The 138145-nt window shown below is 34.0% G+C and overlaps 1 protein-coding gene, 1 long non-coding RNA gene, 16 other non-coding genes and 99 pseudogenes across 18 annotated transcripts; 93 read left to right on the top strand and 24 right to left on the bottom strand.

The window, feature by feature from the left end:
* Positions 1-10443: 10443 nt before the first annotated feature.
* On the bottom strand, positions 10444-10546 carry LOC149589874 (5S ribosomal RNA; annotated as a pseudogene).
* A 137-nt stretch (positions 10547-10683) lies between these two features.
* LOC149589873 (5S ribosomal RNA) lies at positions 10684-10802 on the bottom strand (annotated as a pseudogene).
* Positions 10803-10907: 105 nt separating this feature from the next.
* LOC149589872 (5S ribosomal RNA) lies at positions 10908-11010 on the bottom strand (annotated as a pseudogene).
* A 53873-nt stretch (positions 11011-64883) lies between these two features.
* Positions 64884-64986, top strand: LOC149589871 (5S ribosomal RNA; annotated as a pseudogene).
* A 122-nt stretch (positions 64987-65108) lies between these two features.
* Positions 65109-65227, top strand: LOC149589870 (5S ribosomal RNA; annotated as a pseudogene).
* A 137-nt stretch (positions 65228-65364) lies between these two features.
* Positions 65365-65483, top strand: LOC149589869 (5S ribosomal RNA; annotated as a pseudogene).
* Positions 65484-65618: 135 nt separating this feature from the next.
* Positions 65619-65737, top strand: LOC149589868 (5S ribosomal RNA; annotated as a pseudogene).
* Positions 65738-65871: 134 nt separating this feature from the next.
* Positions 65872-65990, top strand: LOC149589867 (5S ribosomal RNA; annotated as a pseudogene).
* Positions 65991-66124: 134 nt separating this feature from the next.
* Positions 66125-66241, top strand: LOC149589866 (5S ribosomal RNA; annotated as a pseudogene).
* Positions 66242-66377: 136 nt separating this feature from the next.
* Positions 66378-66496, top strand: LOC149589865 (5S ribosomal RNA; annotated as a pseudogene).
* Positions 66497-66631: 135 nt separating this feature from the next.
* Positions 66632-66748, top strand: LOC149589864 (5S ribosomal RNA; annotated as a pseudogene).
* A 375-nt stretch (positions 66749-67123) lies between these two features.
* LOC149589863 (5S ribosomal RNA) lies at positions 67124-67226 on the top strand (annotated as a pseudogene).
* A 125-nt stretch (positions 67227-67351) lies between these two features.
* LOC149589862 (5S ribosomal RNA) lies at positions 67352-67470 on the top strand (annotated as a pseudogene).
* Positions 67471-67606: 136 nt separating this feature from the next.
* LOC149589861 (5S ribosomal RNA) lies at positions 67607-67725 on the top strand (annotated as a pseudogene).
* A 132-nt stretch (positions 67726-67857) lies between these two features.
* Positions 67858-67976, top strand: LOC149589860 (5S ribosomal RNA; annotated as a pseudogene).
* Positions 67977-68115: 139 nt separating this feature from the next.
* Positions 68116-68218, top strand: LOC149589859 (5S ribosomal RNA; annotated as a pseudogene).
* Positions 68219-68341: 123 nt separating this feature from the next.
* LOC149589858 (5S ribosomal RNA) lies at positions 68342-68460 on the top strand (annotated as a pseudogene).
* A 139-nt stretch (positions 68461-68599) lies between these two features.
* Positions 68600-68718, top strand: LOC149589857 (5S ribosomal RNA; annotated as a pseudogene).
* A 135-nt stretch (positions 68719-68853) lies between these two features.
* On the top strand, positions 68854-68960 carry LOC149589856 (5S ribosomal RNA; annotated as a pseudogene).
* A 123-nt stretch (positions 68961-69083) lies between these two features.
* LOC149589855 (5S ribosomal RNA) lies at positions 69084-69202 on the top strand (annotated as a pseudogene).
* Positions 69203-69341: 139 nt separating this feature from the next.
* LOC149589854 (5S ribosomal RNA) lies at positions 69342-69460 on the top strand (annotated as a pseudogene).
* Positions 69461-69595: 135 nt separating this feature from the next.
* Positions 69596-69702, top strand: LOC149589853 (5S ribosomal RNA; annotated as a pseudogene).
* A 123-nt stretch (positions 69703-69825) lies between these two features.
* LOC149589852 (5S ribosomal RNA) lies at positions 69826-69944 on the top strand (annotated as a pseudogene).
* Positions 69945-70081: 137 nt separating this feature from the next.
* Positions 70082-70200, top strand: LOC149589851 (5S ribosomal RNA; annotated as a pseudogene).
* A 137-nt stretch (positions 70201-70337) lies between these two features.
* Positions 70338-70456, top strand: LOC149589850 (5S ribosomal RNA; annotated as a pseudogene).
* A 139-nt stretch (positions 70457-70595) lies between these two features.
* LOC149589849 (5S ribosomal RNA) lies at positions 70596-70698 on the top strand (annotated as a pseudogene).
* Positions 70699-70821: 123 nt separating this feature from the next.
* Positions 70822-70940, top strand: LOC149589848 (5S ribosomal RNA; annotated as a pseudogene).
* A 137-nt stretch (positions 70941-71077) lies between these two features.
* On the top strand, positions 71078-71196 carry LOC149589847 (5S ribosomal RNA; annotated as a pseudogene).
* Positions 71197-71333: 137 nt separating this feature from the next.
* LOC149589846 (5S ribosomal RNA) lies at positions 71334-71452 on the top strand (annotated as a pseudogene).
* A 133-nt stretch (positions 71453-71585) lies between these two features.
* On the top strand, positions 71586-71704 carry LOC149589845 (5S ribosomal RNA; annotated as a pseudogene).
* Positions 71705-71839: 135 nt separating this feature from the next.
* Positions 71840-71956, top strand: LOC149589844 (5S ribosomal RNA; annotated as a pseudogene).
* A 136-nt stretch (positions 71957-72092) lies between these two features.
* On the top strand, positions 72093-72211 carry LOC149589843 (5S ribosomal RNA; annotated as a pseudogene).
* Positions 72212-72346: 135 nt separating this feature from the next.
* LOC149589842 (5S ribosomal RNA) lies at positions 72347-72465 on the top strand. Its single transcript, XR_016379570.1, has one exon. It is a non-coding gene; the product is annotated as a 5S ribosomal RNA (ribosomal RNA).
* A 137-nt stretch (positions 72466-72602) lies between these two features.
* LOC149589841 (5S ribosomal RNA) lies at positions 72603-72719 on the top strand (annotated as a pseudogene).
* Positions 72720-73083: 364 nt separating this feature from the next.
* Positions 73084-73201, top strand: LOC149589840 (5S ribosomal RNA; annotated as a pseudogene).
* A 136-nt stretch (positions 73202-73337) lies between these two features.
* On the top strand, positions 73338-73456 carry LOC149589839 (5S ribosomal RNA; annotated as a pseudogene).
* Positions 73457-73588: 132 nt separating this feature from the next.
* Positions 73589-73707, top strand: LOC149589838 (5S ribosomal RNA; annotated as a pseudogene).
* Positions 73708-73846: 139 nt separating this feature from the next.
* LOC149589837 (5S ribosomal RNA) lies at positions 73847-73949 on the top strand (annotated as a pseudogene).
* A 123-nt stretch (positions 73950-74072) lies between these two features.
* LOC149589836 (5S ribosomal RNA) lies at positions 74073-74191 on the top strand (annotated as a pseudogene).
* A 137-nt stretch (positions 74192-74328) lies between these two features.
* Positions 74329-74447, top strand: LOC149589835 (5S ribosomal RNA; annotated as a pseudogene).
* A 136-nt stretch (positions 74448-74583) lies between these two features.
* Positions 74584-74702, top strand: LOC149589834 (5S ribosomal RNA; annotated as a pseudogene).
* A 137-nt stretch (positions 74703-74839) lies between these two features.
* LOC149589833 (5S ribosomal RNA) lies at positions 74840-74958 on the top strand (annotated as a pseudogene).
* A 133-nt stretch (positions 74959-75091) lies between these two features.
* Positions 75092-75210, top strand: LOC149589832 (5S ribosomal RNA; annotated as a pseudogene).
* Positions 75211-75345: 135 nt separating this feature from the next.
* LOC149589831 (5S ribosomal RNA) lies at positions 75346-75462 on the top strand (annotated as a pseudogene).
* A 135-nt stretch (positions 75463-75597) lies between these two features.
* LOC149589830 (5S ribosomal RNA) lies at positions 75598-75716 on the top strand (annotated as a pseudogene).
* Positions 75717-75851: 135 nt separating this feature from the next.
* LOC149589829 (5S ribosomal RNA) lies at positions 75852-75970 on the top strand. The gene has a single exon (XR_016379602.1). It is a non-coding gene; the product is annotated as a 5S ribosomal RNA (ribosomal RNA).
* A 137-nt stretch (positions 75971-76107) lies between these two features.
* On the top strand, positions 76108-76224 carry LOC149589828 (5S ribosomal RNA; annotated as a pseudogene).
* A 364-nt stretch (positions 76225-76588) lies between these two features.
* On the top strand, positions 76589-76706 carry LOC149589827 (5S ribosomal RNA; annotated as a pseudogene).
* A 136-nt stretch (positions 76707-76842) lies between these two features.
* On the top strand, positions 76843-76961 carry LOC149589826 (5S ribosomal RNA; annotated as a pseudogene).
* A 138-nt stretch (positions 76962-77099) lies between these two features.
* On the top strand, positions 77100-77202 carry LOC149589825 (5S ribosomal RNA; annotated as a pseudogene).
* A 379-nt stretch (positions 77203-77581) lies between these two features.
* LOC149589824 (5S ribosomal RNA) lies at positions 77582-77700 on the top strand (annotated as a pseudogene).
* Positions 77701-77836: 136 nt separating this feature from the next.
* LOC149589823 (5S ribosomal RNA) lies at positions 77837-77955 on the top strand. Its single transcript, XR_016379573.1, has one exon. It is a non-coding gene; the product is annotated as a 5S ribosomal RNA (ribosomal RNA).
* Positions 77956-78091: 136 nt separating this feature from the next.
* Positions 78092-78194, top strand: LOC149589822 (5S ribosomal RNA; annotated as a pseudogene).
* A 123-nt stretch (positions 78195-78317) lies between these two features.
* On the top strand, positions 78318-78436 carry LOC149589821 (5S ribosomal RNA; annotated as a pseudogene).
* A 7170-nt stretch (positions 78437-85606) lies between these two features.
* Positions 85607-85725, top strand: LOC149589820 (5S ribosomal RNA; annotated as a pseudogene).
* A 137-nt stretch (positions 85726-85862) lies between these two features.
* Positions 85863-85981, top strand: LOC149589819 (5S ribosomal RNA). Its single transcript, XR_016379572.1, has one exon. It is a non-coding gene; the product is annotated as a 5S ribosomal RNA (ribosomal RNA).
* Positions 85982-86118: 137 nt separating this feature from the next.
* Positions 86119-86221, top strand: LOC149589818 (5S ribosomal RNA; annotated as a pseudogene).
* A 380-nt stretch (positions 86222-86601) lies between these two features.
* Positions 86602-86720, top strand: LOC149589817 (5S ribosomal RNA; annotated as a pseudogene).
* Positions 86721-86857: 137 nt separating this feature from the next.
* LOC149589816 (5S ribosomal RNA) lies at positions 86858-86976 on the top strand. The gene has a single exon (XR_016379571.1). It is a non-coding gene; the product is annotated as a 5S ribosomal RNA (ribosomal RNA).
* Positions 86977-87114: 138 nt separating this feature from the next.
* Positions 87115-87217, top strand: LOC149589815 (5S ribosomal RNA; annotated as a pseudogene).
* A 123-nt stretch (positions 87218-87340) lies between these two features.
* LOC149589814 (5S ribosomal RNA) lies at positions 87341-87459 on the top strand (annotated as a pseudogene).
* A 362-nt stretch (positions 87460-87821) lies between these two features.
* LOC149589813 (5S ribosomal RNA) lies at positions 87822-87924 on the top strand (annotated as a pseudogene).
* A 123-nt stretch (positions 87925-88047) lies between these two features.
* LOC149589812 (5S ribosomal RNA) lies at positions 88048-88166 on the top strand (annotated as a pseudogene).
* Positions 88167-88307: 141 nt separating this feature from the next.
* Positions 88308-88410, top strand: LOC149589811 (5S ribosomal RNA; annotated as a pseudogene).
* A 124-nt stretch (positions 88411-88534) lies between these two features.
* LOC149589810 (5S ribosomal RNA) lies at positions 88535-88637 on the top strand (annotated as a pseudogene).
* A 124-nt stretch (positions 88638-88761) lies between these two features.
* Positions 88762-88880, top strand: LOC149589809 (5S ribosomal RNA). Its single transcript, XR_016379603.1, has one exon. It is a non-coding gene; the product is annotated as a 5S ribosomal RNA (ribosomal RNA).
* Positions 88881-89016: 136 nt separating this feature from the next.
* Positions 89017-89135, top strand: LOC149589808 (5S ribosomal RNA; annotated as a pseudogene).
* A 137-nt stretch (positions 89136-89272) lies between these two features.
* On the top strand, positions 89273-89391 carry LOC149589807 (5S ribosomal RNA). Its single transcript, XR_016379638.1, has one exon. It is a non-coding gene; the product is annotated as a 5S ribosomal RNA (ribosomal RNA).
* Positions 89392-89529: 138 nt separating this feature from the next.
* Positions 89530-89632, top strand: LOC149589806 (5S ribosomal RNA; annotated as a pseudogene).
* A 346-nt stretch (positions 89633-89978) lies between these two features.
* Positions 89979-90097, top strand: LOC149589805 (5S ribosomal RNA; annotated as a pseudogene).
* Positions 90098-90231: 134 nt separating this feature from the next.
* LOC149589804 (5S ribosomal RNA) lies at positions 90232-90350 on the top strand (annotated as a pseudogene).
* Positions 90351-90487: 137 nt separating this feature from the next.
* Positions 90488-90590, top strand: LOC149589803 (5S ribosomal RNA; annotated as a pseudogene).
* Positions 90591-90712: 122 nt separating this feature from the next.
* LOC149589802 (5S ribosomal RNA) lies at positions 90713-90831 on the top strand (annotated as a pseudogene).
* Positions 90832-90967: 136 nt separating this feature from the next.
* LOC149589801 (5S ribosomal RNA) lies at positions 90968-91070 on the top strand (annotated as a pseudogene).
* Positions 91071-91189: 119 nt separating this feature from the next.
* LOC149589800 (5S ribosomal RNA) lies at positions 91190-91308 on the top strand (annotated as a pseudogene).
* Positions 91309-91671: 363 nt separating this feature from the next.
* On the top strand, positions 91672-91790 carry LOC149589799 (5S ribosomal RNA; annotated as a pseudogene).
* Positions 91791-91926: 136 nt separating this feature from the next.
* On the top strand, positions 91927-92045 carry LOC149589798 (5S ribosomal RNA; annotated as a pseudogene).
* A 137-nt stretch (positions 92046-92182) lies between these two features.
* LOC149589797 (5S ribosomal RNA) lies at positions 92183-92285 on the top strand (annotated as a pseudogene).
* Positions 92286-92407: 122 nt separating this feature from the next.
* LOC149589796 (5S ribosomal RNA) lies at positions 92408-92526 on the top strand (annotated as a pseudogene).
* Positions 92527-92662: 136 nt separating this feature from the next.
* On the top strand, positions 92663-92765 carry LOC149589795 (5S ribosomal RNA; annotated as a pseudogene).
* A 119-nt stretch (positions 92766-92884) lies between these two features.
* LOC149589794 (5S ribosomal RNA) lies at positions 92885-93004 on the top strand (annotated as a pseudogene).
* Positions 93005-93364: 360 nt separating this feature from the next.
* Positions 93365-93483, top strand: LOC149589793 (5S ribosomal RNA; annotated as a pseudogene).
* Positions 93484-93844: 361 nt separating this feature from the next.
* LOC149589792 (5S ribosomal RNA) lies at positions 93845-93963 on the top strand (annotated as a pseudogene).
* Positions 93964-94099: 136 nt separating this feature from the next.
* On the top strand, positions 94100-94218 carry LOC149589791 (5S ribosomal RNA; annotated as a pseudogene).
* A 136-nt stretch (positions 94219-94354) lies between these two features.
* On the top strand, positions 94355-94457 carry LOC149589790 (5S ribosomal RNA; annotated as a pseudogene).
* Positions 94458-94579: 122 nt separating this feature from the next.
* On the top strand, positions 94580-94698 carry LOC149589789 (5S ribosomal RNA; annotated as a pseudogene).
* A 136-nt stretch (positions 94699-94834) lies between these two features.
* Positions 94835-94953, top strand: LOC149589788 (5S ribosomal RNA). The gene has a single exon (XR_016379616.1). It is a non-coding gene; the product is annotated as a 5S ribosomal RNA (ribosomal RNA).
* Positions 94954-95090: 137 nt separating this feature from the next.
* On the top strand, positions 95091-95209 carry LOC149589787 (5S ribosomal RNA). Its single transcript, XR_016379607.1, has one exon. It is a non-coding gene; the product is annotated as a 5S ribosomal RNA (ribosomal RNA).
* A 137-nt stretch (positions 95210-95346) lies between these two features.
* LOC149589786 (5S ribosomal RNA) lies at positions 95347-95449 on the top strand (annotated as a pseudogene).
* Positions 95450-95571: 122 nt separating this feature from the next.
* On the top strand, positions 95572-95690 carry LOC149589785 (5S ribosomal RNA; annotated as a pseudogene).
* A 361-nt stretch (positions 95691-96051) lies between these two features.
* LOC149589784 (5S ribosomal RNA) lies at positions 96052-96170 on the top strand (annotated as a pseudogene).
* Positions 96171-96306: 136 nt separating this feature from the next.
* LOC149589783 (5S ribosomal RNA) lies at positions 96307-96425 on the top strand (annotated as a pseudogene).
* A 263-nt stretch (positions 96426-96688) lies between these two features.
* Positions 96689-96807, bottom strand: LOC149589782 (5S ribosomal RNA). The gene has a single exon (XR_016379606.1). It is a non-coding gene; the product is annotated as a 5S ribosomal RNA (ribosomal RNA).
* Positions 96808-96943: 136 nt separating this feature from the next.
* Positions 96944-97062, bottom strand: LOC149589781 (5S ribosomal RNA). The gene has a single exon (XR_016379618.1). It is a non-coding gene; the product is annotated as a 5S ribosomal RNA (ribosomal RNA).
* Positions 97063-97184: 122 nt separating this feature from the next.
* On the bottom strand, positions 97185-97287 carry LOC149589780 (5S ribosomal RNA; annotated as a pseudogene).
* Positions 97288-97423: 136 nt separating this feature from the next.
* Positions 97424-97542, bottom strand: LOC149589779 (5S ribosomal RNA; annotated as a pseudogene).
* Positions 97543-97679: 137 nt separating this feature from the next.
* On the bottom strand, positions 97680-97798 carry LOC149589778 (5S ribosomal RNA; annotated as a pseudogene).
* A 137-nt stretch (positions 97799-97935) lies between these two features.
* On the bottom strand, positions 97936-98054 carry LOC149589777 (5S ribosomal RNA). Its single transcript, XR_016379609.1, has one exon. It is a non-coding gene; the product is annotated as a 5S ribosomal RNA (ribosomal RNA).
* Positions 98055-98191: 137 nt separating this feature from the next.
* On the bottom strand, positions 98192-98310 carry LOC149589776 (5S ribosomal RNA; annotated as a pseudogene).
* Positions 98311-98672: 362 nt separating this feature from the next.
* LOC149589775 (5S ribosomal RNA) lies at positions 98673-98791 on the bottom strand (annotated as a pseudogene).
* Positions 98792-98939: 148 nt separating this feature from the next.
* Positions 98940-99058, bottom strand: LOC149589774 (5S ribosomal RNA). The gene has a single exon (XR_016379601.1). It is a non-coding gene; the product is annotated as a 5S ribosomal RNA (ribosomal RNA).
* A 137-nt stretch (positions 99059-99195) lies between these two features.
* Positions 99196-99298, bottom strand: LOC149589773 (5S ribosomal RNA; annotated as a pseudogene).
* Positions 99299-99446: 148 nt separating this feature from the next.
* On the bottom strand, positions 99447-99565 carry LOC149589772 (5S ribosomal RNA; annotated as a pseudogene).
* Positions 99566-99713: 148 nt separating this feature from the next.
* On the bottom strand, positions 99714-99832 carry LOC149589771 (5S ribosomal RNA). The gene has a single exon (XR_016379599.1). It is a non-coding gene; the product is annotated as a 5S ribosomal RNA (ribosomal RNA).
* Positions 99833-99969: 137 nt separating this feature from the next.
* Positions 99970-100088, bottom strand: LOC149589770 (5S ribosomal RNA). Its single transcript, XR_016379605.1, has one exon. It is a non-coding gene; the product is annotated as a 5S ribosomal RNA (ribosomal RNA).
* Positions 100089-100225: 137 nt separating this feature from the next.
* Positions 100226-100344, bottom strand: LOC149589769 (5S ribosomal RNA; annotated as a pseudogene).
* A 363-nt stretch (positions 100345-100707) lies between these two features.
* Positions 100708-100826, bottom strand: LOC149589768 (5S ribosomal RNA; annotated as a pseudogene).
* A 148-nt stretch (positions 100827-100974) lies between these two features.
* LOC149589767 (5S ribosomal RNA) lies at positions 100975-101093 on the bottom strand. The gene has a single exon (XR_016379598.1). It is a non-coding gene; the product is annotated as a 5S ribosomal RNA (ribosomal RNA).
* Positions 101094-101230: 137 nt separating this feature from the next.
* On the bottom strand, positions 101231-101333 carry LOC149589766 (5S ribosomal RNA; annotated as a pseudogene).
* A 148-nt stretch (positions 101334-101481) lies between these two features.
* Positions 101482-101600, bottom strand: LOC149589765 (5S ribosomal RNA; annotated as a pseudogene).
* A 137-nt stretch (positions 101601-101737) lies between these two features.
* Positions 101738-101856, bottom strand: LOC149589764 (5S ribosomal RNA; annotated as a pseudogene).
* A 137-nt stretch (positions 101857-101993) lies between these two features.
* On the bottom strand, positions 101994-102112 carry LOC149589763 (5S ribosomal RNA; annotated as a pseudogene).
* Positions 102113-102544: 432 nt separating this feature from the next.
* LOC149589762 (5S ribosomal RNA) lies at positions 102545-102647 on the top strand (annotated as a pseudogene).
* A 137-nt stretch (positions 102648-102784) lies between these two features.
* Positions 102785-102903, top strand: LOC149589761 (5S ribosomal RNA; annotated as a pseudogene).
* Positions 102904-103051: 148 nt separating this feature from the next.
* Positions 103052-103154, top strand: LOC149589760 (5S ribosomal RNA; annotated as a pseudogene).
* An 18033-nt stretch (positions 103155-121187) lies between these two features.
* LOC149589759 (uncharacterized) lies at positions 121188-123941 on the bottom strand. The gene has a single exon (XM_089861789.1). It carries the CDS (start codon positions 123939-123941, stop codon positions 121188-121190), a length of 2754 nt encoding a protein of 917 aa, XP_089717915.1.
* Positions 123942-125805: 1864 nt separating this feature from the next.
* LOC149589758 (uncharacterized) lies at positions 125806-127563 on the top strand. The gene is made up of 2 exons (XR_016379556.1): positions 125806-126569; positions 126884-127563. It is a non-coding gene; the product is annotated as an uncharacterized LOC149589758 (long non-coding RNA).
* The last annotated feature ends 10582 nt before the right edge of the window (positions 127564-138145 follow it).

Below are 138145 nucleotides of genomic sequence, written 5' to 3'. Positions count from 1 at the left end.
AAAATGTGCTTCTCTGGTCGAGAAACGTCGATTTTGAAAATTCTATTAAAAATCGAGGTACATTTTTATTTATTGATCTATCGATATGAAATCACTTTAAATGAGTATTTTATAGGTATTTAAGCTAAATTCGGTCAAAAATTTTTCCAGAATAAAATGCATTCAAAAGTGTACCGAAAAAATCGCATGTTTTTTTCTTCAAGATACAAAATCCGTGACAACGATTTCTTAATGAAAATTGAATTTGAACAGTTTTTTGAATGAATATCGTTACATTTGCTTGAATTAATGCAAAAAGTACAAAAATAATGGTTTCAGTGATTATATTTGAAAATAGTGAAAAAATTCTCAAAATGTGCTTCTCTAGTCGAGAAACGTCGATTTTGAAAATGTTATTAAAAATCAAGGTACATTTTTATTTATTGATCAATCGAGATGAAATCACTTTTATTGAGTGTTTTATAGGTAAATAAGCTGAAGTCGACCAAAAATTTGTCCAGAAAAAATTGCATTCAAAAGTGTACCGAAAAAATCGCATCTTTCTTTATTCAAGATAAAAAATTCGTGACAACGATTTCTTATAGAAAATGGAATTTTAACAGTTTTTTGAATGAATATCGTTATATTTGCTTTAATTAAGGCAAAAAGTACAAAAACTATGGTTTCAGCGGTTATATTTGAAAATAGTGAAAAAATTCTCAAAATGTGCTTCTCTGGTCGAGAAACGTCGATTTTGAAAATTCTATTAAAAATCGAGGTACATTTTTATTTATTGATCTATCGATATGAAATCACTTTAAATGAGTATTTTATAGGTATTTAAGCTAAATTCGGTCAAAAATTTTTCCAGAATAAAATGCATTCAAAAGTGTACCGAAAAAATCGCATGTTTTTTTCTTCAAGATACAAAATCCGTGACAACGATTTCTAAATGTAAAATTGAATTTTGACAGTTTTTTGAATGAATATCGTTATATTTGCTTGAATTAAAGCAAAAAATACGAAAACTAAGGTTTCGGCGGTTATATTTGAAAATAGTGAAAAAATTCTCAAAATGTGCTTCTCTGGTCGAGAAACGTCGATTTTGAAAATTCTATTAAAAATCGAGGTACATTTATATTTATTGATCAATCGATATGAAATCACTTTTACTGAGTATTTTATAGATATTTAAGCTAAATTCGGTCAAAAATTTGTCCAGAAAAAAATGCATTCAAAAGTGTACCGAAAAAATCGCATGTTTTTTTCTTCAAGATACAAAATCCGTGACAACGATTTCTTAATGAAAATTGAATTTGAACAGTTTTTTGAATGAATATCGTTACATTTGCTTGAATTAATGCAAAAAGTACAAAAATAATGGTTTCAGTGATTATATTTGAAAATAGTGAAAAAATTCTCAAAATGTGCTTCTCTAGTCGAGAAACGTCGATTTTGAAAATGTTATTAAAAATCAAGGTACATTTTTATTTATTGATCAATCGAGATGAAATCACTTTTATTGAGTATTTTATAGGTAAATAAGCTGAAGTCGACCAAAAATTTGTCCAGAAAAAATTGCATTCAAAAGTGTACCGAAAAAATCGCATCTTTTTTTTATTCAAGATAAAAAATTCGTGACAACGATTTCTTATAGAAAATGGAATTTTAACAGTTTTTTGAATGAATATCGTTATATTTGCTTTAATTAACGCAAAAAGTACAAAAACTATGGTTTCAGCGGTTATATTTGAAAATAGTGAAAAAATTCTCAAAATGTGCTTCTCTGGTCGAGAAACGTCGATTTTGAAAATTCTATTAAAAATCGAGGTACATTTTTATTTATTGATCTATCGATATGAAATCACTTTAAATGAATATTTTATAGGTATTTAAGCTAAATTCGGTCAAAAATTTGTCCAGAAAAAAATGCATTCAAAAGTGTACCGAAAAAATCGCATGTTTTTTTCTTCAAGATACAAAATCCGTGACAACGATTTCTTAATGAAAATTGAATTTGAACAGTTTTTTGAATTAAAATTGTTATATTTGCTTGAATTAAAGCGAAAAGTAAGAAAAACTATGGTTTCAGCGGTTATATTTGAAAATAGTGAAAAAATTCTCAAAATGTGCTTCTCTGGTCGAGAAACGTCGATTTTGAAAATTCTATTAAAAATCGAGGTACATTTATATTTATTGATCTATCGATATGAAATCACTTTTAATGAGTATTTTATAGGTATTTAAGCTAAATTCGGTCAAAAATTTGTCCAGAAAAAAATGCATTCAAAAGTGTACCGAAAAAATCGCATGTTTTTTTCTTCAAGATACAAAATCCGTGACAACGATTTCTTAATGAAAATTGAATTTGAACAGTTTTTTGAATTAATATCGTTATATTTGCTTGAATTAAAGCGAAAAGTAAGAAAAACTATGGTTTCAGCGGTTATATTTGAAAATAGTGAAAAAATTCTCAAAAAGTGCTTCCCTGGTCGAGAAACGTCGTTTTTGAAAATGTTATTAAAAATCAAGGTACATTTTTATTTATTGATCTATCGAGATGAAATCACATTTAATGAGTATTTTATCGGTAAATAAGCTGAATTCGACCAAAAATTTGTCCAGAAAAAAATGCATTCAAAAGTGTACCGAAGAAATCGCATGTTTTTTTTCTTCAAGATACAAAATCCGTGACAACGATTTCTAAATGTAAAATTGAATTTTAACAGTTTTTTGAATGAATATCGTTATATTTGCTTGAATTAAAGCAAAAAATACGAAAACTATGGTTTCGGCGGTTATATTTGAAAATAGTGAAAAAATTCTCAAAATGTGCTTCTCTGGTCGAGAAACGTCGATTTTGAAAATTCTATTAAAAATCGAGGTACATTTATATTTATTGATCTATCGATATGAAATCACTTTTAATGAGTATTTTATAGGTATTTAAGCTAAATTCGGTCAAAAATTTGTCCAGAAAAAAATGCATTCAAAAGTGTACCGAAAAAATCGCATGTTTTTTTCTTCAAGATACAAAATCCGTACAACGATTTCTTAATGAAAATTGAATTTGAACAGTTTTTTGAATGAATATCGTTACATTTGCTTGAATTAATGCAAAAAGTACAAAAATAATGGTTTCAGTGATTATATTTGAAAATAGTGAAAAAATTCTCAAAATGTGCTTCTCTAGTCGAGAAACGTCGATTTTGAAAATGTTATTAAAAATCAAGGTACATTTTTATTTATTGATCAATCGAGATGAAATCACTTTTATTGAGTATTTTATAGGTAAATAAGCTGAAGTCGACCAAAAATTTGTCCAGAAAAAATTGTATTCAAAAGTGTACCGAAAAAATCGCATCTTTTTTTTATTCAAGATAAAAAATTCGTGACAACGATTTCTTATAGAAAATGGAATTTTAACAGTTTTTTGAATGAATATCGTTATATTTGCTTTAATTAACGCAAAAAGTACAAAAACTATGGTTTCAGCGGTTATATTTGAAAATAGTGAAAAAATTCTCAAAATGTGCTTCTCTGGTCGAGAAACGTCGATTTTGAAAATTCTATTAAAAATCGAGGTACATTTATATTTATTGATCAATCGATATGAAATCACGTTTACTGAGTATTTTATAGGTATTTAAGCTAAATTCGGTCAAAAATTTGTCCAGAAAAAAATGCATTCAAAAGTGTACCGAAAAAATCGCATGTTTTTTTCTTCAAGATACAAAATCCGTGACAACGATTTCTTAATGAAAATTGAATTTGAACAGTTTTTTGAATTAAAATTGTTATATTTGCTTGAATTAAAGCGAAAAGTAAGAAAAACTATGATTTCAGCGGTTATATTTGAAAATAGTGAAAAAATTCTCAAAATGTGCTTCTCTGGTCGAGAAACGTCGATTTTGAAAATTCTATTAAAAATCGAGGTACATTTATATTTATTGATCTATCGATATGAAATCACTTTTAATGAGTATTTTATAGGTATTTAAGCTAAATTCGGTCAAAAATTTGTCCAGAAAAAAATGCATTCAAAAGTGTACCGAAAAAATCGCATGTTTTTTTCTTCAAGATACAAAATCCGTGACAACGATTTCTTAATGAAAATTGAATTTGAACAGTTTTTTGAATTAATTTCGTTATATTTGCTTGAATTAAAGCGAAAAGTAAGAAAAACTATGGTTTCAGCGGTTATATTTGAAAATAGTGAAAAAACTCTCAAAAAGTGCTTCCCTGGTCGAGAAACGTCGTTTTTGAAAATGTTATTAAAAATCAAGGTACATTTTTATTTATTGATCTATCGAGATGAAATCACATTTAATGAGTATTTTATCGGTAAATAAGCTGAATTCGACCAAAGATTTGTCCAGAAAAAAATGCATTCAAAAGTGTACCGAAGAAATCGCATGTTTTTTTTCTTCAAGATACAAAATCCGTTACAACGATTTCTAAATGTAAAATTGAATTTTAACAGTTTTTTGAATGAATATCGATATATTTGCTTGAATTAAAGCAAAAAATACGAAAACTATGGTTTCGGCGGTTATATTTGAAAATAGTGAAAAAATTCTCAAAATGTGCTTCTCTGGTCGAGAAACGTCGATTTTGAAAATTCTATTAAAAATCGAGGTACATTTATATTTATTGATCTATCGATATGAAATCACTTTAAATGAGTATTTTATAGGTATTTAAGCTAAATTCGGTCAAAAATTTGTCCAGAAAAAAATGCATTCAAAAGTGTACCGAAAAAATCGCATGTTTTTTTCTTCAAGATACAAAATCCGTACAACGATTTCTTAATGAAAATTGAATTTGAACAGTTTTTTGAATGAATATCGTTACATTTGCTTGAATTAATGCAAAAAGTACAAAAATAATGGTTTCAGTGATTATATTTGAAAATAGTGAAAAAATTCTCAAAATGTGCTTCTCTAGTCGAGAAACGTCGATTTTGAAAATGTTATTAAAAATCAAGGTACATTTTTATTTATTGATCAATCGAGATGAAATCACTTTTATTGAGTATTTTATAGGTAAATAAGCTGAAGTCGACCAAAAATTTGTCCAGAAAAAATTGCATTCAAAAGTGTACCGAAAAAATCGCATCTTTTTTTTATTCAAGATAAAAAATTCGTGACAACGATTTCTTATAGAAAATGGAATTTTAACAGTTTTTTGAATGAATATCGTTATATTTGCTTTAATTAACGCAAAAAGTACAAAAACTATGGTTTCAGCGGTTATATTTGAAAATAGTGAAAAAATTCTCAAAATGTGCTTTTCTGGTCGAGAAACGTCGATTTTGAAAATTCTATTAAAAATCGAGGTACATTTTTATTTATTGATCTATCGATATGAAATCACTTTAAATGAGTATTTTATAGGTATTTAAGCTAAATTCGGTCAAAAATTTGTCCAGAAAAAATGCATTCAAAAGTGTACCGAAAAAATCGCATGTTTTTTTCTTCAAGATACAAAATCCGTGACAACGATTTCTTAATGAAAATTGAATTTGAACAGTTTTTTGAATGAATATCTTTACATTTGCTTGAATTAATGCAAAAATACAAAAATAATGGTTTCAGTGATTATATTTGAAAATAGTGAAAAAATTCTCAAAATGTGCTTCTCTAGTCGAGAAACGTCGATTTTGAAAATGTTATTAAAAATCAAGGTACATTTTTATTTATTGATCAATCGAGATGAAATCACTTTTATTGAGTATTTTATAGGTAAATAAGCTGAAGTCGACCAAAAATTTGTCCAGAAAAAATTGCATTCAAAAGTGTACCGAAAAAATCGCATCTTTTTTTTATTCAAGATAAAAAATTCGTGACAACGATTTCTTATAGAAAATGGAATTTTAACAGTTTTTTGAATGAATATCGTTATATTTGCTTTAATTAACGCAAAAAGTACAAAAACTATGGTTTCAGCGGTTATATTTGAAAATAGTGAAAAAATTCTCAAAATGTGCTTTTCTGGTCGAGAAACGTCGATTTTGAAAATTCTATTAAAAATCGAGGTACATTTATATTTATTGATCAATCGATATGAAATCACTTTTACTGAGTATTTTATAGGTATTTAACCTAAATTCGGTCAAAAATTTGTCCAGAAAAAAATGCATTCAAAAGTGTACCGAAAAAATCGCATGTTTTTTTCTTCAAGATACAAAATCCGTGACAACGATTTCTTAATGAAAATTGAATTTGAACAGTTTTTTGAATTAATATCGTTATATTTGCTTGAATTAAAGCGAAAAGTAAGAAAAACTATGGTTTCAGCGGTTATATTTGAAAATAGTGAAAAAATTCTCAAAAAGTGCTTCCCTGGTCGAGAAACGTCGTTTTTGAAAATGTTATTAAAAATCAAGGTACATTTTTATTTATTGATCGATCGAGATGAAATCACATTTAATGAGTATTTTATCGGTAAATAAGCTGAATTCGACCAAAAATTTGTCCAGAAAAAAATGCATTCAAAACTGTACCGAAGAAATCGCATGTTTTTTTCTTCAAGATACAAAATCCGTGACAACGATTTCTAAATGTAAAATTGAATTTTAACAGTTTTTTGAATGAATATCGTTATATTTGTTTGAATTAACGCAAAAAGTACAAAAACTATGGTTTCAGCGGTTATATTTGAAAATAGTGAAAAAATTCTCAAAATGTGCTTCTCTGGTCGAGAAACGTCGATTTTGAAAATTCTATTAAAAATCGAGGTACATTTTTATTTATTGATCTATCGATATGAAATCACTTTAAATGAGTATTTTATAGGTATTTAAGCTAAATTCGGTCAAAAATTTGTCCAGAAAAAATGCATTCAAAAGTGTACCGAAAAAATCGCATGTTTTTTTCTTCAAGATACAAAATCCGTGACAACGATTTCTTAATGAAAATTGAATTTGAACAGTTTTTTGAATGAATATCTTTACATTTGCTTGAATTAATGCAAAAATACAAAAATAATGGTTTCAGTGATTATATTTGAAAATAGTGAAAAAATTCTCAAAATGTGCTTCTCTAGTCGAGAAACGTCGATTTTGAAAATGTTATTAAAAATCAAGGTACATTTTTATTTATTGATCAATCGAGATGAAATCACTTTTATTGAGTGTTTTATGGGTAAATAAGCTGAAGTCGACCAAAAATTTGTCCAGAAAAAAATGCATTCAAAAGTGTACCGAAAAAATCGCATCTTTTTTTTATTCAAGATAAAAAATTCGTGACAACGATTTCTTATAGAAAATGGAATTTTAACAGTTTTTTGAATGAATATCGTTATATTTGCTTTAATTAACGCAAAAAGTACAAAAACTATGGTTTCAGCGGTTATATTTGAAAATAGTGAAAAAATTCTCAAAATGTGCTTCTCTGGTCGAGAAACGTCGATTTTGAAAATTCTATTAAAAATCGAGGTACATTTATATTTATTGATCTATCGATATGAAATCACTTTTAATGAGTATTTTATAGGTATTTAAGCTAAATTCGGTCAAAAATTTGTCCAGAAAAAAATGCATTCAAAAGTGTACCGAAAAAATCGCATGTTTTTTTCTTCAAGATACAAAATCCGTGACAACGATTTCTTAATGAAAATTGAATTTGAACAGTTTTTTGAATGAATATCTTTACATTTGCTTGAATTAATGCAAAAAGTACAAAAATAATGGTTTCAGTGATTATATTTGAAAATAGTGAAAAAATTCTCAAAATGTGCTTCTCTAGTCGAGAAACGTCGATTTTGAAAATGTTATTAAAAATCAAGGTACATTTTTATTTATTGATCAATCGATATGAAATCACTTTTACTGAGTATTTTATAGATATTTAAGCTAAATTCGGTCAAAAATTTGTAAAGAAAAAAATGCATTCAAAAGTGTACCGAAAAAATCGCATGTTTTTTTCTTCAAGATACAAAATCCGTGACAACGATTTCTTAATAAAAATTGAATTTGAACAGTTTTTTGAATGAATATCGTTACATTTGCTTGAATTAATGCAAAAAGTACAAAAATAATGGTTTCAGTGATTATATTTGAAAATAGTGAAAAAATTCTCAAAATGTGCTTCTCTAGTCGAGAAACGTCGATTTTGAAAATGTTATTAAAAATCAAGTAACATTTTTATTTATTGATCAATCGAGATGAAATCACTTTTATTGAGTGTTTTATAGGTAAATAAGCTGAAGTCGACCAAAAATTTGTCCAGAAAAAAATGCATTCAAAAGTGTACCGAAAAAATCGCATCTTTTTTTTATTCAAGATAAAAAATTCGTGACAACGATTTCTTATAGAAAATGGAATTTTAACAGTTTTTTGAATGAATATCGTTATATTTGCTTTAATTAACGCAAAAAGTACAAAAACTATGGTTTCAGCGGTTATATTTGAAAATAGTGAAAAAATTCTCAAAATGTGCTTCTCTGGTCGAGAAACGTCGATTTTGAAAATTCTATTAAAAATCGAGGTACATTTTTATTTATTGATCTATCGATATGAAATCACTTTAAATGAGTATTTTATAGGTATTTAAGCTAAATTCGGTCAAAAATTTGTCCAGAAAAAAATGCATTCAAAAGTGTACCGTAAAAATCCCATGTTTTTTTCTTCAAGATACAAAATCCGTGACAACGATTTCTAAATGTAAAATTGAATTTTGACAGTTTTTTGAATGAATATCGCTATATTTGCTTGAATTAAAGCAAAAAATACGAAAACTATGGTTTCGGCGGTTATATTTGAAAATAGTGAAAAAATTCTCAAAATGTGCTTCTCTGGTCGAGAAACGTCGATTTTGAAAATTCTATTAAAAATCGAGGTACATTTTTATTTATTGATCAATCGAGATGAAATCGCTTTTAATGAGTATTTTATATGTATTTAAGCTAAATTCGGTCAAAAATTCGTCCAGAAAAAAATGCATTCAAAAGTGAACCGAAAAAATCGCATGTTCTTTTTCTTCAAGATACAAAATCCGTGACAACGATTTCTTAATGAAAATTGAATTTGAACAGTTTTTTGAATGAATATCGTTACATTTGCTTGAATTAATGCAAAAAGTACAAAAATAATGGTTTCAGTGATTATATTTGAAAATAGTGAAAAAATTCTCAAAATGTGCTTCTCTAGTCGAGAAACGTCGATTTTGAAAATGTTATTAAAAATCAAGTAACATTTTTATTTATTGATCAATCGAGATGAAATCACTTTTATTGAGTGTTTTATAGGTAAATAAGCTGAAGTCGACCAAAAATTTGTCCAGAAAAAAATGCATTCAAAAGTGTACCGAAAAAATCGCATCTTTTTTTTATTCAAGATAAAAAATTCGTGACAACGATTTCTTATAGAAAATGGAATTTTAACAGTTTTTTGAATGAATATCGTTATATTTGCTTTAATTAACGCAAAAAGTACAAAAACTATGGTTTCAGCGGTTATATTTGAAAATAGTGAAAAAATTCTCAAAATGTGCTTCTCTGGTCGAGAAACGTCGATTTTGAAAATTCTATTAAAAATCGAGGTACATTTTTATTTATTGATCTATCGATATGAAATCACTTTAAATGAGTATTTTATAGGTATTTAAGCTAAATTCGGTCAAAAATTTGTCCAGAAAAAAATGCATTCAAAAGTGTACCGTAAAAATCCCATGTTTTTTTCTTCAAGATACAAAATCCGTGACAACGATTTCTAAATGTAAAATTGAATTTTGACAGTTTTTTGAATGAATATCGCTATATTTGCTTGAATTAAAGCAAAAAATACGAAAACTATGGTTTCGGCGGTTATATTTGAAAATAGTGAAAAAATTCTCAAAATGTGCTTCTCTGGTCGAGAAACGTCGATTTTGAAAATTCTATTAAAAATCGAGGTACATTTTTATTTATTGATCAATCGAGATGAAATCGCTTTTAATGAGTATTTTATATGTATTTAAGCTAAATTCGGTCAAAAATTCGTCCAGAAAAAAATGCATTCAAAAGTGAACCGAAAAAATCGCATGTTCTTTTTCTTCAAGATACAAAATCCGTGACAACGATTTCTTAATGAAAATTGAATTTGAACAGTTTTTTGAATGAATATCGTTACATTTGCTTGAATTAATGCAAAAAGTACAAAAATAATGGTTTCAGTGATTATATATTAATGTGTTTGCTTTTTTCATATCTATTGGAATTTAAAAGACAAAAAAAAAGTGAAAAAGCTAACGGCAAGGAGTGTTCCTAAGTGGCCTCCCTCCCAAGTACTGACAGCGCTCGACGCTGCTTTACGTCGGTGATCGGACGAGATTCGGTGTATTCAGCGTGATATGGCCGTTGCCGAGAGCGCTAGTTAATAATTTGAATTTAATTAACCTTCATTTTTATAAAACAATAACAAAATGAAGATATGTTTGCTTTTTTCATATCTGTTGGAATTTAAAAAGGAAACAAAAAGGAAAAAGCCAACGGCACGAAGTGTTCCCAAGTACTGACTGCGCTCGAAGCTGCTTAACTTCGGTGATCGGACGAGAACCGGTGACTTCAGCGTGATATGGCCGTTGCCGAGAGTGCTAGTTAATAATTCGAATTTAAAGTAAGTGAGACAAATTAACCTTCATCTTTTTAAAACAATAACAAAAAGAAAACATGTTTGCTTTTTTCATATCTATTAAAATTTAAAAGAGGAAAAAAAAGTGAGAAAGCCAACGGCACGCCGTGTTCCTAATTGGTCTCCCTCCCAAGAACTGACTTCGCTCGACGCTGCTTAACTTCGGTGATCGGACGAGAACCGGTGATTTCAGCGTGATATGGCCGTTAATAATTTGAATTTAATTAACCTTCATCTTTATAAAACAATAACAAAAAGAAGATATGTTTGCTTTTTCATATCTCGTGGAATTTAAAAGAGGAAACAAAAAGGAAAAAGCCAACGGCACGAAGTGTTCCCAAGTACTGACTGCGCTCGACGCTGCTTAACTTCGGTGATCGGAGGAGTACCGGTGTTTTCAGCGTGATATAGCCGTTGCCGAGAGTGCTATTTAATAATTTGAATTTAATTAAAATTATGGCTGAGACCCCACAATACCGCTCCTGGGTGTGCACGAACCACCAACCTTTCGGATAACAGCCGAACGCGCTAAAAAGGCGCCACGGAAGCCCAAAAATTAAATGTACGTCAGGTATTTTGGTAAAACTTTGGCTTTTTACGTTACATCTGATACCTCACAACACCGTTCCTGGGTGTGCTCGAACTACCAACCTTTCGGTTAACAGCCGAACGCGCTAACCATTGCGCAACAGAAGCCCAAAAATTAAATGGTCGTCAGGTATTGTGGAAACATTATGACTTTTTACGCTACATTTGAAAACCCCACAACACCGCTCCCGGGTGTGCTCGAACCACCAACCTTTCGGATAACAGCCGAACGCGCTAAAAAGGCGTAACGGAAGCCCGGAAATTAAATGGTCGTCAGGTATTGTGGCAAAACTTTGGCTTTTTACGTTACATCTGAGACCTCACCACACCGCTCCCGGGTGTGCTCGATCCACCAACCTTTCGGTTAACAGCCGAACGCGCTAACCATTGCGCAACGGAAGCCCATAAATTAAATGGTCGTCAGGTATTGTGGAAAAACTTCGGCTTTTTACGCTACATCTGAGACTCCACAACACCGCTCCCGGGTGAGCTCGAACCACCAACCTTTCGGATAACAACCCAACGCGCTAACCATTGAGCCACGGAATCTCAGAAATTAAATGGTCGTGAGGTATTGCGGAAAAGCTTTGACTTTTTACGTTACTTCTAAATTTTCACACCATCGTTTCCGGGTGGGCTCGAACCACCGACCTTTCAGTTAACAGCTGAACGCGCTAACCATTGGGCCACGGAAGCCCAAAAATTAAATGTTCGTCAGGTATTGTGGAAAAAGTTTGACATTTTACGTTACATAGGAGACCTCACAACACCGCTCCCGTGTTAGCTCGAACCATCAACCTTTCGGTTAACAGCCCTACGCAAAAAAAGTGTTTAGGTTTGCAACATCTGAACATGTTATAAAGTTAAACATTGGTGTGAGGTAATGTTTTTTGCTTCAATGTTGATGTCTAATTACATCTCCGTTTCTCTAAGGATCCTTTAAATGTGTTCCAAAGAGGAACACTTCTTATTTTATCACGTTTAAGAGTAAAACACAGAATAATCTTAACACTAAGCTAAACATCAACGCTTACCAGGTGTTATTTAACGTAACATGTTTTTAATACGTTGGTATATAGCTTAAATGTTTGTAAATCTTTATTTTAAGAAGAATTATAATATTTTAGAAAAACAACTAAAAAGTGGAGGTATATTTTACCACTAGGTGAATAATCTAACACCTTGTGGCTATATTCATAATGTAGGTCACAATGACTTTCACTTTATATTGAGAAAAGGACTTCCTTGACTCAAATTTTGAGCAAAATATATGTTTAAAGTGATGGTTTGACATGAAGAATAAATAAGCTTTCTTGGCTTTAATACTAGAACAACATTTCCAACAGGTCGGCTAGATTTGTTTAAATAGGTATATTCCCATTGCGCAGAATTCCATTAGACCAAATCCCGCCAAAGTTTCTTATGAATTTAGCCCAACCGTGGGTGTTGGTATTTACAATTCAAACGACGCTATTTGTCGAATTAAGCGACCTCAAAAGTGCTAGTGTTTTCAATACATTCGTGCTGCCTTGGAAACGCCAATATTTGACGACTATGCAACAAGATGATAATAAAAAACGACCTCGGTAAGTTATCACCACCGTGTCTTCTAAATACTGTATATAATATAACAGTATACAAAAAAGTGAAAATTGGACTTGGGTTAAGCATTAACAGGGATAGATAGACTTTTTTAAGACGGAATGGGTAACAGGGTTATTCGGGTGCGCGTCCTAGTCCACAACCCACTTACCCGTGACGGAGGGGTATGAAAGAAGAGGCGGGTCTTATGTTTGTTATGGTGTTGTATGTATATCCGGGTCAAATAAACATCGTCTGCCCATTCGTCTGCCAAGTTGGAATGGGTTCGGATTATAATTATTGAAATAACATCGTTTAAAAATGGAAGTTACACAAGACATAGGGCTTGCAACTGAAAAAAAAACAGGGAAGACCCAAGAAAATTAAAAGTGAGTTAGAATTGAGTAAAAGTCTTCATAGATATTACAGCACGAACAGGTTTTAACCAAACACTAAGCTCACAAAACTCCTGACCATTCACTAAGCCTTGGTTAACTTAATCAAATTCGTTTACAAAATCATGAGGATAGTAGAAATGATTGGCTTAAGAAAGAATTAGCGAACAATTTTCACCTTTACAGATGTACTCCAAATCCAAACACCGGCACCAAATTCACTAAGTACCTTCTTAATTGCTATTAAAAACTATTCCCGGATAATTACCGGACCATCGCATTTAGACGGCTCCATTTTGAACCCCTGTGAAGATGCTTATCTGTAGAACCATAGCCCACTCGATCCGCGCTCTATAGCTATAGCGCGAGCAGCTTGCGGCGTGACGCGCGTGATCGAGTGGGCTATGGTACAACGCAAGAGGGGTCGTAGTCATGGCGATAGAGGTAAACAGGAATTACGTATTTTTGGCCCTCCCCGTCAGCAACGTCACCAATACGTAGTTTTTGTGAGCCAATAAGATAATTTAATTTTTTGGTTACGTGTTGAAGGAAGGGACTATATACTCGTCTATGAGTCGGACTGAAGTAAAGGCCAAACATTGTTTATTTCGTCTTAAAAAAAGTCTATCTATCCCTGGCATTAAACAAAAACAATTTCGTCCAATAAAACGTTTTTGTTCAAAACCAGGTTAGGTTAGTAATGTTATATAAATCATTTAACATTGTTACGCCTTTTCCAAAATATTGATGTTTATCTTCATTGACTTCTCAAATAATATGCCTTTTCCAAAAAGTTACTGTTCGGTTAGGTTTGGTTTGGTTTGGTTAGGACGTCTCTTCCTCTTTGGGGCGGTTATACACTTCAAGTACAGTAAAACGGCTGGCTTAAAGTATTTTCATAATGAATATAACATAAAAAAATAAATCAATATTAGCAATTGATTTTATTATTTCATATATTGCTGATTTATTACTATTTCGTTCTTATAATCCTTAGTTCTAAAATAATAATTTAGAAAATGTTTGGATCTAGTGTTCATTTTACGTAGGCCGTGAATTGTTTTAAGTTAATTTAGTTTAAATCCGATCGGGAAGTGAGGGTTTTTCGGTGCAATCGGATTTTCCCATTTTACAGCATCGTAAATCCTCCAAAGTGAGAGTTTTTCAGTAGAATGGGGTTGGTTCGGTTGACTGGGACTCGGCACAATCTTACTAAAGTGTTTAAATTAAGCTAAGTTGAAGCTCAACGGAAATTGTGTTTTCCCACGAGGAGCGGCACGGGTTTTTCTGAAAACAATGTATCTTATTTAGCAGCAATTATTTCAACCTATGTATATAAAGCGACGCAGGTCGTAACACCATTCAAAATAATTCAAGATAAACCTGCAAATATCTTTAAAACTAAGCTTATAAACCCATAAACATGATAGGAAGCTAAGCTTATAAACCTTTAGTCGTGTTTCAAACCTAAACATATAATCCTGAAAACATGTTATACAACTAGGCATATAATCGTGTAAACACGTTTTGTTACTAAGCATCATAGCACAATAACATGACATATACTACCTTAAACATCTTTAAATACTAGATATGACAAGCGATCAACACATTTTGAACCTAAACATAAGGTGTTGCAAACCTAAACACCATTCTTATTTAAACATGAGTGTTTTTAAACATGATAAAATATCTGTTGCATTTTCGTGTTTAGGCAAGTGTTTAGTTTCTAAACACTTTTTTTTCTGTGTACGTGCTAACCATTGAGCCAAGGAAGCTTAGAAAATAAATGGTTGTCAGGTATTGTGGAAAAACTTTGACTTTTTACGTTACTTATAAAACTTCACACCTTCACTCTCGGGTGGGCTCGAACCACCAACCTTACGGTTAACAGCTGAACGCTCTAACCAAAAATTAAATGTTCGTCAGGTATTGTGGACAAAACTTTGGCTTTTTACGTTACATCTGATACCTCACAACACCGCTCCTGGGTGTGCTCGAACTACCAACCTTTCGGTTAACAGCCGAACGCGCTAACCATTGCGCAACGGAAGCCCAAAAATTAAATGGTCGTCAGGTATTGTGGAAAATTTATGACTTTTTACGCTACATCTGAGACCCCACAACACCGCTCCCGGGTGTGCTCGAACCACCAACCTTTCGGGTAACAACCGAACGCGCTAAAAAGGCGCCACGGAAGCTAAATTCGGTCAAAAATTTGTCCAGAAAAAAATGCATTCAAAAGTGTACCGAAAAAATCGCATGTTTTTTTCTTCAAGATACAAAATCCGTGACAACGATTTCTTAATGAAAATTGAATTTGAACAGTTTTTTGAATGAATATCGTTACATTTGCTTTAATTAATGCAAAAAGTACAAAAATAGTGGTTTCAGTGATTATATTTGAAAATAATGAAAAAATTCTCAAAATGTGCTTCTCTACTCGAGAAACGTCGATTTTGAAAATGTTATTAAAAATCAAGGTACATTTTTATTTATTGATCAATCGAGATGAAATCACTTTTAATGAGTATTTTATCGGTAAATAAGCAGAATTCGACCAAAAATTTGTCCAGAAAAAAATGCATTCAAAAGTGTACCGAAGAAATCGCATGTTTTTTTTCTTCAAGATACAAAATCCGTGACAACGATTTCTAAATGTAAAATTGAATTTTAACAGTTTTTTGAATGAATATCGTTATATTTGCTTGAATTAAAGCAAAAAATACGAAAACTATGGTTTCGGCGGTTATATTTGAAAATAGTGAAAAAATTCTCAAAATGTGCTTCTCTGGTCGAGAAACGTCGATTTTGAAAATGTTATTAAAAATCAAGGTACATTTTTATTTATTGATCAATCGAGATGAAATCACTTTTATTGAGTATTTTATAGGTAATTAAGCTGAAGTCGACCAAAAATTTGTCCAGAAAAAATTGCATTCAAAAGTGTACCGAAAAAATCGCATCTTTTTTTATTCAAGATAAAAATTCGTGACAACGATTTCTTATAGAAAATGGAAATTTAACAGTTTTTTGAATGAATATCGTTATATTTGCTTTAATTAACGCAAAAAGTACAAAAACTATGGTTTCAGCGGTTATATTTGAAAATAGTGAAAAAATTCTCAAAATGTGCTTCTCTGGTCGAGAAACGTCGATTTTGAAAATTCTATTAAAAATCGAGGTACATTTATATTTATTGATCAATCGATATGAAATCACTTTTACTGAGTATTTTATAGATATTTAAGCTAAATTCGGTCAAAAATTTGTCCAGAAAAAAATGCATTCAAAAGTGTACCGAAAAAATCGCATGTTTTTTTCTTCAAGATACAAAATCTGTGACAACGATTTCTTAATGAAAATTGAATTTGAACAGTTTTTTGAATGAATATCGTTACATTTGCTTGAATTAATGCAAAAAGTACAAAAATAATGGTTTCAGTGATTATATTTGAAAATAGTGAAAAAATTCTCAAAATGTGCTTTTCTAGTCGAGAAACGTCGATTTTGAAAATGTTATTAAAAATCAAGGTACATTTTTATTTATTGATCAATCGAGATGAAATCACTTTTATTGAGTGTTTTATAGGTAAATAAGCTGAAGTCGACCAAAAATTTGTCCAGAAAAAATTGCATTCAAAAGTGTACCGAAAAAATCGCATCTTTTTTATTCAAGATAAAAAATTCGTGACAACGATTTCTTATAGAAAATGGAATTTTAACAGTTTTTTGAATGAATATCGTTATATTTGCTTTAATTAACGCAAAAAGTACAAAAACTATGGTTTCAGCGGTTATATTTGAAAATAGTGAAAAAATTCTCAAAATGTGCTTCTCTGGTCGAGAAACGTCGATTTTGAAAATTCTATTAAAAATCGAGGTACATTTTTATTTATTGATCTATCGATATGAAATCACTTTAAATGAGTATTTTATAGGTATTTAAGCTAAATTCGGTCAAAAATTTGTCCAGAAAAAAATGCATTCAAAAGTGTACCGAAAAAATCGCGTGTTTTTTTCTTCAAGATACAAAATCCGTGACAACGATTTCTAAATGTAAAATTGAATTTTGACAGTTTTTTGAATGAATATCGTTATATTTGCTTGAATTAAAGCAAAAAATACGAAAACTATGGTTTCGGCGGTTATATTTGAAAATAGTGAAAAAATTCTCAAAATGTGCTTCTCTGGTCGAGAAACGTCGATTTTGAAAATGTTATTAAAAATCAAGGTACATTTTTATTTATTGATCAATCGAGATGAAATCACTTTTATTGAGTATTTTATAGGTAAATAAGCTGAAGTCGACCAAAAATTTGTCCAGAAAAAATTGCATTCAAAAGTGTACCGAAAAAATCGCATCTTTTTTTTATTCAAGATAAAAAATTCGTGACAACGATTTCTTATTGAAAATGGAATTTTAACAGTTTTTTGAATGAATATCGTTATATTTGCTTTAATTAACGCAAAAAGTACAAAAACTATGGTTTCAGCGGTTATATTTGAAAATAGTGAAAAAATTCTCAAAATGTGCTTCTCTGGTCGAGAAACGTCGATTTTGAAAATTCTATTAAAAATCGAGGTACATTTTTATTTATTGATCTATCGATATGAAATCACTTTAAATGAATATTTTATAGGTATTTAAGCTAAATTCGGTCAAAAATTTGTCCAGAAAAAAATGCATTCAAAAGTGTACCGAAAAAATCGCATGTTTTTTTCTTCAAGATACAAAATCCGTGACAACGATTTCTTAATGAAAATTGAATTTGAACAGTTTTTTGAATTAATATCGTTATATTTGCTTGAATTAAAGCGAAAAGTAAGAAAAACTATGGTTTCAGCGGTTATATTTGAAAATAGTGAAAAAATTCTCAAAATGTGCTTCTCTGGTCGAGAAACGTCGATTTTGAAAATTCTATTAAAAATCGAGGTACATTTATATTTATTGATCTATCGATATGAAATCACTTTTAATGAGTATTTTATAGGTATTTAAGCTAAATTCGGTCAAAAATTTGCCCAGAAAATAATGCATTCAAAAGTGTACCGAAAAAATCGCATGTTTTTTTCTTCAAGATACAAAATCCGTGACAACGATTTCTTAATGAAAATTGAATTTGAACAGTTTTTTGAATGAATATCGTTACATTTGCTTGAATTAATGCAAAAAGTACAAAAATAATGGTTTCAGTGATTATATTTGAAAATAGTGAAAAAATTCTCAAAATGTGCTTTTCTAGTCGAGAAACGTCGATTTTGAAAATGTTATTAAAAATCAAGGTACATTTTTATTTATTGATCAATCGAGATGAAATCACTTTTATTGAGTGTTTTATAGGTAAATAAGCTGAAGTCGACCAAAAATTTGTCCAAAAAAAATGCATTCAAAAGTGTACCGAAAAAATCGCATCTTTTTTTTATTCAAGATAAAAAATTCGTGACAACGATTTCTTATAGAAAATGGAATTTTAACAGTTTTTTGAATGAATATCGTTATATTTGCTTTAATTAACGCAAAAGAAACAAAAATAATGGTTTCAGCGGTTATATTTGAAAATAGTGAAAAAATTCTCAAAATGTGCTTCTCTGGTCGAGAAACGTCGATTTTGAAAATGTTATTAAAAATCGAGGTACATTTTTATTTATTGATCAATCGAGATGAAATCACTTTAAATGAGTATTTTATAGGTAAATAAGCTGAATTCAGTCAAAAATTTGTCCAGAAAAAAATGCATTCAAAAGTGAACCGAAAAAATCGCATGTTTTTTTTCTTCAAGGTAAAAAAATCCTTGACAACGATTTCTTATAGAAAATGGAATTTTAACAGTTTTTTGAATGAATATCGTTATATTTGCTTTAATTAACGCAAAAAGTACAAAAACTATGGTTTCAGCGGTTATATTTGAAAATAGTGAAAAAATTCTCAAAATGTGCTTCTCTGGTCGAGAAACGTCGATTTTGAAAATTCTATTAAAAATCGAGGTACATTTTTATTTATTGATCTATCGATATGAAATCACTTTAAATGAATATTTTATAGGTATTTAAGCTAAATTCGGTCAAAAATTTGTCCAGAAAAAAATGCATTCAAAAGTGTACCGAAAAAATCGCATGTTTTTTTCTTCAAGATACAAAATCCGTGACAACGATTTCTTAATGAAAATTGAATTTGAACAGTTTTTTGAATTAATATCGTTATATTTGCTTGAATTAAAGCGAAAAGTAAGAAAAACTATGGTTTCAGCGGTTATATTTGAAAATAGTGAAAAAATTCTCAAAATGTGCTTCTCTGGTCGAGAAACGTCGATTTTGAAAATTCTATTAAAAATCGAGGTACATTTATATTTATTGATCTATCGATATGAAATCACTTTTAATGAGTATTTTATAGGTATTTAAGCTAAATTCGGTCAAAAATTTGTCCAGAAAAAAATGCATTCAAAAGTGTACCGAAAAAATCGCATGTTTTTTTCTTCAAGATACAAAATCCGTGACAACGATTTCTTAATGAAAATTGAATTTGAACAGTTTTTTGAATGAATATCGTGACACGACTTCCGGCACACGTAATCAAGTAGACAGTCTTTCTTAAAATATCGTTAAGTGCGGAGAGTCAACAGTAATTTGCGGCGTGCTACTATCAAGAATGTCGGCTTAAACCAGCTACGGACACGACTATACGCCAGGACTTCGGATCAAAAGGGATAATCAAACGGATCGGATGTGTCTCCTCTGACTACCCCAACAAAGGTACCGCAACACCGCCGGAAATAAACGCCACCATCATTTCAAGTAACACAGAAAGACGTAATTATCTACAGAACTGCGGAAAGTGCTCGGTTTTTTTACGGCATTATAGACTCAATGACTCTCGATTCTCATTTTTTATGAACATAACGCGTATGGTTCTCTCAAGCGGTGGAAACGAGATAAAAAATTACATTGAAACGTACAATTAGCCTACCGTATAAAAACGCTTTCGAAACCGGTAAAAAATAAACGGACAAAAAACATCATCTAAACTATCGTCGAACAAAAAATTGCTTATCTTGAACTTAAACTGTGATTAACGAAATCCGAAGATCGCCAGATAGCCAAGGAAACAGGAACCGAACTAATCAAACTGCTCTCTTCTATTCATAGGTAGTTATAACGATTTATTTCTTCTTAATTTCTATTCGTATTGGTACTACCAAACAATATCCACCCAAACGACCGCGCTCACTGACAATAAACACTAAAATGGAAGCCTCACTAAGTGATATACTTAGAGAAATGAAGGATATGAGGGCAACGATAAAAACTGATGTAGATAAGATGGGGACTAAGATTAGGTCAGAAGTACAAACTATAGCGTTGAAGGTTGATGACATAAAAACGGCGATGAAAGAGACAAATGGAAAAATTGATAAGATATGTAGAAAAGTTAATGAACATGAAACTAGAATAGAGAAACTTGAAAAGCAAAGCGAAATGGTAGATGATATAAGATTTGATTATGATAGTTTTGTAATTGAAATTAACAACAAGCTAGAATTAAAAAACAAAGAGATTAATGAGCTAAAACATAAGCAGGAACTTATAGAACTGGACAAACGAAGAAATAATTTAGTTATAACCGGTATACCTGAAAAACCAGGTGAAACCAGAGAGCAGCTAGCAGATATCGTGAACGATATCTTTAAGGGATTAATGGGCATACCAACTAGAATACGACCCACACAAGTATATAGACGTGGTGAAATCCGTAGGATAGTTTTAAGTGTAGGAGACGCTGATACTAAAAGAGAGATCTTAAAAAAGGCTTACCAATTAAAAGGATCAAATATTTTCATATCACATGATTTCACGCCGAAACAAGAATTTGCTCGATTCCACTTAAGACAGTTCTGTAAAATCCCTGGAAACGAGAAAACTAAATTTATTTCCCACTTCATGCTACAAAAAGGTGATGAAAAATATTATTACAATGAACTTGAACAAAAAGTTCTTGTAAAGAACTAAAATTAAATACCAATAAAATACTCTATATTTGTTATCCATAATAACCCAAAATGAAATTTATCTACTCGAACATCAGAAGCGCAAGATGTAATTTACCAAATCTGATTGCAACGCTAGCGACAAAAGAGATAGATCCGGATATAATAGCCTTAACAGAAACATGGTTTAGAGAAAATACATTTTTATACTTGCAAAATTATAATTTTTTTGGAATAGGGAATAGACTAGGTGGGGGGGGTGGGATTCTACTGTAAACAAGATATAAAAATAATCAGAATTTCAAACCTATGCATGTGTACGCAAGACGTGGAGAGTTATGTTATAAAGGTTTTAGAAACTGACGAAATCTATGCGATAATATATAGACCCCACTCCTCAAACTTTCAAAATTTTTTAAATGCCCTGGAATTGACATTGGAGGGACTGGGAACTAATAAAAATAGGAAAATATTAGCAGGTGATTTTAATATAAACCTACTAGAATCCACTCCATGCTCGAATGCCTTAATAGAACTATGTTTGAGCTATGGTCTCAAACAAACTGTCCAAACTCCCACTAGAACAACGATAAGCACTGCCACCTGTATTGATAATATCTTTATAAATTTTGAGGGCATTACCAAAGTACTAGCCAGCGTGGATATAACTGATCATATGCCCTTATACCTTACCTCTACAACAATTCTGAAAAAAGACAATACAGTTAGATTAAGAGATTACAGTAAAACCAATTTACAAAAATTTAAATCAAGAATCAACAATATAAATTGGGAACAACTTTACAATAACTCTGATATCAATACTGCTTACGATTTCTTCGAAGAAAAAATCAGTGCCGAATATAATATGAGTTTTGCATACAAGACAATAAAATTAGGAAAAGACTCGTGGATAACAGACGATATAAAAGAAATTTTGAGGAATAAACATAGAGCACAAAAAAGGTTTAGAAGATCGCCCTCACAGATGAACAAAGATCAATACCTACATCTTAGAAACCGAGCAAACAATATTATTAGAAATAGCCGTAATGAGTTTTTCAGGAGTAAGCTATACGGTTCAAAAACAAATAAAGAAAAATGGCAAACTGTAAATCAACTATTGGGAAAAGGTCAAATGACCCCAGAACAAATTACATTACACCCTAATAAATTAAATGAATATTTTACTAGCAACGAATCTAAACCAGTTAACGTTAAATCATTAAACTTTCTCGAACTAAACCGCAACACAATGGCTCTGTACGAAACCGACGAAGCAGAACTTGTAACCATAATTAACTCTCTACAAAATAACTCATCACCTGGCTTTGACGGCATAAAAGCTAAACCGCTGAAAATAGTGATCGAAAGCATAATAACCCCTCTTAAATACCTAATTAACTTATCCTTCAATCTAGGTATTTATCCAGAAAATCTAAAAAAAACCATAATAGTTCCAATTTTTAAAAAAGACGACCCAAAAACTCCGTCAAATTATCGCCCTATTTCACTGCTATCTATTATAGCAAAAATATTTGATAAAGCCTTTCACATGCGACTCAACTCCTTTGTGGAGAAATTTAACATATTATCGGAATTTCAATTTGGTTTCCGTAGTGGGAATGGTACAATGGAAGCATTAGGGGGAGCATACAAGTATATACTAGAGGCACTTGATCAAAGTGAAATCTGTGTGGGCGTTTTTCTGGATCTACGAAAAGCTTTCGATAGTGTAGATCACGAACATCTACTAAACAAACTATACAAACAAGGGATCAGAGGAACTGCAAGTGCGTGGCTAAAAAGCTACCTAGAAAATAGACAATGCTACACTAGAGTGGGAAGGGATTTATCTGCGCCAAGTCAATTAATATCGGGAGTCCCGCAGGGCTCTATAATATCACCACTCTTATTTAATCTATTCATAAATGACCTGATTAAACAGGCACCGTCTGGTAACATGTTCATGTACGCAGATGACGCGCTCCTTTTATATAAATCCGCAAACCCAATAAATGCAATAGATCAATCAAACCACTACCTAGATAAGATATTTAAGTGGATCACAGATAATGGGCTTCTCCTTAATATAAAAAAGACGGAAGGCATTATATTCCATAATAGGGGTAGAGATGTCAGTAGGGTACTAAATGGTATTGAACTTAATAAGGAAAAAATTAAAATAGTAGATAAATACAAATATCTAGGCCTATACTTTGATAAACACCTAACCTGGGACAGTCATGTTAATATAACCAGCTCAAAATTAGCCCGAGTGAATGGATTGCTTTACCATTGTAGAAAAATGGTACCCAGAAATATTCTAATTGAAATATACCACGCATTATTTAATTCGGTGTTCTCTTATGGAATACAATTCTGGGGCAACACAACAAAAGCTAATAAAAATAGGATACATATCCTACAAAAAAGGGCAATTAGATCAATTTATAATTTATCATTTAGAGACCATACCCAAGAGTATTTTACTAGGGCAAAAATTTTAAACATACAAGAGAGTATACAGTATAATAGCTTATGTTTCATATACACAAACATTAGGCGGGAAAATAGCCTACTAAAACAGAAGCAGAAAAATAGACATACTAGATCACTAGAGCTATTAGATTTACCTAAATGTAACACCTCAAAAAAATTCACGTCTATCTTTTATACGGGAATAAAATTATATAACACAATATCACCTGAAATTCAAGCAAAACCGACTTTAACTAGATTTAAAAAGACTATAAAATCACTAATATTAGAAAAAAATAATAAAACCTTTACTTTTTTATTTAATTTGTTTTTATAAAGCCACCTTTGGCATAACCAATTGTTAAATATTTTATAATATACCATGCCACTGTTCAATTTTAAGTGGATATAACATATATTCATTAAATCTTTTTTCATGAATCTTTAACACGAATTATTATAAGACACCATTGTTAAATCTATTTTTTATTTGATTAAATTAAATTGTTATATTAAATTAAGCAGATAGGCACGGGGCTTACAAGTCACAATGTGACTTAGCCCCGTAGCAAACTGTAATGTAATCACAAGTAAAAAATAAACATTTTTGAATTTGATTTGATTGATTTGCTTGAATTAATGCAAAAAGTACAAAAATAATGGTTTCAGTGATTATATTGGAAAATAGTGAAAAAATTCTCAAAATGTGCTTCTCTAGTCGAGAAACGTCGATTTTGAAAATGTTATTAAAAATCAAGGTACATTTTTATTTATTGATCAATCGAGATGAAATCACTTTTATTGAGTATTTTATAGGTAAATAAGCTGAAGTCGACCAAAAATTTGTCCAGAAAAAATTGCATTCAAAAGTGTACCGAAAAAATCGCATCTTTTTTTTATTCAAGATAAAAAATTCGTGACAACGATTTCTTATAGAAAATGGAATTTTAACAGTTTTTTGAATGAATATCGTTATATTTGCTTTAATTAACGCAAAAAGTACAAAAACTATGGTTTCAGCAGTTATATTTGAAAATAGTGAAAAAATTCTCAAAATGTGCTTCTCTGGTCGAGAAACGTCGATTTTGAAAATTCTATTAAAAATCGAGGTACATTTTTATTTATTGATCTATCGATATGAAATCACTTTAAATGAGTATTTTATAGGTATTTAAGCTAAATTCGGTCAAAAATTTGTCCAGAAACAAATGCATTCAAAAGTGTACCGAAAAAATCGCATGTTTTTTTCTTCAAGATACAAAATCCGTGACAACGATTTCTTAATGAAAATTGAATTTGAACAGTTTTTTGAATGAATATCGTTACATTTGCTTGAATTAATGCAAAAAGTACAAAAATAATGGTTTCAGTGATTATATTTGAAAATAGTGAAAAAATTCTCAAAATGTGCTTCTCTAGTCGAGAAACGTCGATTTTGAAAATGTTATTAAAAATCAAGGTACATTTTTATTTATTGATCAATCGAGATGAAATCACTTTTATTGAGTATTTTATAGGTAAATAAGCTGAAGTCGACCAAAAATTTGTCCAGAAAAAATTGCATTCAAAAGTGTACCGAAAAAATCGCATCTTTTTTTTATTCAAGATAAAAAATTCGTGACAACGATTTCTTATAGAAAATGGAATTTTAACAGTTTTTTGAATGAATATCGTTATATTTGCTTTAATTAACGCAAAAAGTACAAAAACTATGGTTTCAGCGGTTATATTTGAAAATAGTGAAAAAATTCTCAAAATGTGCTTCTCTGGTCGAGAAACGTCGATTTTGAAAATTCTATTAAAAATCGAGGTACATTTTTATTTATTGATCTATCGATATGAAATCACTTTAAATGAATATTTTATAGGTATTTAAGCTAAATTCGGTCAAAAATTTGTCCAGAAAAAAATGCATTCAAAAGTGTACCGAAAAAATCGCATGTTTTTTTCTTCAAGATACAAAATCCGTGACAACGATTTCTTAATGAAAATTGAATTTGAACAGTTTTTTGAATTAATATCGTTATATTTGCTTGAATTAAAGCGAAAAGTAAGAAAAACTATGGTTTCAGCGGTTATATTTGAAAATAGTGAAAAAATTCTCAAAAAGTGCTTCCCTGGTCGAGAAACGTCGTTTTTGAAAATGTTATTAAAAATCAAGGTACATTTTTATTTATTGATCTATCGAGATGAAATCACATTTAATGAGTATTTTATCGGTAAATAAGCTGAATTCGACCAAAAATTTGTCCAGAAAAAAAATGCATTCAAAAGCGTACCGAAGAAATCGCATGTTTTTTTTCTTCAAGATACAAAATCCGTGACAACGATTTCTAAGTGTAAAATTGAATTTTAACAGTTTTTTGAGTGAATATCGTTATATTTGCTTGAATTAAAGCAAAAAATACGAAAACTATGGTTTCGGCGGTTATATTTGAAAATAGTGAAAAAATTCTCAAAATGTGCTTCTCTGGTCGAGAAACGTCGATTTTGAAAATTCTATTAAAAATCGAGGTACATTTATATTTATTGATCTATCGATATGAAATCACTTTTAATGAGTATTTTATAGGTATTTAAGCTAAATTCGGTCAAAAATTTGTCCAGAAAAAAATGCATTCAAAAGTGTACCGAAAAAATCGCATGTTTTTTCTTCAAGATACAAAATCCGTACAACGATTTCTTAATGAAAATTGAATTTGAACAGTTTTTTGAATGAATATCGTTACATTTGCTTGAATTAATGCAAAAAGTACAAAAATAATGGTTTCAGTGATTATATTTGAAAATAGTGATAAAATTCTCAAAATGTGCTTCTCTAGTCGAGAAACGTCGATTTTGAAAATGTTATTAAAAATCAAGGTACATTTTTATTTATTGATCAATCGAGATGAAATCACTTTTATTGAGTATTTTATAGGTAAATAAGCTGAAGTCGACCAAAAATTTGTCCAGAAAAAATTGCATTCAAAAGTGTACCGAAAAAATCGCATCTTTTTTTTATTCAAGATAAAAAATTCGTGACAACGATTTCTTATAGAAAATGGAATTTTAACAGTTTTTTGAATGAATATCGTTATATTTGCTTTAATTAACGCAAAAAGTACAAAAACTATGGATTCAGCGGTTATATTTGAAAATAGTGAAAAAATTCTCAAAATGTGCTTCTCTGGTCGAGAAACGTCGATTTTGAAAATTCTATTAAAAATCGAGGTACATTTTTATTTATTGATCTATCGATATGAAATCACTTTAAATGAGTATTTTATAGGTAAATAAGCTGAAGTCGACCAAAAATTTGTCCAGAAAAAAATGCATTCAAAAGTGTACCGAAAAAATCGCATGTTTTTTTCTTCAAGATACAAAATCCGTGACAACGATTTCTTAATGAAAATTGAATTTGAACAGTTTTTTGAATTAATATCGTTATATTTGCTTGAATTAAAGCGAAAAGTAAGAAAAACTATGGTTTCAGCGGTTATATTTGAAAATAGTGAAAAAATTCTCAAAAAGTGCTTCCCTGGTCGAGAAACGTCGTTTTTGAAAATGCTATTAAAAATCAAGGTACATTTTTATTTATTGATCTATCGAGATGAAATCACATTTAATGAGTATTTTATCGGTAAATAAGCTGAATTCGACCAAAAATTTGTCCAGAAAAAAAATGCATTCAAAAGTGTACCGAAGAAATCGCATGTTTTTTTTCTTCAAGATACAAAATCCGTACAACGATTTCTTAATGAAAATTGAATTTGAACAGTTTTTTGAATGAATATCGTTACATTTGCTTGAATTAATGCAAAAAGTACAAAAATAATGGTTTCAGTGATTATATTTGAAAATAGTGAAAAAATTCTCAAAATGTGCTTTTCTAGTCGAGAAACGTCGATTTTGAAAATGTTATTAAAAATCAAAGTACATTTTTATTTATTGATCAATCGAGATGAAATCACTTTTATTGAGTATTTTATAGGTAAATAAGCTGAAGTCGACCAAAAATTTGTCCAGAAAAAATTGCATTCAAAAGTGTACCGAAAAAATCGCATCTTTTTTTTTATTCAAGATAAAAAATTCGTGACAACGATTTCTTATAGAAAATGGAATTTTAACAGTTTTTTGAATGAATATCGTTATATTTGCTTTAATTAACGCAAAAAGTACAAAAACTATGGATTCAGCGGTTATATTTGAAAATAGTGAAAAAATTCTCAAAATGTGCTTCTCTGGTCGAGAAACGTCGATTTTGAAAATTCTATTAAAAATCGAGGTACATTTTTATTTATTGATCTATCGATATGAAATCACTTTAAATGAGTATTTTATAGGTAAATAAGCTGAAGTCGACCAAAAATTTGTCCAGAAAAAAATGCATTCAAAAGTGTACCGAAAAAATCGCATGTTTTTTTCTTCAAGATACAAAATCCGTGACAACGATTTCTTAATGAAAATTGAATTTGAACAGTTTTTTGAATTAATATCGTTATATTTGCTTGAATTAAAGCGAAAAGTAAGAAAAACTATGGTTTCAGCGGTTATATTTGAAAATAGTGAAAAAATTCTCAAAAAGTGCTTCCCTGGTCGAGAAACGTCGTTTTTGAAAATGCTATTAAAAATCAAGGTACATTTTTATTTATTGATCTATCGAGATGAAATCACATTTAATGAGTATTTTATCGGTAAATAAGCTGAATTCGACCAAAAATTTGTCCAGAAAAAAAATGCATTCAAAAGTGTACCGAAGAAATCGCATGTTTTTTTTCTTCAAGATACAAAATCCGTACAACGATTTCTTAATGAAAATTGAATTTGAACAGTTTTTTGAATGAATATCGTTACATTTGCTTGAATTAATGCAAAAAGTACAAAAATAATGGTTTCAGTGATTATATTTGAAAATAGTGAAAAAATTCTCAAAATGTGCTTTTCTAGTCGAGAAACGTCGATTTTGAAAATGTTATTAAAAATCAAAGTACATTTTTATTTATTGATCAATCGAGATGAAATCACTTTTATTGAGTGTTTTATAGGTAAATAAGCTGAAGTCGACCAAAAATTTTGTCCAGAAAAAGTTGCATTCAAAAGTGTACCGAAAAAATCGCATCTTTTTTTATTCAAGATAAAAAATTCGTGACAACGATTTCTTATAGAAACTGGAATTTTAACAGTTTTTTGAATGAATATCGTTATATTTGCTTTAATTAACGCAAAAAGTACAAAAACTATGGTTTCAGCGGTTATATTTGAAAATAGTGAAAAAATTCTCAAAATGTGCTTCTCTGGTCGAGAAACGTCGATTTTGAAAATTCTATTAAAAATCGAGGTACATTTTTATTTATTGATCTATCGATATGAAATCACTTTAAATGAGTATTTTATAGGTATTTAAGCTAAATTCGGTCAAAAATTTGTCCAGAAAAAAATGCATTCAAAAGTGTACCGAAAAAATCGCATGTTTTTTTCTTCAAGATACAAAATCCGTGACAACGATTTCTTAATGAAAATTGAAATTGAACAGTTTTTTGAATTAATATCGTAATATTTGCTTGAATTAAAGCGAAAAGTAAGAAAAACTATGGTTTCAGCGGTTATATTTGAAAATAGTGAAAAAATTCTTAAAAAGTGCTTCCCTGGTCGAGAAACGTCGTTTTTGAAAATGTTATTAAAAATCAAGGTACATTTTTATTTATTGATCTATCGAGATGAAATCACATTTAATGAGTATTTTATCGGTAAATAAGCTGAATTCGACCAAAAATTTGTCCAGAAAAAAATGCATTCAAAAGTGTACCGAAGAAATCGCATGTTTTTTTTCTTCAAGATAAAAAATTCGTACAACGATTTCTTAATGAAAATTGAATTTGAACAGTTTTTTGAATGAATATCGTTATATTTGCTTTAATTAACGCAAAAAGTACAAAAACTATGGTTTCAGCGGTTATATTTGAAAATAGTGAAAAAATTCTCAAAATGTGCTTCTCTGGTCGAGAAACGTCGATTTTGAAAATTCTATTAAAAATCGAGGTACATTTTTATTTATTGATCTATCGATATGAAATCACTTTAAATGAGTATTTTATAGGTATTTAAGCTAAATTCGGTCAAAAATTTGTCCAGAAAAAAATGCATTCAAAAGTGTACCGAAAAAATCGCATGTTTTTTTCTTCAAGATACAAACAAATCCGTGACAACGATTTCTAAATTTAAAATTGAATTTTGACAGTTTTTTGAATGAATATCGTTATATTTGCTTGAATTAAAGCAAAAAGTACAAAAATAATGGTTTCAGTGATTATATTTGAAAATAGTGAAAAAATTCTCAAAATGTGCTTCTCTAGTCGAGAAACGTCGATTTTGAAAATGTTATTAAAAATCAAGGTACATTTTTATTTATTGATCAATCGAGATGAAATCACTTTTATTGAGTGTTTTATAGGTAAATAAGCTGAAGTCGACCAAAAATTTGTCCAGAAAAAATTGCATTCAAAAGTGTACCGAAAAAATCGCATCTTTTTTTATTCAAGATAAAAAATTCGTGACAACGATTTCTTATAGAAAATGGAATTTTAACAGTTTTTTGAATGAATATCGTTATATTTGCTTTAATTAACGCAAAAAGTACAAAAACTATGGTTTCAGCGGTTATATTTGAAAATAGTGAAAAAATTCTCAAAATGTGCATCTCTGGTCGAGAAACGTCGATTTTGAAAATTCTATTAAAAATCGAGGTACATTTTTATTTATTGATCTATCGATATGAAATCACTTTAAATGAGTATTTTATAGGTATTTAAGCTAAATTCGGTCAAAAATTTGTCCAGAAAAAAATGCATTCAAAAGTGTACCGAAAAAATCGCATGTTTTTTTCTTCAAGATACAAAATCCGTGACAACGATTTCTTAATGAAAATTGAATTTGAACAGTTTTTTGAATGAATATCGTTACATTTGCTTGAATTAATGCAAAAAGTACAAAAATAATGGTTTCAGTGATTATATTTGAAAATAGTGAAAAAATTCTCAAAATGTGCTTCTCTAGTCGAGAAACGTCGATTTTGAAAATGTTATTAAAAATCAAGGTACATTTTTATTTATTGATCAATCGAGATGAAATCACTTTTATTGAGTATTTTATAGGTAAATAAGCTGAAGTCGACCAAAAATTTGTCCAGAAAAAATTGCATTCAAAAGTGTACCGAAAAAATCGCATCTTTTTTTTATTCAAGATAAAAAATTCGTGACAACGATTTCTTATAGAAAATGGAATTTTAACAGTTTTTTGACTGAATATCGTTATATTTGCTTTAATTAACGCAAAAAGTACAAAAACTATGGATTCAGCGGTTATATTTGAAAATAGTGAAAAAATTCTCAAAATGTGCTTCTCTGGTCGAGAAACGTCGATTTTGAAAATTCTATTAAAAATCGAGGTACATTTTTATTTATTGATCTATCGATATGAAATCACTTTAAATGAGTATTTTATAGGTAAATAAGCTGAAGTCGACCAAAAATTTGTCCAGAAAAAAATGCATTCAAAAGTGTACCGAAAAAATCGCATGTTTTTTTCTTCAAGATACAAAATCCGTGACAACGATTTCTTAATGAAAATTGAATTTGAACAGTTTTTTGAATTAATATCGTTATATTTGCTTGAATTAAAGCGAAAAGTAAGAAAAACTATGGTTTCAGCGGTTATATTTGAAAATAGTGAAAAAATTCTCAAAAAGTGCTTCCCTGGTCGAGAAACGTCGTTTTTGAAAATGCTATTAAAAATCAAGGTACATTTTTATTTATTGATCTATCGAGATGAAATCACATTTAATGAGTATTTTATCGGTAAATAAGCTGAATTCGACCAAAAATTTGTCCAGAAAAAAAATGCATTCAAAAGTGTACCGAAGAAATCGCATGTTTTTTTTCTTCAAGATACAAAATCCGTACAACGATTTCTTAATGAAAATTGAATTTGAACAGTTTTTTGAATGAATATCGTTACATTTGCTTGAATTAATGCAAAAAGTACAAAAATAATGGTTTCAGTGATTATATTTGAAAATAGTGAAAAAATTCTCAAAATGTGCTTTTCTAGTCGAGAAACGTCGATTTTGAAAATGTTATTAAAAATCAAAGTACATTTTTATTTATTGATCAATCGAGATGAAATCACTTTTATTGAGTGTTTTATAGGTAAATAAGCTGAAGTCGACCAAAAATTTTGTCCAGAAAAAGTTGCATTCAAAAGTGTACCGAAAAAATCGCATCTTTTTTTATTCAAGATAAAAAATTCGTGACAACGATTTCTTATAGAAACTGGAATTTTAACAGTTTTTTGAATGAATATCGTTATATTTGCTTTAATTAACGCAAAAAGTACAAAAACTATGGTTTCAGCGGTTATATTTGAAAATAGTGAAAAAATTCTCAAAATGTGCTTCTCTGGTCGAGAAACGTCGATTTTGAAAATTCTATTAAAAATCGAGGTACATTTTTATTTATTGATCTATCGATATGAAATCACTTTAAATGAGTATTTTATAGGTATTTAAGCTAAATTCGGTCAAAAATTTGTCCAGAAAAAAATGCATTCAAAAGTGTACCGAAAAAATCGCATGTTTTTTTCTTCAAGATACAAAATCCGTGACAACGATTTCTTAATGAAAATTGAAATTGAACAGTTTTTTGAATTAATATCGTAATATTTGCTTGAATTAAAGCGAAAAGTAAGAAAAACTATGGTTTCAGCGGTTATATTTGAAAATAGTGAAAAAATTCTTAAAAAGTGCTTCCCTGGTCGAGAAACGTCGTTTTTGAAAATGTTATTAAAAATCAAGGTACATTTTTATTTATTGATCTATCGAGATGAAATCACATTTAATGAGTATTTTATCGGTAAATAAGCTGAATTCGACCAAAAATTTGTCCAGAAAAAAATGCATTCAAAAGTGTACCGAAGAAATCGCATGTTTTTTTTCTTCAAGATAAAAAATTCGTACAACGATTTCTTAATGAAAATTGAATTTGAACAGTTTTTTGAATGAATATCGTTATATTTGCTTTAATTAACGCAAAAAGTACAAAAACTATGGTTTCAGCGGTTATATTTGAAAATAGTGAAAAAATTCTCAAAATGTGCTTCTCTGGTCGAGAAACGTCGATTTTGAAAATTCTATTAAAAATCGAGGTACATTTTTATTTATTGATCTATCGATATGAAATCACTTTAAATGAGTATTTTATAGGTATTTAAGCTAAATTCGGTCAAAAATTTGTCCAGAAAAAAATGCATTCAAAAGTGTACCGAAAAAATCGCATGTTTTTTTCTTCAAGATACAAACAAATCCGTGACAACGATTTCTAAATTTAAAATTGAATTTTGACAGTTTTTTGAATGAATATCGTTATATTTGCTTGAATTAAAGCAAAAAGTACAAAAATAATGGTTTCAGTGATTATATTTGAAAATAGTGAAAAAATTCTCAAAATGTGCTTCTCTAGTCGAGAAACGTCGATTTTGAAAATGTTATTAAAAATCAAGGTACATTTTTATTTATTGATCAATCGAGATGAAATCACTTTTATTGAGTGTTTTATAGGTAAATAAGCTGAAGTCGACCAAAAATTTGTCCAGAAAAAATTGCATTCAAAAGTGTACCGAAAAAATCGCATCTTTTTTTATTCAAGATAAAAAATTCGTGACAACGATTTCTTATAGAAAATGGAATTTTAACAGTTTTTTGAATGAATATCGTTATATTTGCTTTAATTAACGCAAAACGTACAAAAACTATGGTTTCAGCGGTTATATTTGAAAATAGTGAAAAAATTCTCAAAATGTGCTTCTCTGGTCGAGAAACGTCGATTTTGAAAATTCTATTAAAAATCGAGGTACATTTTTATTTATTGATCTATCGATATGAAATCACTTTAAATGAGTATTTTATCGGTAAATAAGCTGAATTCGACCAAAAATTTGTCCAGAAAAAAATGCATTCAAAAGTGTACCGAAAAAATCGCATGTTTTTTTCTTCAAGATACAAACAAATCCGTGACAACGATTTCTAAATGTAAAATTGAATTTTGACAGTTTTTTGAATGAATATCGTTATATTTGCTTGAATTAAAGCAAAAAATACGAAAACTATGGTTTCGGCGGTTATATTTGAAAATAGTGAAAAAATTCTCAAAATGTGCTTCTCTGGTCGAGAAACGTCGATTTTGAAAATTCTATTAAAAATCGAGGTACATTTATATTTATTGATCTATCGATATGAAATCACTTTTAATGAGTATTTTATAGATATTTAAGCTAAATTCGGTCAAAAATTTGTCCAGAAAAAAATGCATTCAAAAGTGTACCGAAAAAATCGCATGTTTTTTTCTTCAAGATACAAAATCCGTGACAACGATTTCTTATAGAAAATGGAATTTTAACAGTTTTTTTGAATGAATATCGTTATATTTGCTTGAATTAAAGCAAAAAGTACAAAAACTATGGTTTCAGCGGTTATATTTGAAAATAGTGAAAAAATTCTCAAAATGTGCTTCTCTGGTCGAGAAACGTCGATTTTGAAAATGTTATTAAAAATCGAGGTACATTTTTATTTATTGATCAATCGATATGAAATCACTTTTAATGAGAATTTTAAAGGTATTTAAGCTAAATTTGGTCAAAAATTTGTCCAGAAAAAAATGCATTCAAAAGTGTACCGAAAAAATCGCATGTTTTTTTTCTTCAAGATAAAAAATTCGTACAACGATTTCTTAATGAAAATTGAATTTGAACAGTTTTTTGAATGAATATCGTTATATTTGCTTTAATTAACGCAAAAAGTACAAAAACTATGGTTTCAGCGGTTATATTTGAAAATAGTGAAAAAATTCTCAAAATGTGCTTCTCTGGTCGAGAAACGTCGATTTTGAAAATTCTATTAAAAATCGAGGTACATTTTTATTTATTGATCTATCGATATGAAATCACTTTAAATGAGTATTTTATAGGTATTTAAGCTAAATTCGGTCAAAAATTTGTCCAGAAAAAAATGTATTCAAAAGTGTACCGAAAAAATCGCATGTTTTTTTCTTCAAGATACAAACAAATCCGTGACAACGATTTCTAAATTTAAAATTGAATTTTGACAGTTTTTTGAATGAATATCGTTATATTTGCTTGAATTAAAGCAAAAAGTACAAAAATAATGGTTTCAGTGATTATATTTGAAAATAGTGAAAAAATTCTCAAAATGTGCTTCTCTAGTCGAGAAACGTCGATTTTGAAAATGTTATTAAAAATCAAGGTACATTTTTATTTATTGATCAATCGAGATGAAATCACTTTTATTGAGTGTTTTATAGGTAAATAAGCTGAAGTCGACCAAAAATTTGTCCAGAAAAAATTGCATTCAAAAGTGTACCGAAAAAATCGCATCTTTTTTTATTCAAGATAAAAAATTCGTGACAACGATTTCTTATAGAAAATGGAATTTTAACAGTTTTTTGAATGAATATCGTTATATTTGCTTTAATTAACGCAAAACGTACAAAAACTATGGTTTCAGCGGTTATATTTGAAAATAGTGAAAAAATTCTCAAAATGTGCTTCTCTGGTCGAGAAACGTCGATTTTGAAAATTCTATTAAAAATCGAGGTACATTTTTATTTATTGATCTATCGATATGAAATCACTTTAAATGAGTATTTTATCGGTAAATAAGCTGAATTCGACCAAAAATTTGTCCAGAAAAAAATGCATTCAAAAGTGTACCGAAAAAATCGCATGTTTTTTTCTTCAAGATACAAACAAATCCGTGACAACGATTTCTAAATGTAAAATTGAATTTTGACAGTTTTTTGAATGAATATCGTTATATTTGCTTGAATTAAAGCAAAAAATACGAAAACTATGGTTTCGGCGGTTATATTTGAAAATAGTGAAAAAATTCTCAAAATGTGCTTCTCTGGTCGAGAAACGTCGATTTTGAAAATTCTATTAAAAATCGAGGTACATTTATATTTATTGATCTATCGATATGAAATCACTTTTAATGAGTATTTTATAGATATTTAAGCTAAATTCGGTCAAAAATTTGTCCAGAAAAAAATGCATTCAAAAGTGTACCGAAAAAATCGCATGTTTTTTTCTTCAAGATACAAAATCCGTGACAACGATTTCTTATAGAAAATGGAATTTTAACAGTTTTTTTGAATGAATATCGTTATATTTGCTTGAATTAAAGCAAAAAGTACAAAAACTATGGTTTCAGCGGTTATATTTGAAAATAGTGAAAAAATTCTCAAAATGTGCTTCTCTGGTCGAGAAACGTCGATTTTGAAAATGTTATTAAAAATCGAGGTACATTTTTATTTATTGATCAATCGATATGAAATCACTTTTAATGAGAATTTTAAAGGTATTTAAGCTAAATTTGGTCAAAAATTTGTCCAGAAAAAAATGCATTCAAAAGTGTACCGAAAAAATCGCATGTTTTTTTCTTCAAGATACAAAATCCGTGACAACGATTTCTTAATGAAAATTGAATTTGAACAGTTTTTTGAATGAATATCGTTATATTTGCTTGAATTAAAGCAAAGAATACTAAAACTATGGTTTAAGCGGTTATATTTGAAAATAGTGAAAAAATTCTCAAAATGTGCTTCTCTGGTCGAGAAGCGTCGATTTTCAAAATGTTATTAAAAATCGAGGTACATTTATATTTATTGTTCAATCGATATGAAATCACTTTTAATGAGTATTTTATAGGTAAATAAGCTGAATTCGGTCAAAAATTTATCCAGAAAAAAATGCATTCAAAAGTGTACCGAAAAAATCGCATGTTTTTTCTTCAAGATACAAAATCCGTACAACGATGTCTTAATGAAAATTGAATTTGAACAGTTTTTTGAATGAATATCGTTATATTTGCTTGAATTAAAGCAAAGAATACTAAAACTATGGTTTAAGCGGTTATATTTGAAAATAGTGAAAAAATTCTCAAAATGTGCTTCTCTGGTCGAGAAACGTCGATTTTGAAAATTCTATTAAAAATCGAGGTACATTTATATTTATTGATCTATCGATATGAAATCACTTTTAATGAGTATTTTATAGGTATTTAAGCTAAATTCGGTCAAAAATTTGTCCAGAAAAAAATGCATTCAAAAGTGTACCGAAAAAATCGCATGTTTTTTTCTTCAAGATACAAAATCCGTGACAACGATTTCTTAATGAAAATTGAATTTGAACAGTTTTTTGAATGAATATCTTTACATTTGCTTGAATTAATGCAAAAAGTACAAAAATAATGGTTTCAGTGATTATATTTGAAAATAGTGAAACAATTCTCAAAATGTGCTTCTCTAGTCGAGAAACGTCGATTTTGAAAATGTTATTAAAAATCAAGGTACATTTTTATTTATTGATCAATCGAGATGAAATCACTTTTATTGAGTGTTTTATAGGTAAATAAGCTGAAGTCGACCAAAAATTTGTCCAGAAAAAATTGCATTCAAAAGTGTACCGGAAAAATCGCATCTTTTTTTTATTCAAGATAAAAAATTCGTGACAACGATTTCTTATAGAAAATGGAATTTTAACAGTTTTTTGAATGAATATCGTTATATTTGCTTTAATTAACGCAAAAAGTACAAAAACTATGGTTTCAGCGGTTATATTTGAAAATAGTGAAAACATTCTCAAAATGTGCTTTCTCTGGTCGAGAAACGTCGATTTTGAAAATTCTATAAAAAATCGAGGTACATATTTATTTATTGATCTATCGATATGAAATCACTTTAAATGAGTATTTTATAGGTATTTAAGCTAAATTCGGTCAAAAATTTGTCCAGAAAAAATGCATTCAAAAGTGTACCGAAAAAATCGCATGTTTTTTTCTTCAAGATACAAAATCCGTGACAACGATTTCTAAATGTAAAATTGAATTTTGACAGTTTTTTGAATGAATATCGTTATATTTGCTTGAATTAAAGCAAAAAATACGAAAACTATGGTTTCGGCGGTTATATTTGAAAATAGTGAAACAATTCTCAAAATGTGCTTCTCTGGTCGAGAAACGTCGATTTTGAAAATTCTATTAAAAATCAAGGTACATTTTTATTTATTGATCAATCGAGATGAAATCGCCTTTAATGAATATTTTATATGTATTTAAAATAAATTCGGTCAAAAATTCGTCCAGAAAAAAATGCATTCAAAAGTGTACCGAAAAAATCGCATGTTTTTTTCTTCAAGATGCAAAATCCGTACAACGATTTCTTAATGAAAATTGAATTTTAACAGTTTTTTTGAATGAATATCGTTATATTTGCTTGAATTAAAGCAAAAAGTACAAAAACTATGGTTTCAGCGGTTATATTTGAAAATAGTGAAAAAATTCTCAAAATGTGCTTCTCTGGTCGAGAAACGTCGATTTTGAAAATGTTATTAAAAATCGAGGTACATTTTTATTTATTGATCAATCGATATGAAATCACTTTTAATGAGAATTTTAAAGGTATTTAAGCTAAATTTGGTCAAAAATTTGTCCAGAAAAAAATGCATTCAAAAGTGTACCGAAAAAATCGCATGTTTTTTTCTTCAAGATACAAAATCCGTGACAAAGATTTCTTAATGAAAATTGAATTTGAACAGTTTTTTGAATGAATATCGTTATATTTGCTTGAATTAAAGCAAAGAATACTAAAACTATGGTTTAAACGGTTATATTTGAAAATAGTGAAAAAATTCTCAAAATGTGCTTCTCTGGTCGAGAAACGTCGATTTTCAAAATGTTATTAAAAATCGAGGTACATTTATATTTATTGTTCAATCGATATGAAATCACTTTTAATGAGTATTTTATAGGTAAATAAGCTGAATTCGGTCAAAAATTTGTCCAGAAAAAAATGCATTCAAAAGTGTACCGAAAAAATCGCATGTTTTTTCTTCAAGATACAAAATCCGTACAACGATTTCTTAATGAAAATTGAATTTGAACAGTTTTTTGAATGAATATCGTTATATTTGCTTGAATTAAAGCAAAGAATACTAAAACTATGGTTTAAGCGGTTATATTTGAAAATAGTGAAAAAATTCTCAAAATGTGCTTCTCTGGTCGAGAAACGTCGATTTTGAAAATTCTATTAAAAATCGAGGTACATTTATATTTATTGATCTATCGATATGAAATCACTTTTAATGAGTATTTTATAGGTATTTAAGCTAAATTCGGTCAAAAATTTGTCCAGAAAAAAATGCATTCAAAAGTGTACCGAAAAAATCGCATGTTTTTTCTTCAAGATACAAAATCCGTACAACGATTTCTTAATGAAAATTGAATTTGAACAGTTTTTTGAATGAATATCGTTACATTTGCTTGAATTAATGCAAAAAGTACAAAAATAATGGTTTCAGTGATTATATTTGAAAATAGTGAAAAAATTCTCAAAATGTGCTTCTCTAGTCGAGAAACGTCGATTTTGAAAATGTTATTAAAAATCAAGGTACATTTTTATTTATTGATCAATCGAGATGAAATCACTTTTATTGAGTATTTTATAGGTAAATAAGCTGAAGTCGACCAAAAATTTGTCCAGAAAAAATTGCATTCAAAAGTGTACCGAAAAAATCGCATCTTTTTTTTATTCAAGATAAAAAATTCGTGACAACGATTTCTTATAGAAAATGGAATTTTAACAGTTTTTTGAATGAATATCGTTATACTTGCTTTAATTAACGCAAAAAGTACAAAAACTATGGTTTCAGCGGTTATATTTGAAAATAGTGAAAAAATTCTCAAAATGTGCTTTTCTGGTCGAGAAACGTCGATTTTGAAAATTCTATTAAAAATCGAGGTACATTTATATTTATTGATCAATCGATATGAAATCACTTTTACTGAGTATTTTATAGGTATTTAACCTAAATTCGGTCAAAAATTCGTCCAGAAAAAAATGCATTCAAAAGTGAACCGAAAAAATCGCATGTTTTTTTTCTTCAAGATAAAAAATTCGTGACAACGATTTCTTATAGAAAATGGAATTTTAACAGTTTTTTTGAATGAATATCGTTATATTTGCTTGAATTAAAGCAAAAAGTACAAAAACTATGGTTTCAGCGGTTATATTTGAAAATAGTGAAAAAATTCTCAAAATGTGCTTCTCTGGTCGAGAAACGTCGATTTTGAAAATGTTATTAAAAATCGAGGTACCTTTTTATTTATTGATCAATCGATATGAAATCACTTTTAATGAGAATTTTAAAGGTATTTAAGCTAAATTTGGTCAAAAATTTGTCCAGAAAAAAATGCATTCAAAAGTGTACCGAAAAAATCGCATGTTTTTTTCTTCAAGATACAAAATCCGTGACAACGATTTCTTAATGAAAATTGAATTTGAACAGTTTTTTGAATGAATATCGTTATATTTGCTTGAATTAAAGCAAAGAATACTAAAACTATGGTTTAAGCGGTTATATTTGAAAATAGTGAAAAAATTCTCAAAATGTGCTTCTCTGGTCGAGAAACGTCGATTTTCAAAATGTTATTAAAAATCGAGGTACATTTATATTTATTGTTCAATCGATATGAAATCACTTTTAATGAGTATTTTATAGGTAAATAAGCTGAATTCGGTCAAAAATTTGTCCAGAAAAAAATGCATTCAAAAGTGTACCGAAAAAATCGCATGTTTTTTCTTCAAGATACAAAATCCGTACAACGATTTCTTAATGAAAATTGAATTTGAACAGTTTTTTGAATGAATATCGTTATATTTGCTTGAATTAAAGAAAAGAATACTAAAACTATGGTTTAAGCGGTTATATTTGAAAATAGTGAAAAAATTCTCAAAATGTGCTTCTCTGGTCGAGAAACGTCGATTTTGAAAATTCTATTAAAAATCGAGGTAAATTTATATTTATTGATCAATCGATATGAAATCACTTTTACTGAGTATTTTATAGGTATTTAACCTAAATTCGGTCAAAAATTCGTCCAGAAAAAAATGCATTCAAAAGTGAACCGAAAAAATCGCATGTTTTTTTTCTTCAAGATAAAAAATTCGTGACAACGATTTCTTATAGAAAATGGAATTTTAACAGTTTTTTTGAATGAATATCGTTATATTTGCTTGAATTAAAGCAAAAAGTACAAAAACTATGGTTTCAGCGGTTATATTTGAAAATAGTGAAAAAATTCTCAAAATGTGCTTCTCTGGTCGAGAAACGTCGATTTTGAAAATGTTATTAAAAATCGAGGTACCTTTTTATTTATTGATCAATCGATATGAAATCACTTTTAATGAGAATTTTAAAGGTATTTAAGCTAAATTTGGTCAAAAATTTGTCCAGAAAAAAATGCATTCAAAAGTGTACCGAAAAAATCGCATGTTTTTTTCTTCAAGATACAAAATCCGTGACAACGATTTCTTAATGAAAATTGAATTTGAACAGTTTTTTGAATGAATATCGTTATATTTGCTTGAATTAAAGCAAAGAATACTAAAACTATGGTTTAAGCGGTTATATTTGAAAATAGTGAAAAAATTCTCAAAATGTGCTTCTCTGGTCGAGAAACGTCGATTTTCAAAATGTTATTAAAAATCGAGGTACATTTATATTTATTGTTCAATCGATATGAAATCACTTTTAATGAGTATTTTATAGGTAAATAAGCTGAATTCGGTCAAAAATTTGTCCAGAAAAAAATGCATTCAAAAGTGTACCGAAAAAATCGCATGTTTTTTCTTCAAGATACAAAATCCGTACAACGATTTCTTAATGAAAATTGAATTTGAACAGTTTTTTGAATGAATATCGTTATATTTGCTTGAATTAAAGAAAAGAATACTAAAACTATGGTTTAAGCGGTTATATTTGAAAATAGTGAAAAAATTCTCAAAATGTGCTTCTCTGGTCGAGAAACGTCGATTTTGAAAATTCTATTAAAAATCGAGGTACATTTATATTTATTGATCTATCGATATGAAATCACTTTTAATGAGTATTTTATAGGTATTTAAGCTAAATTCGGTCAAAAATTTGTCCAGAAAAAAATGCATTCAAAAGTGTACCGAAAAAATCGCATGTTTTTTCTTCAAGATACAAAATCCGTACAACGATTTCTTAATGAAAATTGAATTTGAACAGTTTTTTGAATGAATATCGTTACATTTGCTTGAATTAATGCAAAAAGTACAAAAATAATGGTTTCAGTGATTATATTTGAAAATAGTGAAAAAATTCTCAAAATGTGCTTCTCTAGTCGAGAAACGTCGATTTTGAAAATGTTATTAAAAATCAAGGTACATTTTTATTTATTGATCAATCGAGATGAAATCACTTTTATTGAGTATTTTATAGGTAAATAAGCTGAAGTCGACCAAAAATTTGTCCAGAAAAAATTGCATTCAAAAGTGTACCGAAAAAATCGCATCTTTTTTTATTCAAGATAAAAAATTCGTGACAACGATTTCTTATAGAAAATGGAATTTTAACAGTTTTTTGAATGAATATCGTTATACTTGCTTTAATTAACGCAAAAAGTACAAAAACTATGGTTTCAGCGGTTATATTTGAAAATAGTGAAAAAATTCTCAAAATGTGCTTTTCTGGTCGAGAAACGTCGATTTTGAAAATTCTATTAAAAATCGAGGTACATTTATATTTATTGATCAATCGATATGAAATCACTTTTACTGAGTATTTTATAGGTATTTAACCTAAATTCGGTCAAAAATTTGTCCAGAAAAAAATGCATTCAAAAGTGTACCGAAAAAATCGCATGTTTTTTTCTTCAAGATACAAAATCCGTGACAACGATTTCTTAATGAAAATTGAATTTGAACAGTTTTTTCAATTAATATCGTTATATTTTCTTGAATTAAAGCGAAAAGTAAGAAAAACTATGGTTTCAGCGGTTATATTTGAAAATAGTGAAAAAATTCTCAAAAAGTGCTTCCCTGGTCGAGAAACGTCGTTTTTGAAAATGTTATTAAAAATCAAGGTACATTTTTATTTATTGATCTATCGAGATTAAATCACATTTAATGAGTATTTTATCGGTAAATAAGCTGAATTCGACCAAAAATTTGTCCAGAAAAAAATGCATTCAAAAGTGTACCGAAGAAATCGCATGTTTTTTTTCTTCAAGATAGAAAATCCGTACAACGATTTCTTAATGAAAATTGAATTTGAACAGTTTTTTGAATGAATATCGTTATATTTGCTTGAATTAAAGCAAAGAATACTAAAACTATGGTTTAAGCGGTTATATTTGAAAATAGTGAAAAAATTTTCAAAATGTGCTTCTCTGGTCGAGAAACGTCGATTTTGAAAATTCTATTAAAAATCGAGGTACATTTATTTTTATTGATCTATCGATATGAAATCACTTTTAATGAGTATTTTATAGATATTTAAGCTAAATTCGGTCAAAAATTTGTCCAGAAAAAAATGCATTCAAAAGTGTACCGAAAAAATCGCATGTTTTTTCTTCAAGATACAAAATCCGTACAACGATTTCTTAATGAAAATTGAATTTGAACAGTTTTTTGAATGAATATCGTTACATTTGCTTGAATTAATGCAAAAAGTACAAAAATAATGGTTTCAGTGATTATATTTGAAAATAGTGAAAAAATTCTCAAAATGTGCTTCTCTAGTCGAGAAACGTCGATTTTGAAAATGTTATTAAAAATCAAGGTACATTTTTATTTATTGATCAATCGAGATGAAATCACTTTTATTGAGTATTTTATAGGTAAATAAGCTGAAGTCGACCAAAAATTTGTCCAGAAAAAATTGCATTCAAAAGTGTACCGAAAAAATCGCATCTTTTTTTTATTCAAGATAAAAAATTCGTGACAACGATTTCTTATAGAAAATGGAATTTTAACAGTTTTTTGAATGAATATCGTTATACTTGCTTTAATTAACGCAAAAAGTACAAAAACTATGGTTTCAGCGGTTATATTTGAAAATAGTGAAAAAATTCTCAAAATGTGCTTTTCTGGTCGAGAAACGTCGATTTTGAAAATTCTATTAAAAATCGAGGTACATTTATATTTATTGATCAATCGATATGAAATCACTTTTACTGAGTATTTTATAGGTATTTAACCTAAATTCGGTCAAAAATTTGTCCAGAAAAAAATGCATTCAAAAGTGTACCGAAAAAATCGCATGTTTTTTTCTTCAAGATACAAAATCCGTGACAACGATTTCTTAATGAAAATTGAATTTGAACAGTTTTTTGAATTAATATCGTTATATTTGCTTGAATTAAAGCGAAAAGTAAGAAAAACTATGGTTTCAGCGGTTATATTTGAAAATAGTGAAAAAATTCTCAAAAAGTGCTTCCCTGGTCGAGAAACGTCGTTTTTGAAAATGTTATTAAAAATCAAGGTACATTTTTATTTATTGATCTATCGAGATGAAATCACATTTAATGAGTATTTTATCGGTAAATAAGCTGAATTCGACCAAAAATTTGTCCAGAAAAAAATGCATTCAAAAGTGTACCGAAGAAATCGCATGTTTTTTTTCTTCAAGATAGAAAATCCGTACAACGATTTCTTAATGAAAATTGAATTTGAACAGTATTTTGAATGAATATCGTTATATTTGCTTGAATTAAAGCAAAGAATACTAAAACTATGGTTTAAGCGGTTATATTTGAAAATAGTGAAAAAATTTTCAAAATGTGCTTCTCTGGTCGAGAAACGTCGATTTTGAAAATTCTATTAAAAATCGAGGTACATTTATATTTATTGATCTATCGATATGAAATCACTTTTAATGAGTATTTTATAGGTATTTAAGCTAAATTCGGTCAAAAATTTGTCCAGAAAAAAATGCATTCAAAAGTGTACCGAAAAAATCGCATGTTTTTTCTTCAAGATACAAAATCCGTACAACGATTTCTTAATGAAAATTGAATTTGAACAGTTTTTTGAATGAATATCGTTACATTTGCTTGAATTAATGCAAAAAGTACAAAAATAATGGTTTCAGTGATTATATTTGAAAATAGTGAAAAAATTCTCAAAATGTGCTTCTCTAGTCGAGAAACGTCGATTTTGAAAATGTTATTAAAAATCAAGGTACATTTTTATTTATTGATCAATCGAGATGAAATCACTTTTATTGAGTATTTTATAGGTAAATAAGCTGAAGTCGACCAAAAATTTGTCCAGAAAAAATTGCATTCAAAAGTGTACCGAAAAAATCGCATCTTTTTTTTATTCAAGATAAAAAATTCGCGACAACGATTTCTTATAGAAAATGGAATTTTAACAGTTTTTTGAATGAATATCGTTATACTTGCTTTAATTAACGCAAAAAGTACAAAAACTATGGTTTCAGCGGTTATATTTGAAAATAGTGAAAAAATTCTCAAAATGTGCTTTTCTGGTCGAGAAACGTCGATTTTCAAAATGTTATTAAAAATCGAGGTACATTTATATTTATTGTTCAATCGATATGAAATCACTTTTAATGAGTATTTTATAGGTAAATAAGCTGAATTCGGTCAAAAATTTGTCCAGAAAAAAATGCATTCAAAAGTGTACCGAAAAAATCGCATGTTTTTTCTTCAAGATACAAAATCCGAACAACGATTTTTTAATGAAAATTGAATTTGAACAGTTTTTTGAATGAATATCGTTATATTTGCTTGAATTAAAGCAAAGAATACTAAAACTATGGTTTAAGCGGTTATATTTGAAAATAGTGAAAAAATTCTCAAAATGTGCTTCTCTGGTCGAGAAACGTCGATTTTGAAAATTCTATTAAAAATCGAGGTACATTTATATTTATTGATCAATCGATATGAAATCACTTTTAATGAGTATTTTATAGGTATTTAAGCTAAATTCGGTCAAAAATTTGTCCAGAAAAAAATGCATTCAAAAGTGTACCGAAAAAATCGCATGTTTTTTCTTCAAGATACAAAATCCGTACAACAATTTCTTAAAGAAAATTGAATTTGAACAGTTTTTTGAATGAATATCGTTACATTTGCTTGAATTAATGCAAAAAGTACAAAAACTATGGTTTCAGCGGTTATATTTGAAAATAGTGAAAAAATTCTCAAAATGTGCTTCTCTGGTCGAGAAACGTCGATTTTGAAAATTCTATTAAAAATCGAGGTACATTTTTATTTATTGATCTATCGATATGAAATCACTTTAAATGAGTATTTTATAGGTATTTAAGCTAAATTCGGTCAAAAATTTGTCCAGAATAAAATGCATTCAAAAGTGTACCGAAAAAATCGCATGTTTTTTTCTTCAAGATACAAAATCCGTGACAACGATTTCTAAATGTAAAATTGAATTTTGACAGTTTTTTGAATGAATATCGTTATATTTGCTTGAATTAAAGCAAAAAATACGAAAACTAAGGTTTCGGCGGTTATATTTGAAAATAGTGAAAAAATTCTCAAAATGTGCTTCTCTGGTCGAGAAACGTCGATTTTGAAAATTCTATTAAAAATCGAGGTACATTTATATTTATTGATCAATCGATATGAAATCACTTTTACTGAGTATTTTATAGATATTTAAGCTAAATTCGGTCAAAAATTTGTCCAGAAAAAAATGCATTCAAAAGTGTACCGAAAAAATCGCATGTTTTTTTCTTCAAGATACAAAATCCGTGACAACGATTTCTTAATGAAAATTGAATTTGAACAGTTTTTTGAATGAATATCGTTACATTTGCTTGAATTAATGCAAAAAGTACAAAAATAATGGTTTCAGTGATTATATTTGAAAATAGTGAAAAAATTCTCAAAATGTGCTTCTCTAGTCGAGAAACGTCGATTTTGAAAATGTTATTAAAAATCAAGGTACATTTTTATTTATTGATCAATCGAGATGAAATCACTTTTATTGAGTATTTTATAGGTAAATAAGCTGAAGTCGACCAAAAATTTGTCCAGAAAAAATTGCATTCAAAAGTGTACCGAAAAAATCGCATCTTTTTTTTATTCAAGATAAAAAATTCGTGACAACGATTTCTTATAGAAAATGGAATTTTAACAGTTTTTTGAATGAATATCGTTATACTTGCTTTAATTAACGCAAAAAGTACAAAAACTATGGTTTCAGCGGTTATATTTGAAAATAGTGAAAAAATTCTCAAAATGTGCTTCTCTGGTCGAGAAACGTCGATTTTGAAAATTCTATTAAAAATCGAGGTACATTTATATTTATTGATCAATCGATATGAAATCACTTTTAATGAGTATTTTATAGGTAAATAAGCTGAATTCGGTCAAAAATTTGTCCAGAAAAAAATGCATTCAAAAGTGTACCGAAAAAATCGCATGTTTTTTCTTCAAGATACAAAATCCGTACAACGATTTCTTAATGAAAATTGAATTTGAACAGTTTTTTGAATGAATATCGTTATATTTGCTTGAATTAAAGCAAAGAATACTAAAACTATGGTTTAAGCGGTTATATTTGAAAATAGTGAAAAAATTCTCAAAATGTGCTTCTCTGGTCGAGAAACGTCGATTTTGAAAATTCTATTAAAAATCGAGGTACATTTATATTTATTGATCTATCGATATGAAATCACTTTTAATGAGTATTTTATAGGTATTTAAGCTAAATTCGGTCAAAAATTTGTCCAGAAAAAAATGCATTCAAAAGTGTACCGAAAAAATCGCATGTTTTTTCTTCAAGATACAAAATCCGTACAACGATTTCTTAAAGAAAATTGAATTTGAACAGTTTTTTGAATGAATATCGTTACATTTGCTTGAATTAATGCAAAAAGTACAAAAATAATGGTTTCAGTGATTATATTTGAAAATAGTGAAAAAATTCTCAAAATGTGCTTCTCTAGTCGAGAAACGTCGATTTTGAAAATGTTATTAAAAATCAAGGTACATTTTTATTTATTGATCAATCGAGATGAAATCACTTTTATTGAGTATTTTATAGGTAAATAAGCTGAAGTCGACCAAAAATTTGTCCAGAAAAAATTGCATTCAAAAGTGTACCGAAAAAATCGCATCTTTTTTTTATTCAAGATAAAAAATTCGTGACAACGATTTCTTATAGAAAATGGAATTTTAACAGTTTTTTGAATGAATATCGTTATACTTGCTTTAATTAACGCAAAAAGTACAAAAACTATGGTTTCAGCGGTTATATTTGAAAATAGTGAAAAAATTCTCAAAATGTGCTTCTCTGGTCGAGAAACGTCGATTTTGAAAATTCTATTAAAAATCGAGGTACATTTATATTTATTGATCAATCGATATGAAATCACTTTTACTGAGTATTTTATAGGTATTTAACCTAAATTCGGTCAAAAATTTGTCCAGAAAAAAATGCATTCAAAAGTGTACCGAAAAAATCGCATGTTTTTTTCTTCAAGATACAAAATCCGTGACAACGATTTCTTAATGAAAATTGAATTTGAACAGTTTTTTGAATTAATATCGTTATATTTGCTTGAATTAAAGCGAAAAGTAAGAAAAACTATGGTTTCAGCGGTTATATTTGAAAATAGTGAAAAAATTCTCAAAAAGTGCTTCCCTGGTCGAGAAACGTCGTTTTTGAAAATGTTATTAAAAATCAAGGTACATTTTTATTTATTGATCTATCGAGATGAAATCACATTTAATGAGTATTTTATCGGTAAATAAGCTGAATTCGACCAAAAATTTGTCCACAAAAAAATGCATTCAAAAGTGTACCGAAGAAATCGCATGTTTTTTTTCTTCAAGATACAAAATCCGTACAACGATTTCTTAATGAAAATTGAATTTGAACAGTTTTTTGAATGAATATCGTTATATTTGCTTGAATTAAAGCAAAGAATACTAAAACTATGGTTTAAGCGGTTATATTTGAAAATAGTGAAAAAATTTTCAAAATGTGCTTCTCTGGTCGAGAAACGTCGATTTTGAAAATTCTATTAAAAATCGAGGTACATTTATATTTATTGATCTATCGATATGAAATCACTTTTAATGAGTATTTTATAGGTATTTAAGCTAAATTCGGTCAAAAATTTGTCCAGAAAAAAATGCATTCAAAAGTGTACCGAAAAAATCGCATGTTTTTTCTTCAAGATACAAAATCCGTACAACGATTTCTTAATGAAAATTGAATTTGAAAAGTTTTTTGAATGAATATCGTTACATTTGCTTGAATTAATGCAAAAAGTACAAAAATAATGGTTTCAGTGATTATATTTGAAAATAGTGAAAAAATTCTCAAAATGTGCTTCTCTAGTCGAGAAACGTCGATTTTGAAAATGTTATTAAAAATCAAGGTACATTTTTATTTATTGATCAATCGAGATGAAATCACTTTTATTGAGTATTTTATAGGTAAATAAGCTGAAGTCGACCAAAAATTTGTCCAGAAAAAATTGCATTCAAAAGTGTACCGAAAAAATCGCATCTTTTTTTTATTCAAGATAAAAAATTCGTGACAACGATTTCTTATAGAAAATGGAATTTTAACAGTTTTTTGAATGAATATCGTTATACTTGCTTTAATTAACGCAAAAAGTACAAAAACTATGGTTTCAGCGGTTATATTTGAAAATAGTGAAAAAATTCTCAAAATGTGCTTTTCTGGTCGAGAAACGTCGATTTTCAAAATGTTATTAAAAATCGAGGTACATTTATATTTATTGTTCAATCGATATGAAATCACTTTTAATGAGTATTTTATAGGTAAATAAGCTGAATTCGGTCAAAAATTTGTCCAGAAAAAAATGCATTCAAAAGTGTACCGAAAAAATCGCATGTTTTTTCTTCAAGATACAAAATCCGTACAACGATTTCTTAAAGAAAATTGAATTTGAACAGTTTTTTGAATGAATATCGTTACATTTGCTTGAATTAATGCAAAAAGTACAAAAACTATGGTTTCAGCGGTTATATTTGAAAATAGTGAAAAAATTCTCAAAATGTGCTTCTCTGGTCGAGAAACGTCGATTTTGAAAATTCTATTAAAAATCGAGGTACATTTTTATTTATTGATCTATCGATATGAAATCACTTTAAATGAGTATTTTATAGGTATTTAAGCTAAATTCGGTCAAAAATTTGACCAGAATAAAATGCATTCAAAAGTGTACCGAAAAAATCGCATGTTTTTTTCTTCAAGATACAAAATCCGTGACAACGATTTCTAAATGTAAAATTGAATTTTGACAGTTTTTTGAATGAATATCGTTATATTTGCTTGAATTAAAGCAAAAAATACGAAAACTAAGGTTTCGGCGGTTATATTTGAAAATAGTGAAAAAATTCTCAAAATGTGCTTCTCTGGTCGAGAAACGTCGATTTTGAAAATTCTATTAAAAATCGAGGTACATTTATATTTATTGATCAATCGATATGAAATCACTTTTACTGAGTATTTTATAGATATTTAAGCTAAATTCGGTCAAAAATTTGTCCAGAAAAAAATGCATTCAAAAGTGTACCGAAAAAATCGCATGTTTTTTTCTTCAAGATACAAAATCCGTGACAACGATTTCTTAATGAAAATTGAATTTGAACAGTTTTTTGAATGAATATCGTTACATTTGCTTGAATTAATGCAAAAAGTACAAAAATAATGGTTTCAGTGATTATATTTGAAAATAGTGAAAAAATTCTCAAAATGTGCTTCTCTAGTCGAGAAACGTCGATTTTGAAAATGTTATTAAAAATCAAGGTACATTTTTATTTATTGATCAATCGAGATGAAATCACTTTTATTGAGTATTTTATAGGTAAATAAGCTGAAGTCGACCAAAAATTTGTCCAGAAAAAATTGCATTCAAAAGTGTACCGAAAAAATCGCATCTTTTTTTTATTCAAGATAAAAAATTCGTGACAACGATTTCTTATAGAAAATGGAATTTTAACAGTTTTTTGAATGAATATCGTTATACTTGCTTTAATTAACGCAAAAAGTACAAAAACTATGGTTTCAGCGGTTATATTTGAAAATAGTGAAAAAATTCTCAAAATGTGCTTCTCTGGTCGAGAAACGTCGATTTTGAAAATTCTATTAAAAATCGAGGTACATTTATATTTATTGATCAATCGATATGAAATCACTTTTACTGAGTATTTTATAGGTATTTAACCTAAATTCGGTCAAAAATTTGTCCAGAAAAAAATGCATTCAAAAGTGTACCGAAAAAATCGCATGTTTTTTTCTTCAAGATACAAAATCCGTGACAACGATTTCTTAATGAAAATTGAATTTGAACAGTTTTTTGAATTAATATCGTTATATTTGCTTGAATTAAAGCGAAAAGTAAGAAAAACTATGGTTTCAGCGGTTATATTTGAAAATAGTGAAAAAATTCTCAAAAAGTGCTTCCCTGGTCGAGAAACGTCGTTTTTGAAAATGTTATTAAAAATCAAGGTACATTTTTATTTATTGATCTATCGAGATGAAAACACATTTAATGAGTATTTTATCGGTAAATAAGCTGAATTCGACCAAAAATTTGTCCAGAAAAAAATGCATTCAAAAGTGTACCGAAGAAATCGCATGTTTTTTTTCTTCAAGATACAAAATCCGTGACAACGATTTCTAAATGTAAAATTGAATTTTAACAGTTTTTTGAATGAATATCGTTATATTTGCTTGAATTAAAGCAAAAAATACGAAAACTATGGTTTCGGCGGTTATATTTGAAAATAGTGAAAAAATTCTCAAAATGTGCTTCTCTGGTCGAGAAACGTCGATTTTGAAAATTCTATTAAAAATCGAGGTACATTTATATTTATTGATCTATCGATATGAAATCACTTTTAATGAGTATTTTATAGGTATTTAAGCTAAATTCGGTCAAAAATTTGTCCAGAAAAAAATGCATTCAAAAGTGTACCGAAAAAATCGCATGTTTTTTCTTCAAGATACAAAATCCGTACAACGATTTCTTAATGAAAATTGAATTTGAACAGTTTTTTGAATGAATATCGTTACATTTGCTTGAATTAATGCAAAAAGTACAAAAATAATGGTTTCAGTGATTATATTTGAAAATAGTGAAAAAATTCTCAAAATGTGCTTCTCTAGTCGAGAAACGTCGATTTTGAAAATGTTATTAAAAATCAAGGTACATTTTTATTTATTGATCAATCGAGATGAAATCACTTTTATTGAGTATTTTATAGGTAAATAAGCTGAAGTCGACCAAACATTTGGCCAGAAAAAATTGCATTCAAAAGTGTACCGAAAAAATCGCATCTTTTTTTTATTCAAGATAAAAAATTCGTGACAACGATTTCTTATAGAAAATGGAATTTTAACAGTTTTTTGAATGAATATCGTTATACTTGCTTTAATTAACGCAAAAAGTACTAAAACTATGGTTTAAGCGGTTATATTTGAAAATAGTGAAAAAATTCTCAAAATGTGCTTCTCTGGTCGAGAAACGTCGATTTTGAAAATTCTATTAAAAATCGAGGTACATTTATATTTATTGATCAATCGATATGAAATCACTTTTAATGAGTATTTTATAGGTATTTAAGCTAAATTCGGTCAAAAATTTGTCCAGAAAAAAATGCATTCAAAAGTGTACCGAAAAAATCGCATGTTTTTTCTTCAAGATACAAAATCCGTACAACGATTTCTTAAAGAAAATTGAATTTGAACAGTTTTTTGAATGAATATCGTTACATTTGGTTGAATTAATGCAAAAAGTACAAAAATAATGGTTTCAGTGATTATATTTGAAAATAGTGAAAAAATTCTCAAAATGTGCTTCTCTAGTCGAGAAACGTCGATTTTGAAAATGTTATTAAAAATCAAGGTACATTTTTATTTATTGATCAATCGAGATGAAATCACTTTTATTGAGTATTTTATAGGTAAATAAGCTGAAGTCGACCAAAAATTTGTCCAGAAAAAATTGCATTCAAAAGTGTACCGAAAAAATCGCATCTTTTTTTATTCAAGATAAAAAATTCGTGACAACGATTTCTTATAGAAAATGGAATTTTAACAGTTTTTTGAATGAATATCGTTATACTTGCTTTAATTAACGCAAAGGGTACAAAAACTATGGTTTCAGCGGTTATATTTGAAAATAGTGAAAAAATTCTCAAAATGTGCTTCTCTGGTCGAGAAACGTCGATTTTGAAAATTCTATTAAAAATCGAGGTACATTTATATTTATTGATCAATCGATATGAAATCACTTTTACTGAGTATTTTATAGGTATTTAACCTAAATTCGGTCAAAAATTTGTCCAGAAAAAAATGCATTCAAAAGTGTACCGAAAAAATCGCATGTTTTTTTCTTCAAGATACAAAATCCGTGACAACGATTTCTTAATGAAAATTGAATTTGAACAGTTTTTTGAATTAATATCGTTATATTTGTTTGAATTAAAGCGAAAAGTAAGAAAAACTATGGTTTCAGCGGTTATATTTGAAAATAGTGAAAAAATTCTCAAAAAGTGCTTCCCTGGTCGAGAAACGTCGTTTTTGAAAATGTTATTAAAAATCAAGGTACATTTTTATTTATTGATCTATCGAGATGAAATCACATTTAATGAGTATTTTATCGGTAAATAAGCTGAATTCGACCAAAAATTTGTCCACAAAAAAATGCATTCAAAAGTGTACCGAAGAAATCGCATGTTTTTTTTCTTCAAGATACAAAATCCGTACAACGATTTCTTAATGAAAATTGAATTTGAGCAGTTTTTTGAATGAATATCGTTATATTTGCTTGAATTAAAGCAAAGAATACTAAAACTATGGTTTAAGCGGTTATATTTGAAAATAGTGAAAAAATTTTCAAAATGTGCTTCTCTGGTCGAGAAACGTCGATTTTGAAAATTCTATTAAAAATCGAGGTACATTTATATTTATTGATCTATCGATATGAAATCACTTTTAATGAGTATTTTATAGGTATTTAAGCTAAATTCGGTCAAAAATTTGTCCAGAAAAAAATGCATTCAAAAGTGTACCGAAAAAATCGCATGTTTTTTCTTCAAGATACAAAATCCGTACAACGATTTCTTAATGAAAATTGAATTTGAACAGTTTTTTGAATGAATATCGTTACATTTGCTTGAATTAATGCAAAAAGTACAAAAATAATGGTTTCAGTGATTATATTTGAAAATAGTGAAAAAATTCTCAAAATGTGCTTCTCTAGTCGAAAAACGTCGATTTTGAAAATGTTATTAAAAATCAAGGTACATTTTTATTTATTGATCAATCGAGATGAAATCACTTTTATTGAGTATTTTATAGGTAAATAAGCTGAAGTCGACCAAAAATTTGTCCAGAAAAAATTGCATTCAAAAGTGTACCGAAAAAATCGCATCTTTTTTTTATTCAAGATAAAAAATTCGTGACAACGATTTCTTATAGAAAATGGAATTTTAACAGTTTTTTGAATGAATATCGTTATACTTGCTTTAATTAACGCAAAAAGTACAAAAACTATGGTTTCAGCGGTTATATTTGAAAATAGTGAAAAAATTCTCAAAATGTGCTTCTCTGGTCGAGAAACGTCGATTTTGAAAATTCTATTAAAAATCGAGGTACATTTATATTTATTGATCAATCGATATGAAATCACTTTTACTGAGTATTTTATAGGTATTTAACCTAAATTCGGTCAAAAATTTGTCCAGAAAAAAATGCATTCAAAAGTGTACCGAAAAAATCGCATGTTTTTTTCTTCAAGATACAAAATCCGTGACAACGATTTCTTAATGAAAATTGAATTTGAACAGTTTTTTGAATTAATATCGTTATATTTGCTTGAATTAAAGCGAAAAGTAAGAAAAACTATGATTTCAGCGGTTATATTTGAAAATGGTGAAAAAATTCTCAAAATGTGCTTCTCTGGTCGAGAAACGTCGATTTTGAAAATTCTATTAAAAATCGAGGTACATTTTTATTTATTGATCTATCGATATGAAATCACTTTAAATGAGTATTTTATAGGTATTTAAGCTAAATTCGGTCAAAAATTTGTCCAGAAAAAAATGCATTCAAAAGTGTACCGAAAAAATCGCATGTTTTTTTCTTCAAGATACAAAATCCGTGACAACGATTTCTTAATGAAAATTGAATTTGAACAGTTTTTTGAATGAATATCGTTACATTTGCTTGAATTAATGCAAAAAGTACAAAAATAATGGTTTCAGTGATTATATTTGAAAATAGTGAAAAAATTCTCAAAATGTGCTTCTCTAGTTGAGAAACGTCGATTTTGAAAATGTTATTAAAAATCAAGGTACATTTTTATTTATTGATCAATCGAGATGAAATCACTTTTATTGAGTATTTTATAGGTAAATAAGCTGAAGTCGACCAAAAATTTGTCCAGAAAAAATTGCATTCAAAAGTGTACCGAAAAAATCGCATCTTTTTTTTATTCAAGATTAAAAATTCGTGACAACGATTTCTTATAGAAAATGGAATTTTAACAGTTTTTTGAATGAATATCGTTATATTTGCTTTAATTAACGCAAAAAGTACAAAAACTATGGTTTCAGCGGTTATATTTGAAAATAGTGAAAAAATTCTCAAAATGTGCTTCTCTGGTCGAGAAACGTCGATTTTGAAAATTCTATTAAAAATCGAGGTACATTTTTATTTATTGATCTATCGATATGAAATCACTTTAAATGAGTATTTTATAGGTATTTAAGCTAAATTCGGTCAAAAATTTGTCCAGAAAAAAATGCATTCAAAAGTGTACCGAAAAAATCGCATGTCTTTTTCTTCAAGATACAAAATCCGTGACAACGATTTCTTAATGAAAATTGAATTTGAACAGTTTTTTGAATTAATATCGTTATATTTGCTTGAATTAAAGCGAAAAGTAAGAAAAACTATGGTTTCAGCGGTTATATTTGAAAATAGTGAAAAAATTCTCAAAAAGTGCTTCCCTGGTCGAGAAACGTCGTTTTTGAAAATGTTATTAAAAATCAAGGTACATTTTTATTTATTGATCTATCGAGATGAAATCACATTTAATGAGTATTTTATCGGTAAATAAGCTGAATTCGACCAAAAATTTGTCCAGAAAAAAAATGCATTCAAAAGTGTACCGAAGAAATCGCATGTTTATTTTCTTCAAGATACAAAATCCGTACAACGATTTCTTAATGAAAATTGAATTTGAACAGTTTTTTGAATGAATATCGTTACATTTGCTTGATTTAATGCAAAAAGTACAAAAATAATGGTTTCAGTGATTATATTTGAAAATAGTGAAAAAATTCTCAAAATGTGCTTCTCTAGTCGAAAAACGTCGATTTTGAAAATGTTATTAAAAATCAAAGTACATTTTTATTTATTGATCAATCGAGATGAAATCACTTTTATTGAGTATTTTATAGGTAAATAAGCTGAAGTCGACCAAAAATTTGTCCAGAAAAAATTGCATTCAAAAGTGTACCGAAAAAATCGCATCTTTTTTTTATTCAAGATTAAAAATTCGTGACAACGATTTCTTATAGAAAATGGAATTTTAACAGTTTTTTGAATGAATATCGTTATATTTGCTTTATTTAACGCAAAAAGTACAAAAACTATGGTTTCAGCGGTTATATTTGAAAATAGTGAAAAAATTCTCAAAATGTGCTTCTCTGGTCGAGAAACGTCGATTTTGAAAATTCTATTAAAAATCGAGGTACATTTTTATTTATTGATTTATCGATATGAAATCACTTTAAATGAGTATTTTATAGGTATTTAAGCTAAATTCGGTCAAAAATTTGTCCAGAAAAAAATGCATTCAAAAGTGTACCGAAAAAATCGCATGTTTTTTTCTTCAAGATACAAAATCCGTGACAACGATTTCTTAATGAAAATTGAATTTGAACAGTTTTTTGAATTAATATCGTTATATTTGCTTGAATTAAAGCGAAAAGTAAGAAAAACTATGGTTTCAGCGGTTATATTTGAAAATAGTGAAAAAATTCTCAAAAAGTGCTTCCCTGGTCGAGAAACGTCGTTTTTGAAAATGTTATTAAAAATCAAGGTACATTTTTATTTATTGATCTATCGAGATGAAATCACATTTAATGAGTATTTTATCGGTAAATAAGCTGAATTCGACCAAAAATTTGTCCAGAAAAAAATGCATTCAAAAGTGTACCGAAGAAATCGCATGTTTTTTTTCTTCAAGATACAAAATCCGTGACAACGATTTCTAATGTAAAATTGAATTTTAACAGTTTTTTGAATGAATATCGTTATATTTGCTTGAATTAAAGCAAAAAATACGAAAACTATGGTTTCGGCGGTTATATTTGAAAATAGTGAAAAAATTCTCAAAATGTGCTTCTCTGGTCGAGAAACGTCGATTTTGAAAATTCTATTAAAAATCGAGATACATTTATATTTATTGATCTATCGATATGAAATCACTTTTAATGAGTATTTTATAGGTATTTAAGCTAAATTCGGTCAAAAATTTGTCCAGAAAAAAATGCATTCAAAAGTGTACCGAAAAAATCGCATGTTTTTTTCTTCAAGATACAAAATCCGTACAACGATTTCTTAATGAAAATTGAATTTGAACAGTTTTTTGAATGAATATCGTTACATTTGCTTGAATTAATGCAAAAAGTACAAAAATAATGGTTTCAGTGATTATATTTGAAAATAGTGAAAAAATTCTCAAAATGTGCTTCTCTAGTCGAGAAACGTCGATTTTGAAAATGTTATTAAAAATAAAGGTACATTTTTATTTATTGATCAATCGAGATGAAATCACTTTTAATGAGTATTTTATAGGTATTTAACCTAAATTCGGTCAAAAATTTGTCCAGAAAAAAATGCATTCAAAAGTGTACCGAAAAAATCGCATGTTTTTTTCTTCAAGATACAAAATCCGTGACAACGATTTCTTAATGAAAATTGAATTTGAACAGTTTTTTGAATTAATATCGTAATATTTGCTTGAATTAAAGCGAAAAGTAAGAAAAACTATGGTTCCAGCGGTTATATTTGAAAATAGTGAAAAAATTCTCAAAAAGTGCTTCCCTGGTCGAGAAACGTCGTTTTTGAAAATGTTATTAAAAATCAAGGTACATTTTTATTTATTGATCTATCGAGATGAAATCACATTTAATGAGTATTTTATCGGTAAATAAGCTGAATTCGACCAAAAATTTGTCCAGAAAAAAATGCATTCAAAAGTGTACCGAAGAAATCGCATGTTTTTTTTCTTCAAGATAAAAAATTCGTACAACGATTTCTTAATGAAAATTGAATTTGAACAGTTTTTTGAATGATTATCGTTACATTTGCTTGAATTAATGCAAAAAGTACAAAAATAATGGTTTCAGTGATTATATTTGAAAATAGTGAAAAAATTCTCAAAATGTTCTTCTCTAGTCGAAAAACGTCGATTTTGAAAATGTTATTAAAAATCAAAGTACATTTTTATTTATTGATCAATCGAGATGAAATCACTTTTATTGAGTATTTTATAGGTAAATAAGCTGAAGTCGACCAAAAATTTGTCCAGAAAAAATTGCATTCAAAAGTGTACCGAAGAAATCGCATGTTTTTTTTCTTCAAGATAAAAAATTCGTGACAACGATTTCTTATAGAAAATGGAATTTTAACAGTTTTTTGAATGAATATCGTTATATTTGCTTTATTTAACGCAAAAAGTACAAAAACTATGGTTTCAGCGGTTATATTTGAAAATAGTGAAAAAATTCTCAAAATGTGCTTCTCTGGTCGAGAAACGTCGATTTTGAAAATTCTATTAAAAATCGAGGTACATTTTTATTTATTGATCTATCGATATGAAATCACTTTAAATGAGTATTTTATAGGTATTTAAGCTAAATTCGGTCAAAAATTTGTCCAGAAAAAAATGCATTCAAAAGTGTACCGAAAAAATCGCATGTTTTTTTCTTCAAGATACAAAATCCGTACAACGATTTCTTAATGAAAATTGAATTTGAACAGTTTTTTGAATGAATATCGTTACATTTGCTTGAATTAATGCAAAAAGTACAAAAATAATGGTTTCAGTGATTATATTTGAAAATAGTGAAAAAATTCTCAAAATGTGCTTCTCTAGTCGAGAAACGTCGATTTTGAAAATGTTATTAAAAATAAAGGTACATTTTTATTTATTGATCAATCGAGATGAAATCACTTTTAATGAGTATTTTATAGGTATTTAACCTAAATTCGGTCAAAAATTTGTCCAGAAAAAAATGCATTCAAAAGTGTACCGAAAAAATCGCATGTTTTTTTCTTCAAGATACAAAATCCGTGACAACGATTTCTTAATGAAAATTGAATTTGAACAGTTTTTTGAATTAATATCGTAATATTTGCTTGAATTAAAGCGAAAAGTAAGAAAAACTATGGTTCCAGCGGTTATATTTGAAAATAGTGAAAAAATTCTCAAAAAGTGCTTCCCTGGTCGAGAAACGTCGTTTTTGAAAATGTTATTAAAAATCAAGGTACATTTTTATTTATTGATCTATCGAGATGAAATCACATTTAATGAGTATTTTATCGGTAAATAAGCTGAATTCGACCAAAAATTTGTCCAGAAAAAAAATGCATTCAAAAGTGTACCGAAAAAATCGCATGTTTTTTTCTTCAAGATGCAAAATCCGTACAACGATTTCTTAATGAAAATTGAATTTGAACAGTTTTTTGAATGAATATCGTTACATTTGCTTGAATTAATGCAAAAAGTACAAAAATAATGGTTTCAGTGATTATATTTGAAAATAGTGAAAAAATTCTCAAAATGTGCTTCTCTAGTCGAGAAACGTCTATTTTGAAAATGTTATTAAAAATCAAGGTACATTTTTATTTATTGATCAATCGAGATGAAATCACTTTTAATGAGTATTTTTTAGGTAAATAAGCTGAAGTCGACCAAAAATTTGTCCAGAAAAAAATGTATTCAAAAGTGTACCGAAAAAATCGCATCTTTTTTTTATTCAAGATAAAAAATTCGTGACAACGATTTCTTATAGAAAATGGAATTTTAACAGTTTTTTTGAATGAATATCATTATACTTGCTTTAATTAACGCAAAAAGTACAAAAACTATGGTTTCAGCGGTTATATTTGAAAATAGTGAAAAAATTCTCAAAATGTGCTTCTCTGGTCGAGAAACGTCGATTTTGAAAATTCTATTAAAAATCGAGGTACATTTTTATTTATTGATCTATCGATATGAAATCACTTTAAATGAGTATTTTATCGGTAAATAAGCTGAATTCGACCAAAAATTTGTCCAGAAAAAAATGCATTCAAAAGTGTACCGAAAAAATCGCATGTTTTTTTCTTCAAGATACAAACAAATCCGTGACAACGATTTCTAAATGTAAAATTTAATTTTGACGGTTTTTTGAATGAATATCGTTATATTTGCTTGAATTAAAGCAAAAAATACGAAAACTATGGTTTCGGCGGTTATATTTGAAAATAGTGAAAAAATTCTCAAAATGTGCTTCTCTGGTCGAGAAACGTCGATTTTGAAAATTCTATTAAAAATCGAGGTACATTTATATTTATTGATCTATCGATATGAAATCACTTTTAATGAGTATTTTATAGGTATTTAAGCTAAATTCGGTCAAAAATTTGTCCAGAAAAAAATGCATTCAAAAGTGTACCGAAAAAATCGCATGTTTTTTTCTTCAAGATACAAAATCCGTGACAACGATTTCTTAATGAAAATTGAATTTGAACAGTTTTTTGAATGAATATCTTTACATTTGCTTGAATTAATGCAAAAAGTACAAAAATAATGGTTTCAGTGATTATATTTGAAAATAGTGAAACAATTCTCAAAATGTGCTTCTCTAGTCGAGAAACGTCGATTTTGAAAATGTTATTAAAAATCAAGGTACATTTTTATTTATTGATCAATCGAGATGAAATCACTTTTTTTGAGTGTTTTATAGGTAAATAAGCTGAAGTCGACCAAAAATTTGTCCAGAAAAAATTGCATTCAAAGGTGTACCGAAAAAATCGCATCTTTTTTTTATTCAAGATAAAAAATTCGTGACAACGATTTCTTATAGAAAATGGAATTTTAACAGTTTTTTGAATGAATATCGTTATATTTGCTTTAATTAACGCAAAAAGTACAAAAACTATGGTTTCAGCGGTTATATTTGAAAATAGTGAAAACATTCTCAAAATGTGCTTTCTCTGGTCGAGAAACGTCGATTTTGAAAATTCTATTAAAAATCGAGGTACATATTTATTTATTGATCTATCGATATGAAATCACTTTAAATGAGTATTTTTTAGGTATTTAAGCTAAATTCGGTCAAAAATTTGTCCAGAAAAAATGCATTCAAAAGTGTACCGAAAAAATCGTATGTTTTTTTCTTCAAGATACAAAATCCGTGACAACGATTTCTAAATGTAAAATTGAATTTTGACAGTTTTTTGAATGAATATCGTTATATTTGCTTGAATTAAAGCAAAAAATACGAAAACTATGGTTTCGGCGGTTATATTTGAAAATAGCGAAACAATTCTCAAAATGTGCTTCTCTGGTCGAGAAACGTCGATTTTGAAAATTCTATTAAAAATCAAGGTACATTTTTATTTATTGATCAATCGAGATGAAATCGCTTTTAATGAATATTTTATATGTATTTAAAATAAATTCGGTCAAAAATTCGTCCAGAAAAAAATGCATTCAAAAGTGTACCGAAAAAATCGCATGTTTTTTTCTTCAAGATGCAAAATCCGTACAACGATTTCTTAATGAAAATTGAATTTGAACAGTTTTTTGAATGAATATCGTTACATTTGCTTGAATTAATGCAAAAAGTACAAAAATAATGGTTTCAGTGATTATATTTGAAAATAGTGAAAAAATTCTCAAAAAGTGCTTCCCTGGTCGAAAAACGTCGATTTTGAAAATTTTATTAAAAATCAAGGTACATTTTTATTTATTGATCTATCGAGATGAAATCACTTTTAATGAGTATTTTTCGGTAAATAAGCTGAATTCGACCAAATATTTGTCCAGAAAAAAATGCATTCAGAAGTGTACCGAAGAAATCGCGTGTTTTTTTCTTCAAGATACAAAATCCGTGACAACGATTTCTTAATGAAAATTGAATTTGAACAGTTTATTGAATGAATATCGTTATATTTGCTTGAATTAAAGCGAAAAGTAAGAAAAACTATGGTTTCAGCGGTTATATTTGAAAATAGTGAAAAAATTCTCAAAAAGTGCTTCCCTGGTCGAGAAACGTCGATTTTGAAAATGTTATTAAAAATCAAGGTACATTTTTATTTATTGATCTATCTAGATGAAATCACTTTAAGTGAGTATTTTATATGTATTTAAGCTAAATTCGGTCAAACATTTGTCCAGAAAAAAATGCATTCAAAATTGTACCGAAAAAATCGCATGTTTTTTTCCTCAAGATAAAAAATCCGTGACAACGATTTCTTATAGAAAATGGAATTTTAACAGTTTTTTGAATGAATATCGTTATATTTGCTTGAATTAAAGCGAAAAGTAAGAAAAACTATGGTTTCAGCGGTTATATTTGAAAATAGTGAAAAAATTCTCAAAATGTGCTTCTCTGGTCGAGAAACGTCGATTTTGAAAATTCTATTAAAAATCGAGGTACATTTTTATTTATTGATCAATCGAGATGAAATCGCTTTTAATGAGTATTTTATATGTATTTAAGCTAAATTCGGTCAAAAATTCGTCCAGAAAAAAATGCATTCAAAAGTGAACCGAAAAAAAAGCATGTTTTTTTTCCTCAAGATAAAAAATCCGTGACAACGATTTTTTATAGAAAATGGAATTTTAATAGTTTTTTGAATGAAAATCGTTATATTTGCTTGAATTAAAACAAAAAGTACAAAAACTATGGTTTCAGCGGTTATATTTGAAAATAGTGAAAAAATTCTCAAAATGTGCTTCTCTGGTCGAGAAACGTCGATTTTGAAAATGTTATTAAAAATCGAGGTACATTTTTATTTATTGATCAATCGAGATGAAATCGCTTTTAATGAGTATTTTATATGTATTTTAAGCTAAATTCGGTCAAGAATTTGTTCAGAAAAAAATGCATTCAAAAGTGTACCGAAGAAATCGCATGTTTTCTTTCTTCAAGATACAAAATCCGTGACAACGATTTCTACATGTAAAATTGAATTTTAACAGTTTTTTGAATGAATATCGTTATATTTGCTTAAATTAGAGCAACAAATACGAAAACTATGGTTTCAGCGGTTATATTTCAAAATAGTGAAAAAATTCTCATAAAGTGCTTCCCTGGTCGAGAAACGTCGATTTTCAAAATGTTATTAAAAATCGAGGTACATTTATATTTATTGTTCAATCGATATGAAATCACTTTTAATGAGTATTTTATAGGTAAATAAGCTGAATTCGACCAAACGTTTGCCCAGAAAAAAATGCATTCAAAAGTGTACCGAAAAAATCGCATGTTTTTTTCTTCAAGATACAAAATCCGTGACAACGATTTCTTAATGAAAATTGAATTTGAACAGTTTTTTGAATGAATATCTTTACATTTGCTTGAATTAATGCAAAAAGTACAAAAATAATGGTTTCAGTGATTATATTTGAAAATAGTGAAACAATTCTCAAAATGTGCTTCTCTAGTCGAGAAACGTCGATTTTGAAAATGTTATTAAAAATCGAGGTACACTTTTATTTATTGATCAATCTAGATGAAATCACTTTTAGTGAGTATTTTATATGTATTTAAGCTAAATTCGGTCAAACATTTGTCCAGAAAAAAATGCATTCAAAAGTGTACCGAAAAAATCGCATGTTTTTTTTCTTCAAGATACAAAATCCGTGACAACGATTTCTAATGAAAATTGAATTTGAACAGTTTTTTGAATGAATATCGTTACATTTGCTTGAATTAAAGCGAAAAGTACAAAAACTATGGTTTCAGCGGTTATATTTGAAAATAGTGAAAAAATTCTCAAAATGTGCTTCTCTGGTCGAGAAACGTCGATTTTGAAAATGTTATTAAAAATCGAGGTACCTTTTATTTATTGATCAATCGAGATGAAATCGCTTTTAATGAGTATTTTATATGTATTTAAGCTAAATTCGGTCAAAAATTCGTCCAGAAAAAAATGCATTCAAAAGTGAACCGAAAAAATCGCATGTTTTTTTCTTCAAGATAAAAAATTCGTGACAACGATTTCTTATAGAAAATGGAATTTTAACAGTTTTTTTGAATGAATATCGTTATATTTGCTTGAATTAAAGCAAAAAGTACAAAAACTATGGTTTCAGCGGTTATATTTGAAAATAGTGAAAAAATTCTCAAAATGTGCTTCTCTGGTCGAGAAACGTCGACTTTGAAAATGTTATTAAAAATCGAGGTACATTTTAATTTATTGATCAATCGATATGAAATCACTTATAATGAGAATTTTAAAGGTATTTAAGCTAAATTTGGTCAAAAATTTGTCCAGAAAAAAATGCATTCAAAAGTGTACCGAAAAAATCGCATGTTTTTTTCTTCAAGATTCAAAATCCGTGACAACGAATTCTTATTGAAAATTGAATTTGAACAGTTTTGTGAATGAATATCGTTACATTTGCTTGAATTAAAGCAAAAAGTACAAAAATAATGGTTTCAGTGATTATATTTGAAAATAGTGAAAAAAAAACTCAAAATGTGCTTCTCTGGTCGAGAAACGTCGATTTTGAAAATTCTATTAAAAATCGAGGTACATTTTTATTTATTGATCAATCGAGATGAAATCGCTTTTAATGAGTATTTTATATGTATTTAAGCCAAATTCGGTCAAAAATTCGTCCAGAAAAAAATGCATTCAAAAGTGTACCGAAAAAATCGCATGTTTTTTTCTTCAAGATACAAAATCCGTGACAACGATTTCTTAATGAAAATTGAATTTGAACAGTTTTTTGAATGAATATCGTTATATTTGCTTGAATTAAAGCAAAAAGTACAAAAACTATGGTTTCAGCGGTTATATTTGAAAATAGTGAAAAAATTCTCAAAATGTGCTTCTCTGGTCGAGAAACGTCGATTTTGAAAATTCTATTAATAATCGAGGTACATTTATATTTATTGATCAATCGATATGAAATCACTTTTAATGAGTATTTTATAGGTATTTAAGCTAAATTCGGTCAAAAATTTGTCCAGAAAAAAATGCATTCAAAAGTGTACCGAAAAAATTTTGTTATTGTTTAAAAAAATGAAGGTTAATTTGTCTCACTTAATTTAAATTCGAATTATTAACTAGCACTCTCGGCAACGGCCATATCACGCTGAAAACACCGGTTCTCGTCCGATCACCGAAGTTAAGCAGCGTCGAGCGTAGTCAGTACTTGGGAACACTGCGTGCCTTTGGCTTTGTCACTTTTGTTTCCTCTTTTAAATTCCACCAGATATGAAAAAAGCAAACATATCTTCTTTTTGTTATTGTTTTATAAAGATGAAGGTTAATTAAATCCAAATTATTAAATAGCACTCTCGGCAACGGCCATATCACCCTGAAAAAACCGGTTCTCGTCCGATCACCGAAGTTAAGCAGTGTCGAGCGCAGTCAGTACTTGGGAGGGAGACCACTTAGGAACACTGCGTGCCGTTGGCTTTTTCACTTTTTTTCCTCTTTTAAATTCCAATAGATAAGAAAAAAAGCAGACATATTTTCTTTTTGTTATTGTTTTATAAAGATGAAGGTTAATTTGTCTCACTTAATTTAAATTCGAATTATTAACTAGCACTCTCGGCAACGGCCATATCACGCTGAAAACACCGTATCTCGTCCGATCACCGAAGTTAAACAGCGTCGAGCGCAGTCAGTACTTGGGAGGGAGACCACTTAGGAACACTAAGTGCCGTTGGCTTTTTCACTTTTTTTACCTCTTAAATTCCAATAGATATGAAAAAAGCAAACATATTTTCTTTATGTTATTGTTTTATAAAGATGAAGGTTAATTTGTCTCACTTAATTTAAATTCGAATTATTAACTAGCACTCTCGGCAACGGCCATATCACGCTGAAAACACCGGTTCTCGTCCGATCACCGAAGTTAAGCAGTGTCGAGCGCAACCAGTACTTGGGAGGAAGACCACTTAGGAACACTGCGTGCCGTTGGCTTTTTCACTTTGTTTTCCTCTTTTAAATTCCAATAGATATGAAAAAAGCAAACATATTTTCATTACGTTATGGTTTTAAAATGATGGTTAATTTGTCTCACTTAATTTAAATTCGAATTATTAACTAGCACTCCCGGCAACGGCCATATCACGCTGCAAAAACCGGTTCTCGTCCGATCACCGAAGTTAAGCAGCGTCGAGCGCAGTCAGTACTTGGGAGGGAGACCACTAAGGAACAATGCGGGCCGTTGGCTTTTTCACTTTTTTTTCCTCTTAAATTCCAATAGATATGAAAAAAGCAAACATATTTTCTTTTTGTTATTGTTTTAAAGGATGAAGATTAATTTGTCTCACTTAATTTAAATTCGAATTATTAACTAGCACTCTCGGCAACGGCCATATCACGCTGAAAACACCGGTTCTCGTCCGATCACCCAAGTTAAACAGCGTCGAGCGCAGTCAGTACTTGAGAGGGAGACCAATTAGGAACTGCGTGCCGTTGGCTTTTTCATTTTTTTTTCCTCTTTTAAATTCCAATATATATGAAAAAGCAAACATATTTTCATTTTGTTATTGTTTTAAAAAGATGAAGGTTAATTTGTCCCACTTAATTTAATTTCGAATTATGAACTAGCACTCTCGGCAACGGCCATATCACGCTGAAAACACCGTATCTCGTCCGATCACCGAAGTTAAGCAGCGTCGAGCGCAGTCAGTACTTGGGACGGAGTCCACTTAGGAACACTGCGTGCCGTTGGGTTTTTCACTTTTTTTACCTCTTAAATTCCAATAGATATGAAAAAAGCAAACATATTTTCTTTTTGTTATTGTTTTATAAAGATGAAGGTTAATTTGTCTCACTTAATTTAAATTCGAATTATTAACTAGCACTCCCGGCAACGGCCATATCACGCTGAAAACACCGGTTCTCGTCCGATCACCGTAGTTAAGCAGCGTCGAGCGCAGTCAGTACTTGAGAGGGAGACCAATTAGGAACTGCGTGCCGTTGGGTTTTCCACTTTTTTTCCTCTTTTAAATTCCAATAGATATGAAAAAGCAAACATATTTTCATTTTGTTATTGTTTTAAAAAGATGAAGGTTAATTTGTCCCACTTAATTTAATTTCGAATTATTAACTAGCACTCTCGGCAACGGCCATATCACGCTGAAAACACCGTATCTCGTCCGATCACCGAAGTTTAGCAGCGTCGAGCGCAGTCAGTACTTGGGAACACTGCGTGCCCTTGGCTTTGTCACTTTTGTTTCCTCTTTTAAATTCCAATAGATATGAAAATAGCAAACATATTTTCTTTTTGTTATTGTTTTAGAAAGATGAAGGTTAATTTGTCTCTCTTAATTTAAATTCGAATTATTAACTAGCACTCTCGGTAATGGCCATATCACGTTGAAAACACCGGTTCTCGTCCGATCACCGAAGTTAAGCAGCGTCGAGCGCAGTCAGTACTTGGGAACACTGCGTGCCCTTGGCTTTGTCACTTTTATTTCCTCTTTTAAATTCCACCAGATATGAAGAAAAGCAAACATATCTTCTTTTTTTTATTGTTTTATAAAGATGAAGGTTAATTAAATTCAAATTATTAAATAGCACTCTCGGTGCAACGGCCATATCACGCTAAAAACACCGGTTCTCGTCCGATCACTGAAGTTAAGCAGTGTCGAGCGCAGTCAGTACTTGGGACGGAGACCACTTAGGAACACTGCGTGCCGTTGGCTTTTTCACTTCTTTTCCTCTTTTACATTCCAATAGATATGAAAAAACCAAACATATTTTCTTTACGTTATTGTTTTAAGATGATGAAGGTTAATTTGTCTCACTTAATTTAAATTCGAATTATTAACTAGCACTCTCAGCAACGGTCATATCACGCTGAAAACACCGGTTCTCGTCCGATCACCGAAGTTAAACAGCGTCGATCGCAGTCAGTACTTGGGAGGGAGGCCAATTAGGAACACTGCGTGCCGTTGGCTTTTTCACTTTTTTCCTCTTTTAAATTTCAATAGATATGAGAAAAGCAAACATATTTTCTTTTTGTTATTGTTTTAAAAAGATGGTTAATTTGTCTCACTTAATTTAAATTCGAATTATTAACTAGCACTCGCGGCAACGGCCATATCACGCTGAAAACACCGGTTCTAGTCCGATCACCGAAGTTAAGCAGTGTCGAGCGCAGTCAGTACTTGGGAGGGAGACCAGTTAGGAACACTGCGTGCCGTTGGCTTTATCACTTTTTTTCCTCTTTTAAATTCCAATAGATATGAAAAAAAGAAAATATATATTTTCTTTTTGTTATTGTTTTATAAAGATGAAGGTTAATTTGTCTCACTTAATTTAAATTTGAATTATTAACTAGCACTCTCGGCAACGGCCATATCACGCTGAAAACACCGGTTCTCGTCCGATCACCGAAGTTAAGCAGCGTCGAGCGCAGTCAGTACTTGGGAACACTGCGTGCCGTTGGCTTTGTCACTTTTGTTTCCTCTTTTAAATTCCACCAGATATGAAAAAAGCAAACATATCTTCTTTTTTGTTATTGTTTTATAAAGATGAAGGTTAATTAAATTCAAATTATTAAATAGCACTCTCGGCAACGGCCATATCACCCTGAAAACACCGGTTCTCGTCCGATCATCGAAATTAAGCAGCGTCGAGTGCAGTCAGTACTTGGGAGGGACACCACTTATGAACAATGCGTGCCGATGGCTTTTTCACTTTTTTTTCCTCTTTTAAATTCCAATAGATATGAAAATAGCAAAAATATTTTCTTTTTGTTATTGTTTTAAGATGATGAAGGTTAATTTGTCTCACTTAATTTAAATTCAAATTATTAAATAGCACTCTCGGTGCAACGGCCATATCACGCTAAAAACACCGGTTCTCGTCCGATCACTGAAGTTAAGCAGTGTCGAGCGCAGTCAGTACTTGGGACGGAGACCACTTAGGAACACTGCGTGCCGTTGGCTTTTTCACTTTTTTCCTCTTTTAAATTCCAATAGATATGAGAAAAGCAAACATATTATCTTTTTGTTATTGTTTTATAAAGATGAAGGTTAATTTGTCTCACTTAATTTAAATTCGAATTATTAACTAGCACCCTCGGCAACGGCCATATCACGCTGAAAACACCGGTTCTCGTCCGATCACCGAAGTTAAGCAGCGTCGAGCGTAGTCAGTCAGTACTTGGGAACACTGCGTGCCGTTGGCTTTGTCACTTCTGTTTCCTCTTTTAAATTCCACCAGATATGAAAAAAGCAAACATATCTTCTTTTTTGTTATTGTTTTATAAAGATGAAGGTTAATTAAATTCAAATTATTAAATAGCACTCTCGGCAACGGCCATATCACCCTGAAAACACCGGTTCTCGTCCGATCATCGAAATTAAGCAGCGTCGAGTGCAGTCAGTACTTGGGAGGGACACCACTTATGAACAATGCGTGCCGATGGCTTTTTCACTTTTTTTTCCTCTTTTAAATTCCAATAGATATGAAAATAGCAAAAATATTTTCTTTTTGTTATTGTTTTAAGATGATGAAGGTTAATTTGTCTCACTTAATTTAAATTCAAATTATTAAATAGCACTCTCGGTGCAACGGCCATATCACGCTAAAAACACCGGTTCTCGTCCGATCACTGAAGTTAAGCAGTGTCGAGCGCAGTCAGTACTTGGGACGGAGACCACTTAGGAACACTGCGTGCCGTTGGCTTTTTCACTTTTTTCCTCTTTTAAATTCCAATAGATATGAGAAAAGCAAACATATTATCTTTTTGTTATTGTTTTATAAAGATGAAGGTTAATTTGTCTCACTTAATTTAAATTCGAATTATTAACTAGCACCCTCGGCAACGGCCATATCACGCTGAAAACACCGGTTCTCGTCCGATCACCGAAGTTAAGCAGCGTCGAGCGTAGTCAGTCAGTACTTGGGAACACTGCGTGCCGTTGGCTTTGTCACTTCTGTTTCCTCTTTTAAATTCCACCAGATATGAAAAAAGCAAACATATCTTCTTTTTTGTTATTGTTTTATAAAGATGAAGGTTAATTAAATTCAAATTATTAAATAGCACTCTCGGCAACGGCCATATCACCCTGAAAACACCGGTTCTCGTCCGATCATCGAAATTAAGCAGCGTCGAGTGCAGTCAGTACTTGGGAGGGACACCACTTATGAACAATGCGTGCCGATGGCTTTTTCACTTTTTTTTCCTCTTTTAAATTCCAATAGATATGAAAATAGCAAAAATATTTTCTTTTTGTTATTGTTTTAAGATGATGAAGGTTAATTTGTCTCACTTAATTTAAATTCGAATTATTAACTAGCACTCTCGGCAACGGCCATATCATGCTGAAAACACCGGTTCTAGTCCGATCACCGAAGTTAAACAGCGTCGAGCGCAGTCAGTACTTGGGAGGGAGACCAATTAGGAACACTGCGTGCCGTTGGCTTTTTCACTTTTTTTTCCACTTTTTAATTCCAATAGATATGAAAAAAGTAAACATATTTTCTTTTTGTTATTGTTTTATAAAGATGAAGGTTAATTTGTCTCACTTAATTTAAATTCCAATTATTAACTAGCACTCTCGGCAACGGCCATATCACGCTGAAAACTCCGGTTCTCGTCCGATCACCGAAGTTAAGCAGTGTCGAGTGCAGTCAGTACTTGGGAGGGAGACCACTTAGGAAGACTGCGTGCCGTTTGCTTTTTCACTTTTTTTCCTCTTTTAAATTCCAATAGATATGAAAAAAAGAAAATATATATTTTCTTTTTGTTATTGTTTTATAAAGATGAAGGTTAATTTGTCTCACTTAATTTAAATTCGAATTATTAACTAGCACCCTCGGCAACGGCCATATCACGCTGAAAACACCGGTTCTCGTCCGATCACCGAAGTTAAGCAGCGTCGAGCGTAGTCAGTACTTGGGAACACTGCGTGCCGTTGGCTTTGTCACTTCTGTTTCCTCTTTTAAATTCCACCAGATATGAAAAAAGCAAACATATCTTCTTTTTTGTTATTGTTTTATAAAGATGAAGGTTAATTAAATTCAAATTATTAAATAGCACTCTCGGCAACGGCCATATCACCCTGAAAACACCGGTTCTCGTCCGATCATCGAAATTAAGCAGCGTCGAGTGCAGTCAGTACTTGGGAGGGACACCACTTATGAACAATGCGTGCCGATGGCTTTTTCACTTTTTTTTCCTCTTTTAAATTCCAATAGATATGAAAATAGCAAAAATATTTTCTTTTTGTTATTGTTTTAAGATGATGAAGGTTAATTTGTCTCACTTAATTTAAATTCGAATTATTAACTAGCACTCTCGGCAACGGCCATATCATGCTGAAAACACCGGTTCTAGTCCGATCACCGAAGTTAAACAGCGTCGAGCGCAGTCAGTACTTGGGAGGGAGACCAATTAGGAACACTGCGTGCCGTTGGCTTTTTCACTTTTTTTTCCACTTTTTAATTCCAATAGATATGAAAAAAGTAAACATATATTCTTTTTGTTATTGTTTTATAAAGATGAAGGTTAATTTGTCTCACTTAATTTAAATTCCAATTATTAACTAGCACTCTCGGCAACGGCCATATCACGCTGAAAACTCCGGTTCTCGTCCGATCGCCGAAGTTAAGCAGTGTCGAGTGCAGTCAGTACTTGGGAGGGAGACCACTTAGGAAGACTGCGTGCCGTTGGCTTTTTCACTTTTTTTCCTCTTTTAAATTCCAATAGATATGAAAAAAGCAAACATATTTTCATTACGTTATGGTTTTAAAATGATGGTTAATTTGTCTCACTTAATTTAAATTCGAATTATTAACTAGCACTCCCGGCAACGGCCATATCACGCTGCAAAAACCGGTTCTCGTCCGATCACCGAAGTTAAGCAGCGTCGAGCGCAGTCAGTACTTGGGAGGGAGACCACTAAGGAACAATGCGGGCCGTTGGCTTTTTCACTTTTTTTTCCTCTTAAATTCCAATAGATATGAAAAAAGCAAACATATTTTCTTTTTGTTATTGTTTTAAAAAGATGAAAGTTAATTTGTCCCACTTAATTTAATTTCGAATTATGAACTAGCAGTCTCGGCAACGGCCATATCACGCTGAAAACACCGGTACTCGTCCGATCACCCAAGTTAAACAGCGTCGAGCGCAGTCAGTACTTGAGAGGGAGACCAATTAGGAACTGCGTGCCGTTGGCTTTTTCATTTTTTTTTCCTCTTTTAAATTCCAATATATATGAAAAAGCAAACATATTTTCATTTTGTTATTGTTTTAAAAAGATGAAGGTTAATTTGTCCCACTTAATTTAATTTCGAATTATGAACTAGCACTCTCGGCAACGGCCATATCACGCTGAAAACACCGTATCTCGTCCGATCACCGAAGTTAAGCAGCGTCGAGCGCAGTCAGTACTTGGGACGGAGTCCACTTAGGAACACTGCGTGCCGTTGGGTTTTTCACTTTTTTTACCTCTTAAATTCCAATAGATATGAAAAAAGCAAACATATTTTCTTTTTGTTATTGTTTTATAAAGATGAAGGTTAATTTGTCTCACTTAATTTAAATTCGAATTATTGAATAGCACTCTCGGCAACGGCCATATCACGCTGAAAACACCGGTTCTCGTCCGATCACCGAAGTTAAGCAGCGTCGAGCGCAGTCAGTACTTGGGAGGGAGACCACTTAGGAACACTGCGTGCCGTTGGCTTTTTCACTTTGTTTTCCTCTTTTAAATTCCAATAGATATGAAAAAAGCAAACATATTTTCATTACGTTATTGTTTTAAAATGATGCAGGTTAATTTGTCTCACTTAATTTAAATTCGAATTATTAACTAGCACTCCCGGCAACGGCCATATCATGCTGAAAACACCGGTTCTCGTCCGATCACCGTAGTTAAGCAGCGTCGAGCGCAGTCAGTACTTGAGAGGGAGACCAATTAGGAACTGCGTGCCGTTGGCTTTTCCACTTTTTTTTCCTCTTTTAAATTCCAATAGATATGAAAAAGCAAACATATTTTCATTTTGTTATTGTTTTAAAAAGATGAAGGTTAATTTGTCCCACTTAATTTAATTTCGAATTATTAACTAGCACTCTCGGCAACGGCCATATCACGCTGAAAACACCGTATCTCGTCCGATCACCGAAGTTTAGCAGCGTCGAGCGCAGTCAGTACTTGGGAACACTGCGTGCCCTTGGCTTTGTCACTTTTGTTTCCTCTTTTAAATTCCAATAGATATGAAAATAGCAAACATATTTTCTTTTTGTTATTGTTTTAGAAAGATGAAGGTTAATTAAATTCAAATTATTAAATAGCACTCTCGGTGCAACGGCCATATCACGCTAAAAACACCGGTTCTCGTCCGATCACTGAAGTTAAGCAGTGTCGAGCGCAGGCAGTATTTGGGACGGAGACCTCTTAGGAACACTGCGTGCCGTTTGCTTTTTCACTTTTTTTCCTCTTTTACATTCCAATAGATATGAAAAAACCAAACATATTTTCTTTACGTTATTGTTTTAAGATGATGAAGGTTAATTTGTCTCACTTAATTTAAATTCGAATTATTAACTAGCACTCTCAGCAACGGTCATATCACGCTGAAAACACCGGTTCTCGTCCGATCACCGAAGTTAAACAGCGTCGATCGCAGTCAGTACTTGGGAGGGAGACCAATTAGGAACACTGCGTGCCGTTGGCTTTTTCACTTTTTTCCTCCTTTAAATTCCAATAGATATGAGAAAAGCCAACATATTTTCTTTTTGTTATTGTTTTAAAAAGATGGTTAATTTGTCTCACTTAATTTAAATTCGAATTATTAACTAGCACTCTCGGCAACGGCCATATCACGCTGAAAACACCGGTTCTAGTCCGATCACCGAAGTTAAGCAGTGTCGAGCGCAGTCAGTACTTGGGAGGGAGACCACTTAGGAACACTGCGTGCCGTTGGCTTTATCACTTTCTTTCCTCTTTTAAATTCCAATAGATATGAAAAAAAGGAAATATATATTTTCTTTTTGTTATTGTTTTATAAAGATGAAGGTTAATTTGTCTCACTTAATTTAAATTCGAATTATTAACTAGCACTCTCGGCAACGGCCATATCACGCTGAAAACACCGGTTCTCGTCCGATCACCGAAGTTAAGCAGCGTCGAGCGCAGTCAGTACTTGGGAGCACTGCGTACCGTTGGCTTTGTCACTTTTGTTTCCTCTTTTAAATTCCACCAGATATGAAAAAAGCAAACATATCTTCTTTTTTGTTATTGTTTTATAAAGATGAAGGTTAATTAAATTCAAATTATTAAATAGCACTCTCGGCAATGGCCATATCACCCTGAAAAAACCGGTTCTCGTCCGATCATCGAAATTAAGCAGCGTCGAGTGCAGTCAGTACTTGGGAGGGACACCACTTATGAACAATGCGTGCCGATGGCTTTTTCACTTTTTTTTCCTCTTTTAAATTCCAATAGATATGAAAATAGCAAAAATATTTTCTTTTTGTTATTGTTTTAAGATGATGAAGGTTAATTTGTCTCACTTAATTTAAATTCGAATTATTAACTAGCACTCTCGGCAACGGCCATATCATGCTGAAAACACCGGTTCTAGTCCGATCACCGAAGTTAAACAGCGTCGAGCGCAGTCGGTACTTGGGAGGGAGACCAATTAGGAACACTGCGTGCCGTTGGCTTTTTCACTTTTTTTCCACTTTTAAATTCCAATAGATATGAAAAAAGTAAAAATATTTTCTTTTTGTTATTGTTTTATAAAGATGAAGGTTAATTTGTCTCACTTAATTTAAATTTGAATTATTAACTAGCACTCTCGGCAACGGCCATATCATGCTGAAAACACCGGTTCTAGTCCGATCACCGAAGTTAAACAGCGTCGAGCGCAGTCAGTACTTGGGAGGGAGACCAATTAGGAACACTGCGTGCCGTTGGCTTTTTCACTTTTTTTTCCACTTTTTAATTCCAATAGATATGAAAAAAGTAAACATATTTTCTTTTTGTTATTGTTTTATAAAGATGAAGGTTAAATTGTCTCACTTAATTTAAATTCCAATTATTAACTAGCACTCTCGGCAACGGCCATATCACGCTGAAAACTCCGGTTCTCGTCCGATCACCGAAGTTAAGCAGTGTCGAGTGCAGTCAGTACTTGGGAGGGAGACCACTTAGGAAGACTGCGTGCCGTTGGCTTTTTCACTTTTTTTCCTCTTTTAAATTCCAATAGATATGAAAAAAGCAAACATATTTTCATTACGTTATGGTTTTAAAATGATGGTTAATTTGTCTCACTTAATTTAAATTCGAATTATTAACTAGCACTCCCGGCAACGGCCATATCACGCTGCAAAAACCGGTTCTCGTCCGATCACCGAAGTTAAGCAGCGTCGAGCGCAGTCAGTACTTGGGAGGGAGACCACTAAGGAACAATGCGGGCCGTTGGCTTTTTCACTTTTTTTTCCTCTTAAATTCCAATAGATATGAAAAAAGCAAACATATTTTCTTTTTGTTATTGTTTTAAAAAGATGAAGGTTAATTTGTCCCACTTAATTTAATTTCGAATTATGAACTAGCAGTCTCGGCAACGGCCATATCACGCTGAAAACACCGGTACTCGTCCGATCACCCAAGTTAAACAGCGTCGAGCGCAGTCAGTACTTGAGAGGGAGACCAATTAGGAACTGCGTGCCGTTGGCTTTTTCATTTTTTTTTCCTCTTTAAATTCCAATATATATGAAAAAGCAAACATATTTTCATTTTGTTATTGTTTTAAAAAGATGAAGGTTAATTTGTCCCACTTAATTTAATTTCGAATTATGAACTAGCACTCTCGGCAACGGCCATATCACGCTGAAAACACCGTAGCTCGTCCGATCACCGAAGTTAAACAGCGTCGAGCGCAGTCAGTACTTGGGACGGAGTCCACTTAGGAACACTGCGTGCCGTTGGGTTTTTCACTTTTTTTACCTCTTAAATTCCAATAGATATGAAAAAAGCAAACATATTTTCTTTTTGTTATTGTTTTATAAAGATGAAGGTTAATTTGTCTCACTTAATTTAAATTCGAATTATTGAATAGCACTCTCGGCAACGGCAATATCACGCTGAAAACACCGGTTCTCGTCCGATCACCGAAGTTAAGCAGCGTCGAGCGCAGTCAGTACTTGGGAGGGAGACCACTTAGGAACACTGCGTGCCGTTGGCTTTTTCACTTTGTTTTCCTCTTTTAAATTCCAATAGATATGAAAAAAGCAAACATATTTTCATTACGTTATTGTTTTAAAATGATGCAGGTTAATTTGTCTCACTTAATTTAAATTCGAATTATTAACTAGCACTCCCGGCAACGGCCATATCACGCTGAAAACACCGGTTCTCGTCCGATCACCGTAGTTAAGCAGCGTCGAGCGCAGTCAGTACTTGAGAGGGAGACCAATTAGGAACTGCGTGCCGTTGGCTTTTCCACTTTTTTTTCCTCTTTTAAATTCCATTAGATATGAAAAAGCAAACATATTTTCATTTTGTTATTGTTTTAAAAAGATGAAGGTTAATTTGTCCCACTTAATTTAATTTCGAATTATTAACTAGCACTCTCGGCAACGGCCATATCACGCTGAAAACACCGTATCTCGTCCGATCACCGAAGTTTAGCAGCGTCGAGCGCAGTCAGTACTTGGGAACACTGCGTGCCCTTGGCTTTGTCACTTTTGTTTCCTCTTTTAAATTCCAATAGATATGAAAATAGCAAACATATTTTCTTTTTGTTATTGTTTTAGAAAGATGAAGGTTAATTAAATTCAAATTATTAAATAGAACTCTCGGTGCAACGGCCATATCACGCTAAAAACACCGGTTCTCGTCCGATCACTGAAGTTAAGCAGTGTCGAGCGCAGGCAGTATTTGGGACGGAGACCACTTAGGCACACTGCGTGCCGTTTGCTTTTTCACTTTTTTTCCTCTTTTACATTCCAATAGATATGAAAAAACCAAACATATTTTCTTTACGTTATTGTTTTAAGATGATGAAGGTTAATTTGTCTCACTTAATTTAAATTCGAATTATTAACTAGCACTCTCAGCAACGGTCATATCACGCTGAAAACACCGGTTCTCGTCCGATCACCGAAGTTAAACAGCGTCGATCGCAGTCAGTACTTGGGAGGGAGACCAATTAGGAACACTGCGTGCCGTTGGCTTTTTCACTTTTTTCCTCCTTTAAATTCCAATAGATATGAAAAAAAGGAAATATATATTTTCTTTTTGTTATTGTTTTATAAAGATGAAGGTTAATTTGTCTCACTTAATTTAAATTCGAATTATTAACTAGCACTCTCGGCAACGGCCATATCACGCTGAAAACACCGGTTCTCGTCCGATCACCGAAGTTAAGCAGCGTCGAGCGCAGTCAGTACTTGGGAACACTGCGTACCGTTGGCTTTGTCACTTTTGTTTCCTCTTTTAAATTCCACCAGATATGAAAAAAGCAAACATATCTTCTTTTTTGTTATTGTTTTATAAAGATGAAGGTTAATTAAATTCAAATTATTAAATAGCACTCTCGGCAATGGCCATATCACCCTGAAAAAACCGGTTCTCGTCCGATCATCGAAATTAAGCAGCGTCGAGTGCAGTCAGTACTTGGGAGGGACACCACTTATGAACAATGCGTACCGATGGCTTTTTCACTTTTTTTTCCTCTTTTAAATTCCAATAGATATGAAAATAGCAAAAATATTTTCTTTTTGTTATTGTTTTAAGATGATGAAGGTTAATTTGTCTCACTTAATTTAAATTCGAATTATTAACTAGCACTCTCGGCAACGGCCATATCATGCTGAAAACACCGGTTCTAGTCCGATCACCGAAGTTAAACAGCGTCGAGCGCAGTCAGTACTTGGGAGGGAGACCAATTAGGAACACTGCGTGCCGTTGGCTTTTTCACTTTTTTTCCACTTTTAAATTCCAATAGATATGAAAAAAGTAAACATATTTTCTTTTTGTTATTGTTTTATAAAGATGAAGGTTAATTTGTCTCACTTAATTTAAATTTGAATTATTAACTAGCACTCTCGGCAACGGCCATATCACGCTGAAAACTCCGGTTCTCGTCCGATCACCGAAGTTAAGCAGTGTCGAGCGCAGTCAGTACTTGGGAGGGAGACCACTTAGGAACACTGCGTGCCGTTGGCTTTTTCACTTTTTTTCCTCTTTTAAATTCCAATAGATATGAAAAAAACAAACATATTTTCTTTTTGTTATTGTTTTATAAAGATGAAGGTTAATTTGTCTCACTTAATTTAAATTCGAATTATTAACTAGCACTCTCGGCAACGGCCATATCACGCTGAAAACAGCGGTTCTCGTCCGATCACCGAAGTTAAGCAGCGTCGAGCGCAGTCAGTACTTGGGAACACTGCGTGCCGTTGGCTTTGTCACTTTTGTTTCCTCTTTTAAATTCCACCAGATATGAAAAAAGCAAACATATCTTCTTTTTTGTTATTGTTTTATAAAGATGAAGGTTAATTAAATTCAAATTATTAAATAGCACTCTCGGCAACGGCCATATCACCCTGAAAAAACCGGTTCTCGTCCGATCATCGAAATTAAGCAGCGTCGAGTGCAGTCAGTACTTGGGAGGGACACCACTTATGAACAATGCGTGCCGATGGCTTTTTCACTTTTTTTTCCTCTTTTAAATTCCAATAGATATGAAAATAGCAAAAATATTTTCTTTTTGTTATTGTTTTAAGATGATGAAGGTTAATTTGTCTCACTTAATTTAAATTCGAATTCTAAGGGAGCGGTAGCTCCCTTAGATAAGGCCTGATGACGGCTCAAATGTATAAGGAAGGTTTTTGGATTGGTTGTAACTTTTTTCGTATTAAGTTTATTGTTTTGAAATTTTTTTACTGAACTAAAATCCGGGCCCTTAATATGTGGTAAAAATTTCAAGATGATCCATCCAATAGTTTATTTTATAAAGCATAAAGTTGCTAAGGGTGGTTTTCATTTCCATAAATTTAATCACAGATTTCGGCGAAAAACTAGATAATCTCCATAGAAATAACATGGGAAATTTTCCAAACTTACCCATTTTGTAACTACCCTTACAAAAATAACTATACGTTTGATAGATTTGAAAACGGTCTTAAATGAAAGCCCCATTTTTATAGTGGGCGCCAATTTTTGTTTCATTAAGAAAAACAAAGTTTAAGTATTGTTTTTAATAGTTTTAAGTACCTGCTCCGAATTACGTGGTTTACCTTTAAACTGTGGAACTTAAGACTTTTTTGCTTGGGTTAAGTAATAAAGAAAGTCATTCTAGGACTTACGTCGTTTTACTTCGGTTAATCAAATTGGTAGGGCAATTAGCTAGCTTAATTGTCATTATAACTTTTGCGCGTCCAAATAATTTAGTTGCGAAGTACGGATTAAACTGAATTAAACAAAATATGCAATTAAATATAATTAAACAAAATAAGCAAATAAAGATAATTACCAATTATAGGTAATTAAATTTTTTTCATGAGTCTAAACTATAACATCTGTTTGTGTACAAGTCTACGGAATCTGTTTAAGCGCAGACCTACAGAATATTTTTGTGCAAAGGGGTATAAAATCCCTTTGTGCAGAGGCCTATGCAATCTTTTTGTGCACAAGTCAGTGGCATATTTTTGTTTCCAGGTCTATGGAATCTTTTCGTGCACAGGCCTATGAAATATTGTTTTACACAGGCCTATGGTATATTGTTTTACACAGGCCTATGGTATATTGTTTTACACAGGTCTACGGAATGTTTTTGTGCAAATCTGCATGGAATCCTTTTGAGTATAGGAGTATGGAATCTTCTGTGCACAGGTCTATGGAATTTTTTGTTCATGGGTCTATGGTATATTTATGTGCACAAGTTTGAAGAATCTTTATGTGCACAAGTTGAAGAATCTTTATGTGCACAAGTTGAAGAATCTTTACGTGCACACAAGTCTGATGAATCTTTACGTGCACACAAGTCTGAAGAATCTTTACGCGCACACAAGTCTGAAGAATCTTTACGCGCACACAAGTCTGAAGAATCTTTACGTGCACACAAGTCTGAAGAATCTTTACGTGCACACAAGTCTGAAGAATCTTTACGCGCACACAAGTCTGAAGAATCTTTACGCGCACACAAGTCTGAAGAATCTTTACGTGCATACAAGTCTGAAGAATCTTTACGTGCACACAAGTCTGAAGAATCTTTACGTGCACACAAGTGTGAATAATCTTTACGTGCACACAAGTGTGAAGAATCTTTACGTGCACACAAGTGTGAAGAATCTTTACGTGCACACAAGTCTGAAGAATCTTTACGTGCACACAAGTCTGAAGAATCTTTACGTGCACACAAGTGTGAAGAATCTTTACGTGCACACAAGTCTGAAGAATCTTTACGTGCACACAAGTCTGAAGAATCTTTACGTGCACACAAGTCTGAAAAATCTTTACGCGCACACAAGTCTGAAGAATCTTTACGTGCACACAAGTCTGAAGAATCTTTATGTGCCCAAGTGAAAAATCGTTATTTGTACAGGTCTACGACTTCTGTTTGTGCACAGGTCTACGACTTCTGTGTGTGCACAGGTCTATGGAATCTGATTTGCTCATTTCTATGACATCTCTTTTTGCGCAAGTCAATAACATTTGTTTGTACAGTACACAAGACTAAAACATCTGTTTGTGCACAAGACTAAAATATCTGATTGTGCACAAGTCTAAATCATCTGTTTGTGCACAAGTCTAAATCATCTGTTTGTGAACAAGTCTATAACACCTGTTTGTGAGCAATTCTATAACACCTGTTTGTGAGCAATTCTATAACACCTGTTTGTGAGCAATTCTATAACACCTGTTTGTGAGCAATTCTATAACACCTGTTTGTGAGCAATTCTATAACACCTGTTTGTGAGCAATTCTATAACACCTGTTTGTGAGCAATTCTATAACACCTGTTTGTGAGCAATTCTACAACACCTGATTGTGAGCAATTCCATAACACCTGTGAGTGAACAAGTCTATAACACCTGTGAGTGAACAAGTCTATAACACCTGTGTGTGAACAAGTCTATAACATCTCTTTGTGCACAAGTCTATAACATCTGTTTATTCACAAGTCTATGACATCTGTTTATTCACAAGTCTATGACATCTGTTTATTCACAAGTCTATGACATCTGTTTGTGCACACGCGAGTGACTTCTGTCTGAGCAAGGGTCTACGGAATATTTTTGAGCACGGATCTTCGGATTATTTTTGTGGAAATGGGTTTGCAATCTTTTTGAGCATTAGGGTCTGAAATCTGTTTGAGCATAGGGGTATTGAAAATGTTTGTGCATAACTCTATGGAATCTGATGTGCACATGTCTATAACATCTCTTTTTGCGCGAGTCTACGACATTTCTTTGTGCACAAGCCTGTGATTTCTATTTGTGCACAAGTGTACGAAATATTTTTATGCAAAGGTGTACGGAATATTTTTGTGCACAGGTGTACGAACTGTTTTTGTTCACAAGTGTACGGAATATTTTTGTGCATAGGTGTACGAAATATTATGGTGAAAATGGATTTGGAATATTTTTGTGCACAGGTGTACGGAATATTTTTGAGAAAATGGATACCGAATATTTTTGTGCACAGGTGAACGTGATATTTTTGTGCAAATGGGTAAGGAAAATTGCATAGGGATATGGAATGTTTTTGTGCAGAGGTCCATGGAATATTTTTGTGTACAGGTATATGGAATGTTTTTGTGCCGAAGTCCGTGGAATATTTTTGTGTACAGGTATATGACTCATGTTTGTGCACAAATCTATAGAATGTTTTGTACACCGGTCTAGGACATATGGATGTGCACAAGTCTGTAGCATCAGTCTGTGCAAAAGTCTAAGGGATGTGTTTTTGCACAAACATTCGACATTTTTCACAAGTCTATGGTATTAGTGTGTGTACAGGTCTTCAAAATATATTTGTGCACAAATCTACGGAATCTCTTGTGCAAATGTCGATGACATCTCTTTTTGAGCAAGTCTATGAAATCGGTTTTTACACAAGCATGTGACATCTGTTTGTGCACAAGTCTATAACATCGGATTGTGCAAAACCGTGTGACTTTGCAGGTCCAAGGCATGTTTTTGTGCACAGGTCCATGGAATATTTTTGTACACAGGTCTATGTCACATGTTTATACAAAAGCCAATAGAATATTTTGTGCATAGGTCAGTGGAATCTTTTTGTGCACAGTTTTAGAAATATTTTTGCGCGCAAGGGACCGTCCATAAACTACGTCACGCAAAAAATGGCATTTTCTGAACCCCCGTCCCCCTCAGATCACGCTTCGTCACGTTTTCTAACACCCCTCCCCTGAAAACCACGTCATATTTCTTTAACCCCCCCCTCAACGAACTATGATTTGTCTTAATTTACCAATTCAATTCGATTAATTTAAAGAGATTCTTCTTGAGGCATGATATGGGTTCCACTCAGAAATGTTTTGCTCGACTTGACAGTCAAAGTTCATTTTTGTTTAAGCTTTAACAAATATCGTTTGCCCATGATTGAGCTTTAGAACTTTAATGTATGGATGTGCTTTTTCATATCCTTCCCAAATATTTCCATAAAGCGTAGTTAAAGGGGCACACTTCATAGTTTTCGACATTGTCACTTGAAAGCCTTAAGGCTAATCGAGCTAGGGATTCAGATTTTAAAAATGTGCGAAAAAAACGAAGCATTTAAATCGAATGGAGGATCCGATTGATCCTCGCTAATGCGAAAAAGCAGTGACATTAGAGAGTTTAAGCTGACACTACATTTAGCAGTCCTTATGCGTACGTGTAAGCTAGCTCTCCAGTGAAAGTGTCAATCGACCTCTAACTGACTTCGCAATGAAATTAATTTTAAATGTGACGTCACGCATCAAAGGACCCCTCCTCCCCCTTCGTCACGGACCGTCACAAACTTACAAACCCCCTCCCCCTAAGAGTGTGACGTAGTTTATGGACGGTCCCCCGGAGGTCTAGGGAATATTTCTGTTCGCTAAGGGTATGAAATCTTCATGTACCAAGGTCTATGGAATCTTTAGCGCGCAGGTCTAAGGGATCTGTTTGTGCACAAGTCTACGGGATCTGTTTGTACACAATTATATGACATGTGTTTTCACAAGTCTACGGGATCTGTTTGTACACAATTATATGACATGTGTTTTCACAAGTCTACGGGATCTGTTTGTACACATTTATATGACATGTGTTTTCACAAGTCTATGGTATCTGTATGTATACAGCTCTACGAAATATGTTTGTGCACAGACAGGGTGACCACAACAAAGCCTTGTAATAGTTATAGGAAAATAGGAAATTTACAATTGATTTACAGGAAATTATAGGAGACTAGCTGTTACCCGCGGCATCGCTTGAGTGTAGTAAGAACTTCCATCAAGTATGGGTACACTTAACTGATTCGACTAATATTTTTGTAGCATCCTAGGAGCGAAGACACTCGGCGTCGGCCATCAGCTCGTCGGGACATTTTTTATTGCTTTACACGCAGACATTCTATAAAGAAGGGCTATTAAATATCTGGTCGCCATTTAAAATGGTGACAACAAATCGATCCCGAAAGACATTCTGCCCGTCTATAGGTTAATGGAATCCAGTGAACTAAATATTTGTGAAATCGGTTGAAACGCGCGGACTTTCTAACAAAGAGAAAATTTGTCACATTTCTGGGTGCCATTTATTAAGGTGGCGGCGGATTGGAAAAATTTTTCTTAGTACGCGCCTACTATTTACGAGTAACGTTCCTCCAAATTTTCACCCTTGTGGGGCCAGCGGTTTGGGCTGGGCGATGATTATCAGTCAGTCTGTAAGTCAGTCGGGACTTTGATTTGTATAGATATAGATGTATAATTTAAAAAAAAACATGAAAAGACAAGAGAACTACTCTTGAAAAAAATAACAAAATATAGGTTGCAAATGCTTTGAAAGAAATAAGACAAGATTTACAAAAGAACTTTGGTTTAATTATAACCATAAGTTCGTAAGATATGTTACATAAATTTGTCACTGGTTACTGAGAGCTTGTCTCGAAGTGACATAAATGAAACGTCGTAGATTCTCGTAAAGTGACGCCTGATGAGGCCCTGCCAAAGGCTTAGTACAGACTAAATAGGAAGATGGAGCAGAAAATCGCGTGTAGTCAATTCTCGCGTCGTTCTCGAACTAGCTCTCATTAAGTCTCTAGCATTTCGAAATATAGGAAGTGTCATACTTATGGAACGTAATCTTAGAAACATATGCTATAACTTTAAAGCATCACGGACTTCCGTGACAAATATTTTTAGAGGCTTCCATAGCTTTAGCTACATACATCATGGAATACTAAACTTAAACTTAAAACACGATCGGAATATCTGAATCACAGAAGCGTTAGCCTGTATTGTAAATCCACGGTGGCTGATTGCTAGTAGCTAGTGGAAATCGGCATTACTTTCTGTCAAATTTCGGTTTTGAGTGATATATAACAAAACCAAAAGTGAGACTGCACAAAATATCTACAATTTCAAAACTAGGAAAATATAAGAAAATTATCGATATTATAGGAACTAATAGGAAGACATCCGAAAATAGGAAAAATTATAAAATTTAGGAAATATGGTCACCCAGCACAGGTCTATGGAATATGTTTGTGCACAGGTGTATAGATTGTTTTTGTACACAGGTCTACGTAATAATTTTTTAGCCTAAGTCTTCGGAATCTATATGTATTATTGCATCCACTTTGCTTTGCACATGAAAACGACGGGAAGGCAATTTGAGTTGGACTGGGCGTTGAAGCAATCAAGATTAATACTTCTATAATAGATGGTTAGGGCCTTGTTAGTTCAAACGCGGTAACTAATAAACGCGCAACACCACAAGACTTAAATGGAGCGCCTGATTTTCAGAATAAGTTTTAAAATACTAGTTTCTAAACAGTTTTAATTCATATTAAGACTGAAGTGACAGATATTAATAAAAACTGTCTTTGTACACAAAGACGCTAAAAAGGAAGAGATAAGTGTAGAAAATTAACTGTTTGAAGTAACAGATATTCAAATTTTCATTTTTGAAGACGTGATTATAAAACATCAATTATTTTAAAAAATTTCTTATCTTAGTTTTTTTCACAAAAATTTCAGAGAAACTACCTTAATACTACTTTTTATTTTCTAGAAACATTTGCTTCGAGGAAGTTCAAATACTCGGATATCTGAAAAATAGAGCTAGAAGAATTTATTTTTATATTTTAAAATTGAAAATATTGCGAACCGAAAATTACATTCGCCCTTTGACTGTGATGTAGTTATTAGAGTCAAAAGGATCTGTAGCTTGATCGTGATCATTTGAGAGATATACATCACGTCAATTTTTGAAACTTCGAAAACTTTAAAATTAACGAACACGTTTTGTTAAGTTTTCATGCTTGTTTTATTTTGTCTGCTATCAACGATTTTCTGTCCATTTTATTCTCATTATAGGCCCGAATACTCAAACTAACTCTAAATTTCAAAAACAAAATAAAATGCATACGTGTTCTATTTTTCAAATGATGAACATGTTTGAGGATAAAATATTTTACTTAAGGAATTTTGGTGAAAAAAACTAAGATAAGAAATTTTTTCAAATAATTGATGTTTTATAATCACGTCTTCAAAAATGAAAATTTGAATATCTGTTACTTCAAACAGTTAATTTTCTACACTTATCTCTTCCTTTTTAGCGTCTTTGTGTACAAAGACAGTTTTTATTAATTATTAACTAGCACTCTCGGCAACGGCCATATCATGCTGAAAACACCGGTTCTAGTCCGATCACCGAAGTTAAACAGCGTCGAGCGCAGTCAGTACTTGGGAGGGAGACCAATTAGGAACACTGCGTGCCGTTGGCTTTTTCACTTTTTTTTCCACTTTTAAATTCCAATAGATATGAAAAAAGTAAACATATTTTCTTTTTGTTATTGTTTTATAAAGATGAAGGTTAATTTTTCTCACTTAATTTAAATTCGAATTATTAACTAGCACTCTCGGCAACGGCCATATCACGCTGAAAACTCCGGTTCTCGTCCGATCACCGAAGTTAAGCAGTGTCGAGCGCAGTCAGTACTTGGGAGGGAGACCACTTAGGAACACTGCGTGCCGTTGGCTTTTTCACTTTTTTTCCTCTTTTAAATTCCAATAGATATGAAAAAAAACAAACATATTTTCTTTTTGTTATTGTTTTATAAAGATGAAGGTTAATTTGTCTCACTTAATTTAAATTCGAATTATTAACTAGCACTCTCGGCAACGGCCATATCACGCTGAAAACAGCGGTTCTCGTCCGATCACCGAAGTTAAGCAGCGTCGAGCGCAGTCAGTACTTGGGAACACTGCGTGCCGTTGGCTTTGTCACTTTTGTTTCCTCTTTTAAATTCCACCAGATATGAAAAAAGCAAACATATCTTCTTTTTTGTTATTGTTTTATAAAGATGAAGGTTAATTAAATTCAAATTATTAAATAGCACTCTCGGACACGGCCATATCACCCTGAAAAAACCGGTTCTCGTCCGATCATCGAAATTAAGCAGCGTCGAGTGCAGTCAGTACTTGGGAGGGACACCACTTATGAACAATGCGTGCCGATGGCTTTTTCACTTTTTTTTTCCTCTTTTAAATTCCAATAGATATGAAAATAGCAAAAATATTTTCTTTTTGTTATTGTTTTAAGATGATGAAGGTTAATTTGTCTCACTTAATTTAAATTCGAATTATTAACTAGCACTCTCGGCAACGGCCATATCATGCTGAAAACACCGGTTCTAGTCCGATCACCGAAGTTAAACAGCGTCGAGCGCAGTCAGTACTTGGGAGGGAGACCAATTAGGAACACTGCGTGCCGTTGGCTTTTTCACTTTTTTTTCCACTTTTAAATTCCAATAGATATGAAAAAAGTAAACATATTTTCTTTTTGTTATTGTTTTATAAAGATGAAGGTTAATTTTTCTCACTTAATTTAAATTCGAATTATTAACTAGCACTCTCGGCAACGGCCATATCACGCTGAAAACTCCGGTTCTCGTCCGATCACCGAAGTTAAGCAGTGTCGAGCGCAGTCAGTACTTGGGAGGGAGACCACTTAGGAACACTGCGTGCCGTTGGCTTTTTCACTTTTTTTCCTCTTTTAAATTCCAATAGATATGAAAAAAAAACAAACATATTTTCTTTTTGTTATTGTTTTATAAAGATGAAGGTTAATTTGTCTCACTTAATTTAAATTCGAATTATTAACTAGCACTCTCGGCAACGGCCATATCACGCTGAAAACAGCGGTTCTCGTCCGATCACCGAAGTTAAGCAGCGTCGAGCGCAGTCAGTACTTGGGAACACTGCGTGCCGTTGGCTTTGTCACTTTTTTTTCCTCTTTTAAATTCCACCAGATATGAAAAAAGCAAACATATCTTCTTTTTTGTTATTGTTTTATAAAGATGAAGGTTAATTAAATTCAAATTAATAAATAGCACTCTCGGCAACGGCCATATCGAGCTGAAAACACCGGTTCTCGTCCGATCATCGAAATTAAGCAGCGTCGAGTGCAGTCAGTACTTGGGAGGGACACCACTTATGAACAATGCGTGCCGATGGCTTTTTCACTTTTTTTTTCCTCTTTTAAATTCCAATAGATATGAAAATAGCAAAAATATTTTCTTTTTGTTATTGTTTTATAAAGATGAAGGTTAATTTGTCTCACTTAATTTAAATTCGAATTATTAACTAGCACTCTCGGCAATGGCCATATCACGTTGAAAACACCGGTTCTCGTCCGATCACCGAAGTTAAGCAGCGTCGAGCGCACTCAGTATTTGGGAACACTGCGTGCCCTTGGCCTTGTCACTTTTATTTCCTCTTTTAAATTCCACCAGATATGAAAAAAAAGCAAACATATCTTTTTGTTATTGTTTTATAAAGATGAAGGTTAAATAAATTCAAATTATTAAATAGCACTCTCGGCAACGGCCATATCACGCTGAAAACAGCGGTTCTCGTCCGATCACCGAAGTTAAGCAGCGTCGAGCGCAGTCAGTACTTGAGAACACTGCGTGCCGTTGGCTTTGTCACTTTTGTTTCCTCTTTTAAATTCCACCAGATATGAAAAAAGCAAACATATCTTCTTTTTTGTTATTGTTTTATAAAGATGAAGGTTAATTAAATTCAAATTATTAAATAGCACTCTCGGCAACGGCCATATCACCCTGAAAAAACCGGTTCTCGTCCGATCATCGAAATTAAGCAGCGTCGAGTGCAGTCAGTACTTGGGAGGGACACCACTTATGAACAATGCGTGCCGATGGCTTTTTCACTTTTTTTTTCCTCTTTTAAATTCCAATAGATATGAAAAAAAGAAAATATATATTTTCTTTTTGTTATTGTTTTATAAAGTTGAAGGTTAATTTGTCTCACTTAATTTAAATTCGAATTATTAACTAGCACTCTCGGCAACGGCCATATCACGCTGAAAACACCGGTTCTCGTCCGATCACCGAAGTTAAACAGCGTCGAGCGCAGTCAGTACTTGGGAACACTGCGTGCCGTTGGCTTTGTCACTTTTGTTTCCTCTTTTAAATTCCACCAGATATGAAAAAAGCAAACATATCATCTTTTTGTTATTGTTTTATAAAGATGAAGGTTAATTACATTCAAATTATTAAATTGCACTCTCGGTGCAACGGCCATATCACGCTAAAAACACCGGTTCTCGTCCGATCACCGAAGTTAAGCAGTGTCGAGCGCAGTCAGTACTTGGGAACACTGCGTGCCGTTGGCTTTGTCACTTTTATTTCCTCTTTTAAATTCCACCAGATATGAAAAAAAAAAAAATATATCTTCTTTTTGTTATAGTTTTATAAAGATGAAGGCTAATTAAATTCTAATTATAAAATAGCACTCTCGGCAACGGCCATATCACGCTGAATACACTGGTTCTCGTCCGATCACCGAAGTTAAGCAGCGTCGAGCGCAGTCAGTACTTGGGAGGGAGACCACTTAGGAACACTACGTGCCGTTGGCTTTTTCACTTTTTTTCCTCTTTTACATTCCAATAGATATGAAAAAAGCAAACATATTTTCTTTACGTTATTGTTTTAAGATGATGAAGGTAAATTTGTCTCACTTAATTTAAATTCGAATTATTAACTAGCACTCTCGGCATCGGCCATATCATGCTGAAAACACCGGTTCTAGTCCGATCACCGAAGTTAAACAGCGTCGAGCGCAGTCAGTACTTGGGAGGGAGACCAATTAGGAACACTGCGTGCCGTTGGCTTTTTCACTTTTTTTTCCACTTTTAAATTCCAATAGATATGAAAAAAGTAAACATATTTTCTTTTTGTTATTGTTTTATAAAGATGAAGGTTAATTTGTCTCACTTAATTTAAATTCGAATTATTAACTAGCACTCTCGGCAACGGCCATATCACGCTGAAAACTCCGGTTCTCGTCCGATCACCGAAGTTAAGCAGTGTCGAGCGCAGTCAGTACTTGGGAGGGAGACCACTTAGGAACACTGCGTGCCGTTGGCTTTTTCACTTTTTTTCCTCTTTTAAATTCCAATAGATATGAAAAAAAAGCAAACATATTTTCTTTTTGTTATTGTTTTATAAAGATGAAGGTTAATTTGTCTCACTTAATTTAAATTCGAATTATTAACTAGCACTCTCGGCAATGGCCATATCACGTTGAAAACACCGGTTCTCGTCCGATCACCGAAGTTAAGCAGCGTCGAGCGCAGTCAGTATTTGGGAACACTGCGTGCCCTTGGCCTTGCCACTTTTATTTCCTCTTTTAAATTCCACCAGATATGAAAAAAAAGCAAACATATCTTTTTGTTATTGTTTTATAAAGATGAAGGTTAAATAAATTCAAATTATTAAATAGCACTCTCGGCAACGGCCATATCACCCTGAAAACACCAATTCTCGTCCGATCACCGAAGTTAAGCAGCGTCGAGCGCAGTCAGTACTTGGGAACACTGCGTGCCGTTGGCTTTGTCACTTTTATTTCCTCTTTTAAATTCCACCAGATATGAGAAAAACAAACATATCTTCTTTTTGTTATAGTTTTATAAAGATGAAGGCTAATTAAATTCTAATTATAAAATAGCACTCTCGGCAACGGCCATATCACGCTGAATACACTGGTTCTCGTCCGATCACCGAAGTTAAGCAGCGTCGAGCGCAGTCAGTACTTGGGAGGGAGACCACTTAGGAACACTGCGTTCCGTTGGCTTTTTCACTTTTTTTTCACTTTTAAATTCCAATAGATATGAAAAAAGCAAACATATTTTTTTTGTTATTGTTTTAAAAAGATGAAGGTTAATTTGTCTCACTTAATTTAAATTCGAATTATTAACTAGCACTCTCGGCAACGGCCATATCACGCTGAAAACACCGGTTCTAGTCCGATCACCGAAGTTAAACAGCGTCGAGCGCAGTCAGTACTTGGGAGGGTGACCACTTAGGAACACTGCGTGCCGTTGGCTTTTTCACTTTTTTTTCCTCTTTTAAATTCCAATAGATATGAAAAAAGCAAACATATTTTCTTTTTATTATTGTTTTAAAAAGATGAAGGTTAAATTGTCTCACTTAATTTAAATTCGAATTATTAACTAGCACTCTCGGCAACGGCCATATCACGCTGAAAACACCGGTTCTCGTCCGATCACCGAAGTTAAACAGCGTCGAGCGCAGTCAGTACTCGGGAACACTGCGTGCCGTTGGCTTTGTCACTTTTGTTTCCTCTTTTAAATTCCACCAGATATGAAAAAAGCAAACATATCTTCTTTTTGTTATTGTTTTATAAAGATGAAGGTTAATTAAATACAAATTAATAAATAGCACTCCCGGCAACGGCCATATCACCCTGAAAACACCGGTTCTCGTCCTATCACCGAAGTTAAGCAGCGTCGAGCGCAGTTAGTGCTTGGGAGGAAGACCACTTAGGAAGAATGCGTGCCGTTGGCTTTTTCACTTTTTTTTCCTCTTTTAAATTCCAATAGATATGAAAAAAGCAAACATATTTTCATTTTGTTATTAATTAAAAAAATGAAGGTTAATTTGTCTGACTTAATTTAAATTCGAATTATTAACTAGCACTCTCGGCAACGGCCATATCACGCTGAAAACACCGGTTCTCGTCCGATCACCGAAGTTAAGCAGCGTCGAGCGTAGTCAGTACTTGGGAACACTGCGTGCCTTTGGCTTTGTCACTTTTGTTTCCTCTTTTAAATTCCACCAGATATGAAAAAAGCAAACATATCTTTTTGTTATTGTTTTATAAAGATGAAGGTTAATTAAATTCAAATTATTAAATAGCACTCTCGGCAACTGCCATATCACCCTGAAAAAACCGGTTCTCGTCCGATCACCGAAGTTAAGCAGCGTCGAGCGCAGTCAGTGCTTGGGAGGAAGACCACTTAGGAAAAATGCGTGCCGTTGGCTTTTTCACTTTTTTTTTCCTCTTTTAAATTCCAATAGATATGAAAAAAGCAAACATATTTTCATTTTGTTATTGTTTAAAAAAATGAAGGTTAATTTGTCTCACTTAATTTAAATTCGAATTATTAACTAGCACTCTCGGCAACAACCATATCACGCTGAAAACACCGTATCTCGTCCGATCACCGAAGTTAAGCAGCGTCGAGCGCAGTCAGTACTTGGGAACACTGCGTGCCGTTGGCTTTGTCACTTTTGTTTCCTCTTTTTAATTCCACCAGATATGAAAAAAAGCAAACAAATCATCTTTTTGTTATTGTTTTATAAAGATGAAGGTTAATTAAATTCAAATTATTAAATAGCACTCTCGGCAACGGCCTTATCACGCTGAAAACACCGGTTCTCGTCCGATCATCGAAGTTAAGCAGCGTCGAGCGCAGTCAGTACTTGGGAGGGAGACCAATTAGGAACACTGCGTGCCGTTGGCATTTTCACTTTTTTTCCTCTTTTAAATTCCAATAGATATGAAAAAAGCAAACATATTTTCTTTTTGTTATTGTTTTATAAAGATGAAGGTTAATTTGTCTCACTTAATTTAAATTCGAATTATTAACTAGCACTCTCGGCAACGGCCATATCACGCTGAAAACACCGGTTCTAGTCCGATCACCGAAGTTAAACAGCGTCGAGCGCAGTCAGTACTTGGGAGGGTGACCACTTAGGAACACTGCGTGCCGTTGGCTTTTTCACTTTTTTTTCCTCTTTTAAATTCCAATAGATATGAAAAAAGCAAACATATTTTCTTTTTATTATTGTTTTAAAAAGATGAAGGTTAAATTGTCTCACTTAATTTAAATTCGAATTATTAACTAGCACTCTCGGCAACGGCCATATCACGCTGAAAACACCGGTTCTAGTCCGATCACCGAAGTTAAACAGCGTCGAGCGTAGTCAGTACTTGGGAACACTGCGTGCCGTTGGCTTTGTCACTTTTGTTTCCTCTTTTAAATTCCACCAGATATGAAAAAAGAAAACATATCTTCTTTTTGTTATTGTTTTATAAAGATGAAGGTTAATTAAATTCAAATTATTAAATAGCACTCTCGGCAACGGCCATATCACCCTGAAAACACCGGTTCTCGTCCGATCACCGAAGTTAAGAAGCGTCGAGCGCAGTCAGTGCTTGGGAGGAAGACCACTTAGGAAGAATGCGTGCCGTTGGCTTTTTCACTTTTTTTTCCTCTTTTAAATTCCAATAGATATGAAAAAAGCAAACATATTTTCATTTTGTTATTGTTTAAAAAAATGATGGTTAATTTGTCTCACTTAATTTAAATTCGAATTATTAACTAGCACTCTCGGCAACGGCCATATCACGCTGAAAACACCGGTTCTCGTCCGATCACCGAAGTTAAGCAGCGTCGAGCGTAGTCAGTACTTGGGAACACTGCGTGCCTTTGGCTTTGTCACTTTTGTTTCCTCTTTTAAATTCCACCAGATATGAAGAAAGCAAACATATCTTTTTGTTATTGTTTTATAAAGATGAAGGTTAATTAAATTCAAATTATTAAATAGCACTCTCGGCAACGGCCATATCACCCTGAAAAAAACCGGTTCTCGTCCGATCACCGAAGTTAAGCAGCGTCGAGCGCAGTCAGTGCTTGGGAGGAAGACCACTTAGGAAGAATGCGTGCCGTTAGCTTTTTCATTTTTTTTCCTCTTTTAAATTCCAATAGATATGAAAAAAGCAAACATATTTTCATTTTGTTATTGTTTAAAAAAATGAAGGTTAATTTGTCTCACTTAATTTAAATTCGAATTATTAACTAGCACTCTCGGCAACGGCCATATCACGCTGAAAACACCGTATCTCGTCCGATCACCGAAGTTAAGCAGCGTCGAGCGCAGTCAGTACTTGGGAACACTGCGTGCCGTTGGCTTTGTCTCTTTTGTTTCCTCTTTTAAATTCCACCAGATATGAAAAAAGCAAACATATCTTCTTTTTGTTATTGTTTTATAAAGATGAAGGTTAATTAAATTCAAATTATTAAATAGCACTCTCGGCAACGGCCATATCACCCTGAAAAAACCGGTTCTCGTCCGATCACCGAAGTTAAGAAGCGTCGAGCGCAGTCAGTGCTTGGGAGGAAGACCACTTAGGAAGAATGCGTGCCGTTAGCTTTTTCATTTTTTTTCCTCTTTTAAATTCCAATAGATATGAAAAAAGCAAACATATTTTCATTTTGTTATTGTTTAAAAAAATGAAGGTTAATTTGTCTCACTTAATTTAAATTCGAATTATTAACAAGCACTCTCGGCAACGGCCATATCACGCTGAAAACACCGTATCTCGTCCGATCACCGAAGTTAAGCAGCGTCGAGCGCAGTCAGTACTTGGGAACACTGCGTGCCGTTGGCTTTGTCACTTTTGTTTCCTCTTTTTAATTCCACCAGATATGAAAAAAAGCAAACATATCATCTTTTTGTTATTGTTTTATAAAGATGAAGGTTAATTAAATTCAAATTATTAAATAGCACTCTCGGCAACGGCCTTATCACGCTGAAACCACCGGTTCTCGTCCGATCACCGAAGTTAAGCAGCGTCGAGCGCATTCAGTACTTGGGAGGGAGACCAATTAGGAACACTGCGTGCCGTTGGCATTTTCACTTTTTTTCCTCTTTTAAATTCCAATAGATATGAAAAAAGCAAACATATTTTCTTTTTGTTATTGTTTTATAAAGATGAAGGTTAATTTGTCTCACTTAATTTAAATTCGAATTATTAACTAGCACTCTCGGACACGTCCATAAAACGCTGAAAACACCGGTTCTCGTCCGATCACCGAAGTTAAACAGCGTCGAGCGCAGTCAGTACTTGGGAGGGTGACCACTAAGGAACACTGCGTGCCGTTGGCTTTTTCACTTTTTTTCCTCTTTTAAATTCCAATAGATATGAAAAAAGCAAACATATTTTCTTTTTATTATTGTTTTAAAAAGATGAAGGTTAAATTGTCTCACTTAATTTAAATTCGAATTATTAACTAGCACTCTCGGCAACGGCCATATCACGCTGAAAACACCGGTTCTAGTCCGATCACCGAAGTTAAACAGCGTCGAGCGTAGTCAGTACTTGGGAACACTGCGTGCCGTTGGCTTTGTCACTTTTGTTTCCTCTTTTAAATTTCACCAGATATGAAAAAAGCAAACATATCTTCTTTTTGTTATTGTTTTATAAAGATGAAGGTTTATTAAATTCAAATTACTAAATAGCACTCTCGGCAACGGCCATATCACCCTGAAAAAACCGGTTCTCGTCCGATCACCGAAGTTAAGCAGCGTCGAGCGCAGTCAGTGCTTGGGAGGAAGACCACTTAGGAAGAATGCGTGCCGTTGGCTTTTTCACTTTTTTTTCCTCTTTTAAATTCCAATAGATATGAAAAAAGCAAACATATTTTCATTTTGTTATTGTTTAAAAAAATGAAGGTTAATTTGTCTCACTTAATTTAAATTCGAATTATTAACTAGCACTCTCGGCAACGGCCATATCACGCTGAAAACACCGGTTCTCGTCCGATCACCGAAGTTAAACAGTGTCGAGCGCAGTCAGTACTTGGGAGGGAGACCACTTAGGAACACTGCGTGCCGTTGGCTTTTTCACTTTGTTTTCCTCTTTTAAATTCCAATAGATATGAAAAAAGAAAACATATTTTCTTTTTGTTATTGTTTTAAAATGATGAAGGTTAATTTGTCTCACTTAATTTAAATTCGTATTATTAACTAGCACTCTCGGCAACGGCCATATCACGCTGAAAACACCGGTTCTCGTCCGATCACCGAAGTTAAACAGCGTCGAGCGCAGTCAGTACTTGGGAGGGTGACCACTAAGGAACACTGCGTGCCGTTGGCTTTTTCACTTTTTTTTCCTCTTTTAAATTCCAAAAGATATGAAAAAAGCAAACAGATTTTCTTTTTATTATTGTTTTAAAAAGATGAAGGTTAAATTGTCTCACTTAATTTAAATTCGAATTATTAACTAGCACTCTCGGCAACGGCCATATCACGCTGAAAACACCGGTTCTAGTCCGATCACCGAAGTTAAACAGCGTCGAGCGTAGTCAGTACTTGGGAACACTGCGTGCCGTTGGCTTTGTCACTTTTGTTTCCTCTTTTAAATTCCACCAGATATGAAAAAAGCAAACATATCTTCTTTTTGTTATTGTTTTATAAAGATGAAGGTTTATTAAATTCAAATTACTAAATAGCACTCTCGGCAACGGCCATATCACCCTGAAAAAACCGGTTCTCGTCCGATCACCGAAGTTAAGCAGCGTCGAGCGCAGTCAGTGCTTGGGAGGAAGACCACTTAGGAAGAATGCGTGCCGTTGGCTTTTTCACTTTTTTTCCTCTTTTAAATTCCAATAGATATGAAAAAAGCAAACATATTTTCATTTTGTTATTGTTTAAAAAAATGAAGGTTAATTTGTCTCACTTAATTTAAATTCGAATTATTAACTAGCACTCTCGGCAACGGCCATATCACGCTGAAAACACCGTATCTCGTCCGATCACCGAAGTTAAGCAGCGTCGAGCGCAGTCAGTACTTGGGAACACTGCGTGCCGTTGGCTTTGTCACTTTTGTTTCCTCTTTTAAATTCCACCAGATATGAAAAAAAGCAAACATATCATCTTTTTGTTATTGTTTTATAAAGATGAAGGTTAATTAAATTCAAATTACTAAATAGCACTCTCGGGAACGGCCATATCACCCTGAAAAAACCGGTTCTCGTCCGATCACCGAAGTTAAGCAGCGTCGAGCGCAGTCAGTGCTTGGGAGGAAGACCACTTAGGAAGAATGCGTGCCGTTGGCTTTTTCACTTTTTTTTCCTCTTTTAAATTCCAATAGATATGAAAAAAGCAAACATATTTTCATTTTGTTATTGTTTAAAAAAATGAAGGTTAAATTGTCTCACTTAATTTAAATTCGAATTATTAACTAGCACTCTCGGCAACGTCCATATAACGCTGAAAACACCGGTTCTCGTCCGATCACCGAAGTTAAGCAGTGTCGAGCGCAGTCAGTACTTGGGAGGGAGACCACTTAGGAACACTGCGTGCCGTTGGCTTTTTCACTTTGTTTTCCTCTTTTAAATTCCAATAGATATGAAAAAAGAAAACATATTTTCTTTTTGTTATTGTTTTAAAATGATGAAGGTTAATTTGTCTCACTTAATTTAAATTCGTATTATTAACTAGCACTCTCGGCAACGGCCATATCACGCTGAAAACACCGGTTCTCGTCCGATCACCGAAGTTAAACAGCGTCGAGCGCAGTCAGTACTCGGGAGGGTGACCACTTAGGAATTAAAAGAGGAAAAAAAAGTGAAAAAGCCAACGGCACGCAGTGTTCCTTAGTGGTCACCCTCCCAAGTACTGACTGCGCTCGACGCTGTTTAACTTCGGTGATCGGACGAGAACCGGTGTTTTCAGCGTGATATGGCCGTTGCCGAGAGTGCTATTTAATAATACGTATTTAAATTAAGTGAGACAAATTAACCTTCATCTTTATAAAACAATAACAAAAAGATAATATGTTTGCTTTTTTCATATCTATTGGAATTTAAAAGAGGAAGAAAAGTGAAAATGCCAACGGCACGCAGTGTTCCTAATTGGTCTCCCACCCAAGTACTGACTGCGCTCGACGCTGCTTAACTTCGGTGATCGGACGAGAACCGGTGTTTTCAGCGTGATAAGGCCGTTGCCGAGAGTGCTATTTAATAATTTGAATTTAATTAACCTTCATCTTTATAAAACAATAACAAAAAGATGATATGTTTGCTTTTTTCATATCTGGTGGAATTTAAAAGAGGAAACAAAAGTGACAAAGCCAACGGCACGCAGTGTTCCCAAGTACTGACTGCGCTCGACGCTGCTTAACTTCGGTGTTCGGACGAGATACGGTGTTTTCAGCGTGATATGGCCGTTGCCGAGAGTGCTAGTTAATAATTCGAATTTAAATTAAGTGAGACAAATTAACCTTCATTTTTTTAAACAATAACAAAATGAAAATATGTTTGCTTTTTTCATATCTATTGGAATTTAAAAGAGGAAAAAAAAGTGAAAAAGCCAACGGCACGCATTCTTCCTAAGTGGTCTTCCTCCCAAGCACTGACTGCGCTCGACGCTGCTTAACTTCGGTGATCGGACAAGATACGGTGTTTTCAGCGTGATATGGCCGTTGCCGAGAGTGCTAGTTAATAATTCGAATTTAAATTAAGTGAGACAAATTAACCTTCATCTTTTTAAAACAATAATAAAAAGAAAATATGTTGGCTTTTTTCATATCTATTGGAATTTAAAAGAGGAAAAAAAAGTGAAAAAGCCAACGGCACGCAGTGTTCCTAAGTGGTCACCCTCCCAAGTACTGACTGCGCTCGACTATGTTTAACTTCGGTGATCGGACTAGAACCGGTGTTCTCAGCGTGATATGGCCGTTGCCGAGAGTGCTAGTGAATAATTCGAATTTAAATTAAGTGAGACAATTTAACCTTCATCTTTTTAAAACAATAATAAAAAGAAAATATGTTTGCTTTTTTCATATCTATTGGAATTTAAAAGAGGAAAAAAAAGTGAAAAAGCCAACGGCACGCAGTGTTCCTTAGTGGTCACCCTCCCAAGTACTGACTGCGCTCGACGCTGTTTAACTTCGGTGATCGGACGAGAACCGGTGCTTTCAGCGTGATATGGCCGTTGCCGAGAGTGCTAGTTAATAATACGAATTTAAATTAAGTGAGACAAATTAACCTTCATCATTTTAAAACAATAACAAAAAGAAAATATGTTTTCTTTTTTCATATCTATTGGAATTTAAAAGATGAAAACAAAGTGAAAAAGCCAACGGCACGCAGTGTTCCTAAGTGGTCTCCCTCCCAAGTACTGACTGCGCTCGACACTGCTTAACTTCGGTGATGGGACGAGAACCGGTGTTTTCAGCGTGATGAGGCCGTTGCCGAGAGTGCTATTTCATAATTTGAATTTAATTAACCTTCATCTTTATAAAACAATAACAAAAAGATGATATGTTTGCTTTTTTTCATATCTGGTGGAATTTAAAAGAGGAAACAAAAGTGACAAAGCCAACGGCACGCAGTGTTCCCAAGTACTGACTGCGCTTGACGCTGCTTAACTTCGGTGATCGGACGAGATACGGTGTTTTCAGCGTGATATGGCCGTTGCCGAGAGTGCTAGTTAATAATTCGAATTTAAATTAAGTGAGACAAATTAACCTTCATTTTTTTAAACAATAACAAAATGAAAATATGTTTGCTTTTTTCATATCTATTGGAATTTAAAAGAGGAAAAAAAAGTGAAAAAGGCAACGGCACGCATTCTTCCTAAGTGGTCTTCCTCCCAAGCACTGACTGCGCTCGACGCTGCTTAACTTCGGTGATCGGACGAGAACCGGTGTTGTCAGCGTGATATGGCCGTTGCCGAGAGTTCTAGTTAATAATACGAATTTAAATTAAGTGAGACAAATTAACCTTCATCATTTTAAAACAATAACAAAAAGAAAATATGTTTTCTTTTTGTTATTGTTTTTCATATCTATTGGAATTTAAAAGAGGAAAACAAAGTGAAAAAGCCAACGGCACGCAGTGTTCCTAAGTGGTCTCCCTCCCAAGTACTGACTGCGCTCGACACTGCTTAACTTCGGTGATCGGACGAGAACCGGTGTTTTCAGCGTGATATGGCCGTTGCCGAGAGTGCTAGTTAATAATACTAATTTAAATTAAGTGAGACAAATTAACCTTCATCATTTTAAAACAATAACAAAAAGAAGATATGTTTTCTTTTTTCATATCTATTGGAATTTAAAAGAGGAAAACAAAGTGAAAAAGCCAACGGCACGCAGTGTTCCCAAGTACTGACTGCGCTCGACGCTGCTTAACTTCGGTGATCGGACGAGAACCGGTGTTTTCAGCGTGATATGGCCGTTGCCGAGAGTTCTAGTTAATAATACGAATTTAAATTAAGTGAGACAAATTAACCTTCATCATTTTAAAACAATAACAAAAAGAAAATATGTTTTCTTTTTGTTATTGTTTTTCATATCTATTGGAATTTAAAAGAGGAAAACAAAGTGAAAAAGCCAACGGCACGCAGTGTTCCTAAGAGGTCTCCCTCCCAAGTACTGACTGCGCTCGACACTGCTTAACTTCGGTGATCGGACGAAAACCGGTGTTTTCAGCGTGATATGGCCGTTGCCGAGAGTTCTAGTTAATAATACGAATTTAAATTAAGTGAGACAAATTAACCTTCATCATTTTAAAACAATAACAAAAAGAAAATATGTTTTCTTTTTGTTATTGTTTTTCATATCTATTGGAATTTAAAAGAGGAAAACAAAGTGAAAAAGCCAACGGCACGCAGTGTTCCTAAGTGGTCTCCCTCCCAAGTACTGACTGCGCTCGACACTGCTTAACTTCGGTGATCGGACGAGAACCGGTGTTTTCAGCGTGATATGGCCGTTGCCGAGAGTGCTAGTTAATAATTCGAATTTAAATTAGGTGAGACAAATTAACCTTCATCTTTTTAAAACAATAATAAAAAGAAAATATGTTTGCTTTTTTCATATCTATTGGAATTTAAAAGAGGAAAAAAAAGTGAAAAAGCCAACGGCACGCAGTGTTCCTTAGTGGTCACCCTCCCAAGTACTGACTGCGCTCGACGCTGTTTAACTTCGGTGATCGGACGAGAACCGGTGTTTTCAGCGTGATATGGCCGTTGCCGAGAGTGCTAGTTAATAATACGAATTTAAATTAAGTGAGACAAATTAACCTTCATCATTTTAAAACAATAACAAAAAGAAAATATGTTTTCTTTTTTCATATCTATTGGAATTTAAAAGAGGAAAACAAAGTGAAAAAGCCAACGGCACGCAGTGTTCCTAAGTGGTCTCCCTCCCAAGTATTGACTGCGCTCGACACTGCTTAACTTCGGTGATCGGACGAGAACCGGTGTTTTCAGCGTGATAAGGCCGTTGCCGAGAGTGCTATTTAATAATTTGAATTTAATTAACCTTCATCTTTATAAAACAATAACAAAAAGATGATATGTTTGCTTTTTTTCATATCTGGTGGAATTTAAAAGAGGAAACAAAAGTGACAAAGCCAACGGCACGCAGTGTTCCCAAGTACTGACTGCGCTTGACGCTGCTTAACTTCGGTGATCGGACGAGATACGGTGTTTTCAGCGTGATATGGCCGTTGCCGAGAGTGCTAGTTAATAATTCGAATTTAAATTAAGTGAGACAAATTAACCTTCATTTTTTTAAACAATAACAAAATGAAAATATGTTTGCTTTTTTCATATCTATTGGAATTTAAAAGAGGAAAAAAAAAGTGAAAAAGGCAACGGCACGCATTCTTCCTAAGTGGTCTTCCTCCCAAGCACTGACTGCACTCGACGCTGCTTAACTTCGGTGATCTGACGAGAACCGGTGTTTTCAGCGTGATATGGCCGTTGCCGAGAGTTCTAGTTAATAATACGAATTTAAATTAAGTGAGACAAATTAACCTTCATCATTTTAAAACAATAACAAAAAGAAAATATGTTTTCTTTTTGTTATTGTTTTTCATATCTATTGGAATTTAAAAGAGGAAAACAAAGTGAAAAAGCCAACGGCACGCAGTGTTCCTAAGTGGTCTCCCTCCCAAGTACTGACTGCGCTCGACACTGCTTAACTTCGGTGATCGGACGAGAACCGGTGTTTTCAGCGTGATATGGCCGTTGCCGAGAGTGCTAGTTAATAATACTAATTTAAATTAAGTGAGACAAATTAACCTTCATCATTTTAAAACAATAACAAAAAGAAGATATGTTTTCTTTTTTCATATCTATTGGAATTTAAAAGAGGAAAACAAAGTGAAAAAGCCAACGGCACGCAGTGTTCCCAAGTACTGACTGCGCTCGACGCTGCTTAACTTCGGTGATCGGACGAGAACCGGTGTTTTCAGCGTGATATGGCCGTTGCCGAGAGTTCTAGTTAATAATACGAATTTAAATTAAGTGAGACAAATTAACCTTCATCATTTTAAAACAATAACAAAAAGAAAATATGTTTTCTTTTTGTTATTGTTTTTCATATCTATTGGAATTTAAAAGAGGAAAACAAAGTGAAAAAGCCAACGGCACGCAGTGTTCCTAAGTGGTCTCCCTCCCAAGTACTGACTGCGCTCGACACTGCTTAACTTCGGTGATCGGACAAGAACCGGTGTTTTCAGCGTGATATGGCCGTTGCCGAGAGTGCTAGTTAATAATACGAATTTAAATTAAGTGAGACAAAATAACCTTCATCATTTTAAAACAATAACAAAAAGAAGATATGTTTTCTTTTTTCATATCTATTGGAATTTAAAAGAGGAAAACAAAGTGAAAAAGCCAACGGCACCCAGTGTTCCTAAGTGGTCTCCCTCCCAAGTACTGACTGCGCTCGACACTGCTTAACTTCGGTGATCGGACGAGATACGGTGTTTTCAGCGTGATATGGCCGTTGCCGAGAGTGCTAGTTAATAATTCGAATTTAAATTAAGTGAGACAAATTAACCTTCATTTTTTTAAACAATAACAAAATGAAAAAATGTTTGCTTTTTTCATATCTATTGGAATTTAAAAGAGGAAAAAAAAAGTGAAAAAGCCAACGGCACGCATTCTTCCTAAGTGGTCTTCCTCCCAAGCACTGACTGCGCTCGACGCTGCTTAACTTCGGTGATCGGACGAGAACCGGTGTTTTCAGGGTGATATGGCCGTTGCCTAGAGTGCTATTTAATAATTTGAATTTAATTAACCTTCGTCTTTATAAAACAATAACAAAAAGAAGATATGTTTGCTTTTTTCATATCTGGTGGAATTTAAAAGAGGAAACAAAAGCGACAAAGCCAACGGCACGCAGTGTTCCCAAGTATTGACTGCGCTCGACGCTGCTTAACTTCGGTGATCGGACGAGATACGGTGTTTTCAGCGTGATATGGCCGTTGCCGAGAGTGCTAGTTAATAATTCGAATTTAAATTAAGTGAGACAAATTAACCTTCATTTTTTTAAACAATAACAAAATGAAAATATGTTTGCTTTTTTCATATCTATTGGAATTTAAAAGAGGAAAAAAAAAGTGAAAAAGCCAACGGCACGCAGTGTTCCTAATTGGTCTCCCTCCCAAGTACTGACTGCGCTCGACGCTGCACTCTCGGCAACGGCCATATCACGCTGAAAACACCGGTTCTCGTCCGATCACCGAAGTTAAGCAGCGTCGAGCGTAGTCAGTACTTGGGAACACTGCGTGCCGTTGGCTTTGTCACTTTTGTTTCCTCTTTTAAATTCCAATAGATATGAAAAAAGCAAACATATTTTCTTTTTGTTATTGTTATATAAAGATGAAGGTTAATTTGTCTCACTTAATTTAAATTCGAATTATTAACTAGAACTCTCGGCAACGTCCATGTAACGCTGAAAACACCGGTTCTCGTCCGATCACCGAAGTTAAGCAGTGTCGAGCGCAGTCAGTACTTGGGAGGGAGACCACTTAGGAACACTGCGTGCCGTTGGCTTTTTCACTTTGTTTTCCTCTTTTAAATTCCAATAGATATGAAAAACAATAACAAAAAGAAAACATATTTTCTTTTTGTTATTGTTTTAAAATGATGAAGGTTAATTTGTCTCACTTAATTTAAATTCGTATTATTAACTAGAACTCTCGGCAACGGCCATATCACGCTGAAAACACCGGTTCTCGTCCGATCACCGAAGTTAAACAGCGTCGAGCGCAGTCAGTACTTGGGAACACTGCGTGCCGTTGGCTTTGTCACTTTTGTTTCCTCTTTTAAATTCCACCAGATATGAAAAAACCAAACATATCTTCTTTTTGTTTTTGCTTTAATTCAAGCATATGTAACGACATTCATCCAAAAAAACTGCTAAAATTCAATTTTCAATAAGAAATCGTTGTCACGGATTTTGTAACTTGAAGAAAAAAAAATGGATTTTTTCGGTACACTTTTGAATGCATTTTTTTCTGGACAAATTTTTGACCGAATTCAACTTAAATACCTATAAAATACTTATTAAAAGTGATTGATCAATAAATAAAATTGTATCTTGATTTTTAATACCATTTTCAAAATCGACGTTTCTCGGCCAGAGCAGCACATTTTGAGTATTTTTTCATTATTTTCAAATATAACCACTGAAGCCATTATTTTTGAACTTCTTGCTTTAATTGAAGCACATGTAACGATATTTATTCCAAAAACTTAAAATTCAATTTTCAATAAGAAATCGTTGTCACGGATTTTTTATCTTGAAAAAAAACATGCGATTTTTTCGGTACACTTTTGAATGCATTTTTTTCTGGACAAATTTTTGACCGAATTCAGCTTAAATACCTATAAAATACTCATTAAAAGTGATTTCATCTCGATTGATCAATAAATAAAAATGAATCTTGATTTTTAATGCCATTTTCAAAATCGACGTTTCTCGGCCAGAGAAGCACATTTTGAGTATTTTTTCACTATTTTCAAATATAACCACTGAAACCATTATTTTTGCACTTCTTGCTTTAATTCAAGCGTATGTAACGATATTCATTCAAAAAACTCTTAAAATTCAATTTTCAATAAGAAATCGTTGTCACGGATTTTGTATCTTGCAGAAAAAAAACATGCGATTTTTTCAGTACACTTTTGAATGCATTTTTTTCTGGACAAATTTTTGTCCGAATTCAGCTTAAATACCTATAAAATACTCATTAAAAGTTATTTCATCTCGATTGATCAATAAATAAAATTGTTTCTTGATTTTTAATACCATTTTCAAAATCGACGTTTCTCGGCCAGAGAAGCACATTTTGAGTATTTTTTCACTATTTTCAAATATAACCACTGAAACCATTATGTTTGTACTTTTTGCTTTAATTCAAGCATATGTAAACGATATTGCAACAGTTTCGCCCTTCGACCCCGTTGCAGACGACGGAGAGCTGAACTTTGAAATTTCGCTGTGAATATGTTCAGCCCATATACTTCTCTCTCCTTCTACCTCCCCCCTTTCTTTATGCTTTTTGTACTATATAAGCCCGTGCAAGACACACGGCTCTCTCTCTCTTGCTCTTCACTTCATGTCTTCGGAAGCCGTCTTCGGGGAGAAGCTCTTTCCCGCGACCCGCGATAAGTTTTTATACTCGCGCCGTCGTCCCTCGGGAAACTTTCGCGAAGTTTTTGTAAATTAAAAAAGTTATTAAATTCGTTTTTGATTCTCAACGTGAGCCGAAGGTATGAATAATTTCTTTATTAAATTCCAACGGGAGGAAGTTATTAAATTAGGCCTATCTTAGAACCCCCGTTTTTTAAGACTTAACGTTGTCACAAGGTCCCCCTTTATTAAATCAGGGCTACCTAACGTCCTGTGACGGAATTCCCCTCTTCACGTCCGGCCAATTTAATTTTCCCAGGGGCAGTCCGTTGCAAATGGTGCCGTGACCAGGATTCGAACATGGGTTATTGTTTTCCCCGTCCCGTCGCTTTTCTTCTCCGTCGGGGTGGTTTTGGCCCGTTTCGCGTGTTAGCGACAGGTTAGTTCTAGTTTGAGTAAGATAGCCGCCATCTTGGAATTTCTTCTCGAACATGCGAGGGCGTGCTTCCCAAGTTTAAATTTAAATCGATTTGAATCATAGAATATATTTATTATATTATTCATTTAAATTAGTATTATTTATTTTTAGAATAAAACCCCGTGACAAATCAAATTATTTTTCGAATAGAACAATTTTTCGAATTTAATTATTTTTGAAAATTTAAATGAATAATCCCGAATCGTGCCCAAAGAAACAATTATATCGCGAACACAAGGATTCGGATATTTCTTCGGTTTCCTCCCGTGAATCGGAAAATTCGGGATACACGTGGCCGTAAGCTAAGCCTAACCGCGTTTTCGGAAATATCCTACGTCCCTCGCAACTAAACGAATCAAATATGGCTAGTGCCTTTGACCCTAATGATCAATCCCTATGGGACAGTAATTATGATTTAAGTAGATTTTTAAATAATCAGGAAGACAATCCCCCTTTAGCAATTCAAAATCAAGTAGAAAACGAGACGAATAAACGCGCTAGAAACCTAGCCTTATTCAATCGCGCAAGACAAATAGACAACCCCTAGGAGACCATTAAAATCAAATCTAGATATGGAGGGAGTACCCCTGATTTGATTAAATTAACTGAACCCCCACAAACTAGTCAACCAAACCCTAGAGTCGAAACAGTTCAAGAGAGCTCATATACTAGGGCGAAGAGATTTATGAGTAATTGGGCCCCAACTAGTCAAATGAATCCCCCAATTATGTCTACTATTCCAATCACAGTACCAAATACCCCTCCGTGTGGAACCATACCACATAGTAGCTCGGTAACATACACAAATGCAAAACATAGCTAATCCAGTAGCTGTCGGACAGACACAGAGGCCCACTAGACAGGTACCAAATATCCCTCAAAGAATGTCACAAACCCCTCCTGCTCAAGGCCATAGTCAGCCCCCGGGAAGGTCAAACCCTCAACCCCAACAAAGCAATCCAAGTAGTGGAGGTGCTCGACAGGCCGCATTCTTAGCCTCAATTTTACAATCTTTCTCGAATATGGCAATCGCTAGCCAAGGCGGCGTAAAAGGTTTAGATCCCCCGGAGAGACTAGCTTTTTACGGCAGGCAAAACGAAAGCGTACCGGAGTTTCTTAGACAGTTTGAAGAATACGCGACATTCCATAAAATCAGTGAGGACGATAGAATGCATGTTATGCCCCTCCTCTTACGAGAAAATGCCCCGTATTGGTTTCGATCCCTCCCTCAAGGAATGGGATGGCCCGAATTTAAAGGGAGACTGAAACGACACTATAAAATTGAGGATGAGGAAGCTAAGGTTAGAATAGATTTAAATAACAGGCTACAGAAACCAAATGAGTCAGTAGATGAATTTTTCGGTTATTTCGCAAGGGTAAACCAAAATCTACATCCCCCAATACCGGATAATGAGTTACTTGTAATGATAAAGCGAAATTTAAGAAATGAATTAAAAGGGCTCCTTATGTTTATCCCCCTGTAGACTACCGCGGATTTACATGATGCTTGTTTAAAAAATGAACAAACCTTAGACCTAAATAAGCCCAAATCTAGTCAAACCCCAATTAAAACAAGTCAGATTGAGGAAAAAGCTTGAGACTCAAGTTAAAACATATCAGGAACCAATAATAATTAGCGAACAACCAGTATATCAGATACAACCTCAGGTAGTCTCACAGTCACAAGTGATACCCCAAACCCAAATATTGCCTCCACAGCCAGTTATACAGCAGGTAGCATTCTTAGCCTCAATTTTACAATCTTTCTCGAATATGGCAATCGCTAGCCAAGGCGGCGTAAAATGTTTAGATCCCCCGGAGATACTAGCTTTTTACGGCAGGCAAAACGAAAGCGTACCGGAGTTTCTTAGACAGTTTGAAGAATACGCGACATTCCATAAAATCAGTGAGGACGATAGAATGCATGTTATGCCCCTCCTCTTACGAGAAAATGCCCCGTATTGGTTTCGATCCCTCCCTCAAGGAATGGGATGGCCCGAATTTAAAGGGAGACTGAAACGACACTATAAAATTGAGGATGAGGAAGCTAAGGTTAGAATAGATTTAAATAACAGGCTACAGAAACCAAATGAGTCAGTAGATGAATTTTTCGGTTATTTCGCAAGGGTAAACCAAAATCTACATCCCCCAATACCGGATAATGAGTTACTTGTAATGATAAAGCGAAATTTAAGAAATGAATTAAAAGGGCTCCTTATGTTTATCCCCCTGTAGACTACCGCGGATTTACATGATGCTTGTTTAAAAAATGAACAAACCTTAGACCTAAATAAGCCCAAATCTAGTCAAACCCCAATTAAAACAAGTCAGATTGAGGAAAAAGCTTGAGACTCAAGTTAAAACATATCAGGAACCAATAATAATTAGCGAACAACCAGTATATCCGATACAACGTCAGGTAGTCTCACAGTCACAAGTGATACCCCAAACCCAAATATTGCCTCCACAGCCAGTTATACAGCAGGTAGCATTCTTAGCCTCAATTTTACAATCTTTCTCGAATATGGCAATCGCTAGCCAAGGCGGCGTAAAATGTTTAGATCCCCCGGAGAGACTAGCTTTTTACGGCAGGCAAAACGAAAGCGTACCGGAGTTTCTTAGACAGTTTGAAGAATACGCGACATTCCATAAAATCAGTGAGGACGATAGAATGCATGTTATGCCCCTCCTCTTACGAGAAAATGCCCCGTATTGGTTTCGATCCCTCCCTCAAGGAATGGGATGGCCCGAATTTAAAGGGAGACTGAAACGACACTATAAAATTGAGGATGAGGAAGCAAAGGTTAGAATAGATTTAAATAACAGGCTACAGAAACCAAATGAGTCAGTAGATGAATTTTTCGGTTATTTCGCAAGGGTAAACCAAAATCTACATCCCCCAATACCGGATAATGAGTTACTTGTAATGATAAAGCGAAATTTAAGAAATGAATTAAAAGGGCTCCTTATGTTTATCCCCCTGTAGACTACCGCGGATTTACATGATGCTTGTTTAAAAAATGAACAAACCTTAGACCTAAATAAGCCCAAATCTAGTCAAACCCCAATTAAAACAAGTCAGATTGAGGAAAAAGCTTGAGACTCAAGTTAAAACATATCAGGAACCAATAATAATTAGCGAACAACCAGTATATCAGATATAACCTCAGGTAGTCTCACAGTCACAAGTGATACCCCAAACCCAAATATTGCCTCCACAGCCAGTTATACAGCAGGTAGCATTCTTAGCCTCAATTTTACAATCTTTCTCGAATATGGCAATCGCTAGCCAAGGCGGCGTTAAATGTTTAGATCCCCCGGAGAGACTAGCTTTTTACGGCAGGCAAAACTAAAGCGTACCGGAGTTTCTTAGACAGTTTGAAGAATACGCGACATTCCATAAAATCAGTGAGGACGATAGAATGCATGTTATGCCCCTCCTCTTACTAGAAAATGCCCGTATTGGTTTCGATCCCTCCCTCAAGGAATGGGATGGCCCGAATTTAAAGGGAGACTGAAACGACACTATAAAATTGAGGATGAGGAAGTTAAGGTTAGAATAGATTTAAATAACAGGCTACAGAAACCAAATGAGTCAGTAGATGAATTTTTCGGTTATTTCGCAAGGGTAAACCAAAATCTACATCCCCCAATACCGGATAATGAGTTACTTGTAATGATAAAGCGAAATTTAAGAAATGAATTAAAAGGGCTTCTTATGTTTATCCCCCTGTAGACTACCGCGGATTTACATGATGCTTGTTTAAAAAATGAACAAACCTTAGACCTAAATAAGGCCAAATCTAGTCAAACCCCAATTAAAACAAGTCAGATTGAGGAAAAAGCTTGAGACTCAAGTTAAAACATATCAGGAACCAATAATAATTAGCAAACAACCAGTATATCAGATACAACCTCAGGTAGTCTCACAGTCACAAGTGATACCCCAAACCCAAATATTGCCTCCACAGCCAGTTATACAGCAGGTAGCATTCTTAGCCTCAATTTTACAATCTTTCTCGAATATGGCAATCGCTAGCCAAGGCGGCGTTAAATGTTTAGATCCCCCGGAGAGACTAGCTTTTTACGGCAGGCAAAACTAAAGCGTACCGGAGTTTCTTAGACAGTTTGAAGAATACGCGACATTCCATAAAATCAGTGAGGACGATAGAATGCATGTTATGCCCCTCCTCTTACTAGAAAATGCCCGTATTGGTTTCGATCCCTCCCTCAAGGAATGGGATGGCCCGAATTTAAAGGGAGACTGAAACGACACTATAAAATTGAGGATGAGGAAGTTAAGGTTAGAATAGATTTAAATAACAGGCTACAGAAACCAAATGAGTCAGTAGATGAATTTTTCGGTTATTTCGCAAGGGTAAACCAAAATCTACATCCCCCAATACCGGATAATGAGTTACTTGTAATGATAAAGCGAAATTTAAGAAATGAATTAAAAGGGCTCCTTATGTTTATCCCCCTGTAGACTACCGCGGATTTACATGATGCTTGTTTAAAAAATGAACAAACCTTAGACCTAAATAAGGCCAAATCTAGTCAAACCCCAATTAAAACAAGTCAGATTGAGGAAAAAGCTTGAGACTCAAGTTAAAACATATCAGGAACCAATAATAATTAGCAAACAACCAGTATATCAGATACAACCTCAGGTAGTCTCACAGTCACAAGTGATACCCCAAACCCAAATATTGCCTCCACAGCCAGTTATACAGCAGGTGGCATTCTTAGCCTCAATTTTACAATCTTTCTCGAATATGGCAATCGCTAGCCAAGGCGGCGTAAAATGTTTAGATCCCCCGGAGAGACTAGCTTTTTATGGCAGGCAAAACGAAAGCGTACCGGAGTTTCTTAGACAGTTTGAAGAATACGCGACATTCCATAAAATCAGTGAGGACGATAGAATGCATGTTATGCCCCTCCTCTTACTAGAAAATGCCCGTATTGGTTTCGATCCCTCCCTCAAGGAATGGGATGGCCCGAATTTAAAGGGAGACTGAAACGACACTATAAAATTGAGGATGAGGAAGCTAAGGTTAGAATAGATTTAAATAACAGGCTACAGAAACCAAATGAGTCAGTAGATGAATTTTTCGGTTATTTCGCAAGGGTAAACCAAAATCTACATCCCCCAATACCGGATAATGAGTTACTTGTAATGATAAAGCGAAATTTAAGAAATGAATTAAAAGGGCTCCTTATGTTTATCCCCCTGAAGACTACCGCGGATTTACATGATGCTTGTTTAAAAAATGAACAAACCTTAGACCTAAATAAGGCCAAATCTAGTCAAACCCCAATTAAAACAAGTCAGATTGAGGAAAAAGCTTGAGACTCAAGTTAAAACATATCAGGAACCAATAATAATTAGCAAACAACCAGTATATCAGATACAACCTCAGGTAGTCTCACAGTCACAAGTGATACCCCAAACCCAAATATTGCCTCCACAGCCAGTTATACAGCAGGTAGCATTCTTAGCCTCAATTTTACAATCTTTCTCGAATATGGCAATCGCTAGCCAAGGCGGCGTAAAATGTTTAGATCCCCCGGAGAGACTAGCTTTTTATGGCAGGCAAAACGAAAGCGTACCGGAGTTTCTTAGACAGTTTGAAGAATACGCGACATTCCATAAAATCAGTGAGGACGATAGAATGCATGTTATGCCCCTCCTCTTACTAGAAAATGCCCGTATTGGTTTCGATCCCTCCCTCAAGGAATGGGATGGCCCGAATTTAAAGGGAGACTGAAACGACACTATAAAATTGAGGATGAGGAAGCTAAGGTTAGAATAGATTTAAATAACAGGCTACAGAAACCAAATGAGTCAGTAGATGAATTTTTCGGTTATTTCGCAAGGGTAAACCAAAATCTACATCCCCCAATACCGGATAATGAGTTACTTGTAATGATAAAGCGAAATTTAAGAAATGAATTAAAAGGGCTCCTTATGTTTATCCCCCTGTAGACTACCGCGGATTTACATGATGCTTGTTTAAAAAATGAACAAACCTTAGACCTAAATAAGCCCAAATCTAGTCAAACCCCAATTAAAACAAGTCAGATTGAGGAAAAAGCTTGAGACTCAAGTTAAAACATATCAGGAACCAATAATAATTAGCAAACAACCAGTATATCAGATACAACCTCAGGTAGTCTCACAGTCACAAGTGATACCCCAAACCCAAATATTGCCTCCACAGCCAGTTATACAGCAGGTAGCATTCTTAGCCTCAATTTTACAATCTTTCTCGAATATGGCAATCGCTAGCCAAGGCGGCGTAAAATGTTTAGATCCCCCGGAGAGACTAGCTTTTTATGGCAGGCAAAACGAAAGCGTACCGGAGTTTCTTAGACAGTTTGAAGAATACGCGACATTCCATAAAATCAGTGAGGACGATAGAATGCATGTTATGCCCCTCCTCTTACTAGAAAATGCCCGTATTGGTTTCGATCCCTCCCTCAAGGAATGGGATGGCCCGAATTTAAAGGGAGACTGAAACGACACTATAAAATTGAGGATGAGGAAGCTAAGGTTAGAATAGATTTAAATAACAGGCTACAGAAACCAAATGAGTCAGTAGATGAATTTTTCGGTTATTTCGCAAGGGTAAACCAAAATCTACATCCCCCAATACCGGATAATGAGTTACTTGTAATGATAAAGCGAAATTTAAGAAATGAATTAAAAGGGCTCCTTATGTTTATCCCCCTGTAGACTACCGCGGATTTACATGATGCTTGTTTAAAAAATGAACAAACCTTAGACCTAAATAAGCCCAAATCTAGTCAAACCCCAATTAAAACAAGTCAGATTGAGGAAAAAGCTTGAGACTCAAGTTAAAACATATCAGGAACCAATAATAATTAGCAAACAACCAGTATATCAGATACAACCTCAGGTAGTCTCACAGTCACAAGTGATACCCCAAACCCAAATATTGCCTCCACAGCCAGTTATACAGCAGGTAGCATTCTTAGCCTCAATTTTACAATCTTTCTCGAATACGGCAATCGCTAGCCAAGGCGGCGTAAAATGTTTAGATCCCCCGGAGAGACTAGCTTTTTACGGCAGGCAAAACGAAAGCGTACCGGAGTTTCTTAGACAGTTTGAAGAATACGCGACATTCCATAAAATCAGTGAGGACGATAGAATGCATGTTATGCCCCTCCTCTTACGAGAAAATGCCCCGTATTGGTTTCGATCCCTCCCTCAAGGAATGGGATGGCCCGAATTTAAAGGGAGACTGAAACGACACTATAAAATTGAGGATGAGGAAGCTAAGGTTAGAATAGATTTAAATAACAGGCTACAGAAACCAAATGAGTCAGTAGATGAATTTTTCGGTTATTTCGCAAGGGTAAACCAAAATCTACATCCCCCAATACCGGATAATGAGTTACTTGTAATGATAAAGCGAAATTTAAGAAATGAATTAAAAGCGCTCCTTATGTTTATCCCCCTGTAGACTACCGCGGATTTACATGATGCTTGTTTAAAAAATGAACAAACCTTAGACCTAAATAAGCCCAAATCTAGTCAAACCCCAATTAAAACAAGTCAGATTGAGGAAAAAGCTTGAGACTCAAGTTAAAACATATCAGGAACCAATAATAATTAGCGAACAACCAGTATATCAGATACAACCTCAGGTAGTCTCACAGTCACAAGTGATACCCCAAACCCAAATATTGCCTCCACAGCCAGTTATACAGCAGGTAGCATTCTTAGCCTCAATTTTACAATCTTTCTCGAATATGGCAATCGCTAGCCAAGGCGGCGTAAAATGTTTAGATCCCCCGGAGAGACTAGCTTTTTATGGCAGGCAAAACGAAAGCGTACCGGAGTTTCTTAGACAGTTTGAAGAATACGCGACATTCCATAAAATCAGTGAGGACGATAGAATGCATGTTATGCCCCTCCTCTTACTAGAAAATGCCCGTATTGGTTTCGATCCCTCCCTCAAGGAATGGGATGGCCCGAATTTAAAGGGAGACTGAAACGACACTATAAAATTGAGGATGAGGAAGCAAAGGTTAGAATAGATTTAAATAACAGGCTACAGAAACCAAATGAGTCAGTAGATGAATTTTTCGGTTATTTCGCAAGGGTAAACCAAAATCTACATCCCCCAATACCGGATAATGAGTTACTTGTAATGATAAAGCGAAATTTAAGAAATGAATTAAAAGGGCTCCTTATGTTTATCCCCCTGTAGACTACCGCGGATTTACATGATGCTTGTTTAAAAAATGAACAAACCTTAGACCTAAATAAGCCCAAATCTAGTCAAACCCCAATTAAAACAAGTCAGATTGAGGAAAAAGCTTGAGACTCAAGTTAAAACATATCAGGAACCAATAATAATTAGCGAACAACCAGTATATCAGATACAACCTCAGGTAGTCTCACAGTCACAAGTGATACCCCAAACCCAAATATTGCCTCCACAGCCAGTTATACAGCAGGTAGCTCCCCCAACAACGGTTTGTACCCCAGTAACAACTCCATCCGGGTACATCCCGCATATGGGAACATATTACACCAACATGGACACAAACTTTGAGCGGTTCATCCCTCATGGGAACACAACCCTCCCTCTTCTTGAAGGATCTCCAAATCCCTTCCCTGTCCAATATGTCCCTCAAAGCTACCCAGCTCCAAATTATAGAGTTCCTTTCCCGAGACCCAACCCCCAAACAAGGCAATCCCACCTTGAGACAAGAAATCAACTAAGACGACAAAATCTACAACGAGACGAATATCCTCGCCGGACTCGAGTCTTCGAATCAAGAAATCAAACTAGAGAAACCAGGGAACGAATCCCTCCGGTAGTCCTTGGGTCACTACGCAAACGAGTGCCCATCAGCCAGAATGGAAAGAAATCGAGGTCAGTTTCCGGGAAACGCCAACTCGGGGGGGGGATAACCAGAGGACGTTTCCCTCCCGCAACCCAATAGTCCCTGAAGAAGAAGACCGAATTGTGACCACACCTTTTCACTTGGCCACAATTCAAAGAAGAGGACTCCCAAAGAGGAACCCTCATTTAATAAAATTAAAATTTGAACACACAATCCTACATACAAGAATCGATAATGGTGCTGAAGTATCCATGATAAGCCTAGACCAATGGAGGGCCATACAAAGATTAGGGGAGAAAATAGACTAGAACCTAAGTCAGAAAGATCAGAATGCATAGTCATGGGGAACGGACAGTACTCTTTTAGTAAAGGATCAACAGTATTAGATTTTGAAATAAAATTCGAACAAGACATCATTAGGAATTTTAGTCAAGAGTTTCATATTGTCCCTTCGCTCCTATGTGATGCTATATTAGACCAAGATTTCCTAGAAGATTGGAATACCATTATCGATTTTGGAACTTAAACATGCTCAATCAATGGACTAACACTTAAACTATTAGAGATGTCGGAAAATAAATTGCCCCCCTCACCTCAAATGGTAAATAACGTCAACGAAGCAGTTGATTCAACCTCTCTCTCGTACAAGCAGAAAAGAGAGTTGAACGAACTCCTTCTCAGATTCCCTGAACTATTCAGTGACAAGTTAGGACGAACCAGTCTGGTCGTCCATGAAATACACACAGGTAACGCTAAGCCTATACATAATAGAGCATACCGAGTTAGCGACGACAAGAAGAAAATCATCGAACAAAATATCTACGACATGCTAAAAGATGGCATCATCAAACCATCCACGTCACCATGGGCTTCACCAGTCCTGATCCTTGAATAAGACGACGGATCCGGAACAGGAAAAAAGAAGTACCGCTTCTGCATCGACGTTCGGGAACTGAACGCAATCACCACAAAGGATCCTTACCCTACTCCTCGTATCGACGAAACCTTAAGTAAGTTGGCGAAACCCAAATACATCACATCGTTGGACCTGAAGTCAGGCTACTGGCAAGTCGAAATGGAACCAGGAAGCTCGCCAAAGACCGCCTTCTTAGATGACATCTTGATCGCATCCGAAACTTGGAAGGAGCAGAAGAACGCTCTGGAATACGTCATGACTAAATTGAAGAACGCCGGCCTCACACTTCAACTGACGAAATGCCGATTTGCCCAGTCAGAAGCAGTAGTCCTGGGACACGTCATAAACGAAACAGGAATCTACATAGATCCGTCCAAAGTGGAAGCCATCAAGGACTTTCCCCAGCCGAAGACGCTGAAACAACTTCAACGATTCCTCGGAATGGCTGGATGGCACCACAGATTTATACCACACTACTCGAAGAAAGCCACTCCTCTCAACCAGTTAAAAAAGAAAGGAGTCAAATTCGAATGGGGTCCAGCACAAGAGGGAGCATTCCAGAAAATCAAGAACGCCATCTGCAGTTCTCCACCTCTTGCAGCATACAAACCAGATGCACCAAGCATCCTAACTACGGACGCCTCAGATGCCGGCCTGGGAGCAATGCTATCTCCAACTCAAGAAGGAATTGAAGTCATGATCGCTTACGCCAGCATAAATCTAAGGAATGCCGAAGCAAATTATAACACATCCGAGAAGGAATGTCTCGCAATCTACTGGGCCATAGGACATCTCCGCCCGTACCTGGAAAGCAGACCTTTCACCGTCGTGACAGACCATAAAGCACTACAATGGCTATTCGGACTCAAGGAGCCAAATTCAAAACTCGTCAGATGGGCAATGTATCTCCAAACCAAGAAAGGAGTCGAAAATATTGTCGCAGACGCCCTTTCAAGATCTCCTCTTGGACTGTTTGCCATGTCAGTCGCCTCCACCATGGAAGAAGAAAATCAAGAAGCATCATCCGAAAATTCTAATGTACCATCGGATCATTCTCATCATGCGTACATTCTTCCTTCTTTTCCACACGCGAACTTTCACATCTTCGACCGAGATGACATTATTACCGCCCAAGGAGAAGACCCCGTTATTCGCGAAATCATTGAACTATTACGACAAGATAATCCGCCGGAACACCCAGATTTTGAGATGGTCAACAACTTGATATACAGAAAAGCATCTGGAACACGTCCAGCAAGAATTTATCTACCAAAATCTCTCCGAAGGGAAACCATGAGACTTCTACACGACCATCCTCTTTCCGCACATCGAGGACATTATATGACAAAAGAAAAAGTCGGACATAGATATTGGTGGCCCAATCTGGACAAGGACGTCAGGCAATACGTCAGAGAGTGCGTCCTCTGCCAACAATACAAAATAAGCAACCGAAAAACTCCCGGACTCATGATATCCACAATTCCGACCGGACCATTCGACAATATAGGAGTGGACATCATGGGACCATTTCCCATCAGCCGAAGAGGATATAAATTTCTACTCGTGTTCACAGACTACATGACCAAGTTCGTCGAGTTAATTCCTCTGAAAAGAATAACAGCAGATGCTTGTGCTCTAGCCTTAAAGAACTTTGTTTGCCGATGGGGAGCACCAAAACAGATCCTAAGCGATAGAGGAACTCAGTTCGTTTCCTCTCTGTGGCACAGCACATGCAAGCTATTCAACATTGGACCAATCCACACTTCCCCATATCATCCACAATCAAACATCACAGAACGGGTAAATCGAGTTCTAGGAGAAACAATCTCAATCTACGTGGAAAATAATCACCGAACGTGGGACGAAACCTTGAACGCTCTCGCCTTCGCGATAAATTCAGCTCCACATGAAACAACAAGGAGATCTCCATTTTACCTCAATATGGGAAGAGAACCAAGACTCCCATGGGACATTGATATCGGTATGCCATTGGAAGAATTTGAAGACAGATCCGAAACATTAAAGATATTAAAGGACCAATGGAAATTGACAAAGGACTTCTCGAAATTGGCTCAAGCCAAACAGAAAAAGTACTACGATTTGAGAAGAGAAGATCTCGAATTTGAAGTTGGAACGATAGTATGGAAGTTAACTCATCCCCTATCAAACGCCAATCTTGGTCGAATGGGAAAACTTTGCCCAAAATGGACTGGACCTTTCAAGATTATAGAAAAAAGAAGTCCCCTTGTCTACATCTTCGAGGATATGATCTCAGGACAGAAGACAGGTCCCATCAACATGTCTCAACTCAAGCTTTACCAAACCCCAGAAGTTCCACTGGAAGAAAATGAGGACTCAGATACTCCAAGAGAGGAAATAATCGAACCAGTAGAAGTCATCTCTGAGGAAACTGTCCACAAAGATGAACCTACTCAACCAAAAGAAGTCACATCTCCCCTGAGACCAAGAGTTCAAATTCCAAAAAGGAAACCACCTCAAAATGTACCAGAAGGAAGACCTCCGCCAGAAGAAAGACCTAAACCTTCCTCCGAGTCCTTCGAGGAAGTAGAAGGAATGTTCGGCCCATTCCGATTTGTTGACAGAATACCGAAAAAGAAAACTCAAGAACCAGATACACGTCAACCAGAAGAAATCCAACCGGAATTGGAGTCACAGGAAACCATTGTCAATCAAGGAGAGAAGCATCCTATACCCGAGCCATTGCCTGCAGGACCTCTAACTCCTCCAATGACGATTCAAGTGAATCCCCCTTCAACTCCTACAGTAGAAAGAACAAAAGGAAATCACCCTACGACAACAGAAGGAATCAGACCTAGAAGAAAAACGCTGAGAAAACTAAGCACATCTACTGATGAGGATAGAATGTCCGAACCAGAACCGGAAAAACGAGGTCATCCGACTACCTCTTCCGCCGCTCCTGGACCTAAAAGACGACCGGTTAGAAAATCATCAAGTAGCAGCTTCTCCAGTGACGAACCCGAGGTCCCCGATCTCCGAAAGAGAAGTCACCCAACGACCACATCTTCTTCCATAGCAGTTTTTCGGTTGCTTATTTTGTATTGTTTGCAGAGTACGCACTCTCTGACGTATTGCCTGACGTCCTTGTCCAGATTGGGCCACCAATATCTATGTCTGACTTTTTCTCTTGTCTTATAATGTCCTCGATGTGCGGAAAGAGGATGGTCGTGTAGAAGTCTCATGGTTTCCCTTCGGAGAGATTTTGGTAGATAAATTCTTGCTGGACGTGTTCCAGATGCTTTTCTGTATATCAAGTTGTTGACCATCTCAAAATCTGGGTGTTCCGGCGGATTATCTTGTCGTAATAGTTCAATGATTTCGCTAATAACGGGGTCTTCTCCTTGGGGACCGTCCATAAACTACGTCACACTCTTATGGGGGGGAGGAGGTTTCTAAATTTGTGACGGTCCGTGACAAGGGGGAGGGAGGGGTTCTTCGATGCGTGACGTCACATTTAGCATTGATTTTGTTACGAAGTCAGTAAGAGGCCGATTGGCTCTCTAATGTTATAGAAGAAGAAAGACAACATTCCATAGTCTACCGTTACAATAATTTACCAAAATTGTTATTCCATCATCACTTAAATAGTAGAAAATTTAAGCAATTATCTACTATTTACACCTTTATATAGCCAATTTAAATAGCGCATTTAAAATAAACAGCGTAAACTCTCTTATGTCTCTGTTTATTCGTCCCTATTATTTGTGAGGATGAATCAAATCCCCCTGCCGATTGAAATGGTTTCGATTCTTTGGCAAATTTTCTAAATCTCAAGCTCGATTAGTCTGTTTTCGGTGACAGTGTCGAAACCCAAAATTGTGCCCCTTTAACTAAGCTTTATGGAACTTTTTTGAAGCTTATAAAAAGCACATCCAGACATTAAAATTCTAAAGGTCAATCAGAGGGAAAAAGCTTAAAACGGAAGAGAACTTGAATTTTCAGCCGAGCAAAATATTTCTGAGAGGGCGCCATATTACTCAAAAAATTAATCAAATTAAATTTGTAAATTAAGACAAATCATAGTGCGGAGGGGGGGGGTAAAGAAATGTGACGTGGTTTTTAGGGGAGGGGTCTGAGAAAAGCGTGACGAAGCGTGATCTGGGGGGACGGGGGGGTCAGAAAATACTTTTTTTCGCGTGACGTAGTTTATGGACGGTCCCTTGGGCGGTAATAATGTCATCTCGGTCGAAGATGTGAAAGTTCGCGTGTGGAAATGGAGGAAGAATGTACGCATGATGAGAATGATCCGATGGTACATTAGAATTTTCGGATGATGCTTCTTGATTTTCTTCTTCCATGGTGGAGGCGACTGACATGGCAAACAGTCCAAGAGGAGCTCTTGAAAGGGCGTCTGCGACTATATTTTCGACTCCTTTCTTGTGTTGGACTTTAAAGTCGAAGGTTTGGAGATACATTGCCCATCTTTTATATTCTGTTAACTCTATATAATAACTGAGAAATAACTAGTCTATTTCAGTAGCGATATGGTTTATTGAGTGTTACAATAATGAATTGATACATGTATTACGCGCGTGTGTCTACTGTGAGGCCGGGAGCCCGAATGGCGCGTGTTCGCTTCCTCACACGCGGAATATAGGGAAGCGCCTCTATAAGTGGAGAGCGTGGCGCCATCTGTAACGCGGTGCATGTATTGTATATACATAACAGTACCTTCCTGATAGATGAAATGTTCAGGGATATAGAAAATGGAACATTGAGAAAACAAAAACATTTAAGAGATAAAAAACACGGATTAGTCTAACAACAATAATTAAAAGATAGTTGAACGAATTAGTCTAACAAAACAATCTAAAGATAATAGTCCGAACATGAACTAACACGGATCATTGTTCACAAATTGAGACGGTTCGGGGCCTCCTGATACGTGGTGGATGCGCGTAAGCGGTAGAAGGATCGGTGCGGTGTTGAGATACGGGTGTGTGCGTAATGGGCGGAACTGATGATGCATGAGGTAGTGCGAGTGGTTCTTGCACCAGAGAAGTGGCAGGTTGTTCCGTGGGCAGTGCATGACTGGGACTGGCAGTCGGTTCCCACGCCCCAGGTGCGGCAGGTGGATCCCCGGCCGGCCTCATGTGAGGACTGGGAAAGATCGTGGCCAAAGAGGACCGAGTTAGCGGATCTAGCGGCTTCGGGGACGTTGGCAATCGCAGGCGGATTTGATTTTTATGGCGCCGTATCGGGCCATGCGGTGTTTGGATAAGATGCATCATAGTTCCGAGATGCGCGGTTATGGTACCCTCGAACCAGTTGGGACCTTTCCCGAAGTTTTTTGCGTAAACAGGGTCATTGATGCGAAACTTGCGTGGACCCAAAGCGAGGGGGTTGCAGAGGTCGAGGGTAGTTAAGATAGCCCGGCCGCCGAACATTAGCGAGAATGGGGACTGCCCATTGAGAGTCGGGGTGCGACGATGATTACATAGTATTTTCGCCAGACGGGCATCTAATGACCCCGATTTGTGTGTGTCCAGCCCGAGATTGAGAAGGTGTATGGCATCATTACTTCCCCCTTGAATCTTCCTGAGGCTAGATTTGATGGTGCGCACGCTGCGCGCGGCGCGACCATTTGAAGCGGGATGGTAAGGGGGTGTGAGGACATGTTTTATGCCAGCGGTGGAGGCATAGGCCTGGAAGGGTCCGCTGGTAAAACACGTGGCATTGTCGGTGACGAGCGTCTGAATGATTCCAAAACGTGCGATATGTTTCGTGAGAAATCCTATCACAGCCTCGCTGCTCGTGGTGCGCATTATTTCCACTTCAATCCACTTAGTGTATGCGTCAGCTAAAATGAAGAGGAATTTACCTTCAAGGGGGCCTGCGAAATCGGCATGGGCCCGCTCCCACGGGGTTTGTGGCGGCGCCCATGGTGTATGGCTGGACGCAGGCATGGCAGCCTCTTGCTGGCAGGTGGCGCAGGTTTTTACCAGAGTTTCGATGTCCCCGTCTATGTTTGGCCACCAGACGCGTGAACGGGCCGTGGCCTTCATGCCAACAATCCCTTGATGGGAGCTATGCAGCTCGAGGAGCATGGCGTGGCGTTTACTGCGAGGGATACTGACCCTATTTCCCAACAGAAGGATGTTGTTGAACGTGGAAAGGTCGTTGCGTCGACGGTAGTAAGGAGCCAAAGGGCTGGGGATGGTCGTAGTGGGCCATCCATGCTGCATGTAAGCACGAAGTTGCATGAGGTCGGTGTCGGCGAGAGTGAGATGATCGAGTTCCGCGACGGTGAGTGGGCCGGACGCGGTCACAGCGCGGAGTAAGAAAACGTACTCGGCCGGGACAGGTGTGTCTTCGGACGAGAGGGGGAGGGGCAAGCGGCTTAGGGCATCGGCATTTTGATGTTGTGCACCCTTTTTGTATCGGATCTCTTATGTATACGCGGCCAGAAGGAGCGCCCACCGTTGAAGGCGCGCGGCGGCCAATTGAGGCACTGGTTTGTTGGATGCGAGGAGAGTAACCAGCGGTTTGTGGTCGGTTAAGAGAATAAATTTCTTACCATAGATGTAATCGCGAAATTTTCTGACGCCAAATATTATTGCGAGAGCTTCTCGGTCCAACTGGGAGTAGTTCCGTTCGGCGCGCGTGAGACTGCGGGAAGCAAAAGCGATGGGTCGTTCGCTACCGTCAACTTCATGGGAAATGACGGCGCCCACGCCCACCGGGGAAGCATCGCAAGCCAAAACGACCTCCTTGTGTACGTCATAATGTATTAAAAGGTTAGAACTCTTCAGGGTGTTTTTGGCCGCTTGAAACGCCTCGTCCTGTTCTGGGCCCCAAGTCCACTTGGCGGCCTTGTGCAAAAGAGCATAAAGCGGGGATAACCGTGTAGCATTGTTGGGTAAAAACTTAGAGTAGTAGTTTAAAAGGCCAAGGAATGAACGGAGAGTCTCCACATTGACCGGAGGCGGGGCATCCATGATCGCACTCATCTTGGAGACCTGTGGGTGTAACCCCGCCGCGTCGAGGGTGTGTCCCAAGAACTCCACTGAGCGAACCAAAAATTTACATTTTTCCCGTTTTAACTTGAGGTTGTGTGAGCGGAAAAGCGCCAGTGTTTGGTTGAGCTGCACGAGATGGTCCTGCGACGTTTTGCCGCCAATGAGGACATCATCTTGGAACGGAAAAACTTGGTGCAAGGAGCGGAGCAGATTTTCCATTATGCGTTGGAAAATGGCGGACGATGAGGCCACACCCTGCGTCAGGCGGTTGAAAACAAATAATCCAAAAGGTGTGTTGATAGCGACGTACTGACGCGACTCGGTATCTAACTCGATTTGATTATATGCCTCTCTGATGTCAAGCTTCGAGAAATAGCGACATCCCGCCAGACGTGCGAAAAGGTCTTCTGGTTTTGGAAGAGGGTATTTGTCCACATTGAGTTGCGGGTTAAGGGTGGATTGAAAATCGCCGCAAATGCGAATGGCGCCCGCTTCCTTTTTCTGGACGGGAACTATGGGAGATGCCCAGTCAGAGTGGTGGATTTCTTCGATGATACCCTCACGTTCCATGCGCCGGATTTCGGTCTCCACGGCAGCGGCTCGCGCATAGGGAATGGATCGGGCCTTGCAAAAGACCGGGACAGCGTCGGGCTTGACGTGGAGGTGGACTTGTAGGCCCTTGAGTTTGCCTACGCCGGACGAGAAAACCGCTTGATGAGTGGCCAAGATCTGCTCCAGGGTGGAGGCGTCAGAAGATGGTAAAGCAGGCCGGGGAAGCGACAGCTGATGGACCGGCGGGCCCTGTAACGAGGGTAGGATATCGAGGGCGGAGTATATCCAGGTGCGACCGCAAAGGTTGGGGCCAGGGCCGTTCACCACTAGCAATGGTAACGTGGCATGGCGACCCGCGTACTGTACGTGAACCGACAATTGCCCCAAAACGTCCACTACGTTACCCGAGTAGGAACGGAGATTTAAGGCAAAAGGGACCAATTCCGCGCGATTTGGCAGGGCGTGATAAACAGCGGCGGTGATCATCGCGTGGCCGGAACCAGTATCCATCTCGAAGTCTATAGGCTGGCCATTGACGGTACAGGTAAGCGTTTCGGGTGGCGGCGTGGGTATCACCTGACTAGGCGCCGTAGCCGCTGCAGTTGCAACGTCCACGTGATAAATGGGACTGTCCAGGTACTCGTCGTGGGTACGGTGCTGGTGCTGGGCAGCGGCACTTAAATGGTTCGTGGCATCATCGTCGACGTCCTGCGAGTAGTCAGGCGATTCGGTTTCAATTCGGTGCGCTCGATAAGGCGGTGGCAATCGCCGAAGTCCAGGAGTTGCAGCGTTTCCACCAAACGTAAGTAGACAGCCACGAGCCACGTGGCCTGACTTATGGCATAAAGCGCAAATGGCAGAAAGGTGGGGGCACTCACTGCCTTTATGCCCTACACCAGCGCAGCGGATGCAAGCATTTGCGTCCACGCGGAAACGGCCATTGACGACTTTGCCGCGTGGTTTAGGAACGGTAACGCTAGTGTTCAAGCTGGGGGAACCCCCACCCGATGTGGGGTGCGATTGCGGCTTCCGTATGGGTGGCGGTCGAGCGTGCTGGGGTTGATGGATACGATGGTTGCCCGTACCTGAACCGTTTTGCTGCTGGATAATGAGGGTATTACGTGCGGCGTTCTCCATAGCCACCAGCATTTTGGTGGCGCTCTCCAAGGTCAGTTTGCTATCTTCCTCTGCAAACAATCGTTGTTGCATCCCTGTGTCGTTGATGCCGCAGACCAAACGGTCAAGGATTAGCTCGTTGAGTAGGGAACCCATGAATTCGCAGTGTTTGCTCAGTTTGCGGAGCTCTGTGATATACATTTGCACGGTTTCGTCAGGGTTGCGGCTGCGGCTATTGAAATGGTAGCGCTCGATAATGCGTGAGGGCTTTGGATCAAAGTGTGTGGCCAGGGAAAGCTTCAATTCATCATAGGACTTCGTGCTTATCTCCACGGGATGGTACAGTTCCACCAGCATATCATGGGTACGGGCCGAGAGTGCAGTACGCAGAATATCGGCCTTCCGCCCAGCCGAAGTAATCTCATTGGCAAAAAAATAAGCATCTAACCTTTGGGCATATTTATGCCAGGAATCAGCATGCTCATCGAACGTAGGGAAAAGACCAAACGACCCCATAGTCTCGTGATGTGGTTGAAAGCGGAATGGACGGCCCGAAACGGAGGGAGAAAACGCGTCGCGATGTGTAAAAAACGAAGCGGAAAACCCGAGGTGGCGGATTCGGAACGGTAATGGCGGCCGTAGGCGCGAAAGGTAGTAGCGGCGAGGACCCTTTGTGTAGGGACGGGAAACCTGAGCTACGAAACGGGTGGGAAACGCACTTTGTCTGGAAAAACGCTTAGACAAATCCCATCTCCATCGCCAATTTTATATTCTGTTAACTCTATATAATAACTGAGAAATAACTAGTCTATTTCAGTAGCGATATGGTTTATTGAGTGTTACAATAATGAATTGATACATGTATTACGCGCGTGTGTCTACTGTGAGGCCGGGAGCCCGAATGGCGCGTGTTCGCTTCCTCACACGCGGAATATAGGGAAGCGCCTCTATAAGTGGAGAGCGTGGCGCCATCTGTAACGCGGTGCATGTATTGTATATACATAACACCATCTGACGAGTTTTGAATTTGGCTCCTTGAGTCCGACTAGCCATAGTAGTGCTTTATGGTCTGTCACGACGGTGAAAGGTCTGCTTTAAAGGTACGGGCGGAAATGTCCTATGGCCCAGTAGATTGCGAGACATTCCTTCTCGGATGTGCTATAATTTGCTTCGGCATTCCTTAGATTTATGCTGGCGTAAGCGATCATGACTTCAATTCCTTCTTGAATTTGAGATAGCATTGCTCCCAGGCCGGCATCTGAGGCGTCCGTAGTTAGGATGCTTGGTGCATCTGGTTTGTATGCTGCAAGAGGTGGAGAACTGCAGATGGCGTTCTTGATTTTCTGGAATGCTTCCTCTTGTGCTGGACCCCATTCGAATTTGACTCCTTTCTTTTTTAACTGGTTGAGAGGAGTGGCTATCTTCGAGTAGTGTGGTATAAATCTGTGGTGCCATCCAGCCATTCCGAGGAATCGTTGAAGTTGTTTCAGCGTCTTCGGCTGGGGAAAGTCCTTGATGGCTTCCACTTTGGACGGATCTATGTAGATTCCTGTTTCGTTTATGACGTGTCCCAGGACTACTGCTTCTGACTGGGCAAATCGGCATTTCGTCAGTTGAAGTGTGAGGCCGGCGTTCTTCAATTTAGTCATGACGTATTCCAGAGCGTTCTTCTGCTCCTTTCAAGTTTCGGATGCGATCAAGATGTCATCTAAGTATACGACGATAGAGAAATTTTCTCCATCCCGGAAGACTTCATCCATCAGACGCTGGAAGGTTCTTGGCGCATTGCAAAGTCCAAAAGGGAGAACATTGAATTCATATTTCCCAGCGTGAGTGATGAAGGCGGTCTTTGGCGAGCTTCCTGGTTCCATTTCGACTTGCCAGTAGCCTAACTTCAGGTCCAACGATGTGATGTATTTGGGTTTCCCCAACTTACTTAAGGTTTCGTCGATCCGAGGAGTAAGGTAAGGATCCTTTATGGTGATTGCGTTCAGTTCCCGAACGTCGATGCAGAAGCGGTACTTCTTTTTCCTGTTCCGGATCCGTCGTCTTGTTCAAGGATCACGACTGGTGAAGCCCATGGTGACGTGGATGGTTTGATGATGCCATCTTTTAGCATGTCGTAGATATTTTGTTCGATGATTTTCTTCTTGTCGTCGCTAACTCGGTATGCTCTTTTATGTATAGGCTTAGCGTTACTTGTGTGTATTTCATGGACGACCAGACTGGTTCGTCCTAACTTGTCACTGAATAGTTCACGGAATCTGAGAAGGAGCTCCTTCAACTCTCTTTTCTGCTTGTACGAGAGAGAGGTTGAATCAACTGCTTCGTTGACGTTATTTACCATTTGAGGTGAGGGGGGCAATTTATCCTCCGACACCTCTAATTCTAGGAGAGCGATAGCTCTCTTAGATAAGACCTCATACCGACTTTAATGTATAAGGATGGTTTTTTGATTGGTTATAACTTTTTTTGTATCGCATTAACTGCTTTGAAAAATTTCCACAGAACTACAATTCGGGCCCTCAATATGTGGTTAAAATTTCAAGAAGATCCACCCATTAGTTTATTGTATAAAAAATAAAGTTGCTAAGGGTGGTTTTCATTTCCATAAAATTAATCAGCCCTTTTGGTGAAAAAGTTAAATTTTCCCATAGAAATAACATGGAGTTTTTTTCAAATTTAGCCATTTTGTGGCCACCCTTTTGAAATGAAATATTCGTTTGTTACGTTTGGGAACGGTTTTATATCAAAATTTAAACCTTTTTCTAGGACAATTTTTAAGGTTTTTGAGAAAAATTAATTTTAAGTATGTTTAATTTTAAATTTTAAAAACTACCCCAATCTGCGATATTTTAGCATGGATACGCTGTTTTATTGGTAAATATCAGCGCGACCAATATTGGCCTTTTTTTACGTATAGTTGCGTCATAATAATCCGATTGTTTTTTCTTAATGCCTTTTGGTTGAAATGGCCTATCGATAGTGAGATAAGACTGCTTTAATATTGCCGCCGTGACAAATTACCCCGTTTGTGGCCGCCATTTTTTTAAGGGGAAAAAATTTGAGAGTGGGTCCTTTTTCGTTGCCATTTTCATATTTTTTGAGGATTTGCTCATGGATGGATTTTAAATATAATATAAAGTAGGTTTCAAGCTTTAATATAAGCCTAATTTCATAATTTTCCACCTTTTTATTGTCCCACAATCTATTTCTAAACTTGGCACTTTCTTTAAGGCGGTGAAATTGCGCTAAGCCTTGGCTTACCTTTAATTTTTGCCATTTTTAAAAATGTTTACCTCTTGTTGTTACTTCGCCTTCTCGTATCGTCGTGTTTTTAAAGTTTAGACTTTGAAAGTAGTGCTTAGTTTTCTTAAATATTACTTAATTGTATAAAATTTCAATATTATAATTGCCTAATACGTCCGTATTAACGAATTCAATGTTTTTTGTTGAAGGGACGCGCCTTGCATTTGAATTTCGTTCCCTCGAAACTACCCCCTTTAAGAGACCGGCCGCCGGAGGCTTTTTCTTCTACGCCCTCTCGGTCGCTCGTTCAGCCCCGATTCCCCCGAAAACAGCTGTATTCATTCATATTTCAGTTTCATTGAGTTTAAAAAAAATTAGTTCCACCATTGGTTAATTTTCAATATTGACCAATCGACAATCAAAAATTTTAATAACTAAATTACAAAGACCGGTTCAAAACCATATTAGTTTTGAAACGATTAAATTATAATTTTAAACATATATACTAGTTAATTCCTCGTAGGTAATTAGTTTATTTCCTTAGTGAAATTAATGCTGAATATTATATACACAAAGTAAATAATAAATTAACTTCTAAAATTTAAATGTAAAGTGTGTGCATTATTTCCCAATTAATAAAAGATATCCACCTATTTTCATTCAAATTAATTACTAATTTGTGGATAATGGATAGAAAATGTCGAGCTCTAATTGCGATATAGCTAAAATCAATCCCACGGGCTAATTATATTACAATATAACCTTTGCCCTATGTTTACTGTTTTGAATTTTATTTGTAAAATTTAAAACATAAAATAGTATTACAATTTTTTTTAATTAAATAATTATTAATAAATTTCAATAAAATAAATTCTGGTTAAATACATAACACTACTTTTTATTAATTTTCTGAAATTATCAGAGCTAAATATCAAAGACACATATTTAATTGCTCTCATTTCGACACAACTGCAACCGTATAGATTTATTCATTTAATAACATTTCTCATTTCTAATTATTTAAATTCAAAGGGCTGTATTAACTTTTAAAGGTGAAAACCCAGCTGACTTAGAAGTAAAAAAATACCAGGCTGCCAGGCTGTCTCTTTACACAACAGAGTTGGCCATTCTCGCTTATGAGAAATGAATCCTTGTCATATGCATCTCTGGACTTTAGGAGCTCCAGGACTCCCAACTGAATCAGGGTGGGAAATAGGGATTTTTTTAAAACTAGACATTGGGCCAGCGACCCTCTGCCCAGGAATAAATGAACTGGTCCATGACCATTGACCAGGGCGCGGCGTCTGCTAAACTAAAGAAGTGGGTAATTAAAATAGTTGAGATAATGTCTGGACCCTGGTTACCCTAGAATTTCCTTAGTGGTCCTGTGGACCACTGCTCACCCTTCGATTTAATTTTTAAACTGGTCATTTTCCCTGTGCCACCGCCTTATTTGCAACGCTGAACTGAAGATTTCTTTTGACCGGACCATAGCCTACTCGATCACGCGCAACACGTCGCAAGCTGCTTGCGCTATAGCGCGAGTCAGGGTGGGAAATAAGGATTTTTTTAAACTGGACATTAGGCCAGAGACCCTCCTGACTTGGAATAAATAAACTAGTCCGTGACAATTGGCCAGAGCACGTCGTCTGCTAAGCTAAGGAAGTGGATAATTAAAATATTAGAATTTTAATGTGTGGACTCTGGTTACCCTTGAATTTTTTAGTAGTCTCGTGGACCACTGACCCCCCTCCGATTTAATTTTTGAACTGTACCAGGCAATTTTTAAACTCGTCATTTGCCCTGTGTTACCGCCTTATTTCCCACGCTGGCGCGAGTTGCTTTGCGTTGTCGAGTGCGTGATGGAGCGGGCTATGCCTGGAGTCCCAACCCCCGTTACTTACTACCAAAATACCCACTAGCATAGCCCACTCGATCACGCTCTCTTTTCCCCGGCTACATATTTTGAAGAGGGCACTTTTTAGGCGTATTTATTAACAATCTTGGATCACCTTTGTGGACTTTTAGGGTAGCCCTTATAAACTGAGTCGGCATTGCCCTGACTATTTTGTGTTTAAGGTTTATAAGCTTAATATCAAACAGACGTTAGTTAATGCTACAAAAAAAGTTCGAAATTGATAATCTCGGATCGTCTTTGAGAAGTTTTAAGGATATCCGAATTTCATATTGGGCTTATGAAAAGTTTGAGCTAAAGGTTAAACAGACATAAATCAGCGTTTTAAAAAATTGTGTAAAACTGTCAATTTGGTCCTATTTGTGGAATTTTTAGGGGAGCGCCTCGCGTTTCAATAAAGGGTTGTAAAAAATTGTATTATGTTAATTACAATAAGAATACAAACTTTCAATGAGTTACGTTTTTATTTTTTGGAGTATCATTATAAATAAATGACTGATTGAGCTAAAGTTACGGTCCCCTTTTTATATGTTTCTGCTTAGTGTAGATTTTGAAAATGTAAAACCAGGAGCAGATGACAAAGGAGTCTCGGACGCTAGCTTCCATAATGTAGAGGGCAATGGGATCCGCGAACGTCACGATTATTAACCAAAACCATTACGCCAGTGCCACCTCTCGTAGGAAATTTGAGCTTTATTTTCCAACCAATAGCGTGGCTGCAAAGTCTCGAAAGGAGATCTGGGAAATCGCGTCTGGAGCCTCTATTTATAAATACGTATCGTCTGCTTATAATAAGTATAGGCTTAACGAGTATTAGAGTTAAAAAATGGATTTCAACGGCGTTTTAGTCATTTTTGGGACTAAAATTGATAATGAAAAGCCCAGGGAGTAACGTATGTACACTATTAAAAAACTAAAATATGTTTTTTTCTAAATTTCTTCTGGAATAAATTGATAGCTACAAGAGGTTGGGAAAAGAAATCACTCACGATTTTTTAAAACCAAAAAAGTAAGATATAGTGATATCGTTTTCCAACCTCTTGTAGCAGTCAATTAATTCAAAAGCAATACGGAATGTTTTGGCCCTAAAACACATATATAACATTGTGTTTCGGCATCTTTTAAAACCTTGCATTCATCTTTTGAAAACCAGAGTCCAATCATTCCAGTGGGCACAAATTGTTAACTAAGCCTTGGCTTACCTGGCTTTTGATGTGTTTCTCTGCTAGTTTGGACGTACTTTGACTATTCAGTAGGTTTAAATCACAAAATGTAGTCTTATCTTTTATCTTAACACCAACGGTTACAGCTGTTTGAATAATGTAATTAAATTGTGTATATTTATGTCGCCAACATATAAGACGAACCCCAGTAGCCACCGTTAGTCCGTTATTACAAAAAAAATTCCCAGCAGCCTTTGGTGCCAAATATAATCCACCAAAAGCATCGTCTGCTATTCTGTCTGATAGCGCCTCTATGGCAAACGATACCACTACAGCTGTGACGTACGCGGGTCCCATTGCCCTCTACATTGTGGAAGCTGGGGTCCGAGACTCCTTTGTCATCTGCTCCTGGTAAAACAGTTTCTTAACAATCTTAATTAAAGTGAAGACTGAAGGAGCAGATATTAATCAAAAATGTCTTGATTAGAATCAAGTCCTAAAAAGTATCGATAAGACTGAGGTTATCACTTGTCTGAAGGATCAGATATTAATTTTTCTTTTTAATTGAAACTTAAAGGCATGCTTAAGAAAAAAACAACGTTCCATTACCGTTTTCCGTTGAAATAACTTATTTTACAGGTAATCAATTTCAAAAATTTACTTGTCTCGGGTTTTCGGGCACAATTCCATTCCCCCAAAACATTTTATCATTACATTAATTACTTTTGAGAGATAAATGTCAAAATAAGCTTTAAAACAATAAAAAACTGAATGAGCGGTCTGTTTAGCCATGACCAAAACCTTCAAATCAGTGTTGCTAATGTTAGAAAATGGATGTTCCCACTTCCATTTTAAAAATTTGCCGCATTTCCCACACCCCCTTTTTTACAGTCATATTTATCTGGACTATTTTATCATACTAAGTTTAATATGGAATATCACTCCGCATGGCTTTGACAATTTGTACAAATGCTATAAAGCTTTAAAATTCTCAAAATATGCTTTCTTTTTTTTTCAGTGCCAAACTTAAAATCACCGAATTTATTTCAAAATGTCGCTTGAAATTATTAAACCGGATAAAATTTTCGAAAATGCACTTATTTTAACTGTGCAGTTAAAATTAGTGCATTTTTGAAAATTTTGCACTATTAACCCTTGAACAGGAAAATTCCGACATTTGATTGATTTCGGAAAAATATTACTTTTTCCCCACAGAGCCTAAAACCAAACCTAAATCTCCCACGATGTGGGAAATTACCCACACATTGGCAACACTGCTTTAAAAACTTACAACAAGCACACTTTCGAGACATGTTCTGAACAAATTAGTGCTTAACCCTCTAATAGTACGACCACGGAGAATTGATGTAAACTGTAGTTGAAATATATTCATGTGCGACCTGCGGCACTGAATGGTCTCTAACCATTGTTTGAAACTAGAGAGAGAAATAGTGAGCAGCATTAATCATGTCCTGAGCTATGAGAATGAACAGTATGACTGTTGACTGAAGTACACTAGACATTACATCATTTTGCATAACCACGAGTAAAAATCTAACTGTCCCTACATAATTTTCCGCCATTGTTTTAAAACGTATCCACTGCGAAGCATACCGGGCACAAATGAGGGAACCTTTTAAAACTCAATGTCATACACGTACTCTCTCAAAAGTAATTAATGTAATGATAAAATGTTTTGGGGGAATGGAATTGTGCCCGAAAACCCGAGATAAGTAAATTTTTGAAATTGATTACCTGTAAAATAAGTTATTTCAACGGAAAACGGTAATGGAACGTTGTTTTTTTCTTAAGCATGCCTTTAAGTTTCAATTAAAAAGAAAAATTAATATCTGATCCTTCAGACAAGTGATAACCTCAGTCTTATCGATACTTTTTAGGACTTGATTCTAATCAAGACATTTTTGATTAATAGTTTAAGTGTTAATCCATTGATTGAGCATATTAAAGTTCCAAAATCGATAATGGTATTCCAATCTCTAGGAAATCTTGGCCTAATATAGCATCATATAGGAACGAAGGGACAATATGAAACTCTTGACTAAAATTCCTAATGATGTCTTGTTCGAATTTTATTTCAAAATCTAATACTGTTGATCCTTTAGTAAAAGAGTACTGTCCGTTCCCCATGACTATGCATTCTGATCTTTCTGACTTAGGTTCTAGTCTATTTTCTCCCCTAAATCTTTGTATGGCCCTCCATTGGTCTAGGCTTATCATGGATACTTCAGCACCATTATCGATTCTTGTATGTAGGATTGTGTGTTCAAATTTTAATTTTATTAAATGAGGGTTCCTCTTTGGGAGCCCTCTTCTTTGAATTGTGGCCAAGTGAAGTGGTGTGGTCACAATTCGGTCTTCTTCTTCAGGGACTATTGGGTTGCGGGAGGGAAACGTCCTCTGGTAACCCCCCCCCCGAATTGGCGTCTCCCGGAAACTGACCTCGATTTCTTTCCATTCTGGCTGATGGGCACTCGTTTGCGTAGTGACCCAAGCCACCGCAGTTGAAACAGATTATTTGACGGGCGTCCTGGTTGACTACCGGAGGGATTCGTCCTTCCTGGGCCTGGTCCTGTTGACGTCTTGGAATTGATGGAAGGGCTAGTTGTCGAGGTTCTTGTTCCCTGGTTTCTCTAGTTTGATTTCTTGATTCGAAGACTCGAGTCCGGCGAGGATATTCGTCTCGTTGTAGATTTTGTCGTCTTAGTTGATTTCTTGTCTCAAGGTGGGATTGCCTTGTTTGGGGGTTGGGTCTCGGGAAAGGAACTCTATAATTTGGAGCTGGGTAGCTTTGAGGGACATATTGGGCAGGGAAGGGATTTGGAGATCCTTCCGGAAGAGGGAGGGTTGTGTTCCCATGAGGGATGAACCGCTCAAAGTTTGTGTCCGTGTTGGTGTTCCCATATGCGGGATGTACCCGGATGGAGTTGTTACTGGGGTACAAACCGTTGTTGGGGGAGCTACCTGCTGTATGACTGGCTGTGGAGGCAATATCTGGGTTTGGGGTATCACTTGTGACTGTGAGACTGAAACCATTATTTTTCTACTTTTTGCTTTAATTCAAGCATATGTAACGATATTCATTCAAAAAACTGTTAAAATTCAATTTTCAATAAGAAATCGTTGTCACGGATTTTGTAACTTGAAGAAAAAAAACATGGATTTTTTCGGTACACTTTTGAATGCATTTTTTTCTGGACAAATTTTTGACCGAATTCAGCTTAAATACCTATAAATACTCATTAAAAGTGATTTCATCTCGATTGATCAATAAATAAAATTGTATCTTGATTTTTAATACCATTTTCAAAATCGACGTTTCTCGGCCAGAGAAGCACATTTTGAGTATTTTTTTCACTATTTTCAAATATAACCACTGAAACCATTATTTTTGTACTTTTTGCTTTAAATCAAGCATATGTAACGTAATTCATTCAAAAAACAGTTAAAACTCAATTTTCAATAAGAAATCGTTGTCAAGAGTTTTGTATCTTGAAGAAAAAAAACATGCGATTTTTTCGGTACACTTTTGAATGCGTTTTTTTCTGGACAAATTTTTGACCGAATACATCTTAAGTACCTATAAAATACTAAATAAAGTGATTTCATCTCGATTGATCAATAAATAAAAATGTATCCTGATTTTTAATACCATTTTCAAAATCGACGTTTCTCGGCCAGAGAAGCACATTTTGAGCATTTTTTCACTATTTTAAATATAACCACTGAAACCATTATTTTTGTACTTTTTGCTTTACTTCAAGCATATGTAACGATATTCATTCAAAAAACTGTTAAAATTCAATTTTCAATAAGAAATCGTTGTCACGGATATTTTATCTTGAAAAAAAAAACATGCGATTTTTTCGGTACACTTTTGAATGCATTTTTTTCTGGAAAATTTTTGACCGAATTCACCTTAAATACCTATAAAGTACTCATTAAAAACGATTTCATCTCGATTGATCAATAAATGAAATTGAATCTTGAAATAAAATTGTATCTTGATTTTTAATACCATTTTCAAAATCGAAGTTTCTCTGCCAGAGAAGCACATTTTGAGTATTTTTTCACTATTTTCAATTATAACCACTGAAACCATCATTTTTGGGATCGACTAATCTGCTGAATGTCTGAACGTCTGAACTGCTGAAAATAGTAGAATTCCTACTATAAAATTCTCCCATCCTTTCAAACCGTAAACTGTCTGAACCCACAGGCGTGCGCAGGGTTTTCAGTAAGGTCGGGCCGCCTAGTTAATTTTGCGCCCCTACCCCCTAACAAAAATGTTCTTAAGAATTCCAAAGGCCATTCTTTGGAACCCTATGGAGCCCTTGGGATCATTTCCTAAAGGAACAATTCCCAAAGACTTTCTTTGGAATTTCCTAAAGAAGTCTTGAGACAAATGTCCAAAGAATGTCTTGAGATTATTTTCCAAGGAAATTCTTTAGGAATTCTAGAGATAAATTTCCAAAGAAGGTATAAGTTTTATTTTCCAAAGAAACTCATTAGGAATTCTAAAGATTAATTTCCAAAGAAGGTATAACGAATATTTTCCAAAGAAATTCTTTAGGAATTCTTGAGGTAAATTTCCAAAGAATGTATAAGGTTTATTTTCCAAAGAAACTCTTTAGGAATTCTAGAGATTAATTTCCAAAGAAGGTATAAGATTTATTTTCCAAAGAAACTCATTAGGAATTCTAAAGATTAATTTCCAAAGAAGGTATAACGAATATTTTCCAAAGAAATTCTTTAGGAATTCTTGAGGTAAATTTCCAAAGAATGTATAAGGTTTATTTTCCAAAGAAACTCTTTAGGAATTCTAGAGGTAAATTTCCAAAGAAGGTTTAACGAATATTTTCCAAAGAAATTCTTTAGGAATTCTAGAGGTAAATTTCCAAAGAATGTATAAGGTTATTTTCCAAAGAAACTCTTTAGGAATTCTAGAGGTAAATTTTCAAAGAATGTATAAGGTTTATTTTCCAAAGAAACTCTTTAGAAATTCTAGAGATTAATTTCCAAAGAAGGTCTTGGGTTTGTTTTCCAAAGAAATTCTTTAGAAACTCTTGAGATCAATCTCCAAAGAACATCTAGGGAATATTGCCAACGAAATTCTTCAGGAATACTTGAGATCAATTTCCAAAGAACGTATGTGGAATATTTTTCAACGAAATTCTTAAGGAATTCTTGAGATAAATTTCCAAAGAAAGTCTAGGGTTAATTTCCCAAAGAAATTCGATAGGAATTATTGAGATAAATTTCCAAAAAACGTCTATGGAATATTTTCCAACGAAATTCTTAAGGAAATCTTGAGATAAATTACCAAAGAAGGTCAGGGGTTAATTTTCCAATGAAATTCGTTTAGAATTCTAGAGATGAATTTCAAAGGACCAGCAGATATATTAGCAATTATGCTTTACATATAATTATCTCAAAATATTTTACCCAAAATTGTTTTGCTTAAGTTTTCCTGCATAGGCATTGACTTGATAGCTAAATAATTAAAAACGTTTCACAAAGGCTTGTCCCGTAGCTAAGGCTCAGCAATTGCTGAAATGGTTTATCATATTTACCTATTTTCGTTGTTTTTTTCCTTTAATAATTCGTGAGGTGTTTATGCAAAGGATAAATTAAATTAAAAGTAAAATACACGTAATTAAAATCGTGTTGTTTAGATTTAAGCTGGCAGTCGAAACTTTCGCTTTTGAAAAGTAAAATTAACCTTAAATTAAATTAAATCTTTTGTGACATGTTTTATCTTTATTTCGAGCGTAATTAGAGTCCCAAATAAATATTTTTAAAAAAATATTGTAGATAAAATTAGGTTAAACGCGTTTCTGGTACTCAAAAAACTCTCAGTGAAAATACATCATTAAACTTAACAACAACATCTGTATCTACTGCTTGGCCATTGAAGCCTCCAAAACCCCCTTAGTAACCCATACAATTGCACAAGATTAAATCTTTCTGCCGTTTACGGATGTTTTTAAGTCGATTATATGTCTGACTTTATAAGCAGTTTCGCACTGCATGCGGGAACTGCCCGTGCTATAAGGGGTGTTGTTCAGCATATTAGAACTGCACTCCCTGCATTGGAATATGGTTCTGCATGTGAGAACTATCCTCGTTTCTAGAGGGCTAGATTAATTTAACCCATAATCTTCCCTATATTTCCCGAGAAAATTCCAAAGATATTTCCCAAGTTATTTCCCAAGAAAATTCAAACGTTATTTCCCAAGGAAATTCCAAAGTTATTTCCCAAGGAAATTCCAAAGTTATTTCCCAAGGAAATTCCAAAGTTATTTCCCAAGGAAATTCCAAGATAATTCCCAAGAAAATTCCAAAGATATTTCCCAAGAAAATTCCAAAGTTATTTTCCAAGAAAATTCCAAATTTATTTCCAAAGAAAAAGAGACCAATATTCCCCAATTTCCCCTAAGAACTCCTTAAGGATTTCTAAAGAAATTTCCCAAGGAATTTTCTAAAGAGTTCTAAAGAAGATTTTTGTAAGGGTTAACACAAGAGACTATACGAGAGAACACAAAATTTTACCGTCCCCCGTCTGACCATCGCATTTCTCATAGTGGCTCTGTTATTCACATTTCCGTTCCCTTTCGGCGTTTCGCTGATGTTCCTGCAGTCTGCAGATCTAATACCCAAATTTTGCGCCCTTATTTTTCCGGCTTTTGCGCCCCCTTGAAACATTTCATGTCGGGCCAGGGCCCACCCTGCCCGACCCGTGCGCACGCCTGTGTCTGAACCTTTTTGACCATTTTGCTGAAATGCCGAATTCTGAACAGTGAACATTGAAATTAAAGATAGAGACCGTCTGAACTTTTTTGACTATTTTGCTGAAATGCCGAATTCTGAACCGTGAAATTTGAAAATGAAGTAGAATGGAGACCGTCTGAACTTTTTTGACTATTTTGCTGAAATGCCGAATTCTGAACCGAAATAAATGTAAGATAGAGACCGTCTGAACTTTTTTGACTATTTTGCTGAAATGCCGAATTCTGAACCGAAATTAATGTAAGATAGAGACCGTCTGAACTTTTTTGACTATTTTGCTGAAATGGGGTAAATATAGACTTGAAATGGTGTAAATAGGGGTTTTGCAATGGTGTAAATAGCGATTTTGCAATGGTGTAAATAGGGGTTTTGCAATGGTGTAAATAGGGGTTTGCAATGGTGTAAATAGGGGTTTTACAATGGTGTAAATAGGGGTTTTTGCAATGGCGTAAATAAGGACTTGAAATGGGGTAAATATAGACTTGAAATGGCGTAAATAAGGACTTGAAATGGTGTAAATAGGGGTTTTGCAAGGGTGTAAATAGGGGTTTTGTAATGGTGTAAATGGGGTTTTTGCAATGGTGTAAATAAGGACTTGAAATGGCGTAAATAAGGACTTGAAATGGGGTAAATAGGGCTTGAAATGGGGTAAATATAGACTTGAAATGGCGTAAATATGGACTTGAAATGGGGTAAATATAGACTTGAAATGGCGTAAATATAGACTTGAAATGGTGTAAATAGGGGTTTTGCAATGGTGTAAATAGGGGTTTGCAATGGTGTAAATAGGGCTTGAAATGGGGTAAATATATACTTGAAATGGGGTAAATAAGGACTTGAAATGAGGTGAATAGGGGTTTGCAATGGTGTAAATGGGGGCTTTGAATGGGGTAATTAAGGACTTAAAATGGGGAAAATAGGGGGTTTGCAGTGGTGTAAGTTTTTTTAAATTAGCTCCATTTTCGTATTATTTTAACACCATTTAATGGTATAATCGAAGGTGTTATTTTAATCCATTTAGGTATAATTTGAGCAACTTTTATTGAATGATGTTTTATGAACCCTTTTTGGCACCATTCATTTTCGCTAATGGTGTTAATAAAATATCGCACTATTTTCATACCATTTCAACACATTGTCAAGGTGTACAAATACTGCAGAATAAATTTTACACCACTACAACACTTTTCAGGTACCTTAATTTAGAGTGCATAACTCCTTTTTCACGTTATTTCACCATCTTTTATATGGGTCTTGCGAAGGTGTTATTTTACATCAATTTCGCACCTTTTCGAGGATGAGGTTTCTTCAGTCCTTTCTTACACCTTCTATTTAAGCGAAAGGTGTTTAAAAGATAACTCCATTTTCACATTATTTCAACATCTTTTTATGGGCCTGTGAAGGTGTTATTTTATATTAATTGCGCACCTTTCCGAGGATGAGGTTTTTCCCGCCCTTATTTACACCTTATATTTATGCCAATGGTGTTCAAAACATAACTGTATTTTCACATTATTTGAACACCTTTTATATGAGCCTTGCGAAGGTGTTATTTTATATCGTTTAGGGATCATTTGTGCGCCTTT

Source organism: Phalangium opilio, unplaced genomic scaffold (assembly GCF_054372755.1).
Source record: "Phalangium opilio isolate 3A_F unplaced genomic scaffold, DU_Popi_V2 ptg000505l_1, whole genome shotgun sequence".
NCBI lineage: Eukaryota > Metazoa > Arthropoda > Arachnida > Opiliones > Phalangiidae > Phalangium > Phalangium opilio.
Note: the sequence above shows the minus strand (reverse complement) of the source record. Positions and strands in the feature narration are given on the sequence as shown.

Excerpts from the sequence above, each read along its gene's own strand:
- LOC149589759 (XM_089861789.1), bottom strand. The coding sequence starts at position 123,941 with ATGGGGTCGTTTGGTCTTTTCCCTACGTTCGATGAGCATGCTGATTCC.